Source organism: Oncorhynchus nerka, linkage group LG19 (assembly GCF_034236695.1).
Source record: "Oncorhynchus nerka isolate Pitt River linkage group LG19, Oner_Uvic_2.0, whole genome shotgun sequence".
NCBI classification, from domain to species: Eukaryota; Metazoa; Chordata; class Actinopteri; order Salmoniformes; family Salmonidae; genus Oncorhynchus; species Oncorhynchus nerka.
The window spans coordinates 23471559-23615737 of NC_088414.1; the positions used below are offsets into that span (position 1 = coordinate 23471559).

The window sequence follows — 144179 nt, forward strand, 5'->3', positions numbered from 1 at the left end:
TTTGTCCTAATGGAATTGCAACCGAGATTTTCTCGAGTCCTGCTCCTTCCTAATTTGCGCCTAATAACCACCCACATCTATGAGTGTGTGCGCTGTCACTGTGTAGCCTACCCCACCCGTGCTAATCTCACTATAGACTAGGCTACAGCCGAAATGATGCCCCCCACCGATCAATACAGTGTGTACCCCAACCATCTTCGTACGAGTTGGTCATCTAATCGAAAACATGCTACTGTGCAAGTGACCATTATGCTTTTAATACTATTGATGCCACCGAAGAGGACAGGGGAGGATGTTGCCGTGGAGACATGGCGGTTGCTAGGGTGGGATGTCGTGTCGTGATTCCCTTGTCCATCTGTTTTTTTGATCAATCTCATTTGACCAGGGCAAAGCCTTCTGGACTCTTGATCAGGGAGCCAAGAGAAATAACATGACACAATTGACTTACCTTATGATTACACATTAGACCCATAATTAGTCTACACATAGGTAGGTCTGACTGGTTTTAGTTTAATATATCTACCATGCATGTTACTTGTCACAAGATATGCAATAGCCTCATAATCAAATGAATGATGATATTTATTGTAAAACTGAACTGAAGCAATATGGTGCATGACATTCTGATTTAATTAGTACTATTCATCATCACAAAACATACAACTAAGCTACATTTCAATAGCATTTTGCTTGGAAATACATGCTCATCATTATATTTTCCTTTTCGTCTTTTATTTGCCCCAGAACATCAGCACTGTATTTGGAAGCAAATTGCAACAAGGCACCTCTCTTTCACAGATTCTAATATAAGGCATCACATCCCTCTCTCTGTCTTTGTCTCTCTTACTTGAAGTTCAACCAGCTGTCTTCTATGACAGTGTTTATAAACAGCTAGATAGCATGGCTCTCATATCAATAAGCTATAAGTACAATTTAGCACTGTAGCCAACAGATAGGATTCTGCGACAGACATTTTTGTCAGTGTTCTTCATTTCTACTTCATCTAACTCATTATTAGTAGAATTACCATAGCAGAGCAGTGTCTGTCCTGTCTCTGAAGACCGAAGGGGCAATTTCATGCTTTGGCAGCTAGAACTGCATACAGTGAGCCATCTCATCTCATTGACCTCCAACTATCCTGACAGTCCACCAGCAGAAGTCCCAGACTTCAGGACCCAGTCAGTCAAATCTGCAGCTGCTTCATTGATTGCAATGGTACATGGATGAGAGTGAGTGTGTTTGTGTGTAGGGTTTGTGAAGGTGTGCAGTGGATGCTATAGCCATTCACTCAAAGTTAGCAAGTCAATGCTATCCTGATATCCAGGTGTGTGTGTGTGTGTGTGTGTGTGTGTGTGTGTGTGTGTGTGTCAGGTGCAAGACGACACAAGCAGTTCTTCTGCTGTGATATCGCCTTCATTTCACAAAGCCGCCACTAGGCAGCAGAGTCTCCCCTTCTACACCATCTCCTTCCTCACTAATTCTGAGGAATCCTGCAGACACACAAAAACAGATATTTGTAGGTTATTCACAGAGCGCATTAGAATAAATAAGTCAACATAAGTGAATTGATTCTAAGTGGGACATGTACTTACAGAGACGCATACTTCATTAGTGAAGTCCCCCGCCATTGGTTGTGCCGGAACTGGAGACACGGTCATTCTGTCCTGCTGAAAATGGACAAAAGGAGAATGAGAACAAATGTACAAATATTTCATGTTAGAAACAACTTCTTGAGCCGTTCCTTGAACCGTTCTTGAATCAGGTGGAAAAAAACCCAAGCCATAATACTCACTGTGGGGTGTGGGTCATACATGTCATTGGCAACGCCTTCGATAGCGGAAGGCGAAGCTGATTGTTCCACAGCTCCGCCAGTCATTGCCTTTGTTTTGTCCTGGGTGCGCAGGTAGTAGTACAGCAACACTCCCAGAGTGGCCAGCAGCAGCAGTACCACGATGATGGAAGCAGCAATACCTCCTGCGTTGTCTGGTTCTGGTGTGGCTGTATTGGACATAAAGTGCTATTAGATAAGGGTTGCACAGCCAGGCCTGGCGAGTGGCATGAGCCATGAAAAAGATCTTGCTTGTGTCTTACTTGTTAGTGGGTCTTTTGCTTCACCGGCACAGTTGAATCCTATGTCATAGTCAATGTCGTCCAGGGCCAAGACTCCAGCGTACCCTTTGAAACCCTCAAATATAATCTAGAAACACACATTCTCAATGAACAACAACCCTTCCTTGTAATAATACAATATGAGTCAATATATACAGGTAACTGGCAAAATAAAGGAAACACCAAAATAAAGAGTCTTAATAGGCCGTTGGGCCACCACGAGCCCGAACAGCTCCAATGTGCCTTGGCATAGGAGGGACGCGACACGAGAAAATCCAGCATTTGGTGTTTTATTGATGGCGGTGAAAAACGTAGTCTCAGGCGTCACTCCAGAATCTCCCTTAAGTGTTCAATTGGGTTCAAATCTTGTGACCGAGATGCACACGTACACGATCGCAAACACACACTTTAAGCCCCCTATGCTCTGTTGAGACCCCCTCTTTCAAAGTCACTGAGATCTCTTCTTCTAGCCATGGTAGCCATAATAATGGGTAACTGGGCATTTTTATACATGACCTGAAGCATGATGGGATGTTAATTGCTTAATAAACTCAGGAACCACACCTGTGATGTGTGTGTGTGTGTGATGTCTGACCTGATACTCTTTAGCAGAAGTGATGTCAACATTGAAGCGTGACCAAACTGCTCCCACCTCTTCCACACTCAACATTTGTTCCAGGTTCCCTTCAGACTGCCTACACACCTTCAGATGACTACCATCTGCATGGACACAGTATGGAATATAATGGCATTAACAAACTGGCAACCAGGATCACCACCATCATGGTCGGCATCATCACATAGAAACAGACAGGTAAGGCAGGTTGTTTGATAGAGTTAAGACAGCAGTAGTGATGTTCAGTGGTGTAGTTTGGGTCTTACGGGAGACTGGTTTGTACACCCAGAAGCGCAGGCAGGTGCCCATGGTGGAGGGCAGATGAGGACTCAGCAACCAGGCCTTGTATTTGGCTGTGTCCCTGGTGCTACTGGGGAGGAACAGGAAGTGACCTGCAGAATGGACACAAGGACAATAAGACTGGGACCAATCAGAACATGGATTCTAATCTGGAAGAGTAGGCTTTCAGAGGCCAATTTGATGCTTATGACGACTTTTATAATGCATTATAACTCCATCATACCTGCATCTTGTAAGTAAAGTGTGAGGATTAATCAAGACCGTAGCTTACAGTAAATGCATTTAAATGTGTCAGTGTGTCACCTCTCTCTGTCCCAAGGGTGTGGTCATGGGATGGGGTGGGGTAGTGGGTCTCTGCCTCAGCACTGGTCAGCTCCCAGTCCAACTGGTCTAGCTCAGGGTTCTGAGTGTTGGTCCAGTCACACATTCCCATCTCCAGGTTACACTTAGTACCTGACAAACACACCAGCATGCATGTCACTAACACACACAATAAGAATAATTATCTCTCTGTGTGTTCGTGAGTGTGTAAAGTACTGACCAAGTGTTTGACAAGGATGGCTTGAGAAAATTATGTCATCAACTGAGACATGAGTGCCTTTGCCACCCGCTCCCTGCACCTCAAACTCCAACTGAAACACAAACAGACACTCTTATCCAGAGCGACATACAGAAGCAATTTGGGTTAAGTGCCTTGCACAAGGGTATATCGTCAGATTTTTAATCTAGTTGGCTCGGGGATTCAAACCAGCGACCTTTCGGCTACTGGCTCAACACTCAAACACTAGGCTGCTTACATCTGACCTTTCAGTGCTTGCAGTGTCTGACCAGTGGCTTGATCACATGACATCATGTACACTACCTGCCAGTCTGTGATGGTGCTGCTGATGTTGCCGTTGCCTTGGCGCCAGACATCTCCCTGGTCCAGGTTGTTGGAGAAGATCTTCACCCTATCTCCTTTCACTGGCTTCATGTACACAGTCAGCAAACCTAAAATAGATCACACACACACACTAATGTTGGCAAACATATTGTTTTGTAGTACATTTGCCCCTTTTTTGTGATATCCAATTGGTAGTCACAGTCTTGTACCATTGCTGCAACTCCCGCTAGAGCGCGATGGGACAAGTACATCCCAGCTGGCCAAGCCCTCCCCTGACCCGGACGACACTTGGCCAATTGTGCGTCGTCTGTAGTGACTCCTCAAGCATTTCGATGCCTTAGACCGCTGCGCCACTCTGGAGGGCCCCAGCATGCAAAGTGTGATGTGTGATTGAGGGTGGGTATGTACTGTAAAAGGTATATACTCACCAGGATTCTCTCCCCCCATGTGGTACCAGAAGTGAACACACTCTGTTTGTGCCACGCCTACTCGCACAGGGGATGTAAGGGTGGCCACACTGCCCTGTGGTAGGATCTCCACATCACTGTCTGCCATCATGTAGTACCCTAAGGACCAACAATAGGATATGTTTAAGTAGATTCCATGCATCTTTGTATCTCTCACTACTTGTATTTCTGAGAGGTATTGACATGTTGAAAGCACCGAGCTGTCTGTTTAAACAACTAGCACACAGCTCAGACACCCATGCGTACCCCACAAGACATGCCACCAGAGGGCTCTTCACACTCCCCAAGTCGAGAACAGACTATGGGAGGTGCACATTACTACATCGAGCCACGACTACATGGAACTCTATTCCACATCAGGTAACTGATGCAAGCAGTACAATCAGATTGAAAAAAAACCAGATAAAAATACACCTTATGGAACAGCATGGACTGTGAAGCAACACAAACATAGGCGCAGACACATGCATACACACACATGACAACATACGCACTACACACACATACACATGGATTTTGTGTTGTAGATATGTGGTAGTGGAGTAGGGCCTTGAAGGCACACAGTGTGTTGTGAAATCTGTTATGAACGTATTGTAACGTTTTCAAAATTGTATAACTGCCTTAATTTTGACAGACTCCAGGAAGAGTAACGGGATCCATAATAAAATACAAAGTATGTCCTTTTGTCGTTCTATTTCTCTCTCTCTCTCTCCGTCTCTCACCCATCACTGTCTCCAGTGTGTGGTCTGTTTTTGGCCCAGTGTTGGAGGACTGCCAGTTAGTGTGGAGCCAGCTGGCAGTGCCAGTGCTGGTGTAGCCGCATTGCTGGCCTTCAAAGGAGCACTTATTGGGCACGGTGCATGGGCCGTTCACAAACGCCACGTCATCTAGTGCAACCCGCCCGTCAAAGCCGGAGCGCACTGCTTCAAATATCAGCTGTGTGTGTTTGTGAATCAGAGAGGAGGAAGGAGAGGGGAGCAGGGGTGGAGAGAAATGGAAGTCATTAAGTGTTGGAGGAAGTGTCATATCAATGTCAACATGAACAGACATATTCTATTTTTGTTGTTATTATGTTTACGTGTAACTGGACCTGAATCCTGTATTGAACCCACTCATACCTGGAAGCTAGTTAGCTGCTCCGATACTGGACAGTGTCCCTCATGCCAGAAGTTGCCATGGGCACCGCTGCGGCTCCATAGCAGACTCTCACCGCCGTAGGCATCACGCATCTTAACACTGAGTGCACCTGAGAGGGATAGAGAGATGGGGAGATGGAGGGGAGTTGAGAGAGAAGGAGTAAAAACATAGGAAGAGGATGTGAGAGGAAGAGAAGAGGGAGATGGAAATAGAACGTGAAAGTGGTGTTCATTGTGTTCAGGAGTGACTCTTCTGGAAGTCAAGGAGAGCCCTTCATCCTCACCTGTCTCAGGCCCGTAGAGCTTATAATAGAAGGACAGGCAGTGATGTCCGGGGGTGCCTGGCTGACGGTACGATAACAGACGGCCAGACACACCCCGTAACAAGGGGCTCCATACGTCTACAGCAAGGTTTTTACCTGTAATCAAAGACAGGATTAATTAAGGCGTTATAGACCCCTAATGACTTAATGATCAGGTCCATTGGTTACATAGAGAGCAGAGAACACTTGGAGTAATGCTACTATGTGAGAAGTACGACATGTTTAGAATGTAAAACTGGTATGTTTGTTATGTGAACCTAGCTAACTATTCTATGCAGGTGTAAGGTCATGTTAGTACCGACGCCAATGGAATGGTCCATCCCTGTGAGCAGGCTCCAGTCAAAGTTGTCCGTTTGATCCTGGTACCAGCCACACAGTCCCTCTTCGAAGTTACATGACAGAGCTGTCCAGAAGAAACAAATCGTATCAGCAGAAAATCAACAAAATAAAATGCTATATACTATACAGGATATGTGTGTGACCATACTGAAATACTAAATGATCACAACAAAACAATATTTGTTCAAACTGAAACATAAATGGCTTACCTGTGGGAGAGGATGGGAAATACTGAGCGTGACAGTTGATGAAACGAACTTCCTTCACAGATATTGTGGCACATGGGCACAACTTCCTAGCACGAGCCACAAATTCAATCTTGGAAAGAGAGGGGGAGTGAAAGAAAAGAGTAAACACAGCATCAAAAAATGAATACAATTAATATGGTAGTAGATAATACAAGATAATTACTGGCTACAAACAAGGTCCCCCAAACCAAACCATAAGCATGTCCTGAAGGTATCATACCTGGAAGCGGTGATCCCTGGCTCCGATGTACACCTGCGCCTGCTGGTACACCCCCTCTACAGATCCTGTTTTCCCACTGAACTCCCACAGCCTGGGCAGAATGCCCAACAGACTGTCAATCACCCGGATGGACAGCTCACCTAGGGGAGAAAACGGGGAACAAAGAGGCAGAGGTAAAGACAAGGAGCGGCAGATGTCCTGAACTGTAGGAGGGACATAGGTTTTGGTTAAGGGGATTGTTAGGGTTTTCTTGCAGGTCTCTGAGGCCGTGTTACCGGTGTGATTGCTCTTGCTGGTCAAGGAGTAGGAGAAGTTGAGGGTGCAGGCTGGCCCCGAGGGGCCCAGGAGAGGGGTGCGTGTCTGGGCCTCAGTTAACTGCTGCCCTGGGGCTTCAGCTAAAAACAGGTACTTGTCTGAGGGCAGAGAGAGAGATAGAGAGAGGTGGAGGTCTGTCACTATACTGAAAAACAAACTAAACAAAATGTACAGCTGACCAGACATGGCCACTCATACCTTATAGTATCTTGATATGCTCACAAGCATAACACACAGAAGCAAGTATGCACACGCATACACACACACTCCTCTGTACAAAAGTTACCTTTGGGGGTGTCATTCAGCACCCACTGCTGGCTTCCAATGCTGCTGTCTGTCCATCCAGAGCTGCCCTTCTCATAGGAGAAGTCCCCTACACAAACACACACACTAAGAACATGCAGATTCACACCAAACATTTTTTGACAAATAATACAAATACAGTTGAAGTCGGAAGTTTACATACACTTAGGTTAGAGTCATTAAAACGTGTTTTTCAACCACTCTACAAATTTCTTGTTAACAAACTATAGTTTTGGCAAGTCGGTTAGAACATCTACTTTGTGCATGACAAGTAATTTTTCCAACAATTGTTTAGACAGATTATTTCACTTATTATAATTCACTGCATCACAATTTCACTGGGTCAGAAGTTTACATACACTAAGTTGACTGTGCCTTTAAACAGCTTGGAAAACTCCAGAAAATGATGTCATGGCTTTAAAAGCTTCTGATAGGCTAATTGACATCATTTGAGTCAATTGGAGGTGTACCTGTGGATGTGTTTCAATGCCTACCTTCAAACTCTGTGCCTCTTTTGCTTAAAATCATGGGAAAATCAAAAGAAATCAGCAAAGACCTCAGAAAAACAATTGTAGACCTCCACAAGTCTGGTTCATCCTTGGGAGCAAATTCCAAATGCCTGAAGGTATGTTCATCTGTACAAACAATAGTACGCAAGTATAAACACCATGGGACCACGCAGCCGTCATACCGCTCAGGAAGGAGACCCGTTCGGTCTCCTAGAGATGAACGTACTTTGGTGCGAAAACTGCAACTCAATCCCAGAACAACATCAAAGGACCTTGTGAAGATGCTGGAGGAAACGGGTACAAAAGTATCTATATCCACAGTAAAACGAGTCCTATAATCGACATAACCTGAAAGGCCGCTCAGCAAAGAAGAAGCCACTGCTCCAAAACCGCCATAAAAAAGCCAGACTACGGTTTGCAACTGCACATGGGGACAAAGACTGTACTTTTTGGAGAAATGTCCTCTGGTCTGATGAAACAAAAATAGAACTGTTTGGCTATAATGACCATCATGAATAAACCAAGATGGCATAGCAGTCAGACGTCCTTTATCCTCTTTCTTTTCGTGTCCCGTGTATATATATATTTACATCTTTCTTCGTATATCTTTTATATATTTTCTTTTTCCAAAAACTCAACTTCAAAACACTCTCCTGCAACCCGCCAATTTTTTAAAAGTATTATTTACCTCAAATCTGTAATCCACAATAGAAGCTAGCCAGAAGCTAACCGGAAGTTAGCAAGAAGCTAACCAGAAGCTAGCAAGAAGCTAGCCAGTTTACTGGCTAACGTTATTATTCAGCTAACTACGGTTTGTGGTCATCAGCTATCCTTTAGCTCGAAAATCTATCGCCAGTTTTGTACAACGCGACTCAGACCAGAACATACCGGACCTATTTGTCTCTCCATATCCCCGGATTTCAACCGCAAGCTCTGGACATTTAGACCTGGATCTCGCAGCTAGTTAGCTGCTATCCGTGTGACTATTGGCTTACGTCGATCCCGGAGCAAACATCAATTATTCCGGCCAGCTGAAGAGTTCCATCAGCCACTCCTGGGATACAATCACCTATTCGGACCCATTTTACTGCCGATGCGGAGCCCCATCGGGCCTTCACGACTGGACTACCAACGTTATCTGCCCGAGGGAGTTGTACAACTGGCCCCTCCGTCGCGACTTTACCTGAACGCCCATCTGCAGCCCCCTAATCGTTAGCTATCTTAATGGGTCTATCGGACAATTTTTATTGGGTCACTATATCTATATTGCCAATTGGATTGATCCCCTCTACCACACGGAACCCCACTAATCTACCAACTGAAATGCACGAGGTGGCTAAAAACAGACCTCCATCCTATGCTGGCTTGCTACCGATGGCCCGGCTAGCTGTCTGAATCGCCGTGACCCCAACCAACCTCACTTCACTGGACCCTTATGATCACTCGACTAAGCATGCCTCTCCTTTATGTCAATATGCCTTGTCCATTGCTGTTCTGGTTAGTGTTTATTGGCTTATTTCACTGTAGAGCCTCTAGCCCTGCTCGTTATACCTTATCCAACCTTTCAGTTCCACCACCCACACATGCGATGACATCACCTGGTTTCAATTATGTTTCTAGAACAATATCTCTCTCATCATCACTCAATACCTAGGTTTACCTCCACTGTATTCACATCCTACCATACCTTTGTCTGTACATTATACCTTGAAGCTATTTTCCCCCCCAGAAACCTCTTTTTACTCTCTGTTCCGGACGTTCTAGACGTCAAATTCTCATAGCTTTTAGCCGTATCCTACTCCTCCTCTGTTCCTCTGGTGATGTAGAGGTGAATCCAGGCCCTGCAGTGCCTAGCTCCACTCCTATTCCCCAGGTGCTCTCTTTTGATGACTTCTGTAACTGTAATAGCCTTGGTTTCATGCATGTTAACATTAGAAGCCTCCTCCCTAAGTTTGTTTTATTCACTGCTTTAGCACACTCTGCCAACCCGGATGTTCTAGCCGTGTCTGAATCCAGGCTTAGGAAGACCACCAAAAATTCTGAAATCTTCATCGCTAACTACAACATTTTCAGACAAGATAGAACAGCCAAAGGGGGCGGTGTTGCAATCTACTTCAAAGATAGCCTGCAGAGTTCTGTCCTACTATCCAGGTCTGTACCCAAACAATTTTAACTTCTACTTTTAAAAATCCACCTCTCTAAAAACAAGTCTCTCACCATTTCCGCCTGCTATAGACCACCCTCTGCCCCCAGCTGTGCTCTGGACACCATATGTGAACTGATCCCCCCCCCCATCTATCTTCAGAGCTCGTGCTGCTAGGCGACCTAAACTGGAACATGCTTAACACTCGAGCTATCCTACAATCTAAACTTGATGCCCTCAATCTCACACAAATGATCAATGAACCTACCAGGTACCTCCCCAAAGCCGTAAACACGAGCACCCTCATAGATATCATCCTAACCAACTTGCCCTCTAAATACACCTCTGCTGTTTTCAACCAAGATCTCAGCGATCACTGCCTCACTGCCTGCATCCGTAATGGGTCAGCGGTCAAACGACCTCCACTCATCACTGTCAAACGCTCCCTGAAACACTTCAGCGAGCAGGCCTTTCTAATCGACCTGGCCGGGGTATCCTGGAAGGATATTGATCTCATCCCGTCAGTAGAGGATGCCTGTTTTTTTTTTAAATGCCTTCCTCACCATCTTAAATAAGCATGCCCCATTCAAGAAATGTAGAACCAGGAACAGATATAGCCCTTGGTTCTCCCCAGACCTGGCTGCCCTTAACCAACACAAAAACATCCTATGGCGTTCTGCATTAGCATCGAACAGCCCCTGTGACATGCAACTTTTCAGGGAAGATAGAAACCAATATACACAGGCAGTTAGAAAAGCCAAGGCTAGCTTTTTGAAGCAGAAGTTTGCATCCTGCAACACAAACTAAAAAAATCTTCTGGGACACCGTAAAGTCCATGGAGAATAAGCACACGTCCTCCCAGCTGCCCACTGCACTGAGGAAAGGAAACACTGTCACCATCGATAAACCCACTATAATTGAGAATTTGAATAAGCATTTTTCTACGGCTGGCCATGCTTTCCATCTGGCTACCCCTACCCGGTCAACAGCACTGCACCCCCCACAGCAACTCGCCCAAGCCTTCCCCATTTCTCCTTCTCCCAAATCCAGTCAGCTGATGTTCTGAAAGAGCGGCATAATCTGGACCCCTACAAATCAGTCGGGCTAGACAATCTGGACCCTTTCTTTCTAAAATTATCTGCTGAAATTGTTGCAACCCCTATTACTAGCCTGTTCAACCTCTCCTTCTTGTCGTCTGAGATTCCCAAAGATTGGAAAGCAGCTGCGGTCATTCCCCTCTTCAAAAAGGGGGGGACACTCTTGACCAAAACTGCTACAGACCTATATCTATCCTACCCTGCCTTTCTAAGGTCTTCGAAAGCCAGGTCAACAAACAGATTACCGACCATTTCGAATCCCACCATACCTTCTCCGCTATGCAATCTGGTTTCAGAGCTGGTCATAGGTGCACCTCAGCTACGCTCAAGGTCCTAAACGATATCTTAACCGCCATCGATAAGAAACAATACTGTGCAAAAAAAAAAGTTGAACCTTTATTTAACTAGGCAAGTCCGTTAAGAACAAATTCTTATTTTCAATGACGGCCTAGGAACTGTGGGTTAACTGCCTGTTCAGGGGCAGAACGACAGATTTGTACCTTGTCAGCTCGGGGGTTTGAACTTGCAAACTTCCAGTTACTAGTCCAACACTCTAACCACTAGGCTACGCTGCCGAGGCTTTCGACTCTGTCAATCACCACATCCTCATCGGCAGACTCGATAGCCTTGGTTTCTCAAATGATTGCCTCGCCTGGTTCACCAACTACTTCTCTGATGGAGTTCAGTGTGTCAAATCGGAGGGCCTGTTGTCCGGGCCCTCCGATTTGACGACACCATTCTGTATACTTCTGGCCTTTCTTTAGACACTGTGTTAACAACCCTCCAGATGAGCTTCAATGCCATACAACTCTCCTTCCATGGCCTCCAATTGCTCTTAAATACAAGTAAAACTAAATGCATGCTCTTCAACCGATCGCTGCCTGCACCTGCCCGCCCGTCCAACATCACTACTCTGGACGGTTCTGACTTAGAATATGTGGACAACTACAAATACCTAGGTGTCTGGTTAGACTGTAAACTCTCCTTCCAGACTCATATCAAACATCTCCAATAAATCTAGAATTGGTTTCCTATTTCGCAACAAAGCATCCTTCACTCATGCTGCCAAACATATCCTTGTAAAACTGACCATCCTGCCGATCCTCGACTTCGGCGATGTCATTTACAAAATAACCTCCAATACCCTAGTCAATAAATTGGATACAGTCTATCACAGTGCCATCTGTTTTGTCACCAAAGCCCCATATACTTCCCAACACTGCGACCTGTACGCTCTCGTTGGCTGGCCCTCGCTTCATATTCGTCGCCAAACCCACTGGCTCCAGGTCATCAACAAGACCGTGCTAGGTAAAGTCCCCCCTTATCTCAGCTCGCTGGTCACCATAGCAGCACCCACCTGTAGCACGCGCTCCAGCAGGAATATCTCTCTGGTCACCTCCAAAACCAATTATTCCTTTGGCCGCCTCTCCTTCTGCTGCCAATGACTGGAACGAACTACTAAAATCTTTGAAACTGGAAACACTTATCTCCCTCACTAGCTTAAGCACCAGCTGTCAGAGCAGCTCACACATCACTGCACCTGTACATTGCCCATCTATAACTTAGCCAAAACAACTACCTCTCCGCCTACTGTATTTATTTATTTTGCTCCTTTGCACCCCATTATTTCTATCTCTACCTTGCACATTCGTCCACTGCAAATCTACCATTCCAGTGTTTTACTTGCTATATTGTATTTACTTTGCCACCATGGCCTTTTTTTTTTTTGCCTTTACCTCCCTTATCTCACCTCATTTGCTCACATTGTATATATACTTGTTTTTCTACTGTATCATTGACTGTATGTTTGTTTTACTCCATGTGTAACTCTGTTGTTGTATGTGTCGAACTGCTTTGCTTTATCTTGGCCAGGTCTCAATTGTAAATGAGAACTTGTTGTATCATGTTGTGGGGGTGCTTTGCTGCAGGAGGGATATGTGCACTGCACAAAATAGATGGCTTCATAAGGAAGGAAAATGATGTGGATATATTGAAGCAACATCTCAAGACATCAGTCAGGAAGTTAAAGCTTGGTCGCAATGAGTCTTCCAAATGGACAATGACCCCAAGGATTCTTCCAAAGTTGTGGCAAAATGGCTTAAGGACAACAAAGTCAAGGTATTGGAGTGGCCATCACAAAGCCCTGACCTCAATCCCATAGAAAATGTGTGGGCAGAACTGAAAAAGCTTGTGCGAGCAAGGAGGCCTACAAATCTGACTCAGTTACACAAGCTCTGTCAGGAGGAATGGGCCAAAATTCACCCAACTTATCGTGGGAAGCTTGTGGAAGGCTACCCGAAATGTTTGACCCAAGTTAAACAATTGAAAGGCAATGCTACCAAATACTAATTGAGTGTATATAAACTTCTGACCCATTGGGAATATGATGAAAGAAATAAAAGCTGAAATAAATCATTCTCTCTACTATTATTCTGACATTTCACATTCTTAAAATAAAGTGGTGATCCTAACTGACCTAAGACAGGGAATTTTTACTAGGATTAAAATGTCAGGAATTGTGAAAAACTGAGTTTAAATGTATTTGGCTAAGGTGTATGTAAACTTCCGACTTCAACTGTATAATACACCGACAATAATACATACATCGTAAACGCAAAGTACTCACCGCACTTGGCCTCGTCATCTTTATCCTCACAGTCTTCACGAAAGTCACAGATCTTACTGGTATCGCTAGTGCAAGGATGCCCAGGAGGTTTGGGGAAATTTGCTAATGTGAAATTTCCTGCAAGAGGAAAGGTGGGAAGGGGACAGAGTAAGCAGGTAAATAGATGCAGTATACATGCTATGTTGTGACCATATTGCACTGTGCTGTTGGTTAACATTACTATTAGTTCAGTTCTGTATACATTGTGTGATTCACAAGATACCTTCCTTGTATGTGTTTATTTGGTTCACCTTTAGAGAGACGGCAGTTAGGAGACATCATGATGCTATCTATAGCAACCCCTCCATACTCCTTGTCTCGGATCGCAGCCACAAACACAATCTAAGACAGATGAATGTCATTAAAAGGAGAAAGAGAGCAATATGCAAATGAAAAGGTGGTCAGTATTCAACAGGCTTTTATAACAATTACCGTCCCTCATCCAATGGAAAGCTCTTTGATTATCTGGAAAACCATCTGAAACAGATGTCCACGCTTTGATTATGTCCAGCAAGCCCTATCCAGTCCACTCACTTGGAAGCTGGTGTTGCTAATGATCTCCACCTCAGCCTTGACCCAGAGGTCCCCTAGGGCACCCCCCCTCTGCCACACCGGGTAGATCTCAGTGTTTGCCACCAGCACAGACAGGCCTCCAGACCTTGGCCCAAACTGGTGGCTGTACATCACCATCTACAGGGCAGACATGACGTTCATTTAGGTGTTTTTGCTCACATTAAAGACAAGTATCTATACAGACTGTAGTACATTAGTAATTAAAGTGAACATAATGATTGATTCAACTATTGTTACCTTGACTGAGAGGTTAGTAATATGATGACTGTCAAGAGTGTATGATATAGTGTGTGATAGTGTGTGATAGTGTGTGATGTGCGTTTGGTAGCCTTACACCAGTAATATAAATGTTGCTGGTTTGAATCCCTGAGTCTACAGGATGAAAAATCAGCCGATGTGCCCCTGAGCAAGGCACTTAACCCTAATTGTTCCTGTAAGTCGCTCTGGAGAAGAGCGTCTGCTAAATGGCAAAACAAATTAAATGTAAATGTGCGTATAAAGTTAAAAAGACTGGCCTGCCAAGGTAGAAGCCATGTGTGTGTGTGTGTGTGTGGAGACAGCATGATAGAGGGGTGTTTTGGAGAAGCATTATTGTGCCTTAGTGCATACCTTGCAAGGATGTGTGCTATTGGTTGGTTCCAGTAGAGGGCTTTGAAAGGATGTCCAATCAGATTGGAGCCCGCCTTCAGGTACAGTGACATACAGGAAGTGACCTTCAGGGCAATAACACAAGTTGAAGACATCTCACTGAGGAATAAAATCAGGACAGAACAAGTATTACTATGTTTCTATAATGTCGTTGAGCTTGTACCCGATGCAGTATTGTTGGAATGGTCTCTACCAGGTCCTTTAAAAGGGTCTGTCGTGGAGATATTTGCCTGACTGGTCCTTGTCCACTTCAGACTAGTGGAGACAGTCCTCAGGTCCCAGTTACACACTCCTTCCTCAAAGTCACAGCCCCAGTAGCCTCCTAAACACACAAAGCCATACAGAGTTCATAAACATAGTGGAACAGGGTTAAAATAAGGATGAAATAAGGTGACTCTCACCACAATTCTGCTCATCAGTTTTGTCACCACAGTCATCAGTGCCGTCACAGACCTGACGCTGCTCCACACAGCCCTCCCTGTTACACTGCAGTAACCCTGCAGCACACGACTCCCCTGGGACTGGCACTGAGAACAAAGAGAGAGGTAGAGAAAGAGAAAGAGAGAAAAGAGAGAGAAAGAATTAAAAGAGTAATCTCTCTTAACTCAAAGTGATGTTAAAACCTTTTTGGGATAGGGGGCAGCATTTTCACTTTTGGATGAATAGCGTGCCCAGAGTGAACTGCCTCCTACTCTGTCTCAAATGGTAATATATGCATTTATCATTAGTATTGGATAGAAAACACTCTGAAGTTTCTAAAACTGTTTGAATTATGTCTGTGAGTATAACATAACTCATATGGCAGGAGAAAACCTGAGAAAAATCCAACCAGGAAGTGGGACATCTGAGGTTTGTAGTTTTTCAATGCTTGGCCTACAGAGTACACATTGAGATATGGATGAGGTTGCACTTCCTAGGGCTTCCATTAGATGTCAACTGTCTTTTGAAACTTGAATGAGGATTCTACTATAAAGGAGGGGCTCATGAGACCTCAGTGGTCTGGCAGAGAGCCTTGCTCTCTTGATGCACACTCCCAACAGAGTTACCTCGCGTTCCAGTGCTTTTTCTGAAGACAAAGGAATTCTCCGGTTGGAACATTATGGATGTTTTATGTTAAAAACCTCCTAACGATTGATTCCATACATCGTTTGACATGTTTCTAAAGGACAATAATGGAACTTTGAGTTTTTGTCTGGATGAAATGCTCGTGCCTCATGAAGATGGATTACTGGGCTGAACACGCTAACAACAAGTGGCTATTTGGACATAAATGATGGAACTTTATGGAACAAATCAGTCATTGATTGTGAAACTGGGATTCCTGGGAGTACATTCTGATGAAGATCATCAAAGGTAAGTGAATATTTATGGTGTTGTTTCTAACTTTGTTGATTCCAAAATGGCGGCTATTCCTCTGGCTGTTTTGGGTTCTGAGCGCCGTTCTCAGATGATGCTTTTTCCATAAAGTTTTTTTAAAAATCTGACACAGCGGTTGCATTAAGGATAAGTCTATCTTTAATTCTGTGAATAACACTAGTATCTTTTATCAATGTTTATTATTAGTATTTCTGCAAAATCACCGGATATTTTGGAATCAAAACATTACTGCACGTAAGGCGCCAATGTAAACTGAGATTTTTGGATATATATATGCACATTATCAAACAAAACATACATGTATTGTGTAACATGATGTCATATGAGTGTCATCTGATGAAGATCATTAAAGGTTAGTGATTCATTTTATCTCCATTTCTGCTTTTTGTGACTCCAATCTTTGGCTGGGAAAATGGCTGTTTTTTTCAACTTGGTGGTGATCTAACATAATCATATGTTGTGCTTTAGCTGTAAAGCATTTTTTGAAACTGGACACGATGGGTAGATTAACAAGATGCTTATCTTTCATTTGCTATATTGGACTTGTTAATGTGTGAAAGTTACATATTTAAAAAAAATATTTTAGAATTTCGCTCGCTACCTTTTCAGCGGAATGTTGTCGAGGTGTTCCACTAGCGGAACCCCTGCGCTAGAAAGGTTAACACACTGACACAGAATAACAGATCTGAGGAAGAGAGCATAAAGAAACAGAGGAATCAAAAGACAGAAAAAGAGCGAGACTCACAAGGCAGGGCACAGTCGAAGAACTGCAGCTGGTCTATAGCCACGTCTCCGCGGCGCCCCTCGGTGCGTTGGGAGTGGAGGCGGATCTGGAAGGTGGTGGGGATGCGTCCCAGGAAGACGGTTGCCTCCCTCCAGCCACGCACGCTGGTGCTCTCAGGACGCCACACCACTGCCTGCTGGGTGCTGTCCTCCCTATACACAGATGCCCACAGTGGGGCAGGCCCCATTCCTGTGAACCCTGATAATAGTATAAAGGTTAGATTTTGGGGGAATTTACCTCATTCTACACAGTGGCTAACCCCTGTGTTTCCCATGCTAAAATTGATCAGAAGAAGTAGCTAAATATTACTGTAAAACCCTTGATTTTGTAATGCTATTTTGTTACCTGGGTCCCAGAGGAAGTATCTGAGGTGCATTCGGCATGAGGGTGAAGACTGTTTCATCATTGGAGATGCCATCACTGCAGTGCTGGGAAAATGTGCCTTCACTTCGGTCACTCCCATAAACCAACCTGAAAAAATAAAACACGCAGTCATTGTATAATCTCCCACACACAAATAGCCCCATTCACCAAAGCCCCATATACTACCCACCACTCTCGTTGGCTGGCCCGCACTTCATATACGTCGCCAAACCCACTGGCTCCAGGTCATCTATGTCTTTGCTAGGTAACACTCTGCCTTATCTCAGCTCACTGGTCACTATAGCAGCACCCACCCGTAGCACGCACTACGGGTGGGTGCACGCACAGGTATATTTCACTGGTCACCCCCAAAGCCTATTCCTACTTTTGCCGCCTTTCCTTACAGTTCTCTGCTGCCAATGACTGGAACGAATTGCAAAAATCACTGAAGCTGGAGACTCATATCTCCCTCACTAACTTTAAGCATCAGCTATCAGAGCAGCTCACAGATCACTGCATCTGTACATCCAACTACCTGATAAAATAATGTATATGTTGAAAGATAATGATAAATTGATTCCACTCTGAAACCTTATAACTGTATGAAATTGATTAGAATCATAAAATTATAATCTGATGATGTGTGTAGTTTTAGTCAGAATTAGGTTAAACAATGTATCTGTATAGTGGAAAAACACAGACTGTCTTGAGCAAGGCGTAGCTTAGGATTTGAACTTGTATGTGTGTGCCGAAGAAAAAAACATAGTTAAACTGTGTTTGGACCGACCTGGCTAGGCCTCTGAGGAACCTATGATAGCATAGGGAGTACTTCTCAAGGTTTCCCTAATCTCGGGGGAATGGAACTGTCGGCTGGGCAGTGATACACAGTGGTGAGAACTATGGAGAAGGATAAAACTCACCTACTGTTTGTGTGGAAGTATGTGCGCAGCTATAAAATGGATGTCTTTGTATAATGGACTTTAGTACAGTTTATTCAAAGAACATTCTATCTTTTTGCATAAGCTGAGCTGTTGACTAATTATTATTAAACCCATGGTCTTACAGATCTCGGGGATTGGTCAGAGCTATATATTGTCAGTTATTATCATTGGGATTGAAAATTCTCGACACACTACCTCATCCCCATATTGTTATATATTTATAAATTGTTTTACTCCTTTGCACCCCAGTATCTCTACTTGCACATTCATCTTCTGCACATCTATCACTCCAGTGTTTAATTGCTAGATTGTAATTACTTCGCCACGACAGCCCATTTATTGCCTTACCTCATTTGCACACACGGTATAGAGATTTTTTTCCTATTGTGTTATTGACTGTACGTTTGTTTATTCCATGTGTAACTGTGTTGTTGTTGTTTGTGTCGCACTGCTTTGCTTTATCTTGTCCAGGTCGCAGTTGTAAATGAGAACTTGTTCTCAACTGGCCTACCGGGTTAAATATATATATATATTTTTTTTAAATAGATGTGAATGACATTTTTTAGTAGTGTGTGATACAAATCTTCTTAGCCCTGTGTTTTAGTGTTTTTTTTTAAATATTAGTGTACATTCACTGGGAGAGCAGGAGTGTGAGTATCTATCTGAGTGCACCGAGTCCCTATCTGTGTGTTGTAGTACTGTCGAGAGTGTACCTGTGGCTGTCCCAATGGTGAAGTCTGAGGAGGGTCCGCTGTCTGGCAGTGTGTCCCCTCTCTGACGCCTTTCCCAGGAGTAGGCCTTCTCCAAGGACTGGTCCTGCCAGCCACACACATCTGGGTCCTCAAAGTCACACACAAAGTCCATCCCTCTGTAGCCTTGGGTTTCACACCAACACGCACGATACAGACAGGAAGACAGATAGGCAAGCAGACAGACAGGCATCACTTAAAATCAAAAGCTTGTATTGCAATGTGTTGGTCTGAGGGAGCTGCAGTGTGTGTTCTTGGAAATTGGTTTTTCTTGACCTTTTTCCATCCCGTTCTAGTGATATAACATAACGTTTGGTAAATGTCAGAGCTGCATGATTGGTGTTCAGTGGCAAATGGGCACGGTCACTGGAGTGCAGGTACTAGAATTGATTTGTATGGCTCAGTCAGAGCAGAGGGAGTCTTACCACAGCCGTTTTCATCGATGCAGTCTGTACAGTCACAAACAAAGTCACACTTCAGCTCTGGGGTCTGGCATGCAAGTGTCTGTGAGCCAATCGCTGCAAAACAACAGACTCATCATTGACTTTGAAAATAATCTCCATCTACAGTACAGTAGGAGAGTGATTTAAGCAGACAAAACTAAAACTGACTTTTTTAAGTGGCCAATTGCATAAATGCCCCAGTAGGATCTTCCATTCTTGGACCCGAGTGAGTACGTGCAATAATTACCCGGGCAGTAACTAACCCCTTAATTCCCCTCTTATCAGAACCCATTATAATCAACGTTTTATGAGGCTGCTAATGTTAGCAGGCTCAAAGGTCATACCAGTGCAGTAATCTGGGAAATGTTCAAGCCAAGGTCCCTGACAGCAGCTATTACAGAATCCATGTCACAAGAGTCCATAAAGTAACTGTACATAATAAATAACTGTTTTTGTGGCAGCAGTGACTTCCAAAGCCACAGGACCTAGGTTCATCATGCACCCTGTGATCTACACAGCCTATTTCAAGTCAAAAACAAAAACGATATTGCACTTCCTTGATAACTGTGAATTAAAAAAAAAATGTCCTTGTTGCTGACACGGACAGTGAGTTCAGTAAACACTAGCCTACATTTAGCAAAGTATTGCATGAAGACTAGTGTCAATGTTCTTACCCCAGAGAAACGTCAGCAGCAAAACCAGCGCTGAAATCCCTCTGTTAAATCCCATGTTTACCCTTCTCTTTCTGCTGGAGCTGTGGACGTCTGAACACCACCTGGCACCTACTAGACTGTGATAACAGCCACGGTCTGCCTCTGACCTCCTCTGATCTGCTGATAGATAATGGGTAGACTTTACATACACCTGCATCGGTCAGAGCCGTCGGTCGTAAAAACAGCACGTTCCATCTTTAAAAGTCACTTTACTGAACAGAGGACTAAATATTGTGGCTGCATGCATTCATCAAAGGTCCTGAATTCCTCTTCATGGCAGCTCTGCAGTGCTCAGTGTCATGTAGAAACCTGACTTCTATATGCTCAGAGCCAAGGCACTGAATAGTGATAGGATACTAATTTGCAATGTATACCTTTATGAAGGTATCAAATTTGTGATATGGATACTTTAAATTCACTATTGATACATAATTTAATTGGCAGTAGCACATACTGACAGCAAGGTATATTTTAGGTACATGATTGAGTGTAGAGTTGCAGTATACAGTGATGTAATGGTAAAAACAATAGGTGGGTAAATTGATTGCGGTGTAAAAAGTAACACTCCCTATACCAATTTGTAAGTCGCTCTGGATAAGAGCGTCTGCTAAATGACTTAAATGTAAATGTAAATGTACTTTCATGTAAACTGCATTTACCCTCCACTATACCACTGTGCCTGTATGGCAACATCGGAAGTTAACACATTTCAGATCAATGAGTTCACCTGACCTTATCTGATATCCACATGTATAATCACTCATGTAGCAGTTGCTCAGCAATTTGAAGTTCAGTGGCTCCCAAAACCATATGAACTTCCTGTAGTTAGATACACAGTGAGATAAAAGTAGAGAGAAATGTAATGACAGATGCGTTTTTCTGTTATGAAACAGGAGTGCGCTATTTGAAAGATGGAGTGTTATATTTCCCCTATGTTGAACCACATTGCTCAACATGATAATGGTTTTATGACTCCATGACCGGAGATGGAATTTCATACTCATTCGTTTTCAGGTACCGGTATTGTATGATATAAAATGTCCTTACTAAACATGAATTCATGCTAATAAAGCATACGTTACAATGTATTAAATCCATGTAAACATTTATTAGTTTTATGGTTAAACATGAAAAGATTCCTGTTAAGTAATGTTTTCCATGTATTGTTTCACTGAAACAAAATACAAAAATCAAGCACTGTTCTGAGTATATTAGTCAGCAACTAGGTCAGCATTTCCCAAACTTTTTACCTTAGCACTTCACAGCGGATTCAAATAAACAAAGCTTGATGATGATTTGATCATTTGAATACACTGTGTGTAAGGCAACAAAAATTAATATGCACCTCACAGCTGATTCAAATAAACAAAGCTTGATGATGATTTGATCATTTGAATACACTGTGTGTAAGGCAACAAAAATTAATATGCACCCCTTGGGGTCCCTAGGACTGAGTTTGGGAAACGATGAACTAGGTAATGTGTCAGTCTTAGTCCCATCTTTGTACCGACAGGTTTGTCTTCAGATCTCACATACTGTGATGCCACTGAGGTTTTGCAGTGTTCTGTTGGTCCACACTCAGGAAGGAATCAGGCCCGAACCAAGTCCAAGCACAGAGGTGGGTCCAGTTTAGGTCAGTATCCCTCATCAGCCCAGGTGATCTCGTATTTAGGATACCGCACCTTCAGTTTCTCTGTGGAAACAGCGTGATTTGCTTTGCCAAAGCCCTGCAAAGAACAAGAAAGCAATTCAAAGGATAACTTGGCTGCTAGGAAATAACGAACCTCAAAAGAGATGTAATATCAGCCATGCAATATCAGAAAACCCAATCAATAGACATACGAGTTCCACTGAAATAACAACGCTATTCTGCATTCTCTTACCATGGAGTAGCCATAGACGTGGATCTTCTTTGACTGGCAGTCGTGCTTAATCCTTCCTCCTCCAATACATTCACAGTCCAGGTGCCCTCCTTTCTCAAGCTCCTCTGCTACCTTGTCATAGATATCCGCTGCAGGGACAAAAACACAAAAATCATTCATGTACTCAAGGTTTCAGAACCAATCTCTTTGAAATACTCAAAATACACAATATTTCAAAAGCACTGATGTGCAGAATAACCCAGTGAAAGTCTGTTGTTTTTTTTATGAGGAATGTACACTATATCTACAAAAGTACACCCCTTCAAATGAGTGAATTTGGCTATTTCGGCCACACCCGTTGCCGACAGGTGTATAAAATTGAGCACAGAGCCATGCAATCTCCAGAGGAAAACATTGGAAGTAGAATGGCCTTACTGAAGAGCTCAGTGACATTCAATGTGGCACCGTCATAGAATGCCAGCTTTCCAACAAGTAATGTTGTCACATTTCTGCCCTGCCAGAGCTGCCCCAGTCAACTGGGAGTTACGTTATTGTGGAAGTGGAAACGTCTAGGCGCAAAAACGGCTCATTAGTCAAAAATAAAAATAGTAAAGTATAGTAGATACCAAAAATAGTAGTACTTCAAAGTATTTTTACACCACTGCCCAGGAGAGTGGAGGCAATTATGCATTGTTCTCTACCTTCTTCCCTCTGTGTTGTTGTCTGTGCCCAATAATGTTTGTACCATGTTGTGTTGCTACCGTGCTGCGTTGTCATGTGTTGCTGCCTTAGGTCTCTCTTTATGTAGTGTTGTGTTGTCTCTCGTCGTGATGTGTTTTGTCATTACACACACAGTTGAAGTCGGAAGCTTACATACACCTTTGCCAAATACATTTAAACTCTGTTATTCACAATTCCTGACTATTCCTAACTGTCTTAGGTCAGTTAGGATCACCACTTTATTTTAAGAATGTGAAATGTCAGAATAATAGCAGAGAGAATCATTTATTTCAGCCATCACAATCCCAGTGGGTCAGAAGTTTACATACACTCAATTAGTATTGGTTAGCATTGCCTTGGAAATTGTTTAACTTGGGTCAAACGTTTCAGGTAGCCTTCCACAAGCTTCCTAAAATAAGTTGGGTGAATTCCTCCTGACAGAGATGGTGTAACTGAGTCAGGTTCGTAGGCCTCCTTGCTTGCACACGCCTTTTCAGTTCTGCCCACACATTTTCTATAGGATTGAAGTCAGTGCTTTGTGATGGCCACTCCAATACCTTGACTTTGTTGTCCTTAAGCCATTTTGCCACAACTTTGGAAGTATGCTTGGGGTCATTGTCCATTTGAAAGACCCATTTACGACCAAGCTTAAACTTCCTGACTGATGTCTTGGAATGTTGCTTCAATATATCCACATAATTTTCCTTCTTTATGAGGCCATCTATTTTGTGAAGTGCACCCGTCCCTCCTGTAGCAAAGCATTCCCACAACATGATGCTGCCACCCCCATGCTTCACAGTTAGGATGGTGTTCTCTGACTTGCAAGCCTCCCCCTTTTTCCTCCAAACATAATGATGGTCATTATGGCCAAACAGTTCTATTATTGTTTCATCTGGCCAGAGGACATTTCTCCAAAAAGTACAATCTTTGTCCCCATGTGCAGTTGCAAACCGTAGTCTGGCTTTTTTATGGTGGTTTTGGAGCAGTGGCTTCTTCTTTGCTGAGTGGCCTTTCAGGTTATGTCGATATAGGACTCGTTTTACTGTGGATATAGATACTTTTGTACCTGTCTCTTCCAGCATTATGACAAGGTCCTTTGCTGTTGTTCTGGGATTGATTTGCACTTTTCGCACCAAAGTACGTTCATCTCTAGGAGACAGAACGGGTCTCCTTCCTGAGCGGTATGACGGCTGCATGGTCCCATGGTGTTTATACTTGCGTACTATTGTTTGTACAGATGAACGTGGTACCTTCAGGTGTTTGGAAATTGCTGACCAAAGATGAAACAGACTTGTGGAGGTCTACAATTCTTTTTCTGAGGTCTTGGCTGATTTCTTTGATTTTCCCATGATGTCAAGCAAGGAGGCACTGAGTTTTAAGGTAGGCCATGAAGTAAATTCACACCTCCAATTGACTCAAATGATGGCTTTAGAAGCTTCTGATATGATAATTGACATGACATAATTTTCTGGAATTTTCCAAGCTGTTTTTGGCAGTCAATTTAGTGTATGTAAACTTCTGACCCAGTGGAATTGTGATACAGTGAATTATTAGTGAAATAATCTGTCTGTAAACAATTGTTGGAAAAATTACTTGTGTCATGCACAAAGTAGATGTCCTAACCGACTTCATAGTTTGTTAACAAGAAATTTGTGGAGTGGTTGAAAAACGAGTTTTAATGACTCCAACCGAAGTCTAGGTAAACTTCCGACTTAAACTGTATACACACACACACACACACACATATATATATATATATATATGACAAAACACCACTACATGAAGAAAGACCTAAGACAACAATATAGCAAGGTAGGGCTGGACTGTCTGACCTCTCTGACATTTTCAGTGACATAAGCCCCACCTACTGGCTCGCAAGCGTCACTACCGGCACAGTACGAGTCGTAGTCTGTAGCTAGTAGATCAGTGACATATACATGAATTATACTAAAACTGAAAGACAAAAAGCATCCTCATTCTTGGTCCTCTTACCATGATATTCGGCCCAGGCATATCCACGTACAATATCTACGCTCGAATCGTCGCCGTCTTCTTTACTGTGTACTCGAATGAGAACGTATTTGAACACACCCGTCGGGTCGATTTCTGCCTCTGGAATGTTCGCCATTAGGGAAGCAGCCTTCGTTTGAGTACACATTTTTCCTTCAAATACTTCCACGAAATGCAACGTACTTAGCTAGTTCGCACAGCTGATAATGATTGAATTTGAAATAGTAGACAATTCTTCCTGCGATGATCAATGTGGAAAGAAAGATCCGAAGCACACTTCCGGAAATACAGAAAGATGCTATTATGGTACTTGTAGTTTTAGTCAGTTGTAGTCAATATACAAACACCACTCATGTACAAAACAAAACAGTTTATTTTTTGTTGTCAAAATACAAAATGAATATAAATCACAAACAAATGGCACTTAAATGTTGGGTAAATGTGTTGTGAGAGTGATGTTGAACATTAATTAAAGCCTACATTGCGTGCTGTACAGAAAACCCCCTATTTGTTAAAGCAAGGATATTTAAAATGTATTGACAGCCTGGGAGGACCCACTTTTTATCTCTGTGCAAAGAGAGACAATATAATTAATACTTTATCCAACATTATATCTACACACTCCAGGATAGTAACACCAGCATAAGGGATTCCCTTATGATGATTAGCTGGCAATGTCACTGCTTCCTTTCTTCTTCCCGCGGCAGGCTTGCAGGGAGACGTACATCAGGGCGGTGGTGAGGAGTAGGGCGAAGAGGAAGAGCAGGGCCGCCCAGGCTCCAGGTTTCAGAGCCTTCCTCAGGCCTACGCTCTCCCCCGGCAGCAGACTGCTCAGACTGAGCATGTAGCCCAGGGCCCAGCCCACAGAGGTATCCCCTGCCTAGTGACATTTCAAACAAACACCTCAGGTTACCATGGGTACACTCAGAGCATTCTGATAGGCACTTGGTGCACTAGGGGGAGAGGCTGTAGCCTAAAAATAAGTAAATTATAAACACTAACAAGACTTTGTGTAATGTCAATGATTATGCTGGTATCTGGAGTAAAATAAGGAGATCGAGAAATAAATCACATCAAGCAAGTTTACCTTTTTCTGGAAAGAAATGCGGGGGAATGAGATCTCGTCAAAGCCATAGCCTCTCGTGAAGAGCACCTTGGTGAAGACAGAAGCAGCACAGAAGTCCTGCAGACGAGGCTCCTGGTCTGGGGCCAGCACCAACATCTGAAACAGGATGCAAAAATGTGTACTGCATAGCCATGAAATCCATCCAGAAATCCATGAAAACACATGCAAACACTGACAGGGTCTCTCACATGCCTGCAGGCTCTCTCCCCTTCACACACAAATGTTCTCTCTCACTCTCTTACACACACACACACACACACACACACACACACAAAGAGGGGGCTGCTGACCTCATTGATGCTCATGTTACAGACAGCACGGGCTGCCTCTTCCAGTTGGGCAGGGGTGGCAACAAGGATTCCTGTAGTAGTCTGTAGGAACTGGTGAATGTAGAAGAAGGCTGAGAACGCCTGATGGACAAATGGAGAGAAAGAGAGAAAAAAAGGATGAGTTATGATTAGGGTCGGAGCTGTAGTTAGGGTTAGGTTTGTGTCTTGAGGGTTGGGTTTAAGGTTAGGGTTGAACCACGATGTGGACATGAAACTAGGTTTAGGGTTGTAGTTGAGGATAGGGTTAGGGTTGATTCAACCACTGTATTTGGCCATCCTCATGCCTCTCACCATGAAGCTGCCACTGACATTGGGCTGGAACACCTTGTCAAAGGAGCACTGGGAGAAGGGGCAGCTGTGGAAGGAGAAGATCTCAGTCATGTTGCCCAGGCAGTGATCATAGTCGCCACTGCCCTCCACAGATAGGGCTGCCTGGGGATTGTAGCCAGAGCTGGGTGTCAGGCCCACTGTGCAGGGAGAGTCAAACAATGTCCCCACCTTCATGGTGACGTTGTAGCCTGCAGGGAAGCATGGGTGGGACATTTTCCCTGTGTGACCCTGACCCTGAGAGAGAGACAGAGAGAGAGAGAGATACAGAGAGACAGACAGAGAGAGACAGAGACGACAGAGAGAGAGAGAGAGAGAGACAGAGAGAGAGAGACAGAGAGAGAGAGAGAGAGACAGAGAGACAGACAGAGAGACAGAGACGACAGAGAGAGAGAGAGACAGAGAGAGAGAGAGAGATACAGAGACAGACAGAGAGACAGAGAGAGAGAGACAGAGAGACAGAGACGACAGAGAGAGAGAGAGAGAGACAGAGAGAGAGATACAGAGAGACAGACAGAGACAGAGAGAGAGAGACAGAGAGAGAGACAGACGACAGAGAGAGAGAGAGAGAGAGAGACAGAGAGAGAGAGAGAGAGACAGAGAGACAGACAGAGAGAGACAGAGAGAGAGACAGAGACGACAGAGAGAGAGAGAGAGAGACGACAGAGAGAGAGAGAGAGAGACGACAGAGAGAGACGACAGAGAGAGACAGAGACAGAGAGAGAATTTATTATAGTAACTTGACACTTTCCTATAACAAGTAGAGACCAAGCTACAGTCATAAATGGAGTACTCTGGTACTGAGGACCAATATCTATTGTTGGAATTAATGCCTGGGATGACATTCAAATACACATGGTTATCTTAATCTGTTATAGATACAACACATAGAAACAATCTGGGGGTGATATATTAGTGGGTGGGTTTCCAATGATTTATAACAAAGTCTCTAGATTTCTTGTAACGTGACATGACTGGGAAAGACTCCGGGCCCTTGCTGGAGTGCATAAAGGTAAAATACACACACTATGGAGACGGAAGGTACAGAGCGTTGCACGGTACTGCAATGTCCTTTTGTCACAAAAGGGGCGGCTCCTTGTAATACAGTCCGGGATTCGGCGCAATTTTGTACAACCTAAAAACTGAAAAGCGCCTTATCATTCCTTTTGCAGACATGGGTGCAGTGTTGTTGCTTGGTTCCTTGATCTGATATATAGACTATATTAACCAAAATACGTCTAGACCTTCATTACCTTCTCTCGCTAGTCAGAATGCGACTATGCCATAATCAGGACAGAAAATGGACCTCAAAACAGGGGTGGAAGATGGCAGTGTACTCCTAATTATGCCATTATCCCAACTGACACATCAAGAATATTGAAATACTGCTAGTTTTTTGTCAGCATGCTATTGCAGCCAATTGGATTCCATGAAAATGCGAATCCTAGCATTGGGGCGAGATTGCTCGTTTTTCAGAAAGCATGCGGTCATTAAAAACAAGCAGAATTTCAATCTTCTAGATAATTTCCCTTATAATTCACTGTATCACAATTCCAGTGGGTCAGAAGTTTACATACACTACGTTGACTGTGCCTTTAAACAGCTTGGGAAATGCCAGAAAATGATGTCATGGCTTTAGAAGCTTCTGATAGGCTAATTGACATCATTTGAGTCAATTGGAGGTGTACCTGTGGATGTTTCAAGGCCGACCTTCAGTATATACATATGAAATGGGTAAAACAGTATGTAAACATTATTGAAGTGACCAGTGTCCCATGTCTATGTACACAGGGCAGCAGCCTCTAAGGTGCAGGGATGAGTAACCAGGTGGTAGCCAGCTAGTGACTTAGTTCAGGGCAGGGTAATGGGTGGAGGCCGGCTAGGGATGGCTATTTAACAGTCTGATGGCCTTGAGATAGATGCTGTTTTTCATTCTCTCGGTCCCAACTTTGATGCACCTGTACTGACCTCGCCTTCTGGATGATGGCAGGGTGAACAGGCTGTGAAATGGAGTGAAGCTTACATTAAGTAGCCTTTAGTGGGTTCTGATGTTGTTGTGGCCAAACAGAGTGTTTCCTACCGTCACCAAGTGAGCCAGTAGGCGTTTGAAGACCTGGTCTCGTCCGTAGCACAGGAAGCTGTGTGTGTACAGGGAGTAGTCATGGCCGTACAAACGTAGATTCATCCTGTCCCTCTTGTCCTCCACCTCGTCCTTGGTCACAAAGGTGATCTGGGTGGAAGCCCCACCAAAGTCCAGCGCCCCCACAGTCTGTCTGCCTGGGCTCAGCCAATGGCCCACAAAGCCATACTGCAGTGGGCACATAGGGATAAACATAGTAATATGAGAGGTGTGTGGGTAGCTTGTCTAGTCAGCTGTGCTGTAATGGTCACTAGAGGTCCTCAGGTAGCCATATACTCAACCAATTAATCCTAACACAAGAATCAGCCTTAGTGGAAATCAGTCATTTGGTAGCTATAATCAATTTCCTTTCAATCTTCAAAGAATGTCTACAGAAGCTTGAAAGGAAACTAACACAGGGTCCTTAAGTTTTTAACTGCTTATGGTTGCATTGAAAGAAAAGCTTAAGGCAGGGATCGATTTCGAACCACCATAGCAATGTTTATGCAGGATCTTTATTTACAAACAACTGTATAAATAAACACTTATTTGGGGTACCATAAATAACTATAGAATGGTGAAAGCTGAGCCATGGTACCTTGATGAAGTTCTCCAAGAGATAGTTGACAGTGACCCAACCGTACGCTCCCTCCTCCTGGCCACTTAAGATGGCCGCCCCCTGGTAGTTAAAAGGATAGGACTGGATTGTTCGACCCACTTCTTTTAAGACCTGAGCTGACTGGACAGGGCTGGAGATACTGTTGAGAAAGGGAAATGTACCACTTCAGATACTTTAGATGCGCAAAGAGAAGGTACAGGCACGAATCAACATGGGGGTATTGACTGAACAACATTACTCAGCTTGACAACAATAACTAGTGACGTAAAGTACTTAAGTAGAAATAGTTTAAAGTACTACTTTTACTTCATTACATTCCTAAAGAAAATAATGTACTTTTTACTCCCTACATTTTCCTTGACACCCAAAAGTACTCGTTACATTTGAAATGCTTAGCAGGACAGGAAAATGGTCCAATTCATGCCCTTATCAAGAGAATACGTGGTTATCCCTACTGCCTCTGGTGGACTCACCAAACACAAATGCATCGTTTGAAAATGATGTCTGAGTGTTGGAGTGTGCCCCTGGCTAGCCGGAAATTTAAAAATTTTTGCCGTCTGCTTTGCTTAATATAAGAAATTTGAAAATATTTATACTTTAACTTTTGATACTTAAGTATATTTAGAACCAAATACTTTTAGACTTTTAATCATGCTATATTTTACTCTGTAACTTTCACTTTTACTTCAGTAACTTTGCAATTTCCAAATGCCTGAAGGTATCACGTTCATCTCTACAAACAATAGTACGCAAGTATAAACACCATGGGACCACACAGCCGTCATTCCGCTCAGGAAGGAGAAGCATTCTGTCTACTAGAGATGAACGTACTTTGGTGCGAAAAGTGCAAATCAATCCCAGAACAACAGCAAAGGACCTTGTGAAGATGCTGGAGGAAACAGGTACAAAAGTATCTATATCCACAGTAAAACGAGTCCTATATCGACATAACCTGAAAGACCACTCAGCAAGGAAGAAGCCACTGCTCCAAAACCGCCATAAAAAAGCCAGACTACGGTTTGCAACTGCACATGGAGAAATGTCCTCTGGTCTGAAGAAACAAAAATAGAACTGTTTGGCCATAATGACAATCGTTATGTTTGGAGGAAAAAGGGGGAGGCTTGCAAGTCGATGAACACCATCCTAACCGTGAAGCACAGGGTGGCAGCATCATGTTGTGGGGGTGCTTTGCTGCAGGAGGTGCACATCACAAAATAGATGGTATCATGAGGAAAGAAAATTATGTGGATATATTGAAGCAACATCTCAAGACATCAGTCAGGAAGTTAAAGCTTGGTGGCAAATTGGCCTTCCAAATGGACAATGACCCCAAGCATACTTACAAAGTTGTGGCAAAATGGCTTAAAGACAACAAAGTCAAGGTATTGGAGTGGCCATCACAAAGCCCTGACCTCAATCCTATAGAACAGCTCTGTCAGGAGGAATAGGCCAAAATTCACCCAAAATATTGTGGGAAGCTTGTGGGAGGCTACCCGAAACGTTTGGCAATGCTACCAAATACTAATAGAGTGTATGTAAACTTCTGACCCATTGGGAATGTGATGAAAGAAATAAAAGCTGAAATAAATAATTATCTCTACTGTTATTCTGACATTTCACATTCTTACAATAAAGTGGTGATCCTAACAGACCTAAGACAGGGAATTTTTACTAGGATTAAATGTCAGGAATTGTGAAAAACTGAGTTTAAAGAATTTGGCTAAGGTGTATGTAAACTTCTGACTTCAACTGTATGTATGTAAACTTCTGACTTCAACTGTATGTATGTAAACTTCTGACTTCGTCCGTCCGTCTGTCTGTCTCTGATGTACATTCTGTTAACTTTGCTTGTGTTTAAAACCATTGTGTGCAAGAGCATGAGAAATGTCTATGTGTACATATCTGCATGGACATGGGTGTCTTAGTGTAACTTTGTGTGTACATAATGTGTGTGTATCAGTGGAGGGGAGGATGACGGAATGGATGTGTTTGATACCATTCCATTCACTCCATTCCAGACATTATTATGAGCCGTCCTCCCCTCAGCTGCCTCTACTGTTGTGTATGCTTCTTTGATCAGAATGTCGGAATATGACATCCCTTGTGTTTTAAACAGGTGTGGTAGTGTTTGCTTAGAGCTTGGCAGATGAAAGGTGGGGGCTTGTTCTTGCCTGTCTGCCTCTGAGTGTGAAATCCTTACCCACTGATTGTATGTAAACAAAGGTACACACACACACAAAGATACACAGACACAAATGCTTGTGCACTCACACTCAAACACACACAGATGCATACACAAAATATAACTCACTTGAGCAGCCTCATGCCAGCAGTGGCTCCGAGGTAGACAGGTGTGAGGTGGTGCCTGGCTCTGGGGATGTCCCGCGTGGCCTGGTCCAGACAAGACTGGAGGCTTCTCCCTGCCTCTCGCTGCTGTCCCGCATAGCTAGAGATTCCTCCGCCTGCATAGCGGGAACACCCAGACATACTTTATGGCAGAACAAACACCCCTCACCTGGGTGTCCATGCCCTGGTTCATGGAGCAGGATTAAGCCCAGGCAGTGACCCAGGGATCAGGTCATGCATGCCTTCCCCTAACTCAGACCAGATCAAGAGAATTCCCTGCATTCTGTGGGGCATTGAAGCAGGAGGCAGAGCTTTCTGCTCAACACATTACATTGTGAGGGAGAAGTTGGGTAGTCTCACCCCTTGGAATGCTTCTGTTCCAACACACAAAACTCACACACGCACACAAACTACTTTCCAATACAGTTAGCTAGCTTAGCTGGAGCCCGACGAATCCCAAGACAGACCAAACTGCCCAGGTGCTACCTTGAGTCTAACACCCTTGAACTCTTTGTTTCTAATACCCTGTGAGGTAGAGAGGAGGAAGAAGAAGTCGAGATTTCAGTGTTTGATCCCATCATGTTATACTGGTCAGAGAATCCCAGGATATTTAAAGGTCTTAACCCATGCGGTTGCTGAAAGACAGTAAAGTACAGTAAGTGAAGCATGTATTGTTTCCTGGCACTAGCGGTACAGGTGATGACAGATGGGAGGAGCTGTTGAGGAGTTGATGTTGCTGCTTCAATCAATCAGTATTTATAAATCCCTTTTTACATCAGCCGATGTCACAAAGTGCTATACAGAACTCCCTAGCTGCAACCTACTTGCACTGACTTCTCTGATAACTTACTGTGCTTACTATGACTATGACATGTAGTTGTCTGACCTAACGATCTGGATAAGAGCCTCTGCTAAATGACTAAAATGTATATGCTGTTTACATGTACTCTAGGAGAGCTGGTGTACTTACAAATACTTCACATTAATTAAAGCAGCCAACTACCGTGATCTATACAAACACGTAACTCTTCTAGGCATGACAGGACTGGAAAACCACACAGTGCACTGAGTCACTGTGGAACTATTGACAGATCCACCGTTGCTAGGCATCTATGTTTTTCTGCTTCTTTATCTCTGGCCTTGTGGGATGAGACACCGTAACCCACACGGCGTGAACACAGCACACAATGGGTACTGTTCTTTGCCAACTGGAGCGCCCTAAATGTTTTCTTCTTGGGGTTAAGGTTTTGGGTAATACAGTATTTTACAATTATTATTGTTTAAAAAAAAAAAATATATATATATTTTTATTACCTTTATTTAACTAGGCAAGTCAGTTAAGAACAAATTATTATTTTTAATGATGGCCTAGGAACAGTGGGTTAACTGTCTTGTTCAGGGGCAGAATGACAGATTTTTACCTTGTCAGCTCGGGGATTCAAACTAGCCACCTTTCGGTTACAAGTCCAATGCTCTAACCACTAGGCTACCTGCCACCCCATTTGCCTGCTCTTTGATAAACATTTCGGATGTAAATCTGTACTTTCTGGTACTTCAAATAATTGGTTACTCACTGGTAACACATGGTAATACTACTTGTTTTAAGGAACAAAAGAGTAATAACAATTTAATTACGATTCTACCAAGTAATTTCTATGTAAACACTTGGTAAATAGCAGACAACCACCTGGAAGAATCCTTCCATTGGGATACTATCTTACCCTTGGGGTGGCATTCAGTGTGCTGAGTGACCACACCCGTGCCATTCTGCTTGTCTGCCGGCCACTTGTAGATGTACATGGCTGTGTGAGAGGAGCCTGCGTCCAGGACTATCCCATACTGGGGAGAGGGTTGGAGAGAAGAGAAGAGAGGGAGATTAGAGACAAATCTTGAGAAAAAAGAGCCGATTTAGAATAATCCCCAAAGAAAAGACAACCTAATTGGGTATACTCCAAACCATAAAAGGTTACAAACGATCAGGTGTTTGAAATCCATCTATGCCAAGACATTTAATATGGATAGAGACATCTGGAAGACATTTAACTAGATTGAAGGCCTGTCCTCTGGCTTTTATGACATCGTGTATACATTTTGGCAGCAAGAATGTTGCTTGCATGTTTACGTCATGGTAAGATAGATGGAAAGTTGTAGAGGATGTGAAAGAGGATGAGGGAATTAATTAGGAGAAGTAAGAGGCCCTGTCTGGTCTGAGAACAACCCATGATTGAAAATCATGAAGGAACAGTTTAGAGTGTGTACGCTCCAATCCTGATTATGCTATGAATCATTTACATTTACATTTAAGTCATTTAGCAGACGCTCTTATCCAGAGCGACTTACAAATTGGTGCGTTCACCTTAAGACATCCAGTGGAACAGCCACTTTACAATAGTGCATCTAAATCTTTTAAGGGGGGGGGTGAGAAGGATTACTTTATCCTATCCTAGGTATTCCTGAAAGAGGTGGGGTTTCAGGTGTCTCCGAAAGGTGGTGATTGACTCCGCTGTCCTGGCGTCGTGAGGGAGTTTGTTCCACCATTGGGGGGCCAGAGCAGCGAACAGTTTTGACTGGGCTGCGCGGGAACTGTACGTCCTCAGTGGTAGGGAGGCGAGCAGGCCAGAGGTGGATGAACGCAGTGCCCTTGTTTGGGTGTAGGGCCTGATCAGAGCCTGGAGGTAATGAGGTGCCGTTCCCCTCACAGCTCCGTAGGCAAGCACCATGGTCTTGTAGCGGATGCGAGCTTCAACTGGAAGCCAGTGGAGAGAGCGGAGGAGCGGGGTGACGTGAGAGAACTTGGGAAGGTTGAACACCAGACGGGCTGCGGCGTTCTGGATGAGTTGTAGGGGTTTAATGGCACAGTCATAAACTCTAAACATAGTAAATTGTGTGTAAATATTCAAATGAGTAAGGCAACATTCATTTTCTAAGATACTGTCTTCTATTAAAACCCTTGCGCCAACATCCTGCATGAGGCCACTTTGTAATGATGACATTATTACAGCGGAATTTACTATGACCAAAATATGCTGAACAAAAATATAAATGCAACATGTAAAGTGTTGGTCCCATGTTTCATGAGCTGAAATAAAAAATCCCAGAAATGTACGCACAAAAAGCTTATTTCTTATGAGCACAAATTTGTTAGAGAGCATTTCTCATTTGCCAAGATAATCTATCCACCTGACAGGTGAGGCAAATCAAGAAGCTGATTAAACGGCATGATCATTATAAAGGTGCACCTTGTGCTGGGGACAATAAAAGGCTACTCTAAAATGTGCAGTTTTATCACACAAAACAATGCCACAGATGTATCAAGTTTTGAGGGAGTGTGCAATTGGCATGCAGATTGCAAGGAATGACCACCAGAGCTGTTGCCAGAAAATTGAATATTAATTTCTTTACCACAAGCAGCCTCCAACATCATTTTAGAGAATTTGGCAGTACTTCCAACTGGTCTCACAACCGCAGACAACGTGTAACCACGCCAACCCAGGACGTCTTCACCTGCGGGATCATCTGAGACCAGCCACACGGACAGCTGATGAAACTGAGGAGTGTTTCTGTCTGTAATAAAAAACTAATTCTGATTGGCAGGTCCTGGATCCCAAGTGGGTGGACCCACCCATGGCTGCGCTTCTGCCGTCATGTGAAATCCATAGATTAATTCATTTATTTAAATTGACTGATTTTCCTTGTAACTCAGTAAATGTTGAAATTGTGTTTATATTTTTGTTCAGTATAGTTATACATCACAAAACAAATATCATAAACCAGTCAGATGCCAAACACAGTCAGGTAATTATACAAGTTTCAACAGCAGTGTCAGATAAAGAGCGACAGCAATTAAAATATGTAACTATGGGTGTAGGACCCAAGAGCAAAGGTAAGGCAGGTAGAAGGGAGTGTTTGGGAATAGCCTACGGCAGTGGTTCCCAAACGTTTTATGATCCTGTACCCCTTCAAACATTCAACCTCCAGCTGTGTACCCCCTCTAGCACCAGGGTCAGCACACTCTCAAATGTTGTTTTTTTGCCATCATTGTAAGCCTGCCACACACAAAACTATACAACACATTTATTAAACATAAGAATGAATGTGAGTTTTTGTCACAACCCGGCTCGTGGGAAGTGACAAAGAGCTCTTTTAGGACCAGGGCACACATAATAATAATCAATCATTTTGTTCTTTATTTAGCCATCTTACATATAAAACCTTATTTGTTCATCAACAATTGTGAATAACTCACCACAGGCTAATGAGAAGGGTGTGCTTGAAAGGATGTACATAGACTCTCTCCAATACAACCCAACATTGCAGAGTTCAGTCTTAAATAATTTCCCACACAGTCTGTGCCTGTATTTAGTTTTTATGCTAGTGAGGGCTGAGAATCCACTCTCACATAGGTACATGGTTGCAAAGGGCATCAGTGTCTTAACAGTGCAATTTGCCAAGGCAGGATACTCTGAGCGCAGCCCTATCCAGAAATCTGACAGTGGCTTCTGATTAAATTCAATTTTCACAGAACCGCTTGCTGCAATGAGGCTCTCTTGTTCAGATATCGGTAAGTGGACTGGAGGCAGGGCATTAAAGGGATAACGAATCCAGTTGTTTGTGTTGTCTGTTTCGGGAAAATACCTGTGTAATTGCACACCCAGCTCACTCACTCGCTATATCACATTTGACATTGTCTGTAAGCTTGAGTTCATTTGCACACATTTGTGTGTTGTCCTTGTTAATGCAGATAGAGAAGAGCTCCAATTTCTTAGTCATAGCCTTCATTTTGTCCCACACATTGAACATAGTTGAGGAGAGTCCCTGTAATCCTAGATTCAGATCTTTCAGGCAAGAAAAAACATCACCCAGATAGGCCTGTTGTGTGAGAAACTCGTCATCATGCAAGTGACAAGTGAGAATTATGGTCAGTAAAGAAAATGTAAAAAAAACGTGTTAATACTTTTCCCTTTGATAACCAGCGCACTTCTGTATGTTGTAAAAGCGTAACATGGTCACTGCCCATATCATTGCATAGTGCAGAAAATACACAAGAGTTCAGGGGCCTTGCTTTAACAAAGTTAACCATTTTCACTGTAGTGTCCAAAACGTCTTTCAAGCTGTCAGGCATTCCCTTGGCAGCAAGAGCCACTCTGTGGATGCTGCAGTGTACCCAAGTGGTGTCGGGAGCAACTGCTTGCACGCGCGTTACCACTCCACTAAGTCTCCCTGTCATGGCTTTTGCGCCATCGGTAGAGATACCGACACATATTGACCACCAAAGTCCATTTGATGTCACAAAGCTGTCCAGTACTTAAAAACTATCCTCTCCTCTTGTCCTGGTTTCCAGTGGTTTGCAGAAGATAATGTCTTCCTTAATTGACCCACCATAAACGTAACGGACATATACCAGGACTGCAATGTCTGTTGACTCATCCAGCCGTAACGCATAGAATTCACTGGCTTGTATGCGAAACAGTAATTGTTTCAAAACATCTCCAGCCATGTCACTGATGCATTTTATACAGTGTTTGATGAAAGCATTGTCTGTATAGGTTTTTGGGCCTTTTCCCCCAGCATTGTCCCAGCCATATCTGCACTAGCAGGAAGAATTAAGTCCTCCACAATAGTATGGAGCTTGCCTGTCCTAGCCACTAGGTAGCTCACCATATAAGACGCTTCTAGCCCCTTCTTATTAAATAGTATCTGTTGCTTTTATACATGTCTTACTACTCAAAAAAATCCTGAGGCTTATTTTTCAAATTGGCATGTTTTGTCTCTAAATGTCTGCGCAAGAGTGAAGGTTTCATCGAGTTGTGAGATAGTACTTTTGCACATTTAACACTGTGGCTCTGGAAAGGCACTACTCCCAATATAAGTGAACCCCAAATCAATGTATTTCTCGTCATATTTGCGCCTCTTCGATGGTCCAACGTCCCTGTCTGTTGTTCGGTGCTTTCCTGGGTAAGGGGGCAGTAGCTCTTCGGCTGCATCATATTCCCAACTGTCAGTATGCATGCTAGCTGGGCTAGCACCAAATGTAAAATGACTGATGCTAGCATTGGATGTGCTCGTGAAAGCAGAACAGCTTGTGTCGTTGACAGGTACAAGTATAGTACTGCTGGTAGTAGCAGTACTGCCAGTAGAGCTGGTATGTGTCTCTATGGATGCAGGCCTTACTTATTTTTAACCATTCATCCATTTTCGAGCAAACGGAATAAGCAGCAGCTACGTTTGGCTACATACGGACCGGACCGTTAGTGGAATTCCCGCGAAAGAGTAACGGTTAATGTGATTGGATGTTAATTATTTGACTAGGCTACCTGTTTTTGACATTGCGTTGTTATTTCGCTGAACACTAGATGGTTTCATTTAATTTTTGGCAGTGAAACGAGGCTACTCAGGCGAGAAAAAAACATCACCCAAATGTATAGCCCTGTTGGAAGATCTGAATGGACTGTTTGAAAATGTGAATCACATTTTTATTTGGCGTACCACCGACGGCATTGCGTGGACTACAGTATCGAAGACTATGTTTTACCTCATGGTAAATTTGCATGTGTTTGTGTGTAAGTATTTACATGGTAATACACATATATACAGTCAGGTTCATAATTATTGACACCCTTGATAAAGATGAGGGAAAAAATACTGAAAAAAATAAAGAATACAATGCTGAACTAATCATTTTCTAATTGTATACTAATACAAATGTTCTGAAAGTAGATTTTGTTTGACAAGTAATACTTTTTTTTAAAGATAGGGGTCAAAATTATTGCCACCCCCCACCCCTATTTTCAATACTGAGCATTTTTCTAAAATATTTTATGTGATAGGAGAACACGCTGGGAGGGATATTAGACCATTCCTCCATACAGAATCTTTCCAGATCCTTGATATCCTTCATCTGTTCTTATGGACAGCCCTCTTCAATTCAAACCACAGATTTTAAATTGGGTTCAAGTCCGGAGACTGAGATGGCCCTTGCAAAATGTTGATTTTGTTGTCAATTCACAATTTTTTTGTGGATTTTGATGTGTACTTGTGGTTATTGTCTTGCTGGAAGATCCACTTGTAGCCAAGTTTGGAGGACCTTAAACATGTATACTCTGCGTGTGCTTAATTCTACAGCTAGAGGACTCCTGATATCTCCAGGAGTGAGAAATATATATTTTTGTTTATATCTGTTGTGGTCCAGTACTGTATTTTTACTAGCTCGGGCAATCTACTTTAAGTGTTGCCTGTCTTTCCAGTGGGCTACATGGTGTGTGAACTGCTGACTGCTCATAATTTGCAGATAGTTGTGGACACAGGAACCAGAATTAAGGGGCAGGGCAATTTGCCAACTTGTTTTGGTAATCAGTGGCTGTATTGGAGGGGGAGTGGTTTCACCTCTGCTAGGCAATTAGCAATTAGTGTTAGTACTTCAGTCTCCCATGGTCAGCTCAGCTGAAAGTGGCGGTTGTGTCAGTGGCACCTAAAATAAAGACCGTTGTTCGAGTAAGGAAGGTAGGCAGGAAAGGGAGGGAGGAAGGTAGGCAGGAAAGGGAGGGAGGGAGGGAGGAAGGCAGGCAGGCAGGCTCTACACCACTCTCTCACTTGAGTATCTTACAAAGTTATTTTCAGATTTCAATCTTGACACTTTGATAAGCTCATTTCCTGACGATGGCTCACCGCACTTCGTACTTGGCGACTTCAACCTCCCGACGACTGCATTCGATTAATTTAATTCCATTTCTTTCCCCTCCTTGCCTCCTTGACCCTTTCCCAATCCCCTCCAACTGACAAGGCAGGCACTACGCTTGACCTCATCTTTACTAGAGGCTGCTCGCCTCCGAATCTCACTGCAACCGACCTCCAGGTCTCTGATCACTACTTGTTTCCTTTTCAGTCTCCTTTTCCTCCAACCCTAACCACTCAGCCACTACCTAGGTCACCCGCCGTCGCAATCTTCGCTCGCTCTCCCACTACTCTCCTATCATCTCTCCCTTCTGCTAAATCCTTCTCCCTCCCACCTCCTGACTCTGCCTCTTCTACCCTACTATCCTCTCTTTCCGCATACCATGACTCGCACTGTCCGCTTTCCTCCCGGGTGGCTCGGCCCTCCCCTCCTGCTCCTTGGCTGAATAACTCATTGCAAGCTTAGAGCTGGGCTACGGGCAGCTGAGCGAAAATGGAGAAAAGTAATCTTCCGGTGTGGTGTACCTATCCTTTCGCTCCCTCTCTACCTTCTCTTCCTCAGCATCTGCTGCTAAAGCCACTTTCTACAACTCTACATTTCAAGCTTCTGCTTCTAACCCTAGGAAACTATTTTCTACCTTCTCCTCCCGCTTTAATCTCCCTCCATACAGACAACTTTGTCAACCACTTTGAAAAGAAGGTTCACGACATCTGCTACTCATTCACTCAGCCTATTGAGTCCACTGGTCTCACTCACACAGAACTACCCTGCGCCCTGACCTTTCTCCCCTCTCTCTCCAGATGAAATCCTGCAACAGTGAGGTCTGGTCTCTCAATGAACCTGCCTGCTGGACCCCAGACCTTCTCTCATTCCTCACTTCCCTCATCAACTCATCCCTGACCACTGGTCGTGACACCTCTGTCTTCAAAATGGCCCGAGTCGCTCCCCTCCTCAAACACACAACACGACTCCTGACGTCAAAAACAATAGACCTATTCCTTTGTTTTCTTTCCCAAACACTTGAGTGTGCGGTCTCTAAACTCTCTCTCACAAAGATCTTCTTGACCCTAACCAGACAGGCTTCAAGACGGTTCACTCAATCGAGACTGCTCTGTGTCATGGAGGCTCGCCACAATGCCAAAGCTGACTCTCCTCTGTTATCATCCTCCTAGATCGATCTGCTGCCTTCAACACCATGAACCATCATATCCTCTCCACTCTCTGTTTTGTGCGTCTCAGCCTCTGCACACTCTTGGATTGCATCAAACCTGGCAGGCCGCTCCTACCAGGTGACGTGGAGAGGATCTGTGTCTGCACCACATACTCTCACAACTGGTGTCCCCCAGTGCTCGGTTCTAGGCCCTCTTCTCTCTATACACCAAGTCACTCAGCGCCGTCATATCCTCACATCGTCTCTCCTATCATTGCTATGCTCAACTATTTTTCTCCTTCCCCCCTTCTAACACCAAGGTGGCAACACTCATCTCTGCGTGCCTGGCAGATATCTCAACTTGGATGTCAGCACACCACCTCAAGCTCAACCTCGACAAGACAGAGCTGCTCTTCCTGCCATCATGGTTGACAACTCCACAATGTCACCCTCCCAGAGTGCAAAGAAAATTGGTGTGACCCTGAACAACACCCTATTGTTCTCTGCAAACATCAAAGCAGTGACTCGCTCCTGCAGGTTCATGCTCTACAACATCTGTAGAGTACGACCCTACCTTACACAGGAAGTGGCGCAGGTCCTAATCCAGGCACTTGTCCTCTCCCATCTGGACTACTGCAACTCCTTGTTTGGGCTCCCCGCAACTTATACAGGGCGCTGCAGCCTGCCTGGTTTTCAACCTTCCCAAGTTCACTCATGTCACCCCGCTCCTCCCCACACTCCACTGGTTTCCAGTCGAAGCTCGCATCCACTACAAGACCATGGTGCTTACCTACGGAACAGCAAGAGGAACTGCTACTCCCTACTTTCAGACCACGCTCAAACCCTACACCCCAGCACTCCGTTGTGCCACCTCCAGTCTCTTTGCCCTCCCACCCATACAGAGTCCATGCATATCTTTTGAAAACATCTGGAACCTTACCTCTTCAAACAGTATCTTAAATAATCCTCCTCACCTTTTTGTGGCAGAGCTGGGATGAGTTGGTTATCATTTTGTATTGAGCATACATCTCCATACCCCTTGATTAATTGCGTGACATAATTTGACTGTTTTATATCATTCATAACCATACTTTCCTAAAACATTATCTACACGAGAACTGGTTTATCTTCTCCGTATATTGGCGTCTAGCCATATTATTTGCTGTAATATGTTGTGCCTCTTCTGGATGATAAAATTGGAATAGTAGCCAACTCTGTAAAGCCTCATTTTAAAAAAGAGGATAATTTAAACAGGGCTCCATTGTCAAGTGACTGGAAATGTATGATTTTATTCTGTATAACAGCAAAGAGACCCATTTGAAACACCGGATGTGTCTCTCTTAGTAGCCTACTGGATAACCAGTTAGGATTTAGTGCCTTCGGAAAGTATTCAGACCCCTTGACATTTTCCACATTTGGTTCCATTACAGCTTTACTCTAAAATGGATTATGTATAATTTTCGAAATCCTCAAATCTACACACAATACCCCATAATGACAAAGCAATAATGGTTTTTTTTAAATTTTTTGCAAACTTTATTTACATAAATATTAGGACCCTTTGCTATGAGACTCGAAATTGAGCTCCGGTGTATCCTGTTTCCATTGATCATCCTTGATATTTCTACAACTTGGAGTCCACCTGTGCTAAAATCAATTGATTGGACATGATTTGGAAAGGCACACGCCTGTCTATATAAAAGGTCCCACAGTTGACAGTGCATGTCAGAGCAAAAACCAAGCCATGAGGTCGAAGGAATTGTCCGTAGAGCTCAGAAACAGGATTGTGTCGAGGCTCAGATCTGGGGAAGGGTACCAAAACATTTATGCAGCATTGAAGGTCCCCAAGAACACAGTGGCTTCCATTCTTAAATGGAAGAAGTTTGGAACCACCAAGACTCTTCCTAGAGTTGGCCGTTCGGCCAAACTGAGCAATCGGGGGAGAAGGGCCTTGGTCAGGGAGGTTACCAAGTACCCGATGGTCACTCTGATAGAGCTCTAGAGTTCCTCTGTGGAGATGGGAGAACCTTCCAGAAGGACAACCATCTCTGCAGCACTCTACCAATCAGGCCTTTATGGAAGAAGCCACTTCTCGGGAAAAGGCATGACAACACACTTGGAATTTGCCAAAAGGCACCTAAATATTCTCGGACTATGAGAAGCAAGATTCTCTGGTGTGATGAAACCAGGATTGAACTCTTTGACCTGAATGCCAAGCTTCACGTCTGGAGGAAACCTGGCCCCATCCTTACGGTGAAGCATGGTGGTGGCAGCATCATGCTTTGGGGATGTGTTTCAACGGCAGGGACTGGGAGATTAGTTTTTGAGGGAAATAAGAATGGATCAAAGTATAGAGAGATCAATGATGACAACCTGCTCCAGAGCACCCAGGATCTCAGACTGGGGCGAAGGTTCACCTTCCAGCAGGACAACGACCCTAAGCACACACCCAAGACAAACGCAGGAGTGACTTTGGGACAAGTATGTCCGGGTTTTTAAGCGTCCATACATCAACCAGTGCCAACGTGTCCATAATTCATAATATGAGCGCCAGAGGGTGAAAATGAGCAGTATTATTGCCTTTACGGTCTATTGATGTACTTAATAGAGTGTGCACCTTTCTGATTCAGAGGGATTGGGTTAAACGGCAGAAGACATGAGAATTGAATGCATGAATGAATGCGTTCAGTTGTGCAACTGACTAGGTATCCCCTTTCCTAGTTACCTACCATTGTAAAATAGTTATGAGTCAAATTAGATTCTTATAAATACACAATGACCAAAAGTATGTGGATACCTGCTTGTCAAACATCTAATTCCAAAATCATGGGCATTAATATAGAGTTGCTCGCCCCCCTTTGCTGCTATAACAGTCTCCACTCTTCTGGGAAGGCTTTCCACCAGATGTTGGAACATTGCTGCGGGGACTTGCTTCCATTCAGCCACGAGCATAGTGAGGTCCGACACTGATGTTGGGCAATTGGGCCCGACTCGCATTCAGCATTCCAATTCATCCCAAAGGTGTTCGATGGAGTTGAGGTCTGGGTTCTGTGCAGGCCAGTCAAGTTCTTCTACACTAATCAACAAATAATTTCAGTGGAAACCAACCTCCAGCTACTGAAAATTAACAAGCGTGATTTAGCTCGCCCGCATGCGGTTTGGATGGGGTTCACACATTAAAATACCTTAATATAAGGGGCACAACTTTGGTTTTAAAGTGGGGGGGACATAACTTTGCAAAGGGTCTGACATCTAAAGCAAATTTACTGCATTTCTACACAATCCAATATAACCAATGGCCCTTCTAGCCCTCTCTATTTAGAACCAAAAATTTGAAAAAATGCACCCAGACATCAAGCTAGGTAAGAGATCGTCGTTAAATATGTTTAAGTGATTGATAAGACTGAACTAGATAAAAAGTAATTCAATAATCAATATCGTGTAGCACCTTTAACAAATCACTTTTAAAAAATGTCTTTATTAAGAAATCCTCTATATCAAATTTCTGCCAGACCTCCCAGCTAGCCTGAGCCACCTGCACCCCTGACCCCCAACAGTCTAGTCAATATCTAAACTCTCCCAAAACACATTTTCCCTACCTTTTTTTTCTTCTTTATTCCCAAGAGAAAGGTTTAGAAACAAAAGTTTTAAAAAATATATATTTAAAAAAACACATACAACTACACATGTAAATTAACACAGAGAAACAGTACATCCTCCATGCTGGGAAGGCTTTCTACCAGATGTTGAATCATTGCTGCGGGGACTTGCTTCCATTCAGCCACAAGCGCATTAGTGAGGTTGGGAACTGACTTTGGGCGATTAGGCCTGGCTCAAAGTCAGCATTCCAATTCATCCCAAAGGTATTTGATGGGGTTGAGGTCAGAGCTCTGTGCAGGCCAGTCAAGTTCTTCCACACCGATCTCAACAAACCATTTCTGTATGGACCTCGCTTTGTGCACGGGGGCATTGTCAAGCTGAAACAGAAAAGGGCCTTCCCCAAACTGTTGTCACAAAGTTGGAAGCACAGAATCATCTAGAAAGTCATTGTATGCTATGGAGTTAAAATTTCCCTTCACTGGAACTAAGGGGCCTAGCCCGAACCATGAAAAACAGCCCCAGACCATTATTCCTCCTCCACCAAACTTTAAAGTTGGCACTATGCAGTGGGGCACGTAGTGTTCTCCTGGCATCCGCCAAACTCAGATCCATCCGATGGACTGCCAGATGGTGAAGTGTGATTCAACACTCCAGAGTCCAATGGTGGTGAGTTTACACCACTCCAGCGCTTGGCATTGTGCATGGTGATCTTAGGCTTGTGTGTGGCTGCTTGGCCATGGAAACCCATTTTATGAAGCTCCCAACTAACCGTTCTTGTGCTGACATTGCTCCAGAGGCAGTTTGGAAATCGGTAGTGAGTGTTGCAACCGAGGACAGAATTTTTACACTCTACGCAGTTCAGCACTCGGTGGTCCTGTTCTGTGAGTTTGTGTGGCCTACCACTTCGTGGCTGAGCCGTTGTTGCTCCCAGACCACGGCACAATAACAGCACTAGCAGGCTAGAGATTTGAAGTACTGACTTGTTGGAAAGGTGGCATCCTATGACGGTGCCACTTTGAAAGTCACTGAGCTCTTCAGTAAGGCCATTCTACTGCCAATGTTTGTCTATGGAGATTGCATAGCCATGTGTTCGATTTTAAACACCTGTGGGCAACAGGTTTGGCTGAAATAGCCTAATCCACTCATTTGAAGGGGTGTCCACATACTTGTGTATATATAGTGGATTTTCAAAGAAGTTTGGATTGTCATTTTTCGGTCCTTATAGATTTGAGACATAACTGTTAATTATCAAATAGTATATTCAAGGCAATCCACCTTCCTTCACAATCCATTTTAACATATTGTACCTCAAGATCCAAATTGTTTTTGAGTAGGATCATAACACCTTTTGAATTTCTTTACCCACCGACTGCAATAGATTTTACCATCCCATTATTTTTCCCAGGGCACTTCATTAAATATATTGAATGAGCTTCCTGAAGACAAAATATGTAATCCTTGTCCTTTAGCCATGTAAAAATTATTTTCTTATTATCAGCATAAACAGTGGAATTATAGCTAGCTATACTTGATACACTGATTACCATGATGGGTTACATTTTAAGATACTCATCGCTGTCCTTACAACCATTTTGAGATACTTCTCCATACTAACTCTAAGTAGACCTCCAGTTGTCCTCCAATACCCCTCCTACAAAAACACATAACATTGAGATGGGTCTTCATATATTTTCTCATTTTGACTCCATACATTATGTAAGATACACTACATAAACAGCTACAATGAAAGTAGTATTGATCAACCCTTAAGCTTCTAAGTGGGCATGTATTCACACGACATAAAAAATAAATACAAATCCCTCATGTTCCTCTTTCACCTCCTCCCCTTTCCCCTTTGATGCTTCCTGTGTGAATCTGTCCCTTTAATGCAAGTTATTGGTCAGTGACTGTTTCTACACAATACAAAGAAAAAATATATATAGTCTTGGCCAGACTTAATTGTGCTCTAGTCAACCACAAATGTAATATTTTAAATAAGGTGTGTATAAAAAAAAAACAAGATATAACCTATATAATAACACCAATCATGATTCCATTGGTAAGTCCAATTTATTAGGTACACCCATCTAGTACTGGGTTGGATCCCACTTTACCTCCAGAACAGTCTGAATTCTCTGGGGCCTAGAAATGTTGCTCGATTGGTATCAAGGGACCTAACGTGTGCCAGGAAAACATTCCCTACACCATTACACCACCAGCCTGTACCGTTGACACCAGGCAGGATGGGGCCATGGACACATGCAGCTTACGCCAAATCCTGATTCTGCCATCAGCATGATGCAAAGGAACCGGGAGTTGTCAGACCAGCAATGTTTTTCCACTCCTCAATTGTCCAGTGTTGGTGATCGGTTGCCCACTGGAGCCTCTTGTTTATAGCTGATAGAAGTGGAACCCGGTGTGGTCATCTGCTGCAATAGCCCATCCGTGATAAGGACGAGTTCTGAGATGCCGTGCTGCACACCACTGTTGTACTTAATTGTTTATTTTCTTGTTCGTGGCCCGCCTGTTAGTTTGCACGATTGTCATTCTCCTTCGAACCTGTCATCAACAAGCTGTTTTTGCCCACAGGACTGCTGCTGACTGGATGTGTGTGAAAAGCCCAGGAGGCCGGCTTCTTCTGAGATACTGGAACTGACGCGCCTGGCACCGATGATCATACCACGCTCAGTCGCTTAGGTCACTTGTTTTGCCCATTCTAACGTCCTTTCGAAACAGTAAATGAATGCTTCAATGCCTGTCTGCCTGATTTCTGTAGCAGGGCTCGGCCAAGTGACTACAGTTGAAGTCAGAAGTTTACATACATCTTAGCCAAATACATTCAAACTCAGTTTTTCACAAATCCTGATATTTAATCCTAGTAAATATTCTAGGATCACCACTTTATTTTAAGAATGTGAAATCAGAATAATAGTAGAGTGAATTATTTCTTTCATCACATTCCCAGTGGGTCAGAAGTTTACATACACTCAATTAGTATTTGGTAGCATTACATTTAAATTGTTTAACTTGGGTCAAACGTTTCGGGTAGCCTCCCACAGATTTCCCACAATAAATTGGGTGAATGTTGGCCCATTCCTCCTGACAGAGCTGGTGTAATTGAGTCAGGTTTGTAGGCCTCCTTGCTCACACACACTTTTTCAGTTCTGTCTACAAGTTCTATAGGATTGAGGTCAGGGCTTTGTGATGGCCATTCCAATACCTTGACTTTGTTTTCCAAAGTTGTAGCAAAATGGCTTAAGGACGACCCATTTGCGACCAAGCTTTAACTTCCTGACTGATGTCTTGAGAAATTGCTTCATTATATCCACATCATTTTCTTTCCTTATGATGCCATTATCTTGTGAAGTGCAAAAGTCCCTCCTGCAGCAAAGAACCCCCACAACATGATGCTGCCACTCCAGTGCTTCACGGTTGGGATGGTTTTCTTCAGCTTGCAATCCTCCCCCTTTTTCCTCCAAACATAACAATGGTCATTATGGCCAAACAGTTATTTTACATTTACATTACATTTAAGTCATTTAGCAGACGCTCTTATCCAGAGCGACTTACAAATTGGTGCTTTCACCTTATGACATCCAGTGGAACAGCCACTTTACAATAGTGCATCTAAGTCTTTTAAGGGAGGGGGGTGAGAAGGATTACTTTATCCTATCCTAGGTATTCCTTAAAGAGGTGGGGTTTCAGGTGTCTCCGGAAGGTGGTGATTGACTCCGCTGTCCTGGCGTCGTGAGGGAGTTTGTTCCACCATTGGGGGGCCAGAGCAGCGAACAGTTTTGACTGGGCTGAGCGGGAACTGTACTTCCTCAGTGGTAGGGAGGCGAGCAGGCCAGAGGTGGATGAACGCAATGCCCTTGTTTGGGTGTAGGGCCTGATCAGAGCCTGGAGGTACTGAGGTGCCGTTCCCCTCACAGCTCCGTAGGCAAGCACCATGGTCTTGTAGCGGATGCCAGCTTCAACTGGAAGCCAGTGGAGAGAGCGGAGGAGCGGGGTGACGTGAGAGAACTTGGGAAGGTTGAACACCAGACGGGCTGCGGCGTTCTGGATGAGTTGTAGGGGTTTAATGGCACAGGCAGGGAGCCCAGCCAACAGCGAGTTGCAGTAATCCAGACGGAGATGACAAGTGCCTGGATTAGGACCTGCGCCGCTTCCTGTGTGAGGCAGGGTCGTACTCTGCGGATGTTGTAGAGCATGAACCTACAGGAACGGGCCACCGCCTTGATGTTAGTTGAGAACGACAGGGTGTTGTCCAGGATCACGCCAAGGTTCTTAGCGCTCTGGGAGGAGGACACGATGGAGTTGTCAACCGTGATGGCGAGATCATGGAACGGGCAGTCCTTCCCCGGGAGGAAGAGCAGCTCCGTCTTGCCTCTTTCAGCTTGAGGTGGTGATCCGTCATCCACACTGATATGTCTGCCAGACATGCAGAGATGCGATTCGCCACCTGGTCATCAGAGGGGGGAAAGGAGAAGATTAATTGTGTGTCGTCTGCATAGCAATGATAGGAGAGACCATGTGAGGTTATGACAGAGCCAAGTGACTTGGTGTATAGCGAGAATAGGAGAGGGCCTAGAACAGAGCCCTGGGGGACACCAGTGGTGAGAGCGCGTGGTGAGGAGACAGATTCTCGCCACGCCACCTGGTAGGAGCGACCTGTCAGGTAGGACGCAATCCAAGCATGGGCCGCGCCGGAGATGCCCAACTCGGAGAGGGTGGAGAGGAGGATCTGATGGTTCACAGTATCGAAGGCAGCCGATAGGTCTAGAAGGATGAGAGCAGAGGAGAGAGAGTTAGCTTTAGCAGTGCGGAGTGCCTCCGTGATACAGAGAAGAGCAGTCTCAGTTGAATGACTAGTCTTGAAACCTGACTGATTTGGAACAAGAAGGTCATTCTGAGAGAGATAGCGGGAGAGCTGGCCAAGGACGGCACGTTCAAGAGTTTTGGAGAGAAAAGAAAGAAGGGATACTGGTCTGTAGTTGTTGACATCGGAGGGATCGAGTGTAGGTTTTTTCAGAAGGGTGCAACTCTCGCTCTCTTGAAGACGGGAGGGACGTAGCCAGCGGTCAGGGATGAGTTGATGAGCGAGGTGAGGTAAGGGAGAAGGTCACCGGAAATGGTCTGGAGAAGAGAGGAGGGGATAGGGTCAAGCGGGCAGGTTGTTGGGCGGCCGGCCGTCACAAGACGCGAGATGTCATCTGGAGAGAGAGGGAGAAAGAGGTCAGAGCACAGGGTAGGGCAGTGTGAGCAGAACCAGCGGTGTCGTTTGACTTAGCAACGAGGATCGGATGTCGTCGACCTTCTTTTCAAAATGGTTGACGAAGTCATCTGCAGAGAGGGAGGAGGGGGGAGGGGGAGGAGGATTCAGGAGGGAGGAGAAGGTGGCAAAGAGCTTCCTAGGGTTAGAGGCAGATGCTTGGAATTTAGAGTGGTAGAAAGTGGCTTTAGCAGCAGAGACAGAGGAGGAAAATGTAGAGAGGAGGGAGTGAAAGGATGCCAGGTCCGCAGGGAGGCGAAGTTTTCCTCCATTTCCGCTCGGCTGCCCGGAGCCCTGTTCTGTGAGCTCGCAATGAGTCGTCGAGCCACGGAGCGGGAGGGGAGGACCGAGCCGGCCTGGAGGATAGGGGACATAGAGAGTCAAAGGATGCAGAAAGGGAGGAGAGGAGGGTTGAGGAGGCAGAATCAGGAGATAGGTTGGAGAAGGTTTGAGCAGAGGGAAGAGATGATAGGATGGAAGAGGAGAGAGTAGCGGGGGAGAGAGAGCGAAGTTTGGGACGGCGCGATACCATCCGAGTAGGGGCAGTGTGGGAAGTGTTGGATGAGAGCGAGAGGGAAAAGGATACAAGGTAGTGGTCGGAGACTTGGAGGGGAGTTGCAATGAGGTTAGTGGAAGAACAGCATCTAGTAAAGATGAGGTTGAGCGTATTGCCTGCCTTGTGAGTAGGGGGAAGGTGAGAGGGTGAGGTCAAAAGAGGAGAGGAGTGGAAAGAAGGAGGCAGAGAGGAATGAGTCAAAGGTAGACGTGGGGAGGTTAAAGTCGCCCAGAACTGTGAGAGGTGAGCCGTCCTCAGGAAAGGAGCTTATCAAGGCATCAAGCTCATTGATGAACTCTCCGAGGGAACCTGGAGGGCGATAAATGATAAGGATGTTAAGCTTGAAAGGGCTGGTAACTGTGACAGCATGGAATTCAAAGGAGGCGATAGACAGATGGGTAAGGGGAGAAAGAGAGAATGACCACTTGGGAGAGATGAGGATCCCGGTGCCACCACCCCGCTGACCAGAAGCTCTCGGGGTGTGCGAGAACACGTGGGCGGACGAAGAGAGAGCAGTAGGAGTAGCGGTGTTGTCTGTGGTGATCCATGTTTCCGTCAGTGCCAAGAAGTCGAGGGACTGGAGGGAGGCATAGGCTGAGATGAACTCTGCCTTGTTGGCCGCAGAGGACATTTCTCCAAAAAGTACGATATTTGTCCCCATGTGCAGTTGCAAACCGTAGTCTGGATTTTTTTATGGCGGTTATGGAGCAGTGGCTTCTTCCTTGCTGAGCAGCCTTTCAGGTTATGTCGATATATGACTCATTTTACTGTGGATATGGATACTTTGCTGCTGTTCTGGGATTGATTTGCACTTTTCGCACCAAAGCATGTTCATCTCTGGGAGACAGAACGCGTCTCCTTCCTGAGTGGTAAGACGGCTGCGTGGTCCCATGGTGTTTATACTTGCATACTATTGTTTGTAGAGATGAATGTGGTACCTTCAGGCATTTGGAATTTGCTCCCAAGGATGAACCAGACTTGTGGAGGTCTACAATTGTTTTTCTGAGGTCTTGGCTGATTTCTTTTGGTTTTCCAATGATGTCAAGCAACAGGGCACTGGGTTTGAAGGTAGGCCTTGAAATACATCCACAGGTACACCTCCAATTGACTCGATTTATGTAAATTATCCTGTCAGAAGCTTCTAAAGCCATGACATCCTTTTCTGGAATGTTCCAAGCTGTTTAAAGGCACAGTCAACTTTGTATGTAAACTTCTGACCCACTGGAATTGTGATATACTGAATTATAAGTGAAATAATCTCTGTAAACAATTGTTGGAAAAATTACTTGTGTCATGCACAAAGTAGAGGTCCTAACCGACTTACGAAAACCAAAGGTTGTTAACAAGAAATTTGTGGAGTGGTTGAAAAACAAGTTAATGACTCCAACCTAAGTGTATGTAAACTTCCGACTTCAACTGTATCTGTAGGAGTGAACAATTTTATTTAAAGGGGTGGTGTACTTAATAACCTGGCCACTGAGTGTATATTTCCCAACTAGGATGAAATTACTTTTTCTTCAAATTCCTTTATTATTATTATAATTGTTTTTTGAGTGTTTGAAGTAAATATAGTAAATATTATTTATGAGCCCTGTCTAGGTCTGCTTCTGCCTTCTGAGACACAACAGGTGTGTAGACCTTACAGTGAACTGCTTACTTACAAGCCCATAACCATCAATGCAGTTAAGGAAAATAACTGTTGAGTAAAAAATAGATAAGTAAAATACCAAAGAACAAAAATATATATTGTCACATTAAAATATACATTGATAATTTGTCCTGGCTAGTGTGATAGACCTACCTCTTGTTTTTTTTTAAAGGGATAGGTTATCCCTCTCAGAGTCAATAACAAAGGAAACACAACAAAAACACTTGCCATCACTGTGTTAATTGAAAATAAAATGAATTTGATTATTTAGGAATTAGGCATCTATAGTACAGATGCAGGCATACAACCACTGAAGTAGCCTACAGTTATATTAAATAGCACACAATCACCGATAGGAGCGCACTGGTTTTCTCCCACGGGGACAAAACGGGCAGCTCACTAAGAGCAGGGTGGTATAACGACTTGTAACATCAATGCAATATAGGCACCAGTAGAGCCAAAGCGAGTGCGTCCATTTATCGGCTACATGTTCAGTTGGCCTAGCTACATTTCTTGTACATTCCACCTTGGGATTCAGTGAATTCATCTTTCATGCATCTTTCTTTCGACACCAAACCCACCACTGGTGTGCGTGGGCAAAGAGCTCTATCTTCATGTCATCTAACAAATGTAAATGCTTGGAAATTGCTGAACAGCATTGGCACTTGGATTGGAATCAGATCACATGAAAAGAGCTATTTTACATACAATATAGCGCAGTATGTATTAATTTTATACAGGGTGCCAATCATTTTTGACCTGATTGTAATGTCTCTCAGAGCATTCATGCATATGTGAACCTGCAAAAAGAAAACGTGATACTAACATACATCATAAGTAAGTAGCCTAGGACAAGACTTGGCTTGTGCAAGCCTGAACAGCTCATAGGAGCAGGAGCCTATTTACTGTTTTTGTAGCGTGAGAATGCTTGATTACCATTACTCCCAATCTACAGTGCATTTGGAAAGTATTCAGACCTCTTGACTTGTTCCACATTGTTACATTACAGCCTTATTCTAAAATGTATTCAATTGTTTCCCCCCCATCAATCTACACAATACCCCACGATGACAAAGCAACAACAGGTTTTTAAACATTTACCACCCCAACCCCCCAAAAATATTGATTTAATATACATAGGTGTTCAGACCCTTAACTCAGTACTTTGTTGAAGCACCTTTGGTAGCGATTACAGCCTCGAGTCTTTTTGGGAATGACGCTACAAGCTTGGCACACTTGTATTTGGGGAGTTTCTCCCATTCTTCTCTGCAGATCCTCTCAAGGTCTGTCAGGTTGGACAGGGAGCGCCGCTGCACAGCTATTTTCAGGCCTTTCCAGAGATGTTGGATCAGGTTCAAGTCCAGGCTCTGGGCTGGGCCACTCAAGGACATTCATAGACTTGTCTCCTGCGTTGTTTTGGCTTAGTGAACCTTCACCCCAGTCAGAGGTCCTGAGCACTCTGGAGCAGGTTTTCATCAAGGATATCTGTACTTTGCGCCGTTCATCTTTCCCTCGATCTAGACTAGTCTATCCAGTCCCAGCCACTGAAAAACATCCCCACAGCATGATGCTGCCACCACCATGCTTCACCGTAGGGATGGTGCCAGGTTTCCTCCAGACGTGAGGATTGGCATTCAGGCCAACGAGTTCAATCTTGGTTTCATTTGACCAGAGAACCTTGTTTCTCATGTCCTGAGAGTCCTTTAGGTGCCTTTTGGTAAACTCCAAGCAGGGTGTCAACTCCCAACCTTCAAACCACAAGGTCACTGAGTTGGTTTGCATACTGTGCATAGCTGAAATTATATTTAACTGAAGTGCTGTCTCTGTACATTTATCTGGCACTAAATGGAATAGAAACAGCTGATTGGCATGGCCGGCATGTTCCACCCCAGGATTACAACTTCCTGTTTTGACCTCCCAATAAACCCCCCCAAAACTCTTCAGTTGAAAACGAGCTCATCCGATGACATGTTTGATGGGGCGGGGGTGGAACAGGATGAGACCTTCAAACTTTTTCTAAACAAACTGACTGTTAACCATTTCACCAGCTAACAGGAAGCTGTGGTCGATGGCTTCGGTATGGGGGGGAAGAGAGCGAGCCGGATTGGGGCGACACACAGAAAACCAATAGTAGTCTCTAGCTGTGATGATAGGTTTTCCGATTTTTAAACAAAGATTTCTCAATTACACAAACTCACCCAATGAGAGGCAAGAGGCAGAGAAGGAAGAAGAGTCTTCCAAAAACAGAGCAACATGGATATGCAACTAAATTAACATAAGGAATATGCCCCATTGACAAAAAAATACAGCAGTAGTCATTCGTTGGGTTCTACGGTGTGATCAGACAGAACTGCAGACCAGTCCTCCACAAAGAGCTGCTTTCCTGTTTTTCCATTGACAACACCATATAGGGTATTCATACAACTTGAAGGGTATTCATAACATTTATATGAGGACCAGTAGAGGTTTGATTCACATTCTTTATATACACAGACGGTCAATAACCCATGCAAGAAGTAGTAGTTATCTGTTATGGTTCAAGGCATTCAACTACTCTTCCCTCTGAGGTTTTTAAATTCACCCAAACATGCACAGGGTTGAGCCATTGGCAACGTCTGTTCGTGCAAACAGAGGCTCCTTTCAGCATTGCACTAAGTGCCAGGCATTCATTAGGGTATGTGACTGTTAAAATGCAAACACTTCACTATACCTGACCACACATCATGTTGCCCACATTGTGTTGTTAGTTTACATGCCATCCGTGTAAAGATCATTTTGAAGAAGTCCAGGCGACTGCTCCATGAGCAGTGAAGAGAACACAGAGAGACAGAAAGCGAGAGACACAGAGAGAGGTGAGAAAGCAGACACCAGACACCACCAATAGGATATTTGAAGGTAATATAGTTCCAAGGACCCTGGCTGCAATGTAATGCAGTGAGGCATAGTTTCTGTGGAGGTCAAGGCTTCACTTGTGAAAACAGAAGGCATGTAGATGCACACACACACACACACACTACATTGGAGGTTGACCGATTACGATATTTCAATGCCGATACCGATTATTGAAGGACCAAAAAAAGCTGCTACCGATTAATCGGACGGTTTTTATATATATATATTTGTAACAATGACAATTACAACAATACTGAATGAACACTTATTTTAACTTAACATAATACATAATGAAACATGTTCAATTTGGTTTAAATAATGCAAAAACAGTGTTGGAGAAGAAAGTAAAAGTGCAATATGTGCCATGTAAGAAAGCTAACGTTTAAGTTCCTTGCTCAGAACATATGAAAGCTGGTGGTTCCTTTTAACATGAGTCTTCATTATTCCCAGTTAAGAAGTTTTAGGTTGTAGTTATTATAGGAATTAAAGGACTATTTCTCTCTATACCATTTGTATTTCATATACCTTTAACTATTGGATGTTCTTATAGGCACTTTAGTATTGCCAGCGTAATCTCGGGAGTTGATAGGCTTGAAGTCATAAACAGCGCTGTGCATCCCACATTGCTAAGAGCTGCTGTTTGAATGAATGCTTACAAGCCTGCTGCTGCCTACCACTGCTCAGTCAGACTACTCTATCATATATCAAATCATAGACTTAATTATAATATAATAAAACACACAGAAATACAAGCCTTAGGTCATTAATATGGTCAAATCCGGCAACTATCATTTCAAAAACAAAAGGTTTATTCTTTCAGTGAAATACGGAACCGTTCCATATTTTGTCAAACGGGTGGTGGCATCAATAAGTCTAAATATTGCTGTTACATTGCACAACCTTCAATGTTATGTCAGAATTATGTAAAATTCTGGCAAATTAATGATGGTCTTTGTTAGGAAGAAATTGTGTTCGCAACGAGCCAGGCGGCCCAAACTGCTGCATATACCCTGACTGTGCTTGCACAGAACGCAAGAGAAGTGACACAATTTCCCTAGTTAATATTGCCTGTTAACATACATTTATTTTAACTAAATATGCAGGTTTAAAAAATACATGTGTATTGATTATCAGAAAGGCATTGATGTTTATGGTTTGGTACATTGGAGCAACGACCGTGCTTTTTTTGCGAATGCGCTTGTTAAATCATCACCCGTTTGGCGAAGTAGGCTGTGATTCGATGATAAATTAACGGGCACCCCATTGATTATTTGTAACGCGGGACAAGCTAGTTAAACTAGTAATATCATCAACCATGTGTAGTTAACTAGTGATTGTTAAGATTGATTGTTTTTTACAAGATAAGTTTAATGCTAGCTAGCAACTTACAGTGGGGAAAAAAAGTATTTAGTCAGCCACCAATTGTACAAGTTCTCCCACTTAAAAATATGAGAGGCCTGTAATTTTTGTCATAGGTACACTTCAACTATGACAGACAAAATGAGAAAAAAAATCCAGAAAATCACATTGTAGGAATTTTAATGAATTTATTTGCAAAATATGGTGGAAAATAAGTATTTGGTCACCTACAAACAAGCAAGATTTCTGGCTCTCACAGACCAGTAACTTCTTCTTTAAGAGGCTCCTCTGTCTTCCACTCGTTACCTGTATTAATGGCACCTGTTTGAACTTGTTATCAGTATAAAAGACACCTGTCCACAACCTCGAACAGTCACACTCCAAACTCCACTATGGCCAAGACCAAAGACCTGTCAAAGGACACCAGAAACAAAATTGTAGACCTGCACCAGGCTGGGAAGACTGAATCTGCAATAGGTAAGCAGCTTGGTTTGAAGAAATCAACTGTGGGAGCAATTATTAGGAAATGGAAGACATACAAGACCACTGATAATCTCCCTCGATCTGGGGCTCCACGCAAGATCTCACCCCATGGGGTCAAAATTATCACAAGAACGGTGAGCAAAAATCCCAGAACCACACGGGGGGACCTAGTGAATGACCTGCAGAGAGCTGGGACCAAAGTAACAAAGCCTACCATCAGTAACAAACTACGCCGCCAGGGACTCAAATCCTGCAGTGAAGTTTGCTAGAGAACATTTGGATGATCCAGAAGAAGATTGGGAGAATGTCATATGGTCAGATGAAACGAAAATATAACTTTTTGGTAAAAACTCAACTCGTTGTGTTTGGAGGACAAAGAATGCTGAGTTGCATCCAAAGACCAACATACCTACTGTGAAGCATGGGGGTGGAAACATCATGCTTTGGGGCTGTTTTCTGCAAAGGGACCAGGACGACTGATCCGTCTGGTAAGACGAGGGGTGGGGGTGTGTGTCTTTTTGTCAATAAGAGCTGGTGCGCGATGTCTTATATTAAAGAAGTCTCGAGGTATTGCTCGCCTGAGGTAGAGTACCTTACGATAAGCTGTAGACCACACAATCTACCAAGAGATTTCTCAGCTATATTATTCGTAGCCATCTGTTTACCTCCACAGACCGATGCTGGCACTAAGAGCACACTCAACTAACTCTATAAGGCCATAAGCAAACAAGAAAATGCTCACCCAGAAGCAGCGCTCCTAGTGGGCAGGGACTTTAATACAGGCAAACTTCAATCAGTTTTACCAATTTTTTTACCAGCACGAGCAACCAGAGGGGAAAAAAAGAAGAAGGAAAAAAATAAAATAAAAGACTCTAGACCACCTTTGCTCCACACACAGAGATGCATGCAAAGCTCTCCCCCCACCCTCCATTTGGCAAATTCAACAATAATTATATCCTCCTGATTCCTGCTTACAAGCAAAAACTAAAGCAAGAAGCACCAGTGACGACGACGTCATCCCCACAGTGACCGTACGTATATATCCAAACCAGAAGCCATCGATTACAGGCAACATCCGCATCGAGCTAAAGGCTACAGCTGCCAATTTCAAGGTGTGGCACACTAATCTGGACGCCTATAATAAATCCCGCTATGCCCTCAGACGAACCATCAATCAAGCAAAGCTTCAATTCAGGATTAAGATTGAATCCTACTACACGCGCTCTGACGCTCGTCGAATGTGGCAGGGCTAGAAAACTATTACGGACTACAAAGGGAAACCCAGATGCGAGCTGCTCAGTGCCGCGAGCCTACCAGACGAGCTAAATTCCTTTTATGCTCGCTTCGAGGCAAGCAACACTGAAGCATGCATGAGAGCACAGCTGTTCTGGATGACTGTGTGATAACACTTTCGGTAGCCGATGTAAGCAAGACCTTTAAACAGATAAACATTCACAAAGCCGCGGGGCCAGATGGATTACCAGGACGTGTATTCAAAGCATGCTGCGGACCAACTGGCAAGTGTCTTCACTGACATTTTCAACCTCTCCCTGACTGAATCTGTAATACCGACATGTTTCAAGCAGATCACCATAGTCCCTGTGCCCAAGGAAGCGAAGGTAACCTGCCTAAATTATTATCACCCTGTAGCACTCACGTTGATAGCCATGAAGTGCTTTGAAAGGCTGGTCATAGCTCACATCAACAGCATCCTCCCAGATACCCTAGACCCACTCTAATTCTCATATCGACCCAACAGATCCACAGATAACGCAATCTCAATCGCACTCCACACTGCCCTTTCCCACCTGGACAAAATAACAACCTATGTGAGAATGCTGTTCATTGACTACAGCTCAGCATCCAACACCATAGTGCCCACAAAGCTCAGCACTAAGCTAAGGACCCTGGGACTAAACACCTCCCTCTGCAACTGGATCCTGGACTTCCTGACTGGCCACCCCCAGGTGGTAAGGGTAGGCAACAACACGTCTGCCACGCTGATCCTCAACACTGGGGCCCCTCAGGGGTGTGCACTTAGTCCCCTCCTGTACTCCCCGTTCAACCACGACTGTGTGGTCAAGCACGACTCCAACACCATCATTAAGTTTGCTGACGACACAACAGTGGAATGTCCACATTACCAACGATCCATCATGGTCCAAATACACCAAGACAGTCGTGAAGAGGGCAAGACAAAACCTTTTCCCCCTTCTCAGGAGACTGAAAAGACTTGACATGGGTCCCCAGATCCTCAAAGTTCTACAGCTGCACCATCGAGAGCATCCTGATCCGTTGCATCCCCGCCAGGTATGGCAACTGCTCGGATTCTGACCGTAAGGCGCTACAGAAGGTAGCGTATATGGTCCAGTACATCACTGGGGCCAAGCTTCCAGCAATCCAGGACCTATATAAATAGGCAGTGTCAGAGAAAAGCACATAAAAATGTCAGAGACTCCAGTCACCCAAGTCATAGACAGTTTTCTCTGCTACTGCACGGCAAGAAGTACCGGAGTGCCAAGTCTAGAACCAAAAGGCTCCTGAACAATTAATAAAATGGCCACTGGACAATGACATTAACCCCCCCCCTCCCCTCCATTTCTTTTGTACACTGCTGCTACTCGCTGTTTATTTATGCATAGTCACTTCACCCCTACCTACATGTACAAATGATCTCTAACCTGTACCCTCGCACACTGATTCAGTACCGGTACCCCCTCTATATAACCTCGTTATTGTTATGTTATTGGGTTGCTTTTCATTATTTTTTACTTTAGTTTATTTGGTAAACATTTTCTTACCTCTTCTTAAACTGCACTGTTGGTTATTAAGGGCTTGTAAGTAAGCATTTCACGGTAAGGTCTACACTTGTTGTATTCAGGCACGTGACAAATACAGTTGGATTTGATTTAGCATAGTAAACATTCAAATTAGTATGATATGTAACTATACCAAACGTAACACAAGACAGGTTACTTGAGGCAAAACTTGGTCAGGGTGGATGGGTGGGTGTATAATGTGAACGTATAGCAACCAAAAAGTTGCGTGTTTGAATCTCATCATGGACACTAGCATTTTAGCAACTTTGCAACTAATTATCATGTTAGCTAACCCTAACCCCTAGCCAGCTAACGTTAGCCACAATAAACTGCCATTCGTAACGCTTCATACCTTTTGCAAATTCGTAACATATTGTACATTTAAAAATTCATAACATATCATACAAATTGTAATTTGTAACATTATATGAAATGGATGATGGGCATCCAAAAATGTATACATATCATATGAAACGTGACATGCATACTAAAAGGAGCATCTTGGGTTTACATAAAGAATAATATGAAATGCTTCGGGACCAGGTTGCAGAGGTGGATAGACTGACTGAATTGACAATGTTATTATCTTCAGTGTTGTAGTCAGTAGACATTTACCTTTTACAATTACCTTGTCAAATATGCAGTTTATATTCTGCATGCTGCTGCCTGCAGATAGACACCTCACTCCACTCCATTCACAGCCTACACTGAGTCCCTTACAAAAATATATAGCACTTTTGAAACTGAAGTAAAAGTGCAGTAACTGCAGTCCACTGTAGTATTTTGGACACAGTAATTGCAGAATAACTGCAGTCACACTGCAAAATTAGTTGTAAAAAAAAGTATTTTGGAAGCAGTATTTGCAGCAGATTGCAGTTAACTCCGCTTTAACTGCAGTTATACTGCATTATACTACAGTGACTGCAATCTTTTTTCGTAAGGGGTTGGTGAGGCTAATTGTGTTCAGCTTACATTTCACGAACCAGCATAAAACGCTGACATACACAGTCCAAAAATATGCCAACGAATCTTACCATAAATTCCGGAGTTTCGGTCAAGTCATCCGTGGGAATAGTTAGAAGGAGAATGGCTACAATCCCAAACAGTAATAGCGCAACCGAAGCGAAAATATGACAGCGTCGCTTGGCCATTGTTAAAAATTGAGCAGTGCTCTTCTTGTAGATGAAATCCACAGTGCGTGCGCTGCCTGATTTGGCAGTGAAGGCAAGGGAGTTTGGATAACAACTTGAGGTAACTACACAATGGGTTTGGCTTCATACAAAGCATAATTTAAGTCACTTCGGCATGACTTTCAATTACTTATTTACTTCCCATCACAAAACCCCACAGATAGAACCATTGGTAGTGGGGCTGGGAAGTGCCTCACAATAAGATATTATCACTTTTACTTTGGCGATACCATATGTATTGCCATTCTACATGTATCACGATTCTATGTGGGTTGTTCCAAAAATTAGGTGCCTTTTGAGTTGTGTAAATTGGTGGGGGAAAAAAAAAGGTTTATTTCACGGAATTTAAATTGCAGTTAAAATCTTGCACATTGAACAAAAATATAAACACAACAAACTTTGTCACATGCCCGAATACAACAAGTGTAGACCTTACCGTGAAATGCTTACTTACAAGCCCTTAACCAACAGTGCAGTTCAAGGAGAGTTGAGAAAATATTTACCAAATAAAGTAAATAATAAAAAGTGACACAATAACATAACAATAAGGAGGCTATGTACAGGGGGTACTAGAGGTTGACCGATTATGATTTTAACGCTGATACCGATTATTGGAGGACCAAAAAAAGCCGATACCAATTAATCTGCCGATATATATATATATATATATGAATGTATGTATGTGTATGTGTGTATATATATAATTGAACCAAATTGATAACCAAATGGTTCATTATTTATTTGAGACTAAATAGATTTTTATATGTATTATATTAAGTTCAAATAAGTGTTCATTCAGTATTGTTGTAATTGTTATTATTACATTTACATTACATTTAAGTCATTTAGCAGACGCTCTTATCCAGAGCGACTTACAAATTGGTGCATTCACCTTATGACATCCAGTGGAACAGTAGTGCATCTATACAATACATTACAATACATTACAATACAATACAATGCATTACATTACAATACATTACATTACAATACAATACAATGCATTACAATACAATACAATACATTACATTACAATACATTACATTACAATACAATACAATGCATTACAATACAATACAATACAATACATTACAATACACTGCATTACAATACATTACATTACAATACATTACATTACAATACAATACAATGCATTACAATACAATACATTACATTACAATACATTTACATTTAAGTCATTTAGCAGACGCTCTTATCCAGAGCGACTTACAAATTGGTGCGTTCACCTTAAGACATCCAGTAGGAACAGCCACTTTACAATAGTGCATCTAAATCTTTTAAGGGGGGATGAGAAGGATTACTTTATCCTATCCTAGGTATTCCTGAAAGAGGTGGGGTTTCAGGTGTCTCCGGAAGGTGGTGATTGACTCCGCTGTCCTGGCGTCGTGAGGGAGTTTGTTCCACCATTGGGGGGCCAGAGCAGCGAACAGTTTTGACTGGGCTGCGCGGGAACTGTACTTCCTCAGTGGTAGGGAGGCGAGCAGGCCAGAGGTGGATGAACGCAGTGCCCTTGTTTGGGTGTAGGGCCTGATCAGAGCCTGGAGGTACTGAGGTGCCGTTCCCCTCACAGCTCCGTAGGCAAGCACCATGGTCTTGTAGCGGATGCGAGCTTCAACTGGAAGCCAGTGGAGAGAGCGGAGGAGCGGGGTGACGTGAGAGAACTTGGGAAGGTTGAACACCAGACGGGCTGCGGCGTTCTGGATGAGTTGTAGGGGTTTAATGGCACAGGCAGGGAGCCCAGCCAACAGCGAGTTGCAGTAATCCAGACGGGAGATGACAAGTGCCTGGATTAGGACCTGCGCTGCTTCCTCTGTGAGGCAGGGTCGTACTCTGCGGATGTTGTAGAGCATGAACCTACAAGAACGGGCCACCGCCTTGATGTTAGTTGAGAACGACAGGGTGTTGTCCAGGATCACGCCAAGGTTCTTAGCACTCTGGGAGGAGGACACAATGGAGTTGTCAACCGTGATGGCGAGATCATGGAACGGGCAGTCCTTCCCCGGGAGGAAGAGCAGCTCCGTCTTGCCGAGGTTCAGCTTGAGGTGGTATTACACACACACGTATACATACACACATGTATGTATGTATGTATGTATGTATGTATGTACATACATACATACATGTGTGTATATATATATACATACATACACATATATGTGTGTGTGTGTGTGTGTGTAATAATAACATTTACAACAATACTGAATGAACACTTATTTGAACTTAATATAATACATATAAAAATCTATTTAGTCTCAAATAAATAATGAACCATTTTCAATTTGGTTTAAATAATGCAAAAACACAGTGTTGGAGAAGAAAGTAAAAGTGCAAAATTCGCCATGTAAAAAAACTAATGTTTAAGTTCCTTGCTCAGAACATGAGAACATATGAAAGCTGGTGGTTCCTTTTAACATGAGTCTTCAATATTCCCAGTTAAGAAGTTTTAGGTTGTAGTTATTATAGGAATTATAGGACTATTTCTCTCTATGCAATTTGTATTTCATATACCTTTGACTATTGGATGTTCTTATAGACACTTTAGTATTGCCAGCCTAATCTCGGGAGTTGATAGGCTTGAAGTCACACAGTCTCCCAGTGGAGTGCAATGTAATCGGCCATAATCGGTGTCCAAAGATGCCGATATCCGATTGTTATGAAAACTTGAAATCGGCCCTAATTAAATCGGTCGACCTCTAGGGGGTACCTGTACCAAGTAAGTGTGCAGGGGTACAGGTTTCAAAGATTTTACTGAGTTACAGTTCATATAAAGAAATCAGTCAATTAAAATAAATACATTAGGCCCTAATCTATGGATTTCACCTGACTGGCAATACAGATATGCAAATATAGGGGTGTGGATCAGAAAACCAATCAGTAGCCTCCCGAGTGGCGAAGCGGTCTAAGGCATTGCATCGCAGTGCTTGAGGCATCACTACAGACCCGGGTTTGATCCCAGGATGTCCTTGTCGATTTGGGGCTCTAGCGACTGCTTGTGGCGGTCTGGGCGCATGGATGCTGACTTTGGTCACCAGTTTGGTGCGGCTGACTTCCGAGTTAAGTGAGCAGTGTGTCAAGAAGCAGTGCGGCTTGGCGGGGTAGTGTTTCGGAGGACGCATGGCTCTCGACCTTCGCCTCTCCCGATTCCGTTCGGGAGTTGAAGCGATGGGACAAGACTAACTACAAATTGGTGAGAAAAAGGGGTGAAAAGTACTACAAAAAAAAAAATTAAACCAGTCAGTCTCTGGTGTAACCACCATTTGCCTCATGCAGCCCGCACATGTCCTTCACATAAAATTAAATGAGGCTGTTGATTGTGGCCTGTGGAATGTTGTCCCACTCCTCTTCAATGCCTGTGCGAAGTTGCTGGATATTAGCGGGAACTATAACACGCTGTCATCAAGTCGATCTAGAGCATCCCAAACATGCACAAACTTGGGATCTTTTTATTCAGCTCATGAAATATGTAACCAACACTTTACATGTTGTTTTTATACTTTTGTTCAGTGTAGATGCTACATCCATTTTTGGCCCTGTAAATTATTGATGTCGCCTACCCATTGATTCTTGAAGAATATAACTTATAAATGCCTCATGAGCTTAATTCAATATCCATACCCCATCAGAACCCAATAGTGGGATTAGCGGGATTTCTTATAAGCTTCCCACTCCTTGAGTCCCACTCCTTGAAAGCGGCAGCTCTAGCCTTTAGCTCAGTGCGGATGTTGCCTGTAATCCATGGCTTCTGGTTGGGGTATGTACGTACGGTCACTGTGGGGACGACGTCATCGATGAATTTATTGATGAAGCCAGTGACTGATGTGGCGTACTCCTCAATGCCATCGAAAGAATCCCGGAACATATTCCAGTCTGTGCTAGCAAAACAGTCCTGTAGTAAAGCATCTGTATCATCTGACCACTTTCTTATTCACCGAGTCACTGGTGCTTCCTGCTTTAGTTTTTGCTTGTAAGCAGGAATCTGGAGGATAGAATTATGGTCAGATTTGCCAAATGGAGGGAGAGGGAGAGCTTTGTACGCATCTCTGTGTGTTGAGTAAAGGTGGTCCAGAGTTTTTTCCCCTCTGGTTGCACATTTAACATGCTGATCGAAATGAGGTAAAATTGAGGAGTTTCCCTGCATTAAAGTCCCAGGCCACTAGGAGCGCCTTCTCTGGATGAGCGTTTTCCTGTTTGCTTATGGCCTTATACAGCTCGTTGAGTGCGGTCTTAGTGCCAGCATCGGTCTGTGGTGGTATATAGACCGCTAAGAAAAATATAGATGCAAACTCTCTTGGTAAATAGTGTGGTCTAATGCTTATCATGAGCCACTCTACCTCAGATGAGCAAAACCTCTAGATTTCCTTGCACCAGCTGTTGTTAACAAATATGCATAGGCCGCCACCCCTTGTCTTACCAGAGGCCACTGTTGTATCCTGCCGTAAAAGCTTAAAATCCACCAGCTGTACGCTAATCATGTCGGCGTTAAGCCACGACTCTGTGAAACATAAGATATTTCAGTTTATAATGTCCCTTTGGTAGGATATACGTGCTTGTAGTTCATCTATGTTATTATCGATTGATTGTACTTTGGCTAATAGGACCGATGGTAAAGGTAGATTACCCTCTTGGCGATGGATCCTTACAAGGCACCTGGACCGTCGTACATGATACCTCCATCTTTTCCTCCTGCGAATGACAGGAATGAGGGCCATGTCGGGTGTCTGGAGTAAATCCTTCCCGTTCGACTCGTTGAAGAAGAATTCCTCCAGTACGGGGTGAATAGTCGCTGTCCTGGCATCTGGCACTCACTAGGCCTCTCCTCACTAGCCCAATTATTCTTTGATGATACATTTGTCTCTTTTGCTCAGCTACAGGAAAAGTTCAACCTCCTCCAATCCCACTTTTTCCGCTATCTCCAGACTAGGAACTTTGTCAGAGCTAACACACCTCAATTTCCCCATAGGCCTGCGAATACAGCATCTTGGAGCTGAACAAGCTTCCTGGGGCGCAATTTCAGATGTATATGCAATCATTCATGACTTACAGAACCTTCTTTGGTGCCTTTTAAGACTCAATGGGAAAAGGATTTGGGGGAGGAACTTGGGGAAGACACCTGAGAATCTGTGCTGCACAGGGTGCATTCATCCTCTTTTAGCACTAGACACAGCCTCATTCAATTCAAGGTGGTTCACAGTATCCACTGGTCTGGGGCCAAACTTGGAAGAATATTCTCTGATTTTGATCCTACCTGTGTCAGATGTAAAATGGATGGCAGCTCCCCCATCTTATAAATATTGGGTGAGAGATGTGTTGTGCTCTCTGAAACGAGAAAAAATGATATTCAATTCACGTGGGAACCTCAAACTGTTTAATGAGGCTTGGGCTCCATTCGTCTTACTTTAAACAGTCCATCCTCTGATGGCATTCCTATTAAAACCAAAATAAGTCTGTATTTGACCCCCTTGTGGGTTGGATGAGCATTTCTTTGTGTTTTTTCTGGATGGTCGGTCTGTGGCCATGACGGACAGTGAGTGGTTGCATTTCTCCACTCCTATCCCTTGACTGTATACAGGAACAATAGTGAGGCGTTTGCTCTGTACCTGTACTATAGATTGCCCTTTAACCTTTGTAGCCTTCTGCCTGGTGTGTTTAACTTGTCAAAAGTATGGTATCTTTAAACTATTTTTTAAAAATGTATTATTTGTATTTTTTTCTAGTTGAGTATATGATTTATATTGCTTTGTGTTGTCTCGTCTGTGTGTGTGTAAAACTTAAATAATTAAAAACTTATAATTTAAAAGAGCACATGTTCAACTTAATCAAAAATGTTATTTTCCATCTCAGGAGGTTAAATAAAAATGACTATAGTAAGCGCATATTACGTAACAAATAAAGCAAGCGTTGACGATTTCATCTTAAATCAGCCATAGTGCCTTGGGAAAGTATTCAGACCCCTTGACTTTTCCCACATTTTGTTAGGTTACAGCCTTATTCTAAAATTGATTGAATTGTTTTTATCCCCTCATCAATCTACACACAATAGCCCATAATGACACAGCACATTTTTGGTAATTTATTAAAAATAAACCAGTTACATAAGTATTCAAACCCTTTACTCAATACTTTGTTGAAGTACCTTTGGCAGCAATTACAGTCTCAAGTCTTCTTGTGTATGACACTTCAAGCATGGCACACCTCTATTTGGGGAGTTTCTCCCATTCTTCTCTGCAGTTCCTCTCAAGCTCTGTCAGTTTGGATGGGGAGCGTAGCTGCACAACTATTTTCAGGCCTCTCCAGATATGTTCGATTGGGTTCAATCGACAGCCAAGCGGGCTGTCATGTGCCTTTTACTGAGGAGTGGCTTCCATCTGGTCACTCTACCATAAAGGCCTGATTGGTGGAGTGCTGCAGAGATGGTTGTCCTTCTGGAAGGTTCTCCCATCTCCACAGAGGAACTCTAGAGCTCTGTCAGAGTGACCATCGGGTTCCTGCTCACCTCCCTGACCAAGGCCCTTCTCCCCTGATTGCTCGGTTTGGCCGGGTAGCCAGCTCTAGGAAGAGTATTGATGGTTCCAAACTTCATCCATTTAAGAATGATGGAGGCCACCGTGTTCTTGGGGATCTTCAGTGCTGCAGAAATGTTTTGGTACCCTTCCCCAGATCTGTGCCTCGACACAATTCTGTCTCGGAGCTCTACAGACAATTCATTCGACTTCATGGCTTGGTTTTTGCTCTGACATGCACTGTCAACTGTGGGACCTGATATAGACAGGTGTGCACATTTCCAAATCATGTCCAATAAGTAGCCACCCTTTGCCTTGATGACAGCTTTGCACACACTTGGCATTCTCTCAAACAGCTTCACCTGGAAATGCTTTCCTAACATTCTTGAAGGAGTTCCCACATATGCTGAGCACATGTTGGCTGCTTTCCCTTCACTCTGCGTTCTAACTCACCCCAAACCATCTCAATTGGGTTGAGGTCAGGTGATTTTGGAGGCCAGGTCATCTGATGCAGCACCATCACTATCCATCTTGGTCAAATAGCACTTACACAGTCTGGAAGTGTGTTGGGGCATTGTCCTGTTGAAAAACAAATTATAGTCCCGCTAAGCACAAACCAGTTGGGATGGTGTATCGCTGCAGAATGCTGTGGTAGCCATGCTGGATAAGTGTGCCTTGAATTCTAAATCAAATCACTGACAGTGTAACCAGCAAAGCCCCCCTACACCATCACACCTCTTCCCCCGTGCTTCACTGTGGGAACCACACATGCGGAGATCATCCGTTTAACTACTTGGCATCTCACAAAGACACAACGGCTGGAATCAAAAATCGCAAGTTTCGACTCATCAGACGACAGGATAGATTTCAACCACTCTAATATCCATTATAGAGGTCGACCGGTTAATCGGAATGGCCGATTAATTAAGGCCGATTTCAAGTTTTCATAACAATTGGAAATCAGTATTTTTGGGCGCAGATTATTATTTTATACCTTTATTTAACTAGGCAAGTCAGTTAAGAACACATTCTTAATTTCAATGACGGCCTAGGAACGGTGGGTTAACTGCCTTGTTCAGGAGCAGAATGACAGATTTTCACATTGTCAGCTCGGGAGATACAAACTTGCAACCTTACAGTAAACTAGTCCAACACTCTAACCACCTGCCTCTCATTGCACACCACGAGGAGCCTGCCTGTTACGCGAATGCAGTAGAAGCCAAGGTAAGTTGCTAGCTAGCATTAAACTTACCTTATAAAAAACAATCATAATCACTAGTTATAACTACACATGGTTGATGATATTACTAGTTTATCTAGCGTGTCCTGCGTTGCAAATAATCAATGCAACGCTTGGGGATGATTTAACAAAAGCGAATTTGTACCTAACTATAAACACCAATGCCTTTCTTAAAATCAATACACAGAAGTATATATTTTTAAACCTGCATATTTAGCTAAAAGAAATCCAGGTTAGCAGGCAATATTAACCAGGTAAAATTGTCACTTCCCTTGCGCTGTCGCAGAGTCAGGGTATATGCAACAGTTTGGGCAGCCTGGCTCATTGCGAACTAATTTGCCAGAATTTTACGTAATTGAAGGTTGTGCAATGTAACAACAATATTTAGATTTAGGGATGCCACCAGTTAGATAAAATACAGAACAGTTCCGTATTTCACTGAAATAATAAACGTTTTGTTTTTGAAATGATAGTTTCTGGATTCGACCATATTAATGACCAAAGGCTCGTATTTCTGTGTGGTTTTGTTATAATTAAGTCTGATTTGATAGAGCAGTCTGACTGAGCGATGGTAGGCAGCAGCAGGCTCATAAGCATTAATTCAAACAGCACTTTCATACGTTTTTCCAGCAGCTCTTCGCAAGCACAGCACTGTTTATGACTTCAAGCCTAATAACTGGTGTAACCGATGTGAATTGGCTAGCAAGTTAGTGAGATGCGCGCTAATAGCGTTTCAAATGTCACTCGCTCTGAGACTTGGAGTAGTTATTCCCCTTGCTCTGCAAGGGCCACCGCTTTTGTGGAGCGATGGGTAACGCTGCTTCGAGTGTGGCTGTTGTCGATGTGTTCCTGGTTCGAGCCCAGGTAGGGTCGAGGAGAGGGACGGAAGCTATACTGTTACAGTGGCAATACTATAGTGCCTATAAGAACATCCAATAGTCAAAGGTATATGAAATACAAATGGTATAGAGAGAAATAGTCCTATAAATAGTCCTATAAATACTATAATAACTACAACCTAAAACCTCTTACCTTGGAATATTGAAGTCTCATGTTAAAAGGAACCACCAACTTTCATATGTTCTCATGTTCTGAGCAAGGAACCCAAACGTTAGCTTTTTTACATGGCACATATTGCACTTTTCCTTCTCCAACACTTTGTTTTTGCATTATTTAAACCAAATTGAACATGTTTCATTATTTATTTGAGGCTAAATGGATGTTTATTGATGTTTTATATTAAGTTAAAATAAGTGTTCATTCAGTATTGTTGTAAATGTCATTATTATAAATAAAAACCGGCCGATTAATCGGTATCGGCTTTTTTGGTCCTCCAATAATCGGTATCGGCGTTGAAATATCATAATAGGTCGACCTCTAACCTGTACTGACCTCACCTTCTGGATGGTAGCGGTGTGAACAGGCAGTGGCTCGGATGGTTGATGTCCTTGATAATCTTTTTGGCCTTCCTGTGACATCGGGTGCTGTAGGCCTCATGGAGGGCAGGTAGTTTGCCCACGGTGATGCATTGTGCAGACCGCACCACCCTCTTGAGAGCCTTGCGGTTGAAGGTGGTGCAGTTGCCATACCAGGCTGTGATACAGCCCAACAGGATGCTCTTGATTGTGGATCTGTAAAAGTTTGTCAGGGTTTTGGGTGACAAGCCAAATTTCTTCAGCCTAAGAATTTAGGTAGACTTGTTCTCAAATTTGCTTTGTTAAAATCCCCATCTACAATAAATGCAGCCTCTGCATGTATTGTTTCCAGTTTGCATATAGTCCAGTGAAGTTCCTTGAGGGCCGTCTTGGTGTCTGCTTGAGGGGGAATGTACACAGCTGTGACTATAACTGATGAGAATTATCTTGGTAGGTAAAATGGCCAGAACTTGATTGTAAGGAATTATAGATCGGCTGAACAGGACATGAGTTCCTGTATGTTTTCATGATTACACCATGAGTTGTTAATCATAAAGCACCCCCCCCCCCCGTACGAGACAACTCAAATGCTTAATCCATTAATACCAAAATAATGGAATTCATTGCCCTTGGCAATCAACCGTTCTCTGTTGTGGGTGATGTTGGTTTTCGCCGACTGTACCGGTGCTCGACCACACTACCAAGTGCGCTATTTTTAAGATGTTGCCCTACCGGAGTTACACAGTAATAGCGTCACTGCTATTAGCTTCACAACATACATACGATGGAATGCCATTTGGGTCTTTGTGTGTCAAAAAACATACAGTAGCACTGTCAAAGCTGTACAAAAAAGTCTGCAAACAAGCAAACACCGGCCACAAACGATGTGTTTACAATATCGCGTTGGTAATTAAGCATAATTTGTTTGACCGCAATGTCTGGGGTAGCTATCTTTAGCTTAGTACCTAGCTAGCACCCATACAATCAGCCTGAAAACAATGACCAGTAGAACCTGCAGTCATTTTCATTCAATCTTAGCAATGATTTAGGAATCCTTGTAAGTATTAGCTAGGTTGCCACTTGTTGTTTGCCTATTGAAATTGAACTTCAGTTCATGAAAATAAATAGCTAGTCAGCAACTTAACCCTGTTGCCAAAAGCAACATTATAAGCAGCCAGCTATCTGGCTAGTGAGGCTCGACCACACCAGGTTGTTTTGTGAAGCTAGCCACAATAAGGATTAGGAACAGTAGTGGAAATTGCTGTTTACCTTCAAAATAAAAGTATGGCATTGACAGTAATACAAATAGTAGAATGCCATATGCCATACTTTTATTTTGAAGGCTAACCTGCAAAGTCCACTATTGTGGATAATCATTATTGTGGCTAGCTTCACATAGATGGGTCCGACCACCATTAAATCAAATAAGAACTGTCTTATAAATTAGGGTTATTTTAGATGATGACACCTAGCTATATAGTTAGCTAGCTAATAGTTAGATAGCCAACATATTGTGTATCTTTTTTGACACGCAAAGACCCAAACTGCATTCCAAAGAAATCATGGTTGAGAATGAAACAACTGAACAACGAAACAGCACAGCAAGTAAGTGAAAGAAATTGGTTTTGATTATGTTTTACTGGTAATCGGGACATAAATAACTTTTTGGTCAGTGTGGTGTGTGTGTAACCTTTATTTAACTAGGCAAGTCAGTTAAGAACAAATTCTTATTTACAATGATGGCCCGGACGATGTGATACAGCCTGGATTCGAACCAGGGACTATAGTGACGCCTCTTGCACTGAGAAGCAGTGCCTTAGACCACTGCGTCCAACTATTTAACTGTACTAAAATGCTTAAAAGGCCTCTATTGTTTTTGTTTTTTAAATTTATTGATTTTTTACCTTTTATTTAACTAGGCAAGTCAGTTAAAAACAAATTCTTATTTTCAATGTTGGCCTAGGAACAGTGGGTTACCTGCCTGTTCAGGGGCAGAACGACAGATTTGTACCTTGTCAGCTCGGGGGGGTTGAACTTGCAACCTTCCGGTTACTAGTCCAACGCTCTAACCACTAGGCTACCCTGCTGGTTTTTCTGGCAAGGAAAATATTGGATATCGGTATTGGGCAGAAATGTCATATCAGTGCATCACTAATACCAACAATACCTTGTCACAACATTACTAATGCATTAAGAAAATAAATTCCACATGAACTTTTAACAAGGCACACCTGTTAACTGAAATGCATTCCAGGTGAGTACCTCATGAAGCTGGTTGAGAGAATGCAAAGAGTGTGCAAAGCTGTCATCAAGGCAAAGGGTGGCTACTTTCAAGAATCTCAAATATAAAATATATTTTGATTTGTTTAACACGGTTTTGGTTACATGATTCCATGTGTTATTTCAGTTTCGATGTCTTCCCTATTATTCTACAATGTAAAAACAAAAAAGTTCAATAATCTTTCTTCTTTATCAAATAAATGTGTTTATTCATTCACAACTAGATTGTTGCTCGACCCAGCACAGGCAGTGTGATCCTCTGGTCTTCTGGTACCAGTGATGTGGGAAAGGATGCTAGGCTTAGCAGACACAGCTCAGAGGTGAGTGCAGTGTAGGTATGAAGAAAACAGAGAGACACAGATGTACTGCCAGTTCCTTAATTTGTTGGCTCTATTATGTTACAGCAATTAACACTTAAGAGTGAGACAGACAGACAGGACACAGTGACAACAGAGGAACAAAGACAGAAAAACACACTGATGTGGGTTGGTGTGGCTGTATTGCCAAGGCTGAATGTTGTTTTAAGCACTAGTCTGGAGAATATTGCATTGAGACATCTCTGTCCATAGATGCCACATATCAAGTTTCGTGCAAATAGGTAATTTGCTGCCTGAAGAGTTGCGTAAATTATTTTTCACTAAATTCAAAATGACGGAAAATCCATCGTGGCAGACCTTATGAGTCCCTGGGGCTCATTTGTTCCTTCTGAGGAGAGGGAGCCATGTACCGAATTTCATTACTTTAGGTCAAACAGGGTGAGGGGGGGCTTGACGTTTCAAACTTAGCATTTTCAATATCTTGTTATAGCACCATAATCTGCCAAATCAGTGTACTTTTGTAAATGCTGGATCTCTATGGCAAGACGCATCATTCGCCCAAGTTTTGTTTAAAAAAAAAACTGGGGTTATCGTGTGACGACTGTAAGAAAGAACACACAAACGAACGTACTGGGACAGATCCACAGTCCCCTCCCGGTTGTCATCGCCGGGGACAATAAAGATGGTGGGCTAGTACAGCATTGCACCAGTGTTGGAAAAATGATGGTTGGCATTATAAACTAGGCCTACATGGCAACTTCATTCCACAACAAGTGCAATAATGACCATGTTTTAATTTGCCCTCACCTTTTTGAACGACAATAAGACACCATACAAGATAGTATGATAGTCGTAAAACAATTTTGATGACATAAACAGGGATTGTCCTATTGTCCACTTTCAGAATGTTCTTTACCAGCCTTCCGATGTGTCTACTTCCCCTCCATCCCTTGGGCTCATGCCTCATTGCCTCCATTGGAATATCTGTGATTAATCCCCTGAAGAATGGCACAACTACCGGTCCTTAACAAGGACCTGTGTCCGCTCAACATACCTTTTATCCTTAAAAAGACACACATGGCTAAACAGCCAATGCCAAGGGACAAATGGCCATTTCCTCAAACCAGACAGGGCCCTGGGACACCAGAATCGAAGGGTCAGAATGGACTGTGTTCCACAAGACTCACTTATGACAGGAACACTGTTGCATGCAAAAGTCCTGGGATGTATTCGTTATGTCTTGCAAAGGAAACCATTTACCGTTTAAGAACCAACCAAATGGAATGAAATGACGAAGGAGCTACATGAACTTGTCCAATAGAAACTCTTGTTTTCATTACAAAACATTTTCCATTTGGAATAAAAAGATTGTTGCAAAACGAACATTTTTGCAAAAATCTGCGGAATGATTACACCCGATACCACCCAAGTGAAAATCACATTCACATAATCACACACATTTCCCCCCATGCTTGACTACACAGAGGCATCACAATGTAGACACACAGTCCATTTGAGAGCCACACTGTTTTATTTATTTTTATCCAACCCTTGGTTTAAATTAGCAGGAAAAATCAGTGAGACCACCTTCAACCCCAAAAGAAATGCAAAACAACAGTTAGTGCAGCACCTTGAAACATCTGAGAGCTGGGACTTGATGTTTTATTTATGGACAATAACTCCCCCTTGTGGTAAAATACAACAACAAAACTATAGTAGGTTGGCAAACTTGCATCAAGCTTAATATGATTTAGATGCACTATTGTAAAGTGGCTGTTCCACTGGATGTCTTAAGGTGAACGCACCAATTTGTAAGTCGCTCTGGATAAGAGCGTCTGCTAAATGACTTAAATGTAATGTAAATGTTAATATGACAAACAAGTATCTTTATTTCTAGTGTAGGAACACTTACAAAATATAAAATCACCCTCTAATATTCACAAAAGAAATAAGAGCATAAGAGTTTATATATTCAAGGTTGAGTAATACACATGGCAAAAATAAACCATTGAAAGTGTGTTTTATACAAAAGTATGTGGACACCCTTTCAAATGAGTGGATTCAGCTATTTAAGCCACATCCGTTGCTGACAGTTCTATTAAATTGAGCACACTTCCATGCACTCTCTATAGACAAACATTGGCAGTAGATTGGCCCATACTGAAGAGCTCAGTGACTTTCAAATGTGGCACCGTCATAGGATGCACTTTCCAACAACTCAAGTTTATCACATTTCTGCCCTGCTAGAGCTGCCCCAGTCAACTATAAGTGCTGTTATTGTGAAGTGGAAACTTCTAGGAGCAACAATGGCTCAGCTGTGAAGTTGTAAGCCACACAAGCTCACAGAATGGGATGGCCGAGTGCATAGTGCTGTAAAGTTTGGTGGAGGAGGAATAATGGTCTGGGGCGTTTTTTTATGGTTCGGGCTAAGCCCCTTAGATCCAGTAAAGGGAAATCTTAACGAAACAGCACACAACATTCTAGACAATTCTGCGCTTTCAACTTTGTGGCGACAGTTTGGGGAAGGCCCTTTCCTGTTTCAGCAGGACAATGCCCCTGTGCACAAAGCGAGGTCCATACAGAAATGGTTTTTCAAGATCGGCGTGGAAGAACTTGACTGACCAACAGAACCGTGTCTTCACCCCAATCGAACACCTTTGGGATGAATCGGAACGCAGACTGCGAGTCAGGCCTAATCGCCCAACATCAGTGCCCAACCTCACTAATGCTTGTGGCTGAATGGAAGCAAGTCCCTGCAGCAATGTTCTAACATCAAGTTTCCTTCCCAGAAGAGTGGAGGCTGTTATTGCATCAAAGGGAGGACCAACTCCATATTAAATGCCCATGATTTTGGAATAAGCTGTCCACATACTTTTGGCCTTGTTTATTTCTGAACCCGAGTTTCAAACAAACAAATCTGACAGTAACTGAAAAACCTGTCACCTGTTCATAACTTATATGGAAAAACTAACATTGTGCAAAATGTATGGCACCATAGAATCCAAGCAGAAAAACAAACAAAATCAGGACAAAAATGAGCTGGCTAGTGTATATGTTTGGATAGGGTTAATGTGCTTTCGCATTATCACGCCTTAAACCTGTTCAAGCTGCCCTAGTCTCTCCCCCAACGTGCCAGTCCTATACCCCCTTCCATCATCTTAGGGAAGCCAGAGTGCTCTTCCTGGCAGAGGTGCCACACCATGATGCACTGGTAGTTCCACAGTAGCAGCAGTGCCATGACTGTCAGGGCCACCATGATGAGGATGGCCAGGAGGATGCGCTGGCGAGAGCAGCAACTGGAGGGACTGGTAGTGCTGTCTTCTAACAGTCCTGCATAATGTCTCTCCAGGTCTTCAACCTTGGGTCTGGAGGTTGGAGGATGCCACAGCCATTGTTTGATCCATGAGACAGGGAGGCGATGGACAGTGGCTTCCCATGGACCTCCAGCCCTGATCCATGGCTCAGTCTCAGCCATCCTGACCCTTGTATAGATCTCACTTGAGAACTTAAGGCAAGCTGGACAAAAGACAATGGTAGTGTCATACTACTTCTTATTGATACTCTAGGCCTACTATTACTACAATTTGCCATTATGACATCAGTTTGTACTGTCATTTCTTTTAAACCCAGACATCAAAAAGTGTCTGGCTATGCAGTCTCAAGACTGAATCTGTGGGTGTTGATGTGAACTAGTACAGTAGATTCAGCAGTGAAGTAGTCTTCGAAAGTTAGGCCTACATACCCATATTCTGTCAATTATTTTTCTACACAGTAAGTCATCAAGCGGATATGGGCTAAATATTGGGACATGTTTGTTGTTGCAATTTGTTACTGTTTAAATACAAGAGAAGTAGTCTGTACAGTAACGGCACACAACCCTGCGGGTGAATACTGTAAATGACCGTCTACATATTTTACTGAAAAGTAAAAGCCCGGAGTTCGTCGAGCTTCTTACCTTACAAACTCCAGAACTCAGATGAGGTTCAGCTCCAAACAGGTGTGGACGGTTTTAACACGTCTAGGTATATTTCTCTATAAAATAGTCCCATATGATATACCTAACACTTAAAAAACTATTCACGACCCCTATCGCCTCTGAAGAAACAACAACAGTCAAAAACAAAACAAAAATACGTAAGCCACACCCAATTGGAAACCTTCTACCTGATGAGCAGGCGCGAGAACGTCCTGCTGTCCTAGCCTCCACCTCCGGGGTCGTCGCTAGTTACCACATCCACAAAATTATAAACCCCGCTTAATTCTACCATTTCTTCTTCAAATCTGATGTTAAACCTAACATTAACCACACTGCTAACCTTATGCCTAACCCTAACCTTAAATGAAGACCATAAAGCAAATTTGTGTTTTCATGCATTTTTACAATATAGTCAATATTGTAGTATGACCCAGCTTTGTGGCTGTGGTAACTAGTGGGAACCCAGTGTGGCCAACTTAGCGAATGTGTCGCTATATTTAGCGAGAATTCAGACCCCTTTAGTATTCAGACCCCTTTCTGGTGTTATTGGAGACGTGAAAGCACGTATCGTTCTTACTCTTCTCAACGAGCACCCCGGTCCCAAAGCACTCACAGGCGGTCCAGTCCTCGCATAGCAGTCCCTCCCAGCTTCAGTCAGAGCACTCCTCCGCGTCCAGACTGCAAATGAAGCCGCGGCTGACTGATCCCGCCCTGGTTTCCATTTTTTTATTTTTTATTAACCTGAGCATAATTTTCTCACATTGTCATTGACATTTTTTTCTATTGTCTCTTTTTGGTCCATTTAGATTGTTAATGTAGATTGTATTTTTTTTTTTATGTTAAAAATGTTATGGTTAAAACTGTTCATGTTTTAAGACCATGGTGCTTGCCTACGGAGCTGTGAGGGGAACGGCACCTCACTACCTCCAGGCTCTGATCAGGCCCTACACCCAAACAAGGGCACTGCGTTCATCCACCTCTGGCCTGCTCGCCTCCCTACCACTGAGGAAGTACAGTTCCCGCTCAGCCCAGTCAAAACTGTTCGCTGCTCTGGCCCCCCAATGGTGGAACAAACTCCCTCACGACGCCAGGACAGCGGAGTCAATCACCACCTTCCGGAGACACCTGAAACCCCACCTCTTTAAGGAATACCTAGGATAGGATAAAGTAATCCTCCCCCCCCCCCCCTTAAAAGACCTAGATGCACTATTGTAAAGTGGCTGTTCCACTGGATGTCATAAGGTGAAAGCACCAATTTGTAAGTCGCTCTGGATAAGAGCGTCTGCTAAATGACTTAAATGTAATGTAAAATGTACTGTGACTTGTTGTAGGCTCCCAAGTGGACCATAAGGTTAAAAACCAAACCAAATTAAGAAAACTAAACTAAAAAAACTCAATTAAAAAAACGTTTAAAAAACTGAGTAACTCCGCCAGTGTCTCTTTTGGGTCACTTTTGCCGGTCCCAAGCCCGGATAGAGGAGGAGGGTTGGAATTGTGACATAAAAAAAAAAGAACTGACAGAAGAAAGTTCATTTGTAGTTCTAAACATATTTAGGGTGTTTTTCATTCACTTTTTGTCCCTCCCACGACGTTATTCCTCTCACCTACAGCGTCCATCACAATTACATGCACATGGACAATTATGCAAATTAGGTGTTGACATCATTTAGCGATTTCTAGTGACTTCTAGGACAGCCAATAGCTACTTTCCTTACTGAGGAGCTGGCAACACTGAATCCACCTCCAGCCACTGAAAACGAAAGAGCTTGATTTAGCTTGCCCGCCTGCGGATTGGATGGGGTTCATGCAACATTAAAATACCTTAATATAAGGGGCCCAACTTTGGTTTTAGAAGTGGGGGGAACATAACTTTGCGAGGGGTCTGGCATCTAAAGCAAATTTCCTGCATTTCTACACAATCCAATATAACCAATGGCCCTTCTAGCCCTCTCTATTCAGAACAACTCAAATTAAGAAAAAATGCACCGTCATCAAGCTAGGTAAGAGATCATTGTTAAATATGTTTTTAAGTGATTGATAAGACTGAACTAGATAAAAAGTAATTCAATAATCAATATAGTGTTGCACTTTTAACTAATAGCCTAACAATCAAACACATTCTTTAAGATATCCTCTATATAAAATTTCTGCCAGACCGCCGAGCTAGCCTGAGCCACCTGCACCCCCAACAGTCTAGTCAATACCTAAACTCTCTCCCAAAACACATTTTTCTTCACCTTTTTTTTCTTTATTAAGGGAAAGGTTTAAAAACAAAAGTTTAAAAAACAATAAAAAAAAAAACATACAACTACACATGTAAATTAACACAGAGAAACAGCACATCCTCCATGCTGGGAAGGCTTTCCACCAGATGTTGGATCATTGCTGCGGGTCTTGCTTCCATTCAGCCACAAGAGCATTAGTGAGTTTGGGCACTGATGTTGGCGATTAGGCCTGGCTCAAAGTCGGCCTTCCAATTCATCCCAAAGGTGTTTGATGGGGTTGAGGTCAGAGCTCTGTGCAGGCCAGTCAAGTTCTTCCACACCGATCTCAACAAACCATTTCTTTATGAACCTTGCTTTGTGCACAGGGACATTGTCATGCTGAAACAGGAAAGGGCCTTCCCCAAACTTCTGTATACTTCCAGCCCTTCTTTGGACACTGTGTTAACAACCCTCCAGGCAAGCTTCAATGCCATACAACTCTCCTTCCGTGGCCTCCAATTGCTCTTAAATACAAGTAAAACTAAATGCATGCTCTTCAACCGATCGCTACCTGCACCTACCCGCCTGTCCAACATCACTACTCTGGATGGCTCTGACTTAGAATACGTGGACAACTACAAATACTTAGGTGTCTGGTTAGACTGTAAACTCTCCTTCCAGACCCATATCAAACATCTCCAATCCAAAGTTAAATCTAGAATTGGCTTCCTATTTCGCAACAAAGCATCCTTCACTCATGCTGCCAAACATACCCTTGTAAAACTGACCATCCTACCAATCCTCGACTTTGGCGATGTCATTTACAAAATAGCCTCCAATACCCTACTCAACCAATTGGATGCAGTCTATCACAGTGCAATCCGTTTTGTCACCAAAGCCCCATATACTACCCACCATTGCGACCTGTACGCTCTCGTTGGCTGGCCCTCGCTTCATACTCGTCGCCAAACCCACTGGCTCCATGTCATCTACAAGACCCTGCTAGGTAAAGTCCCCCTTATCTCAGCTCGCTGGTCACCATAGCATCTCCCACCTGTAGCACACGCGCCAGCAGGTATATCTATCTAGTCACCCCCAAAACCAATTCTTTCTTTGGCCGCCTCTCCTTCCAGTTCTCTGCTGCCAATGACTGGAACGAACTACAAAAATCTCTGAAACTGGAAACACTTATCTCCCTCACTAGCTTTAAGCACCAACTGTCAGAGCAGCTTACAGATTACTGCACCTGTACATAGCCCACCTATAATTTAGCCCAAACAACTACCTCTTTCCCAACTGTATTTAATTTATTTATTTATTTTGCTCCTTTGCACCCCATTATTTTTATTTCTACTTTGCACATTCTTCCATTGCAAAACTACCATTCCAGTGTTTTACTTGCTATATTGTATTTACTTTGCCACCATGGCCTTTTTTGCCTTTACCTCCCTTCTCACCTCATTTGCTCACATTGTATATAGACTTGTTTATACTGTATTATTGACTGTACGTTTGTTGTACTCCATGTGTAACTCTGTGTCGTTGTATCTGTCGAACTGCTTTGCTTTATCTTGGCCAGGTCACAATTGTAAATGAGAACTTGTTCTCAACTTGCCTACCTGGTTAAATAAAGGTGAAATAAAAAATAAAAATAAAAACTGTTGCCACAAAGTTGGAAGCACAGAATCGTCTAGAATGTCATTGTATGCTGTAGTGTTAAGATTTCCATTCACTAGAACTAAGGGGCCTAGCCCGAACCATGAAAAACAGCCCCAGGCCATTATTCCTCCTCCACCAAACTTTATAGCTGGCACTATGCATTGTGGCAGGCAGCGTTCTCCTGGCATCCGCCAAACCCAGATTTGTCCGTCGGACTGTCAGATGGTGAAGCGCGATTCATCACTCCAGATAATGTTTCCACTGCTCCAGAGTTCATTGGCGGCGAGCTTTACACCACTCCAGAAGAAGCATGGCATTGCACATGGTGGTCTTAGGCTTGTGTGCGGCTGCTCGGCCATGGAAACCCATTTCATGAAGCTCCCGATGAACAGTTTGTGTCCTGATGTTGCTTCCAGAGGCAGTTTCTGAGTCAATGTTATTCAGTTACACTTGCATATAGTACATTCTATTGATGGTCACAAACTGCAGGAATGTACACTGAATTCGGAAAGTATTCAGACCCCTTGACTTTTTCCACATTTTGTTATGTTACAGCCTTATTTTAAAATGTATTCAATTGTCCCCCCCCATCAATATACACACAATACCCAATAATTACAAAGTAAAAAAACGTTTTTAGAAATGTTTAAAAAAAAACAGAAATATTACATTTACATAAGTATTCAGACTCCTTACTGGGTACTTTGTTGAAACACCTTTGGCAGTGATTACAGCCCCAAGTCTTCTTGGGTATGACACTAAAAGCTTGGCACACCTGTATTTGGGGAGTTTCTCCCATTCTTTTCTGCAGATCCTCTCAGGGTCTGTCAGGTTGGATGGGGATTGTCGCTGCACAGCTATTTTCAGGCCTCTCCAGAGATGTTCGATTTGGTTCATGTCCGGGCTCTGGCTGGGCCACTCAAGGACATTCAGAGACTTGCCCCGAAGCCATTCCTACGTTCTCTTGGCTGTGTGCTTAGGGTCGATGTTCTGTTGGAAGGTGAACCTTTGCCCTAGTCTGAGGTCCAGGAGCACTCTGGAACAGGTTTTCATCAAGGATCTCTCTGTTCTTTACTCTTTTCATCTTTCCTTCGATCCTGACTAGTCTCCCAGTCCCTGCCGTTGAAAAACATCCCCACAGTATGATGCTGACACCACCATGCTTCACCATAGGGATGGTGCCAGGTTTCCTCCAGATGTGACACGTGGCATTCAGGTCAAATAGTTCAATCTTGGTTTCATCAGACCAGAAAATCTTGTTTCTCAGGGGTTGAGAGTCCTTTAGGTGCCTTTTGACAAACTCCAAGCGGGCTGTCATGTGCCTTTTACTGAAGAGTAGCTTCCACCTGTCCTGATTGGTGGAGTGATGCAGAGATGGTTGTCGATCTGGAAGGTCCTCCCATCTCCACAGAGGAACTCTGGAGCTCCGTCAGAGTGACCATCGGGTTCTTGGTCACCTCCTGACCAAGGCCCTTCTCCCCCAATTGCTCAGTTTGGCCAGCTCTAGGAAGATTCTTGTTTGTTCCAAACTTCTTTCATTTAAGAATGATGGAGGCCACTGTGTTCTTGGGGACCTTCAATGCTGCAGAAATATTTTAGTACCCTTCCCCAGATCTGTGCTTCGACACAATCCTGTTGTACGCACAATTCCTTCGACCTCATGGCATGGTTTTTGCTCTGATATGCGTTGTCAACTGTGTGGAACCTTATATAGACAGGTGTGTGCCTTTCCAAATCATATCCAATCAATTGAATTTAGCACATGTGGACTCCAATCAAGTTGTAGAAACATCTCAAGTATGATCAGTGGAAAAAGAATGCACCTGAGCTCAATTTCGAGTCTCATAGCAAAGGGTCTGAAAACTTATGTAAATAAAGTATTTCTGCTTAGCATTTTTAATGCATTTGCAAAACAATCTAAAAACCTGTTTTCGGTAAGTCATTACGGGGTATTGTGTGTAGATTGATGAGGGGAAAAGATTATTGTATACATCTTAGAACAAGGCTGTAATGTAACATAATGTGGAAAAGGTCAAGGGGTCTGAGTACTTTCCGAATGCCCTGTGTGTCTGAGATTTTGAACATTATGAACATGACTGGGCATTCAAACATATCTGTATCAATTTATCATCAATAGCTTCTACCATGTCTTCCTCACATTTTGATTTTACATGCTTTGTGTCATCAGGAAAAGCCTCCATCAACACTTGTTACAGTTTGAAATCAACTTTGGAGGTTTGTCAGACTGCTATACAATAGTTTAAATCTTTGAACCATCTGGGTTGCCCAGTGTTGCTGCACAAAGAGAATAAAGTGTTGTATCTGCAAAAATTCACCTCTGCTCCATCACAGATTGGACTTCCCTGGCTGCTTGACCCTGCTGAGACTCGTCACAATCTGATCCTCCTAAGATGAGGCATGACAAAGATTTACTTGGTGAACATTTATACATTATATTTTCCAAGAATATAATCAATGGTTCAGTAATTGAATCAGATCCCAGACTGTAATAAGCTGTCCTGTAGCTACTGTAGGTCCAACCATCAACTTAAGATGGAACTTTGTATCATTCACTGATATTGTTATTGTTAGTATTCTGCAAAATTCACCTGAGCTCTGTAGACTGGCTGTCTGACCCTTACTGGGACACATGTCACCATCTGATCCTGTTAAGACATGATGATCATAATATTGTGCACTGACGGTGAAGCCTGTAGAGCTGTTTATTACTGTGTTAGTGTTAAAAGTAGGCAATTAGCTAGGGAAACTGACAAATCGATAACATTATATTGCTATCCTGACTCTAATAAAAACTCACATTGCACAAAAGAAATGTCAGAATTATAGGTCTTCAATCATTTGCCCGCTGGTTTCATCGTTTGATTCAGGTCTAGTGTGAATGAGGCAAAAATAATCCCTACCTAGTTTTGGCCAGCTCTCTCTAACAATAGTGGCGAAAGCTAGCTAAATTAATTTACTTCTGTTGAAATGGGACAAAAAGTCTACAAAACATTTCCATACAAACAGCTGTTAGATAGTAATAATAGCCATCTCACATAGCAACAGTTGAAGTCAGAAATTTGCATTCACCTTAGTCAAATACATTTAAACTCAGTTTTTCACAATTCCTGATATCCTAATAAAAAATCCCTGCCTTATGTCATTTAGGATCACCACTTTATTTTAAGAATGTGAAATGTCAGAATAATAGTAGAGAGAATGTATTTAATATTTTATTTCTTTCATCACATTCCCAGTGGGTCAGAAGTTTACATGCACTCAATTAGTATTTGGTAGCGTTGCCTTTAAATTGTTTAACTTGGGTCAAACATTTCAGGTAGCCTTCCACAATCTTCCCACAATAAGTTGGGTGAATTTTGGCCCATTCTTCCTAACAGAGCTGGTGTAACTGAGTCAGGTTGTAGGTTGCTCGCACACACTTTTCAGTTCTGCCCACACATTTTCTATAGGTTTGAGGTCAGGGCTTTGTGATGGCCACTCCAATACTTTGACTTTGTTGTCCTTAAGCATTTTGACACAACTTTGGAAGTATGCTTGGGGTCATTGTCCATTTGGAAGACCCATTTGCGACCAAGCTTTAACTTTCTGACTGATATCTTGAGATGTTGCTTCAATATATCCACATAATTTTCCTGCCTTATGAAGCCATCTATTTTGTGAAGTGCACCAGTCCCTCCTTCCCCACAACATGATGCTGCCTCCCTCTTGCTTCACGGTTGGGATGTTGTTCTTCGGCTTAAAGCCTCCCCCTTTTTCCTCCAAACAATAAGATGGTCATTATGGCCAAACAGTTCAATTTTTGTTTCATCAGGCCAGAGGACTTTTCTCCAAAAAGTACAATCTTTGTCCCTATGTGCAGTTGCAAACCATAGTCTGGCTTTTTTATGGCGGTTTTGGAGCAGTGGCTTCTTCCTTGCTGAGTGGCCTTTCAGGTTATGTTGATATAGGACTCGTTTTACTGTGGACATAGATACTTCTGTACCTGTTTCCTCCAGCATCCTCACAAGGTCCTTTGCTGTTGTTCTGGGATTGATTTGAACTTTTTGCACCAAAATATGTTCATCTCTAGGAGACAGAACGCATCTCCTTCCTGAGTGGTATGACGACTGTGTGGTCCTATGGTGTTTATACTTGTGTACTATTGTTTGTACAGATGAACGTGGTACCTTCAGGCATTTGGAAATTGCTCCCAAGGATGAACTAGACTTGTGGAGGTCTACAATTTACATTCTAAGGTCTTGGCTGATTTCTTTTGATTTTACCATGATGTCAAGCAAAGAGGCACTGAGTTTGAAGGTAGGCCTTGAAATACATCCACAGGTACACCTCCAATTGACTCAAATGATGTCAATTAGCCTTTCAGAAGCTTCTAAAGCCATGACATCATTTTCTGGAATTTTCCAAGCTGATTAAATGCACAGTCAACCTAGTGAATTTAAACTTCTGACCCAGTGGAATTGTGATAGATTATTTAACTTCTAATTCACTCTGTCTGTAAACAATTGTTGGAAGAATTACTTGTGTCGTGCACAAAGTAGATGTCCTATCCAAAACTATAGATTGTTAACAAGAAATTTGTGGAGTGGTTGAAAAACTAGTTTCTAGAGGCTAGAGCTGAACTGACTGTGGTAGCTACAGTAGCTATCTAATTCATTCACCCCAGTTAAGAGGGGATGAAATATTAGCTAACTTTGCATGTCAATTACAATATTAGCTCAGCACTGGGAAAAACACTAGTTTAGTTTTGTTTCTTTTAAAAGAAGTTAATACAGCAGTTACCTTGTCAGCTACATCAGTCAACTAAAGAGTAGCCAGTTGCTGCTCTGCTTGCTCTGCAGCTGCCTCTGTTCAACTCTCCCGTGCTGGTCCAGCCAGCCTTTCAAAAGCTTTGCCTTCCGCCCTCTCTGTGGTGTCCGGGTGGTCCTAAATCCCGCTGCCTGAAACAGTCTCCATCCCCAGTGAAAGTTGTGTGCCTTCATAATATACTGTATGTATTGCAGGGTTCCTGGAGAGCTACCATCCTGTAGGTTTTCGCTTTTTCATGTTCTTTCCATGACATAGATTGAGACACCCTGACCAATTGAGGCTGTTCTGAGGGCAAGGAGGTGTTCCTAATGCTCTGACTGCTCAATGTATAATCTCTAGGAATTGTACTTACCAGACGTAAAGTGAAGAAATGTGTCCCTCACTATCAAATAAACGTCTGAATCCAACTTTTTTGGACCATATGTCACGACTCCCGCCGAAGTCGGTCCCTCTCCTTGTTCGGGCGGCGTTCGGCGGTCGACGTCACCGGTCTTCTAGCCATCGCCGGTCCACATTTCCATTTGTTTTGTCTTGCTTTCCCTCACACCTGGTTTACATCCCCTCATTACTCTGTGTATATTATCTTCTGTTTCCCCCCATGTCTGTGTGTGGTATTGTTTGTTGTTACGTGTATGTGCACGTCAGACTGGTTTGCGCCGGGTTAAGTCAACCCGTGTTTGTTTAGTTTTCTTAGTGCCGTGTGTTTGTTCGCCGTAATAAAGGGCTCCAATTTGCTACCCAATTCTGCTCTAGGGATAGGCTACAAAGTAGGCCTATATTGAAAGCAGGTGCTTCCACACAGGTGTGGTTCCTGAGTTAATTAAGCAATACACATCCCGTCATGCTTAGTGTCATGTATAAAAATGCTGGGGAGGCCATTAATTTCAGCTCCCATGGCTGTGCCCCCGTGGGAGGACAATGCCTCCATCCACAGGGTACAAGCGGTCACTGAATGGTTTGATGAGCATGAAAACTATGTAAACCATATGCCATGGCCTTCTTAGTCACCAAATCTCAACCCAATTGAACGCTTATGGGAGATTCTGGAGCGGTGCCACCAGCATAAACAAAACACCAAATGATGGAATTTCACATGGACGAATGGTGTTACATCCCTTCAATAGTTCCAGACACTTGTAGAATCTATGCCAAGGTTCATTGAAGCTGTTCTGGCTCGTGGTGGCCCAACCCCCTATTAAGACACTTTATGTTGGTGTTTCCTTTCATTTTGGCAGTTACTGGTACATATGCCTTGTTGCCGGCTCTATTGTGGTAGGGTTATTTACCATCGCCACCCGCCAAAATGATGCACAACTCAGGGAGTCCAACCAATACAGACTTCAGATGTTGTGTCCCAAGCTAGATTGCAATGTGTGTAGGCTACGTTGTATATGTGCATAAATGAAAGCATCTATAATTACATTTGGCAATAGGTACATTTTTATTTACAAGTGCATCTATACAAACAATATTATTTGATTGAAAATCATTTTCTATATCATCTTTATAATTGAGGAGATAAAACTTAAAAATGTGTACAGTGCATGTGTGTGTGTCATTGAGGGGTGTGTGTGTGTGTGTGTGTGTGTGTGTGTGTGTGTGTGTGTGTGTGTGTGTGTAAATGACATTATCTTCAGCAGTATTACGACAAGTGCAATATTCTATTTACATTTGCATTCATAGTATGCGTTTCAGAAAACGAAACAAGATCTGCATGGCCAATAATCAGTAGGCATTCAAGAACCAAACAAGAATACTGCTAAACACACATAAGCATGCATAGGCCAGAATGAGAACATGACCAGAAGTAACTTTTTAAATTATCAAATTTCACATTCAGAAACTAAATGCTGTTTTAGCGCTTTAAATAGACAAATATTTGTTTTTTCTCCAGCGAAGTACTACAATCTACATGTTTCATAAAACACTTGGCCACCAAACAAATAAAGAAATGTGTGTTTGTATGAGATACTCATATTATAACAATTAGACCATAGTCTCTGTTGTGAGCCTTTTTCTACTACTATTCATATACATTTTTATGTACTTGCCTGCTGAATGCATAATAATATCTCAATCAGCCTTGTTGATGGGAACAGTATGGGGAAGCCCTCCGGTTAACAGGATACTTTGGGATTTTGGCAATGAGGCCCTTTATCTACTTCCCCAGTCAGATGAACTCGTGGATAAAATGTGTATGTCTCTGCGTGCAGTTTGAATGAAGTTGCTAACTACCGGTAGCGCAATCGCTAACTAGTGTTAGTGCAATGACTGGAAGTCTATGGGTATCTTCTAGCACGCTAGTTAGCATTGACTCGTGAAACTACCTCTAACTTGCTTCATACTAGAGACATAAAAATGGTATCCATGACTTGGCAAAGTAGATAACTCTGGTGAAGTATATAAAGGGCCTCCTTACCAAAATCCCGAAGTATCCCTTTAAAGTGCTGTGCAGTGCCATGCCAGAACTGTGCAATAGTCATTCTTTCAACATGCCACAGTTGTTTCTCAACTGGCCTGGGAAACGGCCCGTTTTCACATCTAACCAAGATATGTACACAACCTCACAGCACAAAGACTGCAAGTTAAGCTGAATTATCAATTCACTCTGGTTCCTTCCATGTAAGACATATCAAAGTGCAAATGGAAGATAGACTGTTGTGCACAGGTAGGAGGTTTTTGCATGAAATACCAAGTGCTGGTTGGGTAAAAAACCTGGCTCTTTGATGCAACCCCTTGAAACTGGAGATGAGAAAGACTAATGAAAGCAAGGGAGAGGGTGTTCCCAAATATATGGCCGATAACAAAGGTCATGTTCCCCTTCCCAGACATTGCATGCATCAACCAATGGTTGCGTGTCATGTCATCGACTGTGGAGTCTGGTACCAGATTGCTACTACATATGATGTGGTAAGCTAATATGTAAAATACCTATCCAGGCTGTGTAAGATCTCGCATGTGTCAGCAACATCTGAGCAGGGGAATACGACCAATGGGTGGGCATTTTAGATTTTGCCCTAGCATTACATACCTGATTCTACTAATCAACTAATTATCAAACCTTTGATTATTAGAATCAGGTGTGTAGTGCTAGGGCAAAAACAAAAATGTGCACCCATTTGGGTCCCAATGACCAGGATTAAGAAACATTGATAGTATACTTTCAGAGAGTGATAACAAATAACATATTTCCTATAGTTTCGAACTGGATTAGTGACTGAAAATCCCCTTCAAATAAGAATATAGTATTGCCACTTTCTCAATACCAAAGGTGTAAAGACCTCATTGGACCAAATACAGGTAAATGTGAACATTACGTCACAGGCAGAACGTTTTCAAGGGGCACCAAAGGATAATACTGGCTGGACAGTTATTCAATTCATTATTTAGGGGCAAAGAATAAAATCTAAACAAAGATCACAATTTTTGTATCTCAGAAAACGTACGTGATTAGAATAGCAGTATAAGTATTAACACCATGGGGACAAATAATTCATTAAATACATACTCATTTGCATCTACCCATTAGGCAAAACTGGTTGGATCAACGTTATTTCCATGTCATTTCAATGCCAAAAATCTATGCGATGACGTTGAATCAATGTGGAAAACTGATTGGACTTGTAAAAAGTAATCAACGTAAGAGCACTGTTTTTTTCCACCCAAATGTTTATCTATATCCAATGACATGGTGAAATGTTTTGTAGATTTGACGTTAAATTTACATGAGTTGAAAACTCAACAAAATGTAAGTTCAAACTAGACGTTGAACTGATGTCTGTGCCCAGTGGGTATGCATTTACAATGCATGCAGGCTTCCATCTCTAGTATCGTTGCTTCAAAATATTATATTGGCACAGAGGTTTATGTTCTCACTATTAAAACATGTCCAACTTATCAAAGACATATTTTATTTAAATATGTGGAGTTAAAATACAGGTATTTCTTAAACGTTGATATTTAGCAGTGTACCTTTCATACTGTGAAATAATAATGTGTGTTACAGTCAGTTCTTGTCAGTTAAATGATATGTACAGTGCTTAAGTCCACTTGTTTTTCTACTTAAGTCATATAACTAAACAGGACTTTTCAAACAGCAACATTGATCATGTAGATATATTAAATAGTAGTTGTATCCAACACCACAATGTCTGCACTGCAGTAAGTCAAATTAGACAAAGATAGGACTGTTTTTAAGCATAAATTGAGCGTGACTAGAGAAAACAGAAAAAAACAAGGTATGTGTAAGTAAGCTCAGAACCCTAGAGCTGACTAATGCCAGGCTAGATCCAGCTATAACAAGTGCCATGATCAGATCAGTCCTTTCTTCAATGTAGGGTTATCTCCGTGGCTCCACTGTAAAGCCAATGGGACAAAAAGCTTCAGCAGTGATGGATCCAATAATGCAGCGAGCTGGGGAAGCCTCTTTTTGTCCACCCACCCTCTCTCTCTCTCTCTCTCTCCAAGGAGTGAATGTTTCTCTCTCCTTCTGTCCCTCTCACACCACCGTGCTGACAGACGGGTCGGACAGGTTGAGCTGGCCCGTGATGTCGGTGGGTGGGTACTGCTGCAGAGATTGAGAGAACATGAGAAAAACTGAGCCACGGTCAGTCCCCTACAAAAGCCCTAAACAGAAGTCTGATATAGAAGAGAACATCTATGCTCCATTTCAGTCGAAATCGTCGAAGCAGAGGTGTTTTATAACCCCCCCCCAAAGGCAGTGTAGCTAGGAAAGGTGGAAACATTTTGGTTCCATTGTGGGTTTCTCAGATTAGTACAATACAACCATGGGAATACATGTGTTGGTTGCTCTGTCTGAGGAGGGTTATCATATTACTACAGTGGTGTGGAGGTAATGCCCAGAGCGTAGAACACAGTTGAATCAGCCAAAAAACAAGACCACTCATTTGTATGTAGACATTGTTTAATTTTCCGCAGCTAAGCTGAGAGAAAAATATGGTTTATGCTTGAGCCTCTCGGCTGGTTCAAAGTGCTGTGCAGTTGGACTCTTACTTCCAGGCCATATTTCACTGTACTCCAGAGGAGCAGAGTTGTTGATTTTAATGGGTATCTACAGTGCTGGGTAGCAACATACCCAGCTCCATGCAGGTGCTCAGTTACTATGGCAACTGTGACTTTGGGATTGCGTAATTTAGTGTCATTGATTGTGTAATCTGCCTTGGGCTTAATGTCAGGGAACATACTTGACAATGGTAAGGATGGTTCCTTTAGCAATTGACGCAGTAGCAATATCACTAACCACTGCAATTGCTGTGGATTGTTCCTTATGCATTGCAAATATGGCCATGAACTGATCTTGCAAAATATAAGGGAGTGTTTTTGTAAAGTTTGTTGCCTTCCTATAATTCCATACCATACCACTGTGCTGAATCATGCTGTCTACAAGACATACTGTTTTCATCAGCGTTGTTTCCAACATGTCAAATCGAAATCCAACTTACTTTGCCATTGATTCCGATTTACAGTGTAAAAGTTGGAAAAACCTGATTAACATCACCTTTTCACACTGTGAAAAGACTTAAAGAAAATGGCTTGATGAACAGGGTCACTTCAGTACAAGCCAATCATAATCCACCGTGTACCTCCATCCATTCTATCTTCAGAAAAAAACATATTTTAATTCCCGATGAAATCTATTTCGTGTGTCAATTTCGCAAATCCCCAAATTATTATTATTATTTCAGATGTTGATGATTGTCTCATTTTAAGCTGTGTTGAATGTTTTTCTTCAAGCATTGACCCATATTGCGTTTTATAAGTTATGATGCAACTACCATGCTAAGTCAAGGGTCAACATCATCATAGGGTATTACAGATATAAAAAAAAAACAGATGTTTGACTATTAATTACAAAAGACCTAACACTTAGATCTAAACGTTGCATCGCCACAGGGCTACAACCACGTGGGCCTACTTCAGGGGCCTGCTGTTAGTGGTATCACTTAGAGAACCCCCTACTAGCCGAAGGTGGACCAGCAAAAGAGAGACCCTTCAACACGTCAATACTTCACTACCACGATGACTTCTGTATTATTACAATTACTAGTACTAAAATACTATCTCTTACTGATACTACTACATCTACCTCAACTACTAGTATTACTGCTAGTACCACTACTGACAACAATAACAGTAATTCACATGCTTGTAGAGGGAGAGAGGAGCAGTGTGGCATGTGGGTGAGGGACACTGACACTCAAAAGTCCATTGATAACCATTAATATAAAAGAAGAACACTTATATAAAATCAAAATAATGGTCAAAGATTGAGGATGGTACATATTTGGTTATAATCTAGTTGTAACTTGTGTGGTGTAAGAGCACGATAACTCCCAAACCACCATCCCAAACCTCCCACAACAGCAACAGTCATTCCATCTTCTCCACTCCAATAGTTGACCAATTCTACAGAAACACCTCCAGGTGATAGTAGGTGGCGGATGGTAGATTTGTAGTTTTGATTTGGATCAAAGGAATAACATCACTCTAAATGTCAGAGACAATAGATATAAGATCAAGAAAAAAAGAGAAAATCAAACAAAGACAGACCAACAGAGACCTTTTTTCCATGTTCGATTTGGCCAATACGTAATTAAGGAAAACCAAAAAGCTTTGATATCTACTGTGCAACTCTCAGCTAAATCCGGATTGAGCATAGCTGGACATCAGCCAGCTATGTTAGGGTGAACAGCAGAACAGAGAACGTTGCAATTCACTGGATTGTCAGACCACTGTGAAGGAGCCTCCCCACCAGCAAAGAGCAGGCCCTTCCAACTGGACTGTGGAGAAAATGAGAGAGCATCCCACTCTTATTGTGCTGCAGCAAGGCTCCAATAGAAACAGAGGTGAATAAGGCCTGAGTTCTTTTCATAGTGGGTCTAAGCTGCGGACACAATAGAAGCGTGATGTTTCAAAGAATCTCAAGCCGAGAAAGGCAACAAACAGAGGAAGACACAATAGAACCATCTGCGTTAAACAACCTAGAAATAGACCTTAAAAGGCATGCAAAATTGACACAGAAAATCCTTTTGTCAGACAATATGATTGCAAACATCACAAAGTAAACATGACAAATCAAAAGTAGACAGTAGATCTAATAATATAACTCCACGAAGAAAATCCTGAAATAGATGGTCTGTTGGTAAAAAAAAAATGTTAGTTTGTTTTCAGAACGGTTGACTGACTTTGGCAAATGGCATAACGTTGGCACATGCTTTGAAATCAAAACCAACAAACAAACAAAACGGAAGTGCAGGATTTAAGTGTATAAAAGATGGATTGAACAGGATCAGGCAATCAAAGAAACAGCAGACTAACACAAATACACACACATACACACACTACAAAGTCACCAAGAGACAAATTGGTCAAAACCACATCCAGATCATTGGCAGGGAGGAAGAGCAGCCCAAACAAGCAAGACAGACTGCTGAATTGCCCTCTCTTCCAGTACTACACCCACTAATCCCATGAAGCCAGCCCAGCCTGGCCCTGCATTTGCTCTCCCCACTGCCAGCACACAAGCTCAAGTCCCTGCCCTGCTCTGCCCTGCACTGCTGCCTAGCATCCTGTAGGGGGCATCGGCTTACAAATGGCATCTGGTTGGATGGCTGATCGATGGTGGACTGACAGACATGTGGCCATGGCTGCTGAGCCATGTAGGATGGGTGAGAGAAATGGGTCTCTCTCACAATTAAGAGATGGGAATGGCGGTAGAAAAGACAGAGGAAAAAGAGGAAGATTGAGAGAGAAGAGGAGACAGAGGTAGAAAAAAAGAAAAGAGAGAGAAGAGTAGGAAGAGTAAGGGAAGATGTTGTTCCCTTCTTCATCTCCTTACCGTGTCTTTGGATGACCTACGTCTCTTGATGCTGGAGGCCAGGGAGGTACTGATGGACCTAAAAGAGGCTTTCTTTTTGGGGTCGGGGGGCTCTGCTCTACCACTTTTCCTATCCTAAAATAAATATATGTAGAACAATTATTCATATTCTTGGGGTGGAGTGATACCTTGGTCTCAGTCTCACCCATTCACCCACTCACCCTCTCTCCACACCCTCCCTCCCTCTTCCATTTCACTATCTGAAGTGGTATGAGAGTGAGTTTCCCGACACAAAGTTGTCTCCATTGGATATTGGAGGCAACAGGAGTTTTGCACCTCTTTTCGTGGTGGGACTGTCTGGCACTGTAGTCTGGCCAATCCCATGTGTCCCAACATCCCAGAATGTTTTTACACTAGCAGCCATTTCATCATAGTGGGACTGGACATGATGGAAAATACCTAGCCAAGCATTGACACATCCAAACACCCCCATGCCCCTAGAAATGTATTGGAATGGTTTGAGGAGCATGTGTAGGTGACACCTGTGATATGCTGCTTTAATCATCTACCACATCCTACTCACACACTCACTCTTACCCACACACACACACCCACACATCAAATAATCACTTCCACCCTACCTCCACCCCTTCACCCCAAGACACACAACCTTTCAGAGAGAAAAATAAACATTAGCCAGGACTGAGGAACAACTAAATGGGCAGTATACTATGACTATGAAATGTCACAGTCAACAGAATCAAGTGTATTCATTGGAGGTTCAAACATCTTCCCAAACCCATGTTTAACCATATCCTTACATGTTCACACATCAACTGTGTTTCTTCCCTCCCTCATGCCATCAAAGTGCCCCACATCTACTCTCTATAGGTGCGTGGCAGTGTTCATGTGCAAAAGCTCATATTAAGGTATTCTTACATCCTGAGTCTCTAGAGAGGAAGAGGGCTGCATGGGGGAGGAGGAGGAGGGGGGGGGAGAAAAGAAAAATAAATAAACATCCATCTTCTTGCTATTAGATAGTTATTACTTTAAGATCCAGAAGCAAAGCCAAGGGAACCAAACGAGCCAATAGAAAAGCTAGCAAAGGAAACAACCACATCGCAAGCCAAGCAGTCATAAAAAGGTGCTCTATAAGGCAGGGGAGCCACTAAAATGCATACCAACATAAGATAAACAACAACAAATAATAGTATATAATTTAAGCTCCTTGAGTCATTATACCTGTGGCTGGGTATAATGGAAATTCCCTAGGGAGTGAAATAGATGGTGTTGGGGTGGTAGTATATGGAATAATATATGTACTATATACAGTATACTACTAACTGGAGTTAGAGCAGGGATTGGGGGTGGAATTTAGAAATATGAGAGATTTTGGCGAGCTGGTTAGGGGTGTGGGAAGGTTTTGGTGATAGGCGGCATGAAAGGTTTTGGCCAAGTTGTTGTGAGGTCTGGATGGGGATGGTTAGCTAGGTGAAATGGTAAGAGATGTAAGAGAGTAGGAGTTAGGGAGGTCCTAGGTCTAGATAATAGACCTAGATAAATGGTAAGAGATGTAGAGAGTAGGAGTTAGGGAGGTCCTAGGTCTAGATAATAGACCTAGATAAATAGTACGAGATGTAGAAAGTAGGAGTTAGGGAGGTCCTAGGCCTAGATAAATGGTAAGAGATGTAGAGAGTAGGAGTTAGGGAGGTCCTAGGCCTAGATAAATGGTAAGAGATGTAGAGTAAGGTGTATTAGTCATAGGGAATGGGGAGGCCCTAGGAGTGGATGGGTAAGAGATTTAGAGAGTAAGGTGAGTTAGGAGTTGAGAAGGCACTTGGGGGGCAGTGTGGTGTGAATTTAATCTGAGAACATGTAGAAAGGGGTACGGAAGGATGGGAAGAGCTTGGCAGGGACGATAAGGGAAGGGGTAGAGAAGGAGACAAAAAAACATAAAGCATGACAGTCAACCCAGGCCAGCACTGGACCCACAGAACATCCCCTGTCATCAGATCACATGACTGGGCCTCTGTTTGAGCCACCCATCACCACCCAAACCATCCCCATTATCTTAATGCCACAGCATTAAGAGGTGATGTTCTATTGGGTGGTGTGGAAGATGGGTGGAGCTGATTGGTTGAGGAGTGATGGACAAGTCACCAGTGAGAAAAAAGTAAATAAAATGGATTTCCTGTTGGAAGATGACATCTAGACGTTAGTCAATGGTCAAAGTCACCTCATGTTAAAACTCCATCAGTGAGGTAAAGATGAGGCATAGAGACATTTAGATTGAAAAAATAATGCTCATTGCCCAAGCAACTCAAAGCATTGTTTTTTTATATTCTTTTGTATTTTTCTGTTTCTCGTCAAAATTGTTTTTTCTTGTTGTACTTTTCAGCGTAGAATATCCAGGTCTCACGTGACATCAATCGACACCGACCGCTTGTGAAGTGCTGTGTTTGCAAAGTTCCGGTCATGCAAAGCATGCTGGTCCAATGGAGGAAGCTTCCCACTGGACGCATGTGCCGCAGCTTCCTGTCTCCAATAGGAAACAACAGCCACTAGAGTGCATTAGTTCTCGTTGACATTTCGTTGATCTCACTCCTAATATCTCCTCCACTTTTAGGCAGTGCACTTCTGAATAAGACCTGCTACAACAGAGAAAACTAACGGCTAGATACCGTAGCTTCTCTTAAACTAGGGAGGGGGACAGATTCAGTTCACAATGCTTTTTCAGTAGATACAAGCAAACAAAGGTGCTGAGAGTTGGGGTAAATTATAATTCAGTTGAATCAATTCAGGAAGTGAATTGAAATTCCAAATGGAATTTAGCCCTAGCTGGAATGGGTCGGTTAGTTACTGGAGAAGATACTAAGGTGTAAGCAGTTCAGAGCAGCAACATAGTGAACGATAAGAGGGACTCAAACAGGTTATTCAGAATTGCACGTCCTCTGGAGGTACCTGTGTTGGAAGGCATAGATGTACAAACATGTTGCATTATGCACAGAAGTATAAAAACAAACAAAAATATAAAAATACAAACACACAAGCAGTAAAAATTATGCTGGACACCTAGCTGGAAATACCCACAAAGAAAGGAAAAGTTGACATAAACTGTCACCGAACCCTGTTGTTATGATAATAGTGTATACTGAATAGTGGGAAATACTGTATGAATTCTACTTCCTCTGTAAGTAATCACATTGATGGCACCGAGAGACAATTCATTTGAATCATGTTCATTTCATACTGTATTCGATTCAATGATTTGCTCGCTTCTGCTACTCCAAGCATGATACCCCAGTTAAGGAATAAGAGCAGAAAACTGTCATTTGTTTAAAGCATGTGAACCCCATATTAGCTCTAGGCCCTATTGAGAATAATGCTGTGTACGATTTGCATGGATGAAGACATCTTTGTTCAGTAGTGCTGGAATTATTAATAAACTGTGTCAACATAACCTTGTCTTTAACACAGATCTTACACAGACCTTTTCCTTTCTCAGCGGGCGCCTGCATGCATTTGTCTACTGTATGTGCCTATACATGTACACAGACATGAAGACATGGACAACAGTTACATCTGGTAGTAAGGTAGATGACAGACAGTCTCGGAAGGACATTGATTTGCTGACACGCACTGGAGACTGTGATCTTACCGTACCTTCCTCCAGCCCTGCTGTCAATACAACCGGTGCACCACTGACCTTCTGTGAGTGCTTAACAAAGAGCCAGCATGGGGGCAGGCTGGCTGCCAGAGCCACATCACAGGCTCACAGTGTCCACTCTGCCCGTCTCAGCTCGCGTGCCCCCGTCACCTCCCTCCCATGTACCCCCACACCACGCTCCTCCTGCTGAGGATGGTAGGTCAGCGCAGGGTTGGAGGTAGGGTAGGTAGGGGTGGGGATGATGCGGAAAGGCGAATGAGGGAGTTGGGGGGGGCACCAACGCTTCACAGTGGAAGATATTGGAGTTAAGGGCAAATCATGTTCTTCAGTGACTAGACGCACTGAGGCGCGAGCACATAACTCAGCTGTAGCTGGAATGGTTTTTGCCTGATTATCTTTAGGTGCCCACCGTTCTGAAATAAGTCACTGACACGCAGGCTTTCTCTGAGAGGACTCTCATGTTTAGGGTCCATAAACACTGTAGGGGGTGGAGTGATGTAAATACTGGACAAGTATAGACGTCAAGCATAGGAGAGTCGGGGTCAGAAATGACAGTGTAACAACACACTGTTACAGCTATTAAAAAGCATGAGATTTATCTATGAGTCTCATAGTTATGTGAGATTCTCCTTATTTAAATTACTTTCATCGACTAACTTATTCCCCTGCATGTCCTCATCATCTGACCTTACAAAGCCTAAAAGCATTATAGCAGCAGCATACAAAGTCAAATTTATACCCTATGCAGGTATGCAATGCAACAACGCAATTAGCTACGCAAAATGGCCGTTCTGCGTAGTTGCAATGCATTGTACATTTTGGGCTGCACACATATTTTTACAAAGCAAGTACGCAGAAGGGCCATTTTGCGTAGCTAATTGTGTTCTTGCGTTGCATACGTGCTAAAGTAAGTGTTAAGGCTTAACTGGCTCATGCCATGAACGTGGAATGCATATTTTAGTTTCAAATGTTCTCATGTTAGAGCTACTTTTGGTTTAGCTTAACTCTTATTCTAAAAGCGAAGGGTGACGTGGGGTGGAGATGGCTCTTGTCTATGTTACATACTAGCGATGGGGTCATCGATGCGCCCACAGCTTGGCTCCCAGAGGCCTCCTTACTGTCCTGCAGCACAGAGAGGAGACATAGGGGCCATTGGTCTAAGGGACTGGAGGATGGACCCACGGTGGCTCATGGTAATGGCTTGGGAACAACTTCATCACTGATTGTGACACAGCAATCCGTGAGTGACTGTCACCAGTTGGCAACAAGGTCACACAGGATGCTAATAGTGACACAAAAAAAGGATTGGTCGTACACCTGTATTGGAGGAACCTGCAGGAAGGGCTATGCTGGGCGTATCTCAGCCCATCTCTGCCCTTCCCCCCCCGGGTGCCAGTGCTTACGGGGGGAAAGAGATGCCATACCTGCAGGTTCTTCCTCCAGACGTTGACTGCCGCAAAGGCCAGCTGCATCTGCTTCCTTCGGGCGTCTTTGTGTCGCTTGTAGGCGATCTCAATAAAGATGAGGAAGATCCCTGCTGCTATGCCTCCAGCCACCAGCATGAACACTCCTGTCAGACAGAGACAGACAGACACAGGGATGGGTGGTGAGTCGCCGTCTGACACTGACCGCAACCCACTGACCATGACTGTGTCTGTGTGAATCTAGTCTAATAGGTCAACGGTTGCTGTCCTTTCGTCGACCTGCTTCCACTTCACGCCGTCCGCTGCAAACCTTGCAAGTTGATATTAGGATCACAACTATAACAACTAGAACTACAGTAACCCACAACAAATTACTTTAACAGTACACACTTCACGTAACAAAAAAAAAGAAAGTATTGGACAAAAAAAAGGCTACAGTACCTTACCACTGTAGTTTTTGTCCAATCACTTTTAGGTTTCTTAAAACCCAAAAGAGGAACCCTACCTGCCATGTTCTCAAAGGTGAGTGTGGCTGGGGCATTGCTCCGTGAGTCACACTCCTGGTATCTCACCCAGGTTTTATCTAGATCTTCCATGAAGCCATTCTCATGGGAACTGCAGGGGTGGGGGGGAGTGGGCAGAGAGGTAAGACAGTTAACAAAAAGCCAAGCCATACACTCCAGAAGAGAAATCCCAGAATGTCACTAACACAGACGACACAAACAAACACAGACTGACTGACAGACTAACAGACAGACAAAGGGCAGGAATGAGGAGATACAGAGAGAGAAGAGAGCTGACACAGCTGTGTGTCGGATGGTAAAAAAAGAAAAAGAAAAATAACAACATACACACAATGCTGCTTGAGCTGGGACAGACCTGAGAATGGCCAGGGACACATTCTGTTTCCAGGGGCTGTCCTTGCGCATGCCTATGCCAAAGCCCGAACGGAAAAACAGCTCTCCCGTGGTCACCAGGTCGCACTTCTGCGAGGCTTCAAACTCCAGCACCGCAGAGTCCCAGATGAAAGCATGCAGCTTGCTGTTGGCGGAGGGAGGCAGGGGGGAGGAGGGGGTTACGGTGCAACAGTACAGTGATTGTCACAACACACATTTACGGCTCCCCTTTGGCCACACAAAGCGTGTGAGTCAGCGTTTACCAGCCATGTCTACCGCCGCTTGAAAAATGAAATCCAATGCCGGACGGACGACGGCGCGTCCCCCATTGGATTCCCCACCTCAAAGAAGCTCGTCTTGGATAAAACCTGAAAAAGGGTGCTCCTCAACTCAACGTTAGCTCAACTATAGACTGGTGTCAGTGCTACTGACACAGTTCATGCAGCCCTGTTCTAAGTCTGAGCCTGGATCTGTCTTGGCTGGATGATGGGCCTGGATCAGAAGGAGCGCTGCAGTAAGACCTGCTGGGTCTCACTGTTCCAGAGGTCCACAACCCCCAGGTCTGACTGACTGACCCTCTCTCTCTCTCCCTAACCTGGCTATCTGACCAGCTCCGGCCGACACGCCCAGGCCAGGCCGGCCCGGCCGGGACTCACTTGTCGCGCACGGCCTGGATAGCCTCAGCGGCACTCTCGTAGTTGTGCTTCTCCATGTGGCGGTACATGGTGCTAAGCTCCACCTGCCGCCGGAAGTAGATGTCCACAGAGCTCTGCTTCACTGTGGCATAGATGAACTTGTCTGATGGGTTCCTCAGCTGTTGAAGGATAGGAATGGTTGGAGGGAACATTACATTCAGCATTCACAGAGTTGACCAATTCTGGAATTCTGTAAAAATTAAAACTTTTGACGCTACACAACCACTTACTTTACAGCATTTAAACCCCAATAATTTTCGCACCTCGCTAAACATGTACATTTTTGGTAGTATGTAACCTACTATCCACAAGTTATCGAGGTAGAGGTGTACTCTAAGATTCTCTGTATGTATTTAAAGCAGGACAATTTCTTGATGCCCACCCTCGGGTCGTTGATGCCGGTGATGCGCTCCTCAGGCCGGTCCAGCACCAGGAAGGCAGCCAGGTTGGCAGTATACGATGCCACTATGATCATGGCAAAGCCGGCCCACACCATGCCCAAGATTCTCGCTGAGAAGCTGCGCGGCGCGCCTAGATAAGAAAAGCCCATAAAACATTACAATATGTTCACTCTATGGGACATCAAATGTGGCTTAATATATTGATGTATGTGTAGCATCTCCCAAATATGACATTATTTATCGACGTGCAACACTAATATTTCCACAGTTAATATCAGTATCACAAACTGGTAGTATTTGCAGAAATAGTACACCAACTAGCTAGTATACTAACAACTGTACTGATCTTTAGCGGTTATTTAGTGATAGTAATTCTCCTACCTTCTCCAATACCGGAGTTAAGCAACACTCCCCAGGAGAACCACATGGCTGACGACAAGGTGAGGGCGTCTTCTTCTTCTTCTTCACTGTTTACTTTAAACCTCCCAAACGGGCTAGAGAGAGAGCAAGATGTGAAGTGAGACATACACGAGAAGACAGAGGAGAAAACCCTGGCAACACCAGACAGGGAGGAAGTCTGTGTAAGTGGCTACGTAAGAGCGAGCTAGAGCACAGAAAGAAAACAGAGAGAGAAGGCCAGATGAGCAGAGCAGTGGAATGATTGGAGCCAGTCTTCACCTCTGTCCCCTCATCCACTGTGAAGCATCTGGAGAGGTCTGGAGCATAAGCAGAGGTAGAGTATGTCACACACACACACAAAAACACGTGTGCACGAATGCACCCACAAGTACGCACCCACCCACACACACACATATACACGCATATAGACAGACGGACACCTGGATCCCCTTGTACCTGAACCGGTCTAGTAGGTAAAGCATCACCGCCACCACATGCACCGAAAGACCCACCAGCAGCCACAGTGTGCTCTGAAACGGCTGCATGAACGAGTCCAGTGTACTGCGAGGGATTTCCTGTAACACACAGCACCGACAGTCATTCACAGACCACTTACAGTCTACAACCATCCCATCTGCAATGAGGACTAAATCAGGTATAGTCTGTATGAACTTTCAATTTGTCTCATAGGTTTTGGGAGGAATTCGGGGACATACCTTTTTAACAAGGATGGTTAGGCCTTGGTACTTAAAAGGTTTGGAGAATTCGATGTACTGGGCTCGTTCATTGTTTATCGTCAGCGGGGCAACGATCATATCTGCCAGACCCCCCAGGAGCTCTCCCATCATGCCATTCCACTCTTTCTTGTTGCTGTTGTTCACCTGTGGTAGATGGATGTAAAATGTTAATAACCAAACCAACCTGACAATGAATTTCAGAATGAATTGTCCTATATCAGAAACAACAAGTAAGCCCTCTCTTGACTCTGGTGAGTAGCCAAAGGCGAAAACCTGGGTGCCTTTAACCCAAATGAAAATGAGCAGTATGGTCTGAATGGTATTCTCTGGCTCAGAGATGTGGTAACTGAGCTTGGCTCTCCAGAGAAGCTCCATTCAGCCCATCTTGCTTGTTCAGTAAATCCTGACAGATCAGCGTGGGTCTCACCACCACCTTGTCCCTCCAACATGGAACTAAAGTCCCCAATGTGGTGGGACCCTAGGTTTCCATGGCTCTCTCGGCTAAACGACTTATTTTAGTTAGTGATTTAGTTAGTGAAAACAGTTTTTGTGAGTGCAGTAACATAAGAGGATTCTGTGTAATTTTCAAAACGTTACAACTGCAAAAAGCACATCTCAGAGATAAGATTTGTGTAATTTGCTTCATAACTTACTTAATAGAATGTAATATAAATATATGCAAATAGACAATTGTTGGTCAAATCATTTTTGGCCAGTAAGGTTTTCTATCTAGAGAGAAGTCTGAGTTTTTATAGGAACTGACCCGCTCCTGTGTTCCAAATTTCCCATCAGCCACCAGGTGTACTTCATAGGTAAAGTTCATGGTTCCAGCCAACTTGATAAGTAGGTCAATACAGAATCCATAACAACATTGAGGTACAATTGGACGTCCTGTAACCAAACCAGCAGAGGGTTGCAAGTTACAATCAATCAATCAACATTTTAAAAATCTTTTTTTATAACACCAGACATCACTTGCCCACACACTATTCAACCAAAATCACCCATTCACTTAATAATACAGTAACACACTGCACATATGTTCACTGCAACCAGACTTCACACACATACACTCTTTGCTTAAAACAGGCTGGAACATGCCCACACTGTTTGCAAACATTTAAGCAAACACTCTAGCATACAGTATTCACAATGTACACTCACTGTACATACACACTGTACACACACACACACACACACACACACACACACACACACACACACACACACACACACACACACACACACACACACACACACACACGCCAACAATCACACAAAGGCACAATCAGCAACATGCATACATATATAGATACCTACTGCATATATATGTATGCATCTCCAGTTGGTACTTAGCGGGCGTAGTAAAAGCACAGTGATATCATAAACGTCCCTGTTGTGTTACCTGGGATGGTCTCATTTGGTCCAGTGCAGATCACCTTTTTAATATCTGCCACTCCATTTAAGGTTTTTTCCTCCTTGCAGGTTCCATCCTGCTCAGTGGGTTTCACATACACAAAGGGCTCCTGGTGTATGGTCACTATCTATAACAGACGGGAGAGAATGCTGTTTATCACACAGTGGGCTTTAGCTCACACTGACCCTGAGGGAGCTCTACTTCACCAGCCCTCCAGACAACAACCCCTCCAACAAGGAACACATAAAACACACACACACACATGGTAGAAATGGAGAGAGAAAATGAGAGAGAATGAGAGAGAAAGAACAGTAGAATCCTTTGCAGGCCCATTCCATTGAAGATTCTGTAAGATATAAAGCGTTGTTTAACTTACAATATATATATATATATATACACTGAACAAAAAATATATATAATGCACCATGTTACAATTTCAACGATTTTACTGAGTTACAGTTCATATAAGGAAATCAGTCAATTGAAATAAATAAATAAATTCATTAGGCCCTAATCTATGGATTTCACATGACTGGAAAGGAGCGCAACCATGGGTGGGCCTGGGAGGGCATAGGCACACCCACTTGGGAGCCAGGCCCAGCCAATCAGAATGAGTTTTTTCCTGCAAAAGGGCTTTACTACAGACAGAAATACTCCTGTTTGATCAGCTGTCCAGGTGGCTGGTCTCAGATGATCCTGCAGGTGAAGAGGTCCTGGACTGGCATAGTTGGTCTTCGGTTGTGAGGCCGGTTGGACGTACTGTCAAATTCTCTAAAATGACGTTGGAGGCGGCTTATGGTAGACAAATTAACATTACATTTTTTGGCAACAGCTCTGGTGGACATTCCTGCAGTCAGCATGCCTATTACACGCTCCCTCAAAACTTGAGACTTCTGTGGCATTGTGTTGTGTGACAAAACTGCACATTTTAGAGTGGCTTTGTATTGTCCCCAGCACAAGGTGCACCTGTGTAATGATCATGCTGTTTCATCAGCTTCTTGATATGCCACACCTGTCAGGTGGATGGATTATCTTGGCAAAAGAGAAACGCTCACTAACAAGGATGTAAACAAATTCATGCACGACATTTTTGAAAAATAAGCTTTTTGTGTATATGGAAAGTTTCTGGGATCTTTAATTTCATCTCATGAAAAATGGGACCAAGACTTTACATGTTCCATTGATATTTTTGTTCAGCATATATATACTGTATATACGGAATATCATTGTTTGAAGAGGGTAAAATGTGATACCTTTAGTCTCGTGGACATCTGAAAGCCCCGCGGTTTCTCTGTCTCTCCTCCCGGCCAGATGATCTTCCTCTGATTATTCATCACCACCTACATGGTCATGACACCATGATTAGAGGAGTGCTGACATAATGTGTGGACCTGATGAGCGCCAAGCACAGGGGAGTCCAATACTGAAGAGTCAGCTGCTTTAGCAACAGCTCAGCATCTAGCTAATAAAACCTGCTTTCTAACTACCATGCTTACTTCTTCATAGAGGTGTAATAGCAATAGACAGGAAGATCACAGTAAAAACAGAAATAATCACTGTTGCCATGAAGTTACCTGTGTTCCATTGTAAATCCCAACTTGAATGAGTCGACTCTTCTGGTAGTTGAGAATGCTGTAGTGAGCGTACTTCCTGTCGCCATCGTCATTGAATTCCACTCGTCCAGTGAGGCCCTCTGGGTACTTTGATGACATCAGAACCCTGAGCAAGAGGAGAAATTGAAGTAGATCTGAGTGTGAGAGTGTAGGGGAATAGGCAGAGTGAGAAAGTGTTTGTGTGTTGGTGTCTTCCTAAATTATACAAATGTACCTTTTGAAGAGGGGCCCGGTCTTCCAGATGTTGGTGTTTCCCACGCAGCCTCTGGGCGGCTCAGTAATGTTCTCCTTCTCAAAGAGCTCCTGGATGGACTGGGCCACCACGGCCACTGCGTCATTGATGTGGGCCGACTCGTTCTTGCCGTTGATGAGCTGGAGGCCAATGAGACCTGCTCACATCACACCAACAGCAGAACAAAATAAATCAGTGACCTGCTAGACTACCAACCATCCGGATCCTTTTGCAATACACACACTAAAAACTTATAGGAACCTCTTGTTCAGCCATCACGAGGAAAGGTCCAACCGCAAGTTTTTGATCCAGCACCAACCTGTTGCTCTATTTGTGAAATGAATTTGGATCATCCAGCACTGGAAGTCTTTGAAGCATGAACTTCATCTGGATGGAAATTGATTTCGGATGTTATTTTTTTATTCCTTTCCGAGAAGAAGAAGGCAACATGATCAGAGAGCAATAGCTAGATCAATATTTTGAGGTTGTTAGTGAACTTTGCCCAGCATGGGGGGGAAAAAGAGTCCCTTGAAGTTGGATCGATTCAATTCTATCACCCACTTTATAGGGGTTAGTTTGGAAAATACCACAAGCAGAAAGCTATAGTGTATGTCTGGGACCAAACAAACATACATCAACTAGATTAGAGAATTAATATACAAATGACATTAACAATCCAACTTCAGCTAAGTTTTCTTATTGCAACTGGTCCAGTAGTCTTGCAGACTCCTGAAAGAAGCCACAGAGGTGAGTTTAAGACAGCAACAGATGCTGAGACATGGACATGACTGACAAAGAATTATCTGCAGGGATCGGGGCATTGCCTTACGTTAGATAGCGCTACTAATCGTCTGCACTGAGGGACGAGCGTCACGTAGGAGTGACGCGACCTAACGTAAGACAATGGGCGTCAGGGGTGTTGGAGTGCCTAGGGGTTTACGCTTATGTTTGTGACCACATAGTGACATATTACGTGAGACTTGTGCAGACTCCGGGACATAAGAAAGGACAGTTGTAGCTTACCATTCTATTTCAGTTACACTTCAATGTGGGGGTTGCAAAACACCCTTTATAAAACTCACGATAACCAAGCTATTAATATATCAGAATGGCATTATAAAGGCAGCAAGCGAAATTTTGGATAACCCAACATATTTTTTAGGAAACATACATGTACGAGTTAACCTATCAATAGTTCTGACTATAAATAAATAGGTTCGGAGACACAGGGCGTAACACTGTGTTAACATTTGTTTAGGAGATTATAGTGTACATTTCTGTGACTCATTTAAAACCTTTAAACATAACAAAATGCTTAAACGTTTAAATGCTTAACACTCAACAAATAATCATACATAATACATGGTTAATAACGAGGCATTCACGTTATTATGGGTTTTCGCCCTAATCGTAGAGGTGAGATGAATGGTGACCCCAGAAAAAGGCCAGCATTCTGAAGTGTTTTCCAAGTGGCTGCTGGGTAGCAGCGTACGGTACGTACCATCTGGTGCCTCACTCAGGGCTTTACCCGACATCTCCCGCTCTCCCACCAGCCACACGTAACCCGAGCCCGTCATGTTCAGGAAACGGGCAGCCTTGTAAACTGCAGCAGCGTCCTCTTCACTGAAAAAGAGATGTTCAGTGACATAGACATGGTTACTTATCTTTAATTGAAATCATGGCAGTAAATCACTACTGTGTGACATTATGCCAGCATTTAGCAATAGAGGTGTAAACTATACCACTTTGAAGTGTAAGTCATTGTAAATCATGTTGTGGTCTAAATAGGAATAGTGAAAATGTACTTATGGGAGGGGCTTTTTGATGGGAGGGGCCTGATGGGACAAGTGGGAGGTGCTGTAAGAGGGTCTCACCTGGCGGAGAGGATGATAACGCGAGCCTCCAGCTCTTTGGCCTCTAGAAGCAGCGCAGTTAAGTTAGTCTCCTGGCTGAACTGGAGGACTTTCTCTGCCTGTGATTGGGGCACAAGATAAGTCAAGCCAACTACTTACCCCCACCTCAGAAACCATGCTGACTCTTTACCTGTTGTGCTCGATTTGGCAGATTTTGTTGAAAAAGGGAGAGAGGAAAAAAAGGAAAGCGATCCAGGGAAATCGGCTCAACTAAAAAAAAATTGGAGGGGGAAAACGTTTGCATTTTTCGCATGCAAACTGAGGGTTACCAAGGCTCCAAAGAAGGACGTGCATGTTAGGTAGGGGGGAGAAGAAGGTCAATGCAACCAGTAACTAAAAACAGGTAAAGAGGAATGACGGGGAAACTTTTCCCCCCAACAAAAAAACTATTGAAAACTAGGGAGGTGCTACAAAACAGGAGGGGGTAGTAATCTGGGAAAGGGTTTGTCCCACACTACCGGATCTCCACAAAGGAATAGACTTGCAATCTCTTTTTTTCTTCTTCTGAGGACATGCATTCCTTTATTTGAATGAAAAAAATGAAAATGGTTGAAACGGAGCGCTGTTCATTTGTTAATGTTTATAGTCTTTCCATAACAAAATCATTGTTCAGTGAAATTATAGGGATAATGTCTCAAAGTAAAAAGAAACACGTGCTACCAAGATAGGGGCATTTCTGGGTCGGCTGGTGACTGCTTGGGCTGGTTTCTAGTTGCTACGTTTGGAAAGTTGGTGGGCGGCGTGCATTGACCATGCAAATATACCTTTGGTCCTCGCTTGTTGTCATAGGACAGTTGGTCGAGGTTTTCATAGTTCCTTTTTTTATTCTGATGAGTAATGTGCACAGAGAAAATATGCAGACACAGAAGAATATTATAAACTGTTGAAAATGGATCGCAGTAAAGCATTCCAACAAATCTTCACTTTTCTGCTTCAAATTGGGATCCCTAACACTGGGGCTTGCAAAGTAAATCAAAGACACTGACAACTAGCAATCCTATTTAATGCTATGTCATATGACCTCATTCACAATCTTTCAAATACTACTCAAGACCCTCAAACCATTGTCCAGCATTGGTCCAGAAACAGTCATACTCTCTGTACAACAGTGAGATTGATAGGGCTAAAATGTCTGTGTGTCAGCAATCCCAACAGGTAAACAGTCTGATTCTGCAAACTAATGGCCCTCAGGCTCTCTCCATTTTGAATTCCACTCAGTTCCTGTATATTGTGAAAGGAGCCGCAAGGCAGTCTCCTGCTTTGCCTTAGTCAGGGAGCCATTTTGCAGTGAAACACAGCATCTTCTGCTTGACAGACCTGCCTCCCCTGATGCCCGACCTTTCAGCTCAGACCGCAGGCAGGCAGAGCGCTCAGGATCTGCGTCCTCCACATCCCAAATGCTACAGTGACTCTGCCGCATTCGTTCATTATACTGCCTGACAAGCAAATCCAAAGTAAATCCCATTCTCCTCAATTGTATTCACGCTCACTCCATTGAAAGGATTACAGATCTGTTATGCCTCAAATGTAATCTGAAGTTATTGTAGTCACTGCTGCTCTGTAAAAGACACTGCTCCCCTTCCAAATGTTGCATGCTATTGTGTCGTAGTGTTTCACGGTCAGTGCACAATCATAAACCATGGCATTACAAAACAAGTATTAATCGAACTGGAGTGAATGGGACTACAGTCTTCATTTAGAATATAAATGATCAAATCATGTATTGAGTCCCCAAACCCAAATCTATTTTGGTCCATTTCTTTCTCTAGCCCTCCACCATCTTGCAGCTGTCTCTGTGTGGCACTGCAATGCCTTGGTAAAAAAAAAAACTGTCTAGATGACTGGCTTTGTTTTCCCAAAAGAGTTCTTTGGGTGCTCTATTTTTTCTACTTCAGTCAAGCATGAATATTGTATGTTGTGTCGCTCATGTCAGTATTCTGACTGAATCCACTACAGGTAGAAGATTCTCGCTACCGGCTGTGGTATAGAACCCCATATAACTACTGTCCCTGTGACTTGTCACAGCAGCACAGCACATAAATCTGCAATTACAGTGTGAATAATCTGCACGATACGGAATATGAAATGTGAATAAATAGAATATTTATATTAAATGAGGAAATGACACAAACTCCCCAAATGTGGCAAACTCAGCATTCTGTAAATCTATATAATTGTTGCTTATGGCATTATTTAAAAGAGAGAGTGAGAGAGAGAGAGAGAGAGAGAGAGAGAGAGAGAGAGAGAGAGCGAGAGCCAAGGTCAGACAAGATGGATTCCAAGAAGGAAGAAACATGTAGCTAGCGGTTAACCAACTATTATATAATCAAATGTAGGTTATTTACCATAGAAAACTCCACTTCAACACAGGTAAAGTCATTGTATAATCCAATAAAGTCAAAATCCTTTATAACAAGATGATTTATTGACAAAAAGTTTGAGTGTGACTGATGAACCACAACATGTTTGACATTTCACCTCTCCCTTCGGTGTGGATTATCGTGAGCATGTGTCTGTCACATGAACCGTTTCATCAGCCTCTGATTAAATTACTCTTCCAATCAGGACTCATTTCACTCCGTCACACAATTACAGGAAGGAGCCCCGAGGGGAACAAACAGCGCAGTGTCAAAAAGTCTTAACCACATCCTGTCTTTTTAACAATGTGTAAATTTGGTCCTTCTCTTTTCCTTTAGGGAACATGATCTTTTAGGGCAGGGGTGTCAAACTCATTCCCCGGGGGGGGGGGGGGGGGGCGAGCGTCGGCAGGTTTTTTTCACATTAAGAACAAAATAACCAGGTGAGGGGAGTTCCTTACTAATTACTGACCTTAATTAATCAATCAAGTACAGGGGTGGAGCGAAAACCCATTCCCTCCGTGGAATGAGTTTGACACATGTGTTCATCCCTGCTGTGTTTTAGGCTTCAGGTGGATCAGCATATTTAATGAGCTAGCTACCCAGCAACACAACCTCAGAGGTGACTCTGGGCTAAAGCAATGCTTATGGACAGTTTGTCACATGCCTGTCATTTCACTTGTATGGTCTCAGTCCAACATTTGACAAGGACACAATAAAACCAAAGATATGTATTTCACCGTCTTAGTGTCTTAGCACAGGACACGATGACCATCTGATATACTGCTGTATGTCAACCATCCATCACATTACAAGTCTCCAAGTGAGCATTACACTGGATTTGTGAACTGCATCCCTTCCAAACAACATACATGTACCACAGCACAAATATTCATCAAGGATCTATGGACCATCATTCTGTTTGGGAGTCATTGATATTTTGCAAAGCCCCAGGTTAAAGTCCGCTATTTGGCTCCCGTTGTGGATTGACCCAGGAGAATTTGACTATGGTGAAAAGCAACATGAGATGAGTAAAAGATGTACTCAGATCAGAACACATTAGACGCTGTAGATGTCTCTAGCATTTTGATGTTAGCCAATGTTTACACAATGGTCAGTGAGAGATGTGTTCACACGACAGAAAGGAAAACAGTTATATACATAGAAGACCTTTGAGAGTTAAACAGAGAGTACACACACACACACACACCCACACACACTGGGGGTCCGGCGAGCCCGAGCGTCTCACCTTTGTTTCCCTCTCCTCCAGTAGGGTCTCCAGTCTTTTCTGCGCGGCCCGCCCCTCGTGGTCATCGCTGACGATCAGGATGATGTGGTTCCATCGAAACTCTCGCATCATGTCGAACCACACGTGAGCCTGGTGGGAGTACGGGGGGACAGTCCGCAGAAAAGACAAGTGGATACTCTGGGGAGAAAGCAAAATAAGAAGAAGGAGTGCGAGTGCGAGGAAATGATTTGCTTGTTATCCACGGTTTTTATGTTCTTTCTTACATATTCATGAGGCCTTTGCAGTTGTTCACAATCAAACAGAAATGTCTTGTCCTTGCAAGACATTTGGAGCAGAATGTAATTCGTCCACATCTATTTTGGTAGCTAGAGAAGAAGTGGAGTAGAATGTATGTCTCTCTTATTTGTTTAGATCCCCATGGTCTGCTCCATCATTCAGCCCCCCCCCCCCTCTCTCCCTCCCTCTCCCTCTGTCCCTCTCCCTCCCTCTCTCTCTCTCTCTCTCAGTCATTTCTCACCTTGTCGGAGTAGATGGACATGCGTGTGGTGAGGCCCACAACAGGGATGCGGTAGAAGCCTGCGGTGTAGGACACAGGCGTGGGGGTGAGGTGGTCGTTGGACTGGGGAGGATGACTCACGAGGATGGCATACACCTGCAGGGACAAGTACGGGGATTAAAGAAAAACACACACCTGTAAAGAGAGGTGAAAGGATAATAAAGTGTATGGACTATTGATTCCTCACTGCGACATGGAAATGTCAAATCAGCTCTTTCCTCTTTTAAACCATCCTCACTTTTCATTAGCATAATTGCTGCATGGTAGATGGTTATTCATTTGGCTCAAAGCTGAATGACACTTATCCTGGATGAAGTAGATAGATGCTCCTCAATGCAGCTCTACTAACTGTATATCGATTCTTAGATTAATAGGATTCTTTAGAAATGTAAAACTGATCCAACTGAGGGGGAAGACAAAACTGGCATGATATGCAGGCATGATGGTTAGTGTGTGCAGCCCGTATGGTTGGGCCTCTTTCATCCGAAGAGCGCTTCCAGGCATCTACCATACCATCTGTCATGGACCCTCTCTCGAGTGACTAACATGACCACAGAGCCAAGACCATCTCATTGAGTCTCTCACATGGTTAGGTCTCCATCTAGGCAGTTAGTAGGCACTGTTCCATGCATTTGACAAGTAAAGGTACATGTAGAACATTGGCACCTTTTTCATCCCTGCAGCCCTCTGAGATGATAGGATGGGACTCAGATATTGTGGAACGTAGGGAGCAAAGATATGTCAGCACATAACCATCTCTATCAATTACAACAATCATTACAATGAAGAGGACTGGGGACATTGGAATTGAGTGGAGGAATTAGGGAGAGACCTTTGTGTGTGTGTGTGTGTGTGTGTGTGTGTGTGTGTGTGTGTGTGTGTGTGTGTGTGTGTGTGTGAGAGAGAGAGAGAGAGAGAGAGAGAGAGAGAGAAAGAGGGATGGGGGAGGGGTGGTTCACGCCTCAGTTCTCTTCACTACATGACATTGCTGCTTTCAGAAGCAATGTAATGCTTGATGTGAATGGGATGGACGAGGGTTTTAGCAATGTGTTTCAGTGTTGAAACAAATCTCAAAGGGGTAACATCGCAATGCATAACTTATTAATGTTGTTTTCATTGTTAGGTTTAAATTGCACCAGTCGTATACACAAAAGATATTGTGACCTAAAAAATTATCGCACTTGAAGTGAAAAACACAGTAATTTTTCAAGTCTAGAGCCAAAACCCATTGCCTTCCATACACATGTGTGTCTCATTATTGATCTAGTAATAACATAAACCAGTTATAACTACCCATTTCTAATGATTAAATCATACAATTTTCTATAATACAAACTAAACGCCCTTCTCGGTGACATAACGGCAGATGAACCAAGGCATGCACCCCAGCTGCTACCCCTGTGATGCTTTGATGGACGTGCCCATTGCGTACGTGGCCATGTTGGCCTCCTTTTAGGCAACATTTCGTCACATGGCACGAGCTGTGAAAATAGAAACTGCAGTAAAAACTCATTTAAGGATGCATCACTCATTTCTCTCTTGGTTAGTTAGTTTGTTTGCAGTTCAGTGGATCTGCAGCTGTGTACACTGAAGTGAGTTGGCCTCTCATCCCCCACAAATCTGTGTGTTTTTGGCCCTTAGATAAAAAACAATCCGTCCATGGCTTTTAAAGGATATATTGATTGTCCAGTTCTAAATGATAAAGAATAACTTTTGTATAAGACCCTTGAACACATAGCTTTGTCTGGATAATAGACTACAGATATGGGGATAGAGATTTAGCCACAGGCTCACTGCCCGTTTTATTTTTAATGTTTGGCCTCAAGTTCTGGTTTGGTAGTTCCTCATTATATTGGCTACTGTTTGTGTAACAACAACATATGGATATCCAACATAAATAGGTAGAATTTCACTTCAGCTTCCATCTGTATTACCATATGTGATGGATCTCTTAAAGGCTTGGCTGCAGTTTCATTGTATTGTTATCATAGCCTAGGCTTGAAGAAATATTGTATATTAGAGTAACACAGTGTATATTTGCAAGAAACTGACCTTTTCCCTAATATACAGTCCCATTTTTAACCATATAAACTGTTAGGTTTGGGGTTAAGGTTAAGGTTAGGAGTTAGGTTAAAGGGGAAGGATTAGCTAACATGCTGCAGGTTGAGAGCTTCAAGTTCCTTGGTGTCCACATCACCAACAAACCAACATGGTCCAAGCACACCATGACAGTTGTGAAGCGGGCAGGACAAAACCTATGGGTCCTCAGATCCTCAAAGGTTCTACAGCTGCACCATCGAGAGCATCATATGGCAAACGCTCAGCCTCCGACCGCAAGCCACTATAGAGGGTAGTGCGAAAGGCCCAGTACATCACGGGGGCCAAGAGGAAGGCCCTAAAAATTGTCAAAGACTCCAGCCACCCTAGTCATAGACTGTTCTCGCTGCTAACACACGGCAAGAGGTACCGGAGCGCCAAGTTTAGGTCCAAGAGGCTTCTAAACAGCTTCTACCCCCAAGCCATAAGACTCCTGAACATCTAGTAAAATGGCTACCCAGACTATTCACATTGCCCCCCCCCCCCCCCCCCCACACACACCACACCACTGCCACTCTCTGTTGCCATCTATGCATAGTCATTTTAATTAACTCTACCTACATGTACATACCACCTCTACTAACCGGTGCCCCCGCACATTGACTCTGTACCGGCACCCCCTGTATATATTGTTATTTTAGTTTTTACTGCTGCTCTTTAATTTATTGTTACTTGTATCTCTTATTCTTATCTGTATTTTTTTAAACTGCACTGTAGGTTAGGGGCTCGTAAGTAAGCATTTCACTGTAAGGTCTACACCTGTGATTAATACAATTGGAACCAAAATGTTTTCATATAGGATTCACTTTAAAACATCCTTTTGAATCATTTTTTGACTACCTGTTTTGCCATGTATAAATATGTTATTCAATGCGTTTCTATGCGCTAATAGCAGTAAGGCCAAATTAAATGTTTATTCCAATAATTTTTTATATATATATTTTTTTTTATACCTACAGGTCCCTGGTTCGAGCCCAGGTTGGGGCAAAGAGATGGATGGAAGCAACACTGTTACACATACCAAACGTTACATATCATACTAATTTGAGTGTCCCGGATTTACTGTTATGTTTGAGCTATGAGATCAGGCAGGAAACAGGTGGCACATTGTTTCGCAGGCACTGAGGTTATAGTCTAGAATGAGATGCTTACTGGGTTTGTTCATTGCAAATAAAGTGATCGTCACAATATATCGACCTCATCTGCCCAATTACTCACATCAGTCAGTTCCCTTGAAGCAGAAACGGGAAGATGTAACACACTAAAGAGGATGATTAATTCCCCCCCCCCCCAATAGTGGCCATAGGCTTCATACAAATGTTGGACAATTCTCTGAGCCCTCTAAATGATTTGGATTCATATGATTGACATTGAATAGATGGGCTATATATGTGCTAATGACTCATGTTATTAGGCTATTATCATTTAACACCAATGCTGGCACGCTGGCGCACTCCTGAGATACCTGGTTGGAGATGAGGTCCTCGCAGACGGAGAGAGCCATCTGGATAGCGTTGGGTTTGTGCGTTACGGAGATGGCGGTCAACTTGAATTTATCTCTCCCGTATACCTGGTTCGCCTGGGTCACTGCATCCTTAAAGACTTGCTCGTACCTCTTCTGGCTCAGGACGGCTCCGATGTTCACTATCTTCGGCTCGCAGCCAGCCCGCGCACAGGAGCACGAGAGGAACACCGCCAGCAGAAACAAACGCATCGTGTAAACGACCAAAACGCACAGTGGACCCCAGATCCGTCTAACCCTCGTGTTGGCAGGTGGGCTTTCCCGGATTCTGGACTGCACTGTTCACCCGGTTACCACGACTTGAACCACCGTCCCGCTGGACAGTGTGGAAAATCTGCACATTTGATTTAAGTGCAATGCGGAGGAATGTGCATGGTCAGGACCTTATGCGTTGTTGGACTATCTCCGCTGTTTCAGAAGCATTTCTTCAAAGATTATTATCTTCCTTTGCCTATTTCCCCCATTGTCTTTCTTCCAATGTCGATATAAACGAGTTAGAGCATGTTTCGCGGCGTATGCGGCTCCCTTTGTGCACAGTATTATTGCTCTACCGGTCCTCTGTGGGCTCGGCGCGGGCTGTTCTGTGAGGTGGTAATACTGACGCTATGCTCGGGGCTGAGCGGCTGTCCTTGGTGCTGACAGCTGTGCACGCGCAGTGGTGCGCGCCTCCGCGATCTATCTATGATTTCGCGTTGGCGTTCTTCTTCTAGAATGTCACAGGAAATGAATCAAAGGAAGCTAATCATCAACAAAAAGTATTTTCAACATCTCAACAACAATGTTATTCACTATATGACAGGAATGGTAGTAGGCAGTTTAGATTATGAATAGGGCATCAAAGAAAAGCAAGACACAATTGGTGAGTGAGAACAACAATAATTGATCTCATTAAAAAAACATCATATGTGATGAAAAACGAATGATTTCTTAAAGTGTGAATATTGTAGGTTACTTTAGGTAGGATAGATAAATATTGCAGATGGTTGCTGCCATTGCAATGAAAATTGACACCTCAATAATCCAGTGACCCAACGATTCCAATATGTGAGATTTGTTCTCAAACAGTACTCCTATAATGCACGGAGTAGATGGACCCAACCCACTGGCCACACTGGTTGAATCAACGTTGTTTCCACGTCATCTCAATGAAATTACATTGAACCAAAGTGCAATAGATGTTGAATTGATGTGTGTGCCCAGTTGGAAGCCTGCTTGTATATTTGGCTGGGGATGTGTCTCCGGTCTCAGTTGAACTGGCTGCTGCTGTAAATCCCCATCATTTCATAGACTCAGACCAACCAGGACCACCAATTACTTGTAGGCTACATCCCCTCCCTCTCCTTTACTTTCAAACAGCCAATCAATTATGTAACCATGTCATCCATATTTCAACCTCTTCAATCATGCAAAACCTCCAACGTAAGCTACTGCGAGCACTGACATGGGGATATACAAATATAAAAACGGCTGAATAATTTATAGAGTTGCATCTTAAAGCATTGCCCAGCCTGGTGTACAATGAAATATTGAAGCTCAACTTCTTCCAAAAGTGTCACACGAATGTGTCGTTTTACCTTATTTGTATTGACAGATATGTGTGCTGGTTAGATGTTTTGTTTGATTGTGGGGGCGGGTAATGTCATTTGAGATGTCCCCGAATGGAGAACGGGAGCAAGGTGTCCAAGTAACCACAGGAGGCACAAGAGCATCCATCTTGCTAAGCAGGGGGAAAATGTTCAACCATCCTGGTTACCTAGGAAACAAGCCTCTCTCTCCACAGTGTTAAGTTTCTGAACATTCATAATGCCTAACATCAAATAACATGTAGGCTATTGAACATCAAATAAATGATGGCACAGCTATTACTTTGAAGCACATCACACTGGAGTATTGACAAAGCAGAGTAGCCTAGGTTTATTTAGACTTAATGTCATTGCAATAGAGTACCACAGTATGAGTCATAATACCCATAAAACGGTCAAACAAGAAATTGGTTCCAATCGTTTTTCCACCATTCATTTTTCCCATAGGGGATTTTAGAAACACTTCAAATAAGGGCTGTGTTTCATGTAGGCCTACCACAGGGTAACATTTTAATAACAAGATGACTTTTATTAATATATTTGCTGATATTTACCCCCCCCAAAAAATGAAATGTTAATGTGGCTACCATAAAGAGCTACAAATGTCATGATCTGGATGAGACTGTCGAATCGAGGTTAGGGTAATAATCTCTGGATTAACTACCTAATGTTAGCTAAATTTGGTAATGAATAAATTGGCTGAATATACTTAAATTGACAATTCTGGGAACTGTGTTGTGCAAGTTTTAAATTGATACAAAACCTGTTAGCAAAGGTGTCAGCTAGAGATGACGTGCAGGAGTTTGCAGGGAGTTGTGGTCTTGCATGATGTCTTCTTTGATGCGAATTAGCATTTTCAAATCTGAGAGTAAATAGAGCCAAATATATTAATAAATGTCACCTTGTCCGAGAGAGATTTATATGGTTATCAAAACAACACGCCAGGGTAAGACTACACAAAACACAGCCCTTATTTTAAGTGTTTCTAAAATCCCCTATGGGAAAAAGGAATGGTGGAAAAATGATTGGAACCATTTCCATGTTTGACCGCTAGGTTTTATGGGTATTATGACACTTCCACTGTGGGGCTCTATTGGAAGATAGGCCTAAAGCCTATCCTAGTTCACTGTAAAAGAAAAATTAAAACATAAAAATAAAAAGATAATTCAATGTACAGTTGAAAGGCAATCAGCTGCAATAGGATTGTGAGTTTGCTATTTAAAAAAAATCACACACAAACTGTTTGTTGTGAGTTTGCACAACAACATTTTTGCTACCCAAACTCACAATCCGATTGTAGCTGGTTGCCTTAGAATTGTCCATTGAATCAACTTTTTTTTACACTGTTCTTCCCACATTAAACCCCACACATGTCCAAGTAAAATCATGTTTCATCTAGGCAAGTTAGGCTACAAGGTCAACAAAGGCTGTAAAAGTGATGGTTTGTTTATAAACCAGACGATTAATGGTTAAATCTCATCTGTTTTATCTCCTTTAATCAATAGTTGATAAATATTTTATTTAGCAGGAAGTAATCTGTGAGCCCTGTTGTGTGTTTACAATGTAAATGTCATAAATGTTCAAATGCAAGAGTCATTTTGACCGCTAGTGGTTGCATGGTATTGTTGTTTCAGGCTCATGAACATATTTTGAGGCGTGTCTTGTAAGAGGTAACATTTGTGCCACCCGTGATGGAGAGTACTGTACCAATTTCATTGATATGTGGTAGTAGTGCCCCAACAATTAAATGTGTATAGGGGATAGATTGAAATGGCAGGAAGTCACAAAATTGTAATGGTTGAGTATTTGCCATATCCTTTGGTCTGTTTTGTTAAGGCCCCTAAAAGTGCATGTGATATAGAATACCAAAATATGGTATGAGGTAGCAGCCAAACTGCTTGCACAAATCCCATGCAATTATGGCAAAAAGCAACTGGCTTTTACACCGTGGGAATGGCAGAGATGTCTCTCTACGAGAGGCACACATATAGAGATTTTATAGTTTTAGTCGGCATATAGAATAAGATATTAAGATCACTTGATTGGTCAATTGCACACAAGGTCCCACCGAAATTTCACTTCTGCTTTTAACCCAACTCCTCCCGAAAAGACACACTGGGTGCCCGGGGGGAGCTGTTGTTATGGGGGGGTTAAGTTCCTTGCTCAAAGGAACAACGACGGGCACTGGCATCTAGGATTTGATACCAGCAACCCTCCAGTTGCAAGCTCACCTCCCACCAGATTTTCCGTCGGACCCAGGATTCAAACTGGCAAACCAATCATTCTGTCATCCATAGATGCTGACTGTCCTACCTGTCATAGGAAACATGTAGATAGGCTAGACACGATACATCTTTAGTAGGCATAGGAAACATATAGCCCGCTTATGAAGTGTGTGGTTTCCGCAGTAATGGAAAAAAAACGAGTATTATTATGGATTTATTCAATAGATTTATTTAGTATTAAATTACATTTAGATCAATGCCAAAATCTTAAACACCTCCCTCATGCTTCTCGATTGGTTTAAATAACCTATATTTTACTGTATGTGATATAAAGTAATATTTTAAAACACGGGTGTCGAGAATAGAACATTTTAACAACATGACTGGTTTTCAGATAGCTCAGATCCATAGAGATGTATTACTATATACTGTATGGCTGTGGGACAGCTGTAAGACTGTGGCACTGTGTGTGTATGTGTTAAACACTGCCTAATGAGAGCCACTCTGAGGGATGGCCAACAGCGACAAGGACTCTTGTTTGCTGGATTCCTGTAGCCATTAGTGTCCCTCCTCCCTCCACTCATACATCAATACAGCTCGGCCAGCCTGCAATGCAGACATTATATAACGATGTGCACTGGCAGAGAACAAAGACTCAAGATTCTCATGCACAGCAATGACACACACACACACACACGCTCTAGAGTTCACACATACACTCGCTCTAAAGTTCACACATACACACACAATCATCGACTCACACAGAGACAAGTACATACATACACACACACCACCTACACAGTGGAAGGTAAGAGGGTTAAGGGACCTATGTGTGTGTGTGTGTGTGTGTGTGTGTCTCTCTCAATCTCTCCCTCCCCTCCTACACACTAACACATAGCCTGGCAGCAATCTATTTATATGCCAGCCATTACCTTTAGTTACATGTTGCAATGTGAATCAAAAGTAGCAGAAAACAGGTACGCCTCCAGGAGCGGAACCAGTAAAACACAGTATTTCACCAGCGTCACATTGCATTGCTAATTTCATCTACATGCGTATGTATTCATCAAGTGCTGTGACTGTTTAGCCACATTGGTTGATTGAGAGGTGTGCGTGAAGCATTCTTCTGCTGTCAATATGTTCACACAAATAGAGTATTGTTATTCATACAGGCAGGTTTTCTAACCGTGCCTTCTAAAGATGATGCGTTTCTTGTATAGAGAGCGGTCCTTGCATCAATTATGGATGAGCAGCTCTCCCTCGTTTTCTTTGGCCATGTCCCAATTGCCAGCTGCAGTATTCAACATTCACCTAATGTACACAGAGTGTACAAAACATTAAGAACACCTGCTCTTTCCATGACATAGACTAACCAGGTGAATCCAGGTGAACGCTATGATCCCTGATTGATGTCACCTTTTAAGTCCGCTTCACTCAGTGTAGATGAAGGGGAGAAGACAGGCTAAAGAAGGATTTTTAAGCCTTGAGACAATTGAACCATGGATTGAGGAGGTGTGCCATTCAGAGGGTGAATGGGCAAGACAAAATATGTAAGTGCCTTTAAGGTACCAGGTGCACCGGTTTGAATGCGTCAAGAACAACAACTCTGCTGGGTTTTTCACCCTCAACAGTTTCCTGTGTGTATCAAGAATGGTCCACCACCCAAAGGACATCCAGCCAACGGTAGACCAGTGGTGGAAAATGGGTCATTGAAGAAAGAGGACGAAGGACATCCAGCCAACGGCAGACCAGTGGTGGAAAATGGGTCATTGAAGAAAGAGGACGAAGGACATCCAGCCAACGGTAGACCAGTGGTGGAAAATGGGTCATTGAAGAAAGAGGACGAAGGACATCCAGCCAACGGCAGACCAGTGGTGGAAAACGGGTCATTGAAGAAAGAGGACGAAGGACATCCAGCCAACGGTAGACCAGTGGTGGTCATTGAAGAAAGGGCGAAGGACATCCAGGTAGACCAGTGGTTGAAGAAAGAGGACGAAGGACATCCAGCCAACGGTAGACCAGTGGTGGAAAACGGGTCATTGACATCCAGAAAGACCAGTGGTGGAAAACGGGTCATTGAAGAAAGACGAATCCAGCCAACGGTAGACCAGTGGTGGAAAACGGGTCATTGAAGAAAGAGGACGAAGGACATCCAGCCAACGGTAGACCAGTGGTGGAAAACGGGTCATTGAAGAAAGAGGACGAAGGACATCCAGCCAACGGTAGACCAGTGGTGGAAAACGGGTCATTGAAGAAAGAGTGGTGGAAAACGGGTCATTGAAGAAAGAGGACATCCAGCCAACGGTAGACCAGTGGTGGAAAACGGGTCATTGAAGAAAGAGGATGGGTCATTGAAGAAAGAGGACGAAGGACATCCAGCCAACGGTAGACCAGTGGTGGAAAACGGGTCATTGAAGAAAGAGGACGAAGGACATCCAGCCAACGGCAGACCAGTGGTGGAAAACGGGTCATTGAAGAAAGAGGACGAAGGACATCCAGCCAACGGTAGACCAGTGGTGGAAAACGGGTCATTGACGAAAGAGGACGAAGGACATCCAGCCAACGGCAGACCAGTGGTGGAAAACGGGTCATTGAAGAAAGAGGACGAAGGACATCCAGCCAACGGTAGACCAGTGGTGGAAAACGGGTCACGAAGGACATCCAGAAGAAAGAAAAGGACGAAGAGTGGTGGAAAACGGGGACATCCAGGACATCAAGGCACGGCAGACCAGCCAAGGACATCCAGCCAACGGTAGACCAGTGGTGGAAAACGGGTCATTGAAGAAAGAGGACGAAGGACATCCAGCCAACGGTAGACCAGTGGTGGAAAACGGGTCTTGAAGAAAGAGGACAAAGGACCCATGAACAACATTGGTGCCCGAAGACACATTAAATAATTCACGACTCATCGTACCTTGAAACGAATGGGGTATTGCAGCCAACGATCTTACAGAGTTCCACTTCTTTCATCAATTAACAAGAAACTGCGGTTGCAGTGGGCTAAGGAACGAAAACACTGGACAATGGAGAATTGAAAAAGCATTGCCTCGACTGATGAGTCCTGGATCCTGCTGTTTCATGTTGATGGGATGACTAGGGTATGGAGAAAATCTCATGAGTACATTCATCCATTATGCCGTGTGTCAACATTGCAGTCTGGTGGTGGTGTGATGGTGTGGGGTGTGTTTTCATGGCAAACATTAGGCCCCTTGACAAAATTTGAGCAATTTTTGAATGCCACAGGATATTGTCGTGGAAATTCAGTACTGAGAGAGACTTGGTCATTTCTTCAAACAATTATCTTTATTTAATATTGATTAGTTATTACAATAATGAAGCCGTCAATCAAACAATCTTGACTGTCGGACTGAGTGCTTAACTCTTACAGAAATGCAGAGTTGTATATAAATTAGACCTAAAAATGCCGTCATGGCTGGCTCCACACTTCCCATGCAGACTAGGGGCATCATAAGCCACTCTGGGTTCATCTCCTTAGTTTCATCTGCCTCTGGTGTTATTTCTAACCCCACCTTGTCTTAGTTTTCCAGATGCCAGGATAATTAGGAATACTGATGCCTTTGTTCTGCTCCTCCAGGCTATCTTTATCCCGGCTAAACATATACCATATCTTTGTCCATGGAATGCAGGCTCAATCAGACCAGAGACATATGTCTCACATTCACCACTAATGTTAGACTGGAATGTGGCTGTTTTTTAAATTTTTATAACAGAGACATTAATCAATTGATCAAGCTATCTTTGGTAACCCCGGTCCTTGACATCCAGACTATCTGCAGGAAGCTAGAGTGGTCTTAGTTAAATATATATCGTTTACTATTAATATCAAACATATCAGGTAAGTATTGCATTTTTCTATCACAATATCTCATTGTCAAACAGGTGCATCCCTTCATGGCAGCAGTGCATCTAGCAGGATAGTGCCAATGCTGCAAAGCTAGGATTGTCCAGGAATGGTTCCACAAACATGACACTGAATTTAGCTTTCTGCAGTGGCCTGCCCCGTCACCAGATCTCAATCCAATTGAGTATCTGTGGTATGAGAGGGAATGAGCTATTTGGAGTAGAGATCCACTACCAGCCATCTTGACACAACTGTGGGGAGCATTGGAATCATGGGCCAGCGTGGAACGCTTTTGACACCTTGTACTCCGATGAAACCTTGTACGCCTCAATTCATGCTCCGATGAATTGAGGCTGTTCTGAGGGCAAAAGTGGGTGCAACTCAATATTAGGAAGCTGTTCCTAATGTTTTGTACACTCAGTGTAAACATCCTGGAAAAGAGGTGGCTTACTTACTTACTTACAAAATAAATACATTCAAATATGGTAACGTTTCGAGTAATTGAGGCAATTTAAATGTCTGATCAAATCATGCATCTCAAACCAGGGTTTACTACTGAGTCTTATTGAAAACATCCAAGTGCATATCATGAAAATAGAACAAGCGGGACCACAGTAGTTAGGAATAAACAGGGAGGAATACACATAGCAAACATCCAAACTGCTAAAGTAGGTCAGAGGAGAAGCTGAGGGCCCAGACACGGCAAGAGACATTGAAATATTTGGCTAATATATTAGAGGCGGTGTCGCCATGTTTCAAGAAGTGTGCTGTTAATTTGCATCCTTTCTGCGTGAAAGATGGGTGGCATTTGATAAACACTAAATCCCGGTCTAATTTTAAGCCAAGGTCCATGGAGGATTCCTTCGTTAGTGAGCAATATGAGAGAAACACATGGTTCTTTATAACTAAAGGCACATTGCAAAGACAGACAACACTATTATTAATAATGAAATACAGTAGATGTTAGAGTAGATGAATATGCATAGATTAACCAACCATCTACTTCACTAGAGTGAATAACAACACAAGCACAATAACAGGCAGGAAGACAACCAGCAGACAGCTCATCTCCATCAGGAAGAGAAGCACCAGGAACGTCAGGTAGCATCATGTACAGTGGCGTTGCGTATGACTCAGACGAGAAGGACAGCATCCACACAGCAATGTCGAGTCCATGCAAGGCTGCAGCCTCGGTTCCATGGCGAAGCAGAGTCGTGGAGCTGGCATGTTCTCAGGCTCAGGCAGATGGTCTGTGATGAGTCCAGGATTAGAGCTACTGGCCTGGTGGTGTATTGTATCCTCCTGAATCCTCTTGACCTCCTAGTGACGTAGGGGAGTTTTCTATCGACACAAAGGGGCGCTGCATCCGGCTAGGATCTGCTGCACGCTTTAGATGCTAGCCAGATAGCGATGGCACAACGTGTGGTCACAGTTCAACAAAGCCATCCGATGGTGTGCCTGAGTCGTACAGTTCACTGCAGATGGAGTGCTCTTTGTCCCCTAGGTTGTCACTATTGCTTTGACTCCCGACACTTGTGCCTTTGCTTTAAGGCTGCTCTGTGTTGTCAGAATGGAGCTCTCGTTGAACAGATGTATTTTGGTCATCCCCATCTGCTTGCCCTGTTTGCGTGACTGGTCAGTGAATTTGCCTGACCTCTCCCAGGACATGCTGTTGTGGAAGCAGGGGCTTTTTTTCCACCGAGCGCTCCTCTCCCTGCTCCCTCGACCTTCTCAGTTTCCTCAACCGTACTTAACACTGCAGGACACCTCGCTCCAACAAACAGCAAAATCATTTCCCTCAAGTGTCACCTCACTCCCCGCTTGCCTCGTTTCATGGTCACCCACCGCTCCATCCATATTTCGTTAGATAAAACTAAACAGCATCCTGTATCGCATTTAAGATTAGGCTGAGCAGAATTGCAGTGGCATCTACAAAGCAGATCTATTTGCTAAGAAAGTCAGTCACAACTCTCTACGTGGACAAAGCTTGACTCAATGTGAAAGTAGGCAGAAGTGTTCACGTAATGATTGTTTATTTCAGAGAAGGAAAGCCTCTTCCTCAGTGACCTCAGTCCCAATAAGCACTTTAACAGATAAGGAGCAATAAGCACAAGTGTCTAAAATCCAGAAATGCCGATGGCCAAGCAGTACACTAAGCATTCCACTCAATTTAACATTTTAAATCATGCATTGGAAGAGTTCGCCTTCAACTGTTACAATGCATGAGCAAACACATTAGATCAGAGTAGCTTTATTCTGCTGATTTACATAAAACACTGAATTTCTAGAGAACTCAATTACAAAATAATATTTTGAATCTCATATGTCATGTGAGAAAGTTGGGTTATTTTATTGTGATATTCCATCTTTGCTGATTGTTTTTTTTAAACGAACCTCCCCATTTTGGGGAATATGTGACTGTTGGCCATAGTGGGCCAACTGAGATAAGTTAAGGCAGTCACACTATGCCTGACCCAGAGCATCAATGCAGTCACAAAGCACATTCAGCGTTATCAATTCACTCATCCACAGGTCATTACGCTCACATTTCCATCAGAACAGATCAGACAGAAAAACATGTATTTGGTACAACCTAAAGGCATTGTTGTCACAGAGTGCCGTCAGAATATGGCTGTATTTAGGATTGTTAGAGTACAGCAAGTAACACAGCATCATACAATGCAAGTACATACCATTGGCACACATAGGCCTATACAGTCACATACAGTACGCCTAACACAGAAATAATGTATTGCATCATCAGCACCATGTTAGCACTCTCACAGCTTTTCTCATTACAGAGCATGTTTTAGAGTCTGAAGTGAAGTAGCTCAAACAATTTTGCCACATAATATTTGCTACATTTGAGTGCATAGACAGTACGAGTCAAATGTTTGGACACACATACTCATTCAAGGGTTATAGCATTATAGAATAATAGTTCAAAACTATGAAATGACACATATGGAATCATGTAGTAACCAAAAAAGTGTTGAACAAATCAAAATATATTTTATATTTTATATTCTTCAAAGTAACCACTCTTTGCCTTGATGACAGCCTTGCACACGCTTTGCATTCTCTCAACCAGCTTCATGAGGTAGTCACCTGGAATGCATTTCAATTAACAGGTGTGCCTGGTTAAAAGTTAATTAGTGGAATTGCTTTCCTTCTTAATACGTTTGAGCCAATCAGTTGTGTTGTGACAAGATAGGGGTGGTTTACAGAAGATCGCCCTATTTGGTAAAAGACCAAGTCCATATTATGGCAAGAACATCTTAAATTAGCAAAGAGAAATTATAGTCCATCATTAATTTAAGACACGAAGGTCAGTCAATACGGAACATTTCAAGAACTTTGAAAGTGTCTTCAAGTGCAGTCTCAAAAACCATCAAGCGCTATGATGAAACTGGCTCTCATGAGGACCGCCACAGGAAAGGAAGACCCATAGTTACCTCTGCTGCAGAGGATAAGTTCATTAGAATTACCAGCCTCAGAAATTGCAGCCCAAATAAATGATTCACAGAGTTCAAGTAGCAGACATCTCAACATGAACTATTCAGAGGAGACTGGGTGAACCAGGCCTTCATGGTCGAATTGCTGCAAAGAAACCACTAGGACACCAATAAGAACAGACTTGCTTGGGCCAAGAAACGCACACAATGGACATTAGACCTGTGGAAATCTGTCCTTTGATGTGATGAATCCAAATTTGAGATTTTTCGTTCCAACCACCGTGTCTTTGTGAAACGCAGAGTAGGTGAACGAATGATCTCTGCACGTGTGGTTCCCACCGTGAAGCATGGAGGAGGAAGTGGGATGGTGCTTTGCTGGTGACACTGTCAGTGATTTATTTAGAATTCAAGGCACACTTAACCAGCATGGCTACCAATGCATTGGTTGGCGCTTAGTGGGACTTTCATTTGTTTTTCAAAAGGACAATGACCCAACACTCCTCCAGGCTGTGTAAGGACTAATTGACCAAGAAAGAGTGATGGAGTGCATCAGATGACCTGGCCTCCACAATCACCCGACCTCAACCCAATTGAGATGGTTTGGGATGAGTTGGACCGCAGAGTGAAGGAAAAGCAACCAACAAGTACTGTGTGCAAAGCTGTCATCAAGGCAAAGGGTGGCTACTTTGAAGAACATAAAATATAAAACATATTTTGATTTATTTGACACTTTTTTGGTAACTGCATGATTCCATATGTGTTATTTCTTAGTTTTGATGTCTTCCCTATTATTCTACAATGTCCAAACGTTTGACTGGTACTCTATATACATTCATTTTTTCAACTGGTACCGGGTGACCTTCAGAGTCTTGTGAAGCCTATGGGCGTCCTAGAGAGACTCTCATCTTTCCTCAAAACAACCATCATGTACGTGTTCATGAGAGTCTCACCTTTCCACAGACGGGTCACAGAAGCTGGCAGATCGGCTGTGCCAACTTCAAACCATTCCCAAGACGCTTGTAGGGATCGTAGAGCAAAACAGAGTGTCATCTTTCCATGTAGGAGTCATAATTGTTTGTAGGCCAAACCGTTCGGAAGATTGATATTCAGGATGTGTCGTGGTCTGACACGGCTCCAGCTCTGTCACATTTCAGATGTGAAAGTGTGACATCGGCGTATACGCTGGATTGAGACGCATCCAATGCAAAGAAATTGATATCTCTAGCTGAAACTGACAGATTTTATGGGGATTTTTTTATTACGCTAACTAGATTTCCACGGGGGCGCGGACATCGACTGTAACATGAATGCTTTAAGCACTCATTTTGGAACACTTAGTGTTGTCCTCACAAGCCACGACTGCTTGATTTGGGACTTCCTTGAGAGCTTAGGCCGAAAATAAATGACGTGGTTTCAGTTATAGGGAGTGAGTGTTTTCACACTGGCCTATTTTGTATGGTACTCACAGGTCCATGGTTCCTGGAGATACAAAGATCAAACTGAAGCCTGCTGGAATCATATAACTATGTACAGACAGCACACATTTTTTCAATACATTCTTGTTCATTCACACAGTATGTAGTCTTACTATCAGTTACAATATAGGCTAGGCATTCTGGCATATCTATTCATATTGCTTGGATCTGATTGATTTTCCCAGTAATATGGGCTGGATCCTGTACGACTGAGATGAGGATAAACTGGATTTAAGACACCAGGAGCAATCAGAAGAAATCAGAAGAAAGAGAAGTGAAAGGGGAGCAGTCCTCAATCCAACAAGATCACAGCCACCGGTCTTTCCTATACTGAACAGCCCAAAGATAGTCTGGTAACTTTTTACACCTGTATAGCGGTGATGAGAGATTTGAGGGAATTGTTTTGCTTTGTTTGAAAAATAACAAGAAAGGGAAAAGAAAAAACTTCCCACCAGCACTTTGTCTTGCTATGGAAGTCCAATTAAGAGAAAATGTGGAGCAAAAATGCTTTGCTCCGACCAAACTCTACGCCACTCCCACGGAAGTTAGTTTATTCTACGCAAATGACTACCTCTTAAGTACCTCCCTAATGATTTCTAGAACGCAAACACATTCTAACCGTTCTGATTGGTCCCTGAATCCGATGGCTTAGGCCAGAGACAGAACACAAGTGGGCAAAGCAACGTTTAAAAAATGTGTCATTGGCTTTGGTACTCTGATTGGTTAGAGATGATCCAACCGCTGATTACTTTGTTTAGTACAACGCCCCTCATTTTCAGGTCACCACAAACTCATTTAATGATGGCAATCTCACACTGAAGTATGTAGCGAACATTGAGCAGGGAATGAGTTTTGGGCTTTGGTAGAATAACAGGCACTTTGGGCACTTGGTTACAGCTCAGTTATCAAAACAATAACAAATGTTTTTTTTTTAATTAATGCTGCTTTGAATCACAAGGCCCCACAATTCATTAACCATGATCTGGCTGGATTAAAGTAATGGTTTCTGCAAAAGACTAACCGTTTTCTGGTGTTAATTTTCTCCCCATTCTGAGTCCAAGGGTGTCCTCTTCTTTTTGATGTTTTAATGCATTTTGGAGATTGAATGTCTTTTTGGGCCATTACCTCTGTTGGATTTCTTCTGCTTCCTCCAGTGTGTGAAATAAGAAGTCCAGGGTGTTGTGCTGGTAGTGCAGGTGTAACGGATGTGAAACGGCTAACTAGTCAGCGGTGGTGCGCGCTAAATAGCGTTTCAATCGGTGACATCACTTGCTTTGAGACCTTGAAGTAGTGGTTCCCCTTGCTCTACAAGGGCCGCAGCTTTTGTGGAGCGATGGGTAACGATGCTTCGTGGGTGACTGTTGTTGATGTGTGCAGAGGGTCCCTGGTTCGCGCCAGGTATGGGCGAGGGGACGGTTTAAAGTTATACTGTTACACAGGCGAGGACTGTTCTCTGTAGAACTGACTGAACCAGCACCTGTGTTCCTGGATGGTAGAGTTCTCCACCTGCAGGGGTTTAGAGATGTCCTTCTTATTGTTCCAGATCATCACGTCCCACTCAAACTGGGACACAAACAGTCAGAACAAAAAACTGTTAGTTACACATCAAAACCTTCAATAAAGAGTGATTAATTTGAAAAGAATGTTCACATAAAAAGCAAAAAATGGCCAATTAGTGACTTTTTAAGTTTTTATTCATTTCATTTTCAGAAATGTTGGTCAATTCTATTTTTTGTTTTGTTAGGTTCTGAACAAACAGAGTGAAAACTCAAACAGACAACTAGAAAAAGCTCAAACCCAAGAAGTTTATTCAACCCACTAGGTGCTTCAGCTACGAACACAACATACAAGTCACACAAGCACATATTTATACCTTGCGACTAGGCAGAGTTCCTGTACCTCCTTGCATGTCTAAGAAAAACACTGCTTCTCTGTTGTTAGGCAGAAACACAGTAGGTTCATCTTATTGGTATTGTCATGGCCCTGCCTAAATCTAGTACCCTTATGGGCATGGAAATGTGTGTGTGTGTGTGAGATAGGACTGTAATCAGAAGGTCTTCAGAGTGGACCCCTCCCAGCAGTGTCTTCTCCCTTCAACTGTTGACCTTATCTCGAGTTGAGTTCCACATCCCTCATGGTCCTAGTTCCTCAGCAGCTGACCTGCCTCGTGAAGAATTTAAACTAGACTGTTCTTTGTCTCCCCCTTAGGAACATTCACATTCAACAATCACATACAGGATATTCACTTTATGCACTTCCCCTTTTCTCACTTCCTTCCATACACATAGTTCCCCTTTACCCGTCCTTGACCCCCAACATATACATTCCTTATACATATTAAAGTAATCACTAAGGTTCTGGTATGGTAACATGAATAAGCATATTTCAAGCTTGAATCCAACAGTTTAATGAACTTATGGAAGAGACTGGTGTGTTCCCCCATCTCATCATGGCATGGGGTTGTTAAATGACAGACATGTATTTGTTTGAAACCTTTCACTAGATGGTTTCATTTCAGAGACAATCACATTTTGATGCAAAAGGAGATATATCCACCTCACTCTCAGAGAATAAAGTATCATTGCAATGGATTACACCGTCAAATGTGACAAATAATGACATTTATAATAAAGAACCGTACAAATGATTTGTGACATTAATATTTAAAAAATTGATCGAAAAAAAAATGAATCATTACAATATGAGATCTGGGCTCTGGTCAAAAGTAGTGCACTATATAGGGAATAGGTTGCCATTTGGGACAAGACCCTAACTCTAACCAAACACTATATCATGAGGCTAGATTTATGATGTGTTGAATTTAAACAGTAAGTTAAATATACAGGGTACGAACGTTCCATTCAGCTAAACAACGGGTGTGGCGTTTTTCAACCAAATCAATGAATTAAAAACCTGAGGACAGTAATATTTTACACAAACATAAAGGTACCCATAAGCTTTTTTTGAAGAATTGGTGGATATAGCGTTTTGGAAATAAAATCTTTATATTTTTGACCATATATTCACCAAATTATGACCAATTGAATATGAATAATGCCCAACATATGCAGTTAAAAAACAAACAAATGTTTCCTGATCTGTTTTATATCTCTCAGATATAGGAGAGACACTTCAGAACAAACTTCCTTTTGATATTATTTTGGGACTATCTGTTGTACTATGTAGTGAATCTGTTATTCAATGTATGGGCTAATAGCAGTAAGGCCCCCCAAAAAATTATATATATATTTTTTATACTTCAAGGGGTATTAAAATTCTAAATCAAATAGCTAAATGATCCTCGATATGAATTCATTAAAACAATTCCATATAGCTTAGGGCTTAGACTCTGACACATTTAATTGGCTTATATTGCTGGGCAAATCAGACTGAATCACTGTTATTGATACTAAACTAAGGTGAATGCTAATTGCTTTCTATGATGAGTGTTTGGATACTATTCCTTGTTCTGTCTCTACAGCACCCAACCCCAGATGACCTAAGACAGAGTTCTAGGTCATCTCCACACTGCCAAAGGGCTTGTTCAGCATCATCATACTGGCTGAGGCAGCTTGTTTGGAAGCAGCCATGTACACAGGTCCAAAGCACAGTCAAGCGAAAACAAGAGGTGGAAAAGCTGTCTGAATGGCCAGTTTATTCCTTGGAGACAGTGACATATATCTAAGCTGACGGAGAGGCTAAAACCAAGAGCAGTCTTTGCACTGGGTGGCCTTGGCTGACACACTTCAGCTGTGTTTTATGACTGAATGGATCAGCCCAGTGACATCATTTTCTAAACACTATCTAGTGCTGCCTGGGGGCAGTCTGTCTTCCTGTCTGTCTGCCTGCCTGTCTGTGAGCAGTGGTGTAAAGTACTTAAGTAAAAATACTTGAAAGTACTACTTCAGTAGTTTTCTGTACTTTACATTACTATTTATTTATATATATATATATATATATATATATATATATTTTTTTACTTTTACTCCACTACATTCCTAAAGAAAATAATGTACTTTCTACTCCATACATTTTCCCTGACACCCAAAAGTACTCATTACATTTTGAATGCTTAGTAGGACAGGAACATTTTCTAATTCACGCACTTAAAGAGACAATCCCTGGCCATCCCTACTGCATCTGATCTGGCGGACTCACTAAATACAAATGCTTTGTTTGCAAATTATGAGTGTTGGAGTGTGCCCCTGGCTATCTGTAACAAAAATGTAAAGAACATTGTGCCGTCTGGTTTGCTTGATATAAGGAATTGGAAATTATTTGTATTTTTACTTTTACTTTTGATACTTAAGGATATTTAAAACCAAATAGTTTTGAACTTTTACTCAATAGGATTTTACTAGGTGACTTTCACTTTTACTTGAGTCATTTTCTATTAAGGTATCTTTATTTTTTTTTACTCAAGTATGAAAATTGGGTACTTTTTCAACCACTGAGTGATTATCTGTACCTGTCGAGCCACTACATCCACGTCCAGTAGAGGCCAGTGGTGTCCAAACACAGTAAGGGCATGTTCCACCAGCATCTGGGAGCAGTGCTTAGTGGGCTCAGACTCAGATTCCCATTGCACCTTGAACACACACACACACATTCCATCAAATATTTGTAAGGACACACCATTAAGGCACCATTTAAAGAGGTTCTACGTGTATATATAGGGGGGCACCACTACGTCAGAACAGTAGGCAAAATTAAGAGGGGAAAATATACCAAATGATTAGTGTGAGGGACATGGTCTACTAACAGCTTACTTCACAACATACACTTAGTATTACTTTCTTAGCTACAGTATACAGCAGCGTACAAGATATTTTGGACTCACCTTGTTGTGCTGTGCTCACTTGAACAGGAAGGTGGTGCAGCAGTCCTTTGTGGGCACATTCTGTCATAAAAATTTGGCATCAAAGTCTGGCATTCTCTGGATTTATGGTGCTTTGAAGACAACTGGGAGCTCGCAAAAAAAATGTTTAATCATGATGATGTCAGTGATCTTCAGGTCGGAGCTTTAGAAGAGTTCAGAGTTCCCGACTTACAATTCAGAGTTGGATGACCGTTCAAAATGTATTTTCCCAGTCTGAGCATGTTTTTTCTCTGAGTTCCCAGTTGTCTTGAACTCACTGAAGTCAGATTTCCCAGTTCTGAGTTAACAGTTGTTTTTTTTTGATGACAATGATTGAAAATGATTTGTCAGGAGATTGTCGACTTGATTCATGAGGATGACTGCTAGCTAAGATTTAGAAAGTATGATGTTGACATGATCAGTTCAATCAAAGCTACTGTAGATATAACGTGATTTGAAGTCATTTTGTCTGTGGCCAATGACCTTGAGCTTTCTTGAATGGGCACTTCTAATGTAACTCCCCATGAGTGATAACACTGATATTTGAAAATAAAATAAACCTTAACCTGATACAATAAATTAGATTTTGGCAAAACAAAACAACAGTTAAAAATAAGTAAATAAATTAACATACAGTGCCTTGCAAAAGTATTCGGCCCCCTTGAACTTTGCGACCTTTTGCCACATTTCAGGCTTCAAACATAAAAGATATAAAACTGTATTTTTTTGTGAAGAATCAACATCAAGTGGGACACAATCATGAAGTGGAACGACATTTATTGGATATTTCAAACTTTTTTAACAAATCAAAAACTGAAAAATTGGGCGTGCAAAATTATTCAGCCCCTTTACTTTCAGTGCAGCAAACTCTCTCCAGAAGTTCAGTGAGGATCTCTGAATGATCCAATGTTGACCTAAATGACTAATGATGATAAATACAATCCACCTGTGTGTAATCAAGTCTCCGTATAAATGCACCTGCACTGTGATAGTCTCAGAGGTCCGTTAAAAGCGCAGAGAGCATCATGAAGAACAAGGAACACACCAGGCAGGTCCGAGATACTGTTGTGAAGAAGTTTAAAGCCGGATTTGGATACAAAAAGATTTCCCAAGCTTTAAACATCCCAAGGAGCACTGTGCAAGCGATAATATTGAAATGGAAGGAGTATCAGACCACTGCAAATCTACCAACACCTGGCCGTCCCTCTAAACTTTCAGCTCATACAAGGAGAAGACTTATCAGAGATGCAGCCAAGAGTCCCATGATCACTCTGGATGAACTGCAGAGATCTACAGCTGAGGTGGGAGACTCTGTCCATAGGACAACAATCAGTCGTATATTGCACGAATCTGGCCTTTATGGAAGAGTGGCAAGAATAAAGCCATTTCTTAAAGATATCCATAAAAAGTGTCGTTTAAAGTTTGCCACAAGCCACCTGGGAGACACACCAAACATGTGGAAGAAGGTGCTCTGGTCAGATGAAACCAAAATTGAACTTTTTGGCAACAATGCAAAACGTTATGTTTGGCGTAAAAGCAACACAGGCCATCACCCTGAACACACCATCCCCACTGTCAAACATGGTGGTGGCAGCATCATGGTTTGGGCCTGCTTTTCTTCAGCAGGGACAGGGAAGATGGTTAAAATTGATGGGAAGATGGATGGAGCCAAATACAGGACCATTCTGGAAGAAAACCTGATGGAGTCTGCAAAAGACCTGAGACTGGGACGGAGATTTGTCTTCCAACAAGACAATGATCCAAAACATAAAGCAAAATCTACAATGGAATGGTTCAAAAATAAACATATCCAGGTGTTAGAATGGCCAAGTCAAAGTCCAGACCTGAATCCAATCGAGAATCTGTGGAAAGAACTGAAAACTGCTGTTCACAAATGCTCTCCATCCAACCTCGCTGAGCTCGAGCTGTTTTGCAAGGAGGAATGGGAAAAAATGTCAGTCTCTCGATGTGCAAAACTGATAGAGACATACCCCAAGCGACTTACAGCTGTAATCGCAGCAAAAGGTGGCGCTACAAAGTATTAACTTAAGGGGGCTGAATCATTTTGCACGCCCAATTTTTCAGTTTTTGATTTGTTAAAGTTTGAAATATCCAATAAATGTTGTTCCACTTCATGATTGTGTCCCACTTGTTGTTGATTCTTCACACAAAAAATACAGTTTTATATCTTTATGTTTGAAGCCTGAAATGTGGCAAAAGGTCGCAAAGTTCAAGGGGGCCGAATACTTTCGCAAGGCACTGTATCTAGCAATGGCACAATGAAGTCACAGTCACTACAGAACATTACCAACCCCTACGCTCTGTATTTTCCGCTCGCTGCCCGACCACCACAGAAAGCTCTGAGCTAGGCTGAAACACCTGCATTTCGGAGCTGCCTTACTCAAGAACGCAAAAAGAGACCGTGTTTGTATGCAGCTTAATTAACTCAATTATTTTGTATTTGTTTTTACATTGTTTGCAAACTAATATGTGACACGTATTAATGCCAAAATAACATGCAAAACAGGCAACCGCCCCGCTGAATGACGGGTCGCCACTGCACACACCTAAAGTATTCATATGGTAAAACAAAAAACAAAACAAGTATAAAATAAGTACTTTTTCCTTATCAAACACACATCTACAACAGAAAACAAACCTCTATGTTTGCGTTGATGAAGTGCTCAGTGCATCCCCGGTAGACCTATTCCCCCTGTGTGAGCTTTGGTACCATCCAGCGGGGTTCCTTCTCCGTCACAGTGGAACCACACCAGAACCTGACCGCTGGTCTCCATACTGGGACAGCAGGGCACCTTGGATCAACAAGGATCAACTGAGAGAAAAAACACATGATTATATTTCTCTAGATGACACATCAATCTATTTTAAAATGTAACTTAAGACATTACACTGTTTATAATCTTGGCGCAAAGAACCAAATCAACTAATAATGTTAAGGCTGTCACGAAAGATTACATAGTTGACAGACATCGAATCCCATTTTGTTTGCTGGATACATTATAAACATAGTTAAATTACATTGAGTTAGTCATGGCTTCTCACCTTTCTCTGCATAGGGATGCTCACACACTTCCCGTCTTCCCTCCGGCACTGCCAGCTTGGGGGCAGTAGGCATCCACCACGCAGGCTTTGCCCTCTGTGCCCCCGAACACTGCCACCTGCTCATCTGGGGAGGAAAACAGATTTGGGAAAGGAGGTCAAAGTAACCTGTGAGGAGTTGAGTCTTCAAATGAAATGACTACTACAATAAAATACTTGAAATATCCTCTTGAAGTCAGTTCAGACACCTAAGTTATTGAGTCAGCGTTATACTCTTTGACGGACAGCTCAAAATATGTGAAAAGGCTGCATTTCTCTTTAAATCCACAGGATGTCACCAGTAAACAGATCAGGAAGCGTTAGGCACCAATACCACATTAAGCCATTGCCCTGCCCTGCGTAGTGAGCAATCAGATTGAGACAGTGCAGGATTGGAGACAGAACCAAAAGCCAAGTCGCAACCCATCTGGCTCAGACCCTGACTGTGACCCCAGGTAGCTAAGATTACCTTCAGATTAAAATAAATAAATAATTTTAAAAAGCCACCGGACCATCACTAAGGTTAAGATACAGTGGCCCTGGGAATGCTTGGCAGTGAGAAGGCACTCCTGGTTAATGCCCTGCCACCCCAAGGAGAGCAGATAAGTAGAGCACACCATGACTGTAAATACACTCGCTGCAGAACAGAATTAGACAGCCTGCAAAAGTTGACTGAGATAGATTGAGAAGAGTGTCCTAGACTGACCGTGTACTGAATAAAACTGACAGATTTCAGGGCTAAATGTATAGACCACAACGGAACATGTCAAACATTGGTTTGGGTCAGCAGAATCTGGGACAGGCTCTTACTGTTGCCTGGATAACTGGCACAGATTAATCAACAAGGAAAACTGATTGGATATGCAAAAAGTCATCAATGTAAGGGAATTTCATATTTTTTTCACCCAATGACAGTCATTTTGTTTTTTGGGGGGGGGATTACACATTGAATTCACATTAGTTGACAACTCAACCAAATGGAAATCAAAACTAAATGTTTAAATGACGTCTGTGCCAGTGAGAACTGAGCATTAATCATTTTAGACAAGGACATTTTGAAATATAAATGCCAAATATCCTGTAAACTAGTGGTACTGGGGAGAACTGAAGAATGATTAATCCCGTAACAGGGGGAGATTTATCTAACTTTCACTGACATGATTTGAGTCAAGTATGGCAGCATACACTGTCAATACAAAGAAAATGGAGGACTATCCAATTGTCTTTTTTTCTTTAAAGGAGCTGTGTGGCCAAAACTTTAACAATTACTGGTCTCCTTTTAAATTTCATTTACACTGTGTATACCAAACATTAGGAACACCTTCCTAGTCACTACAGTCCCTGGTTTGTATTCAGTCCGAATCACATCCGGCTGTGATTGGGAGTCCCATAGTCACTACAGTCCCTGGTTTGTATTCAGTCTGAATCACATCCGGCTGTGATTGGGAGTCCCATAGTCACTACAGTCCCTGGTTTGTATTCAGTCTGAATCACATCCGGCTGTGATTGGGAGTCCCATAGTCACTACAGTCCCTGGTTTGTATCCAGGCTGAATCACATCCGGCTGTGATTGGGAGTCCCATAGTCACTACAGTCCCTGGTTTGTATCCAGGCTGAATCACATCCGGCTGTGATTGGGAGTCCCATAGTCACTACAGTCCCTGGTTTGTATCCAGGCTGAATCACATCCGGCTGTGATTGGGAGTCCCATAGTCACTACAGTCCCTGGTTTGTATCCAGGCTGAATCACATCCGGCTGTGATTGGGAGTCCCATAGTCACTACAGTCCCTGGTTTGTATCCAGGCTGAATCACATCCGGCTGTGATTGGGAGTCCCATAGTCACTACAGTCCCTGGTTTGTATCCAGGCTGAATCACATCCGGCTGTGATTGGGAGTCCCATAGTCACTACAGTCCCTGGTTTGTATCCAGGTTGTATCAGAATTTGTTCTCAATTGACTTGCCTAGTTAAATAAAGGTTAAATACAACAACAAAAAATTGAGTTGCACCCCCTTTCGCCCTCAGAACAACCTCAATTCGTCAGGGCATGGACTCTACAAGGTGTCAAAAGTGTTCCACAGGGATGCTGGCCCATGTTGACTCCAATGCTTGCCACAGTTGTGTCAAGTTAGCTAGATGATGTTTGGGTGGTCATCCTATGTCTCCAGGATGAAAACCTTGCAAGATAACTAAAACAGTTGATTTAACGAATCAGTGGGTCTGTTTGACATGTTGTGACTTTAATTAATGCCACCCACTCACCTCAATTGACCTAATCTCGGCCCCTTGAATAGAAGTATGTCAGATTCACAATGAATTGCTGTGTGAAGAGCATTAGACTTGTAGGATTGGACAGCTAAGGTGTGTTGTCAGACTTGACCCACAGTAGAGGCTTGGGCAACCAAGACTAGTCCTGACAAAACACCGCCCTCCGCCTCCTGTCCGTCTGCTTTACTTACTGAAAAACTGCTTCATTTGATTTGTTTTTCTTAAGGTATAGGGGGCAGCATTTTCACTTTTGAATAAATAGCGTGCCCAATTTCAACTTCCTGCTACTCATGCCAAGAATATACGATATGCATATTATTAGTAGATTTGGATAGAAAACACTCTGAAGTTTCTAAAACTGTTTGAATCATGTCTGTGAGTATAAGAGAACTTAGGTAAATATACCCACCGAAATCAACTAATAAGACACAGGTGTAAACAATAAGACTGACAAAAACAAAAAGGAAAAATGGATGGGTGGCAGACCCCACTAAGCTGGCAGGCAGGCAGGCTGACAGTGGAGCTAGGCAATGTTGATGGATAAGATGAGAGCACCCCTCCAGCTAGGATGGAATCCGTCACTCCTCAGCAGAACAGGCTTGGTCCTGTTGACGGAGTGACGGAGACTCATCACTCCCCTTAACTGGGAGGGGGCCAGAGACAATTAATTGATGCCGACATATCTTTATTGCTAATTTACACGCTGAAGTTATGTTGCGTTTGGTGACCTCTGACTGGTGACTGGTTTTCTCAGGAGTCCCTAAAACATTAAACAACACAAATGACAATTTCACACTCATGTCACAACGCCCATAAAGCTTGCTAGCTAGCTGGCTAATGTTAGCTAGTCAGCTAGCTTGCTTTATGACAAAAAATATGCATAATCATTTGTCTCTACACTAACTAACAAATTCCTCTCAACTGTACATTTGTTGTATGATTTGTTATGATATTAGAATTACTTACATTTGCTTCCATCCTAGCATTTTTGTCAGTCATCTTTTCTGAAGAAAGTTTCCATGGTTGGGTCGCATAGCGTCAAATTAGTCGTGGAAACCACTCGATATCATTGGTCATCGCCCTGCTACTGGTGATTTGCATACAGTTGGGAAATGCTGACCTTTTTCACTGTCTCCCACACCACATTTGCGCTGCCTAATGACCCACCGACCACTCAGCTTCTCACCGGTTTCCTTCCATTGAAAATGAATGCGAAGCAGTGTTTCACCGCACGGTACCATGTGCTAGTGTACATGAGCCATTAGCTAACTAACTAGGTTGCTAGTTAGGGACACTGTGAGCTAGCTAGCTATAATGCTATTTAGCTAGCTAGAACACAATGTCGCCCCTGCCTCCCGCCTGCTATGTACCGGACTAGCTGGCTAAGCTAGCACACCGTGTCCTTTGCTCCCATCTGCCCTTGCCGTCGTTAACAGAACTGCGGGAAAGGACAGTGTCTACCGGTGTACGGCTCCCGCCCTTCTTCTGTGGGGTTTATCGGCGGCTGGCATCCAAAACGATTGTGTATTAACACCATCTATTTTCATGGAATGTTCTACCTATCCATTTTAGAGAAGCAGACTCGGCTGACCAACAAGATTGAGAAGATCCAGGGCCTAGCACCAACAGCCCGAGGCTAACATAACAACAAGCACCTGCACTTCCATTAACCCAGCCACTAGCACCTGACGACCTGTTGGATCTAACCAAAACTGAACCAGTGAACCAGTGGAAGCAGAGTTGATTGATTCTTGCAAAGTGAAATCGGAACCACAGCCATCATTTGTCAGCAATGCCGACTGTGCTGTTGGTACTGAAACATGGATTTGGATTAACAGCAATGTGTGAAAATTCATTCTCCACTCTGAAGAACGTATTCAGTGAACACAGACCGACTCAACATGTTACAGCTTGTCCAGCTGGCATCTGAGAGGGACCTTACAAGTCAATTTAGCCAGGAAGGGGAATATAATCAAACTTTTCATGAGGTTTAACACAGAATGGGGGAGGCTGCAACTCGTCTAAATGGTAAACTACAACCTTTATGTCCCTGACAGCCTGCCAGAATGATTCATTCATTGGTTTTCTCTCATGTAAGCCCACTGGTTGTTTTTGAATAATGCACAGTTTAGGCCTTCGCTTTTTACTTCAATTAATCTTTTAGATTTATCGCTGATTATTTATATCATTGGTTGCTTTTGTGGGTCTAAATGTTACTGATAGATATACAGCTTTGCGTTATTTGACGAGTATAGGGACAATGTAGCCTATTTTTTGTACTCTGAGGAGACCTGAAATTGGAAGTTCCTCTTATGTTATCCTTTCATTGCGCTGACTGGCCTTCTGTCCTTGGTCCTGAATTGATGGTTAAGGTGTATGCTGTTTTAATGAGCGCATCTTGGGCTACCAGTCATCGTGGGGCTTCTCTTCAACATTGAATGCTTTCTTATGTGCAAAATGACAGTTGTTGTCAATATGATGCATTTCAGATAGGCCTACGTTTTTGTAAATGTTGTATGTAGGACCAATACCGTGTGTAGACAAACTTTAACTCTTACTGTAAAAGGGATGTCAATACGATGAAAATGACACAGCCTACTTGTTCACCCCCTGCCTGCTCTTTTGCTATAGTGTGTGTGTGTTGCTCTCAGAATGGGCATTTACTCTTATTCACGGCAGATTCAAATGACCTACTGCCATGTAGGACATGTCACATCAGCTATGACTATAGAATATTCACTTAGTTTGATTTAGTTTGCTTTTCTGAAGCTCTCCAGCACAGAAAATATTGCGCACTGGAGAAGTAGCAGCTTGGTTATACACATTGCATAGTGTCACAAATTCAACATAAATGTAGCCTATAGTTTTAAAAAACTTCTTAGGGATAGCCCCCTTTTTTTCCAATTTTCGCTTAAAATGACATACCAAATCTAATTGCCTGTAGCTCAGGCCCTGAAACAAGGATATGCATATTCTTGGTACCATTTGAAAGGAAACACCTCGAAGTTTGTGGAAATGTGTATGTAGGAGAATATAACACAATAGATCTGGTAAAAGAAAATACAAAGAAAAAACTGAACTTTTTTTTTCTACCACTATCTTTGAAATGCAAGAGAAAGGTCCCAGTTCTAGCCATCACTCTGGTTGCAATTCCGATGGTGTCCATAAGATGGCAGCAGTGTATGTGCAAAGTTTCATATGGATAACTTGAAGTAAGAGTTAACTACATGACATTTAGTGTGAAGTCACCCAGGTACATTTGGGCAAATCGTGAAGGAGGCATTTGCATTCATATTACATTTTCTGCAAGAATATCGTCAAATCTGTATACTTGGACTTTGATTTAGCTTTTCCAGTGTTAGTAGCCATATTATAAGTTCAACATTTGCAAAACAATCAGTTTTCATAACCTCATAACTCTGAATAGTCTTATAATTTTTGTCCAAAAGGAAGAGGCATGCTGTCGCAAAAGGTTAGCACCAACATTTTGTGACAGATACAGGGTTTTACCGGATACTCCCATAAAACCCAGCTCATTGGCTATCTAGCTAGCTTTGTTTGAACCCAATTGGTGCTTATTTGACAAAGATACAGTCGATCAAATGAAGATCGTCATCGGTGTGCCATGAAAGCGTTGCTCTCTGACCAAATTTGTATCCTATAGGATATACTACACTCCTAATGATATAGTAAAGTCTGGTTTATGTTCTAGGATCTCTGAGGAATACATACAAACGTCATTTGACTGGTTGAAACAATGTTTAGGGTTAGATTTCCACAGACTCCTTTCTTTGCAAATTGAACGAATGGAAATACAAAATTGATCATGCATGCTATATGGACCTTTTTAGGATATGAAAAAGGATTTTATATAATAAAACGACACTTGATGTTATCTCTGGGACCCTTTGTATGACAAATCAGAGCAATATTTCAGAATGTAAGTACACACTTCACCTTCAGAGGTGAATTTATCAAACCTATTGCAGTGAAAAAAGTGTTTTGTTGTTAGGAGCTCTCCTCAAACAATAGTATGGCATTTGTTCGCAGTAATAGCTACTGTAAATTGGACAGTGCAATTATATTAACAAGAATTGAAGCTTTCTGCCAATATAAGACACTTATATGTACTGACATTTATTGTTTCTCTAAAATCTGTGATGATGACACAAGGCGTTGCATGATTTACAGCTGTCCTGTTAAGGACGCCTACCCTTTAACAATCTTTTTTACATTTTGTATTTATTTAATGAAATGTGTGGGTGTGTGTGTGTGTGTGTGTGTGTGTGTGTTAGATCCCTAATAGCACAAGGTAGATTGGTCCTATAACTGTTCAATTGTTTTTTTTTTTTATGTATCTGAAATGTAGCCGTGCACTTCAACCATTGGTTTATATAAAAACACAAGAAAGATATGTGCCCCACTATAACATGTATCTGAAATGTTGCCCTAGCTGCAGTAGGCCTACACATAATTAAATTTATTTATTTGTTATTTTACCAGGTAAGTTGACTGAGAACACATTATCATTTGCAGCAACAACCTGGGGAATAGTTACAGGGGAGAGGAGGGGGATGAATGAGCCAATTGTAAACTGAGGATTATTAGGTGACCATGATGATTTGAGGGCAAAATTGGGAATGTAGCCAGGACACCAGGGTTAACACCCCTACTCTTACAATAAGTGCCATGGGATCTTTAATGACTTCAGAGAGTCAGGACACCCGTTTAACATCCCATCCAAAAGACAGCACCCTACACAGGGAAGCAGTGTCCCGAATCACTGCCCTGGGGCATTGGGATATTTTTTTTAGACCAGAGGAAAGAGTGCTTCCTACTGGCCCTCCAACACCACTTCCAGCAGCATCAGGTCTCCCATCCAGGGACTGACCAGGACCAACCCTGCTTAGCTTCAGAAGCAAGCCAGCAGTGGTATGCCACCAAGGGGTGTCCACATACTTTGTATATACATATATATATAACTAGGTGAATTCTGATGATACAGCTTTGAGGAATAGGTCTACACCAACATACTGTTTCTTTCACCATCGGGATTTGATAAAAATGTGTATATTACTTGGTAGGTGTTCATAATGTCCATATAAGATCATTTCTTGATAAATACAAACAAAATACTCTGGATAGTATTAAAAACAGAAAACAGGGTAGACTTCTTAATTGCATTAATTTAATTTGTCAATACAAAAAAAATACAATCAGAAATGCATCTGGTAATACTTGCATTTGTGACATGACAAGAACAATTTGTATAGCTGTGAATGATGCATCAGGGAGCCTGTGCTCAGTGAGAGCTTTCTCAGACGGAGGGCAGGCTGGGAAAAATGTTAGACCACCAGTTCACAAAGCGCACCCTCATCTTCTCATGGACGTAGTTCTTGTTCATGTGGGCATTGATCTCCAGGTACTTTTGCCCAGAGGTGGTGTATGCAGGCCAGGTCACAGGCACCTTCGACTCCCCGTTGTTGGGGTCTCTGTGGTGGGAAGGGGTTGATGGTAAGAAAAACACAATGGTGAGAACATTAGATATATTATTTTCGTGAGGATAACATCCCTCATACAGTAATCCCATTCAGTGGGGGGGACAAAAACATGATTGCATTGCAGCTCTTTTTTACCCAGTCCTGGCGAAGTTGGTCCAGTAGGCAATCAAGTATCTGGAGACGTCACGGTGGCTGGGCCAGTATGCCAGGGGCGTTGTGAAGGGCTTGCCGAACACATACTGCAGGTCATCAGCATGGTCAGCCTCCATCCAGCTGGGGTAAGGTTGGACTATCCCGGCCATGCGGCTGGGCTCCGAAAAGAGGTAGGAGTAGGTGCGTGCAGATCTGGGGTAGGGAAAGGAGAGGAGGAATGATTAGATATCAGATGTATTTCTAGGGTGGGTGAGAAGGGCTATGCTACAGTAACAATGAGGAAGACTCACTGGGCATTAGAGGTGTGCAGGTAGAGAGCAACCTGGGTAGGAACCAGGAAGATGTAGTCAGTTTCGATCATAACAACGGTCTTCTTGATTGTCTTCTGGCTAGGCTCATCTCCCCAGTCAGCCGTGTACTCTGCGAAAGCGTTGTTTGTAGCTGCCTCTCCCTTCTTAGTCAAAGAACTCAAGAGCAGTTTCACGTCTGACCTGTAGTGAGAAAGAGGAAGAGAGATGCACTATATATAAAAAAGTATGTGGAGATCCCTTGATATTACTGGATTTGGCTATTTCAGCCACACTAGTTGCTGACAGGTGTATAAAATCGAGCACGCTGCCATGCAGTCTCCATACACAAACATTGACAGTAGAATGGCCTTACTGAAGAGCTTAGTGACTTCCATTGTGGCACAGCCATTCTATTGTCAATGTTTGTCTATGGAGATAGGATGCCACCTTTCCAACTAGTCAGTTCATCAAATTTATGCCCTGATAGACCTGCCCCACTCAACTGTCAGTGCTGTTATTATGAAGTGGAAACGTCTAAGAGCAACGACTGCTCAGCCACGAAGTGGTAGGCTACACAATCTCACAGAACAGGACCGCCGAGTGCTGAAGCACATAGCGTGTAAAAACTGTCTGTCCTTAGTTGCAACACTCACTACTGAGTTCCAAACTGGCTCTAGATGCAATGTCAGGACGAGAAATGGTTCATCCGGGGCTTCTTGAAATGGGTTTCCATGGCCGAGCAGCCACACACAAACCTAAGATCCCCATGCGCAATGCCAAGCGTCGTCTGGAGTGGTGTAAAGCTCGCTGCCATTGGACTCTTGAGCACTGGAAATCCGTTCTCTTGAGTGATGAATCACGCTTCACCATCTGGCAGTCCGACGGAAGAATCTGGGTTTGATGGATGTTAGGAGAACGCTACCTGCCTCTATGCATAGTGCCAACTGTAAAGTTTGGTGGATGAGGAACAATGGTCTGTGTCTGTTTTTCATGGTTCGGGGCAAAAACCCTTAGTTCCAGTGAAGGGAAGTCTTAACGCTACATTATACAATGACATTCTAGATAATTCTGTGCTTCCAAATATTTGGCAACATTTTGGAGAAGGCCCCTTCCTGCTTCAGCATGACAATACCCCTGTGCACAAAGTGAGGTTGGACTATCCCGGCCATGCGGGTTCCGAAAAACCAGAAATGGTTTGTTTTTCTAGTTGGAAAAACTTGATCGGCAGCTATTACAGCAGCAAAGGGGCAACCAACTAGGCAAGTCAGTTTGGAACAAATTCTTTTTTTCAATGATGGCCTAGGAACAGTGGGTTAACTGCCTTGTTCAAGGGTAGAATAACAGATTTGTACCTTGTCAGCTCGGGGGTTTGAACTTGCAACCTTCCGGTTACTAGTCTAACGCTCTAACCACTAGGCTACCCTGCCGGCCAAAATAAGATGTTCGACGAGCAGATGTCAACATACTTTTGGTCGTGTAGTGTATCTCTATATTGTTTTATGTCCCACGGATTCGTGAAGAAATATGACGAATTAAACAGGAATGTGACCCTGCCAGGTAGCTTTCATTCATACATAGCACCCAGCCTAGCTAAT

At 43.0% G+C, this 144179-nt stretch overlaps 5 protein-coding genes across 10 annotated transcripts in view; all 5 read right to left on the reverse strand.

Moving 5' to 3' along the window:
• Positions 1-564: 564 nt before the first annotated feature.
• Positions 565-21260, reverse strand: mamdc4 (MAM domain containing 4). Of its 2 annotated transcripts, none has more exons than XM_029620520.2 (29): positions 20226-21260; positions 19534-19626; positions 19073-19234; positions 17401-17526; positions 17017-17253; positions 15296-15421; positions 15058-15216; positions 14856-14959; positions 14208-14363; positions 13925-14015; positions 13635-13751; positions 7243-7329; positions 6917-7054; positions 6642-6781; positions 6383-6491; positions 6133-6237; positions 5796-5930; positions 5494-5621; positions 5098-5311; positions 4337-4474; positions 3888-4015; positions 3567-3657; positions 3329-3478; positions 2992-3117; positions 2705-2829; positions 2092-2197; positions 1793-1998; positions 1593-1664; positions 565-1490 (listed from the first exon to the last, which is right to left on the reverse strand). In XM_029620520.2, exons 1-29 carry the CDS (start codon positions 20419-20421, stop codon positions 1455-1457), a joined length of 3801 nt encoding a protein of 1266 aa, XP_029476380.2. In that variant the 5' UTR covers positions 20422-21260; the 3' UTR covers positions 565-1454. The 2 variants fall into 2 exon arrangements, with proteins under 2 accessions (XP_029476380.2, XP_029476379.2); XM_029620519.2 differs by having other exon boundaries at positions 1593-1667.
• Positions 21261-21352: 92 nt separating this feature from the next.
• On the reverse strand, positions 21353-25126 carry phpt1 (phosphohistidine phosphatase 1). The gene is made up of 3 exons (XM_029620524.2): positions 24839-25126; positions 22148-22275; positions 21353-21991 (listed from the first exon to the last, which is right to left on the reverse strand). Exons 1-3 carry the CDS (start codon positions 25002-25004, stop codon positions 21899-21901), a joined length of 387 nt encoding a protein of 128 aa, XP_029476384.1. The 5' UTR covers positions 25005-25126; the 3' UTR covers positions 21353-21898.
• Positions 25127-25211: 85 nt separating this feature from the next.
• On the reverse strand, positions 25212-76312 carry LOC115101214 (ectonucleoside triphosphate diphosphohydrolase 2-like). 4 transcript variants are annotated; one of them, XM_065004801.1, is made up of 9 exons: positions 76092-76312; positions 33444-33561; positions 31688-31838; positions 29356-29515; positions 28719-28946; positions 26603-26875; positions 26273-26392; positions 25944-26078; positions 25212-25736 (listed from the first exon to the last, which is right to left on the reverse strand). In XM_065004801.1, exons 2-9 carry the CDS (start codon positions 33520-33522, stop codon positions 25521-25523), a joined length of 1362 nt encoding a protein of 453 aa, XP_064860873.1. In that variant the 5' UTR covers positions 33523-33561; positions 76092-76312; the 3' UTR covers positions 25212-25520. The 4 variants fall into 4 exon arrangements, with proteins under 4 accessions (XP_064860873.1, XP_064860872.1, XP_029476382.1 ...); XM_065004800.1 differs by lacking the exon at positions 76092-76312 and adding an exon at positions 65630-65680; XM_029620522.2 differs by lacking the exon at positions 76092-76312 and adding an exon at positions 60208-60522.
• A 9913-nt stretch (positions 76313-86225) lies between these two features.
• Positions 86226-114441, reverse strand: LOC115101217 (glutamate receptor ionotropic, NMDA 1). 2 transcript variants are annotated; one of them, XM_029620531.2, is made up of 21 exons: positions 113758-114073; positions 110157-110291; positions 109640-109816; positions 106798-106860; positions 105995-106092; positions 105622-105743; positions 104103-104277; positions 103850-103994; positions 103529-103615; positions 102264-102402; positions 101622-101749; positions 100838-101002; positions 100578-100696; positions 100104-100216; positions 99704-99852; positions 99283-99440; positions 98610-98771; positions 98236-98345; positions 97731-97876; positions 92661-92774; positions 86226-89369 (listed from the first exon to the last, which is right to left on the reverse strand). In XM_029620531.2, exons 1-21 carry the CDS (start codon positions 114004-114006, stop codon positions 89301-89303), a joined length of 2823 nt encoding a protein of 940 aa, XP_029476391.1. In that variant the 5' UTR covers positions 114007-114073; the 3' UTR covers positions 86226-89300. The 2 variants fall into 2 exon arrangements, with proteins under 2 accessions (XP_029476391.1, XP_029476397.1); XM_029620537.2 differs by lacking the exon at positions 92661-92774 and having other exon boundaries at positions 113758-114441.
• Positions 114442-141806: 27365 nt separating this feature from the next.
• LOC115101219 (bile salt-activated lipase-like) overlaps positions 141807-144179 on the reverse strand; it is a 6888-nt gene continuing 4515 nt past the window's right edge. Inside the window, exons 9-11 of the mRNA XM_029620541.1 lie at positions 142585-142785; positions 142277-142486; positions 141807-142132 (exon numbers count right to left, since the gene is read on the reverse strand). Coding sequence (XP_029476401.1) covers positions 141958-142132; positions 142277-142486; positions 142585-142785 — 586 coding nt within the window. The 3' untranslated portion in view covers positions 141807-141957. The remainder of the gene's footprint in view (positions 142133-142276; positions 142487-142584; positions 142786-144179) is intronic.

Coding starts and splice junctions, on each gene's coding strand:
- LOC115101217 (XM_029620531.2), bottom strand. CDS start 114,006: ATGCGTTTGTTTCTGCTGGCGGTGTTCCTCTCGTGCTCCTGTGCGCGG. Junction 100,217..100,577: donor TACCTACTAGACCGGTTCAG/GTACAAGGGGAT, acceptor CTCTCTCTCTAG/CCCGTTTGGGAGGTTTAAAG. Junction 97,877..98,235: donor CACCTTTGAGAACATGGCAG/GTAGGGTTCCTC, acceptor TCTGTCTGACAG/GAGTGTTCATGCTGGTGGCT.
- LOC115101214 (XM_029620522.2), bottom strand. CDS start 60,324: ATGGCCAAGCGACGCTGTCATATTTTCGCTTCGGTTGCGCTATTACTG. Junction 33,562..60,207: donor CCGAAACTCCGGAATTTATG/GTAAGATTCGTT, acceptor CCCTCTCCCCAG/TATGGGATAGTCCTGGACGC. Junction 26,079..26,272: donor GTAACATGAGCATCAATGAG/GTCAGCAGCCCC, acceptor ATCCTGTTTCAG/ATGTTGGTGCTGGCCCCAGA.
- phpt1 (XM_029620524.2), bottom strand. CDS start 25,004: ATGTGTACTCAAACGAAGGCTGCTTCCCTAATGGCGAACATTCCAGAG. Junction 22,276..24,838: donor TGCCTGGGCCGAATATCATG/GTAAGAGGACCA, acceptor TTGTCCCTGCAG/CGGATATCTATGACAAGGTA. Junction 21,992..22,147: donor ACGTCTATGGCTACTCCATG/GTAAGAGAATGC, acceptor TGTTCTTTGCAG/GGCTTTGGCAAAGCAAATCA.
- mamdc4 (XM_029620519.2), bottom strand. CDS start 20,421: ATGCAGGTGTATGTAAAGTCTACCCATTATCTATCAGCAGATCAGAGG. Junction 19,627..20,225: donor GCTGCTGACGTTTCTCTGGG/GTAAGAACATTG, acceptor GTTGTTTTGCAG/CGATTGGCTCACAGACACTT. Junction 15,217..15,295: donor AACTGATGAGCAGAATTGTG/GTGAGAGTCACC, acceptor TTGTGTGTTTAG/GAGGCTACTGGGGCTGTGAC.